This window comes from Anopheles nili, chromosome 2 (assembly GCF_943737925.1).
Source record: "Anopheles nili chromosome 2, idAnoNiliSN_F5_01, whole genome shotgun sequence".
Lineage (NCBI taxonomy): Eukaryota > Metazoa > Arthropoda > Insecta > Diptera > Culicidae > Anopheles > Anopheles nili.
This window is the reverse complement of record NC_071291.1, coordinates 59,214,266-59,322,415: the sequence shown is the minus strand read 5'-3', so window position 1 is coordinate 59,322,415 and position 108,150 is coordinate 59,214,266. Positions and strand designations below refer to the sequence as shown.

The window sequence follows — 108,150 nt, the reverse complement described above, 5'->3', positions numbered from 1 at the left end:
TTTTTGCATCACTCGGTTAAATTATACCTCCGATAAACCTACGTCAGTATGCATTCTTCTCAGTGCATTCTCGCTAACCCTTTTGATGGATGGGTGTACGTTTCTGAACACATGCATCTTTCAATAATATTACGCCCAATGCTTGCGCCAATCGCAGCTACATAGCGTGCAAATGTATGCTTAGTTGTAGGCATTTGTTGATGTTATTGAACAAACCAAGTCCCCAGCCTACTAGGATTTGCATGTTTCCATAGCACATTGCTGTTCTTTTGAAGTGGCGTGTTGATGACGAATTTAGCTACGTGCGGTACAAATTCACACATGGTTCTTCTGCCATTTGCTTTATTTGGAGCACATCGGAACACGTACAATTTAGCAGCGGTGGTGGGTTCCGGTGTGTCTACCACCAAAAATATGATAACAACTATCCGGCCAAACTGCAGACGAACTCCAAACAGGCCGCGATACCGCGAGAGCAAACAACGCCCGAACATATGCTGTATTGTTATGCTTCTCGTCCGAATTCAACCCACCCAATGTGTGTGGCCAAACCTGGTAGTAGGTGGGCTCCCTCAAAGCGGAAGTTCGCGTTTCCATGCTGGAAGGATCGGCGAATGAAATGAAAGAATCGTGTTTCGTCAGCTGGCCGTCGTCGTTGGGGGGGTTATATTTAGCGCAACGAATGGCCACGATACGTGTGATCGCTTTTGGCAAGCGAGTTTCGCGATTTCGTTCGTTCCCTACCGCGATCGCAGGCCAATTGGGTGGTGGATGGACAAACAGAGCTCCAAAAAATGATCTTACGTCGCCCCACACGTGACGCTAGAACCGGTATCGAACCCCGGGATGGTGGGTTCGAATTAGTAATTTCACTAATGCCTGTTCGTAACGGTTATCAGCCAAACCCTCACCGGAGCTTAAGTGATAAGATTAGAAATTCGCAAGCCACACATCCTTGCAAGGGCGGTATATAAACGAACCGTACCGTTCCGTTGGCTGATTATTTCGAGCAGCCGAGGCGACGTGAGAGAGAGAGCGTTTTGTGCCTGGCTTACGTAATGAATTATCACGGTCCTTTCCGAGGACCTATAAGCCGCTTCCTCGTGATCCTTTGAGCCAGTTTCAACGATACGGCTTTTACGAGCGATAGAAAACCGTTTGCGTGTGATTCATGCGCAGGGCTATTTATTTCTTCCCACAGTGCCATAAACTACTATCGCACTTTTGTTTGGGTTGCTTGTTACGGTTGTTGGCACAACTGTCGGGACTTGTGATTTTTATTGCACCTCACACGGTTGATAACTGAAAAGAGGAGACGAGAAACTCCTCCAATTGCGCGTATGAAGGGTTGAGATGATTGGAGTGTGATTGAGGCGGCTTAACAAGCTTAGAAGCAAGTATTAACGAGCATAAGTTAGAAAGTATCAAATCTGAACATCGCGAAGTAGACAAATTGATTTGTTCCAATAACATTACATTGTGTGAAAAATCAGTTTTAAAGCATATGTTCTCGATTGGCGTGCCTGCACACGAAATGTTTTCGCGATCAACTTTCAGTAATCAGTTCAATCATAGGCGTTCAATTCATTTTTTCATATATTCATCAACCTCTTAAAAAATTTGCTCTTCCATTCAAGTGTCTGTAAATCCATCCATTGATTTATCAATTGTCCAAGTAGGCGCTCGATTTAATACATTTTGATCATCTTTTTTTTCAAACTTGAAATCCATTCAAATGCATCGTTTACGCGATGATTGTGTTCGTTGATCTTTAGTACTTCATCCTTCTTCCTTATTAAGATTACCTCCTTATGATAATTTCTTTTGGGTACGGTAGTTTTGTATTAATTTATTTGAATTTCTTTATGGTATCTTGTAGTGAAAAAAGGGTTGGTTATGAATATCCCTTATGAATACCAAACAAAATTTCTAATACTCCTGCAGCAAAGCCAAAAAAAACTTAACTAACATAAAAGGTTTTGAGCAATAACTGGTTGGTGTTATACATATATTCTCAGTTTTCTATGTACATTTTGGTTGATAAATTTATCACATTTAATGATACATTTTATCACAAAACCTTCACTCAAAATGAATTAATTGCAACCTTCTTGAAATAACAGAAATGGAACAAGGGTGGGCGGTTTTGTATTTGATAACATAGGTATCATTTTTTAATTAGCATGTCTTCCTTATTTCTTACTTGATTTGAGAAAATCGGAGCTATTTGCTTCGCAATCATGTTTAAAAATCAGCTCCTATAATATCGTTTTGATTTCTTATTCATAATGCTGCTATTCCTCTCGTATGTTTGTTTATCTAACCGTAATAGCTGATACGATCATTCGAATAATAAACATCGGTATCGCCAAAAAGAGTTGTTTAATTTTCCTTTTTGTTATTCAAGACACATCCGTATGTGATTGGTACCCTTTTTCAAGCTCTCATCTGTCTGTGTTTGTTTCCTAATCTACTTTCTTCAACGCAAGCTCTGTTGTGTATAAATGCTGGCCTGTTTAATTGTTCTGGCCCACCCACTCGCAAGGAGAAAAGAGTCGCTCAACTGTTTTTTTATTGCTGCAGCATCTGGGAGATATAATTTCATATTATTTCGAGAGAAGAACTCGAAGTGAATTCGGTGGTATGTCACGTACTGATCCAATCGTACCATGATTAAATCGTCTGGAAATAGCGACAGAATAAAATGCCCCGGACGCATGGTGTCATTTTCGGTATCCTCCCAGAGCAATCTTTCACATGAGCCCAGTTTTTGGCCTTCGCTAGCAAATATAAACAAACCGCCGGAGTTGAACAATTTTCAGCCAACCCAGCCTAATGCTGCCGTCGGCGATAGTGTAGAAAGAAATGAGTCGTTTTTTTTCTCTCTTCTATTTTGCAACGCAAGCCCAATGTAAACCTCTCGGGCGCGCTCGGATCATAAAGGATTTCTTTGTGGCGTTCTCGCGCCCGCGCCAGTGAGCTGACGCAACCGGACATTCAGACGCAACGATAATTTATGTTTTTCTTTTCTGGGCGACTGGGATCGATCTTCAAAAATCCATCGTGTGCGTCTTATCCTGTCTCGAGCACCCCAGAGCATATCAAATGCGTGCACATAAAACCCGAGCACCAAAAGGGTCGGCTTCCGCTTCTACGATGCGCAATTTCCATATCCATATTTTTGTGATCTTTACGACGATCACAAATAATGATTTAAGACACCTCGGTTTAAATTATTCACCCGCGGCTTTCGCTAGAAACGAAACATCTTTATTTGAAACACAAAAAAAAACCACCCGCCCCAAGCGATCGAGAGCCTCCCGAAAGCTTCTCCTGGCAGAAGGTAGAGGATCGTTCCACGCATAACTGGAAGCAGGATTAATTACGGCAAACGCACACGCCTTGTGGGTTACAATAGCCACCCCGTTTTCGAAGGGCAAGACAATGAGCCGCACAGAGGCTGCTGCCAACGCCAAAGCCACTGGCCAGATCGCAAGTCGCTCGCTTCGTTCGGTGGCTTTCCAGCGCTTCCTGATGCGTCTGTTCGGACAACTCCACGTCATCTGGGGATGAGCAAAAGATGCAGAATGACAATAAAAACCAAACGCATAAATCAATGGGTTGGGCGTAAATTTTGAGCGTGTCTGCCCCAAAAGGAGGGAAGCCTTGGGCTGTAAAAGGACCACTTACAGAGCGTGTTCGGGACGTCAGGAATTGCCGCCGCTGAGACGTTGCTGTTTGCGAGGGCGACCATCAGGACGACGGCAAAAGCACAGATGATCGTTGCACACTTCATGATGGCTGGGGTGGTGTTGATGAGGATCCTTGCACCGGGCTGGGTGTTGATTGAACACAGAAACTGCAATAGAACTGTTGCCGCTAATGCTCGTTGGAAGGCAGAACGCTTTTTGATTGATATTCGACACCGTGCAGGTTCCTTTTATACGACGGTGTAGGCTATTTGTTTCCTTCACATTCGCCACCGGTGAATCCCCCCAACGGGAGAACTCCTACGTCTGTTTCAAGCGGGTTCATTTTTCCCCATCGCGAGGGGATGCACCGTTGAATTTGAAAAAAAAAACGAACGAAGAAAGAGCCTCTCCGGTAAAGCACCTTGCGATCGCAACCCGATCGCGCCATTATCGGTCAAACGCTTCTGGGGTACAATTTGTTTGGCTTTGTGGCGCGTGCTTTTGGTTCGATTTCGTTGTCAGGGTTAGCAATTATCGGCCAGTGATGAATGCGCTGAGTCGCTAAACGGTTCCACGACCGTTCAGCTTCCGGTTGCAATCGATGCACGGTGTCGGGGTTAGATAGATTTTGCAAGCCAAGCACAGAGGTTCGATGCTATTCGCTTGTGATTGTCGCGCAAGAAGATAAGAAAGGAACGTATCAAATAGATGTGCCGTGATATCTTCGCAGCACCATTCAGAGACAAAGAAATCTGTTGTTTTTCAAGGCCACGTTTTTCATGAAGCAACAATTTAACCGGATTCATGTAGTTTGATCCGCCAATCGATGTGGTTTGATACAGTTTGATGAATGTTTTTGTTCTTGATTTTTTTTTAATGGATGTGGCTTGATCTACAAAAATAAATATAGTTTTACCCGATGTAGGCAAATGTATAGATTAATTGTTTTAATTTATTTCAACAGATTTAAATGTTGAAAGAGCAAAACAAACAACCCCAATCCGGATATATTGCTACAAATGTCCTAATTATTTTAAATTCTATTATTTTTAATTCTATTTAATTAAATGAAGTAAAATCGAATAAATTGCCCATGTTTCTAAACAACTGTTTTTGTCATTCAAATGCCAATGTATAGACGGGTCCACAGAGCAAATATTATCTGCAGGGTAAATGGTTTGGAGTGTGCTCTCTTGTTTGCTTAGTGTATCGATTCCCGGGTGTACTTCTGCCATAGGTAGCGCTTCTGATTACTGTTTGATGTACATAATGTACGCAGCGTAAAGGTATCAATTCCGGCTGATCGATCTCCTCTTATCTTTGCATGCCTTTAAAGCTACTTTAAGCGCTCGTCCGAGTGCTGCTAATGGAAAGCGGCGTCACTCAACGGAGGAAAAATGGCATCGCTCGTTCAGCGTCTGTCAGCCATGCACAATCTCATCGTGATCGATGAATAATTTCTGCAAACCGCAACGCAACGCAAGTGCAGCCAGCCTGCAGCTTAGCACGAAAATATCCCACAGCTAACCGCAACCGGTCTGAGGGTTCGTCCCTTCCGTTCCGCTATTTGTGAATAATAATAATAATTTGCCCTGAACGCGACGATGGCAGGAACTCTACGAGTGTGGCGTGTTTTGTTCGATCTCCTGTGCGCCACACACGCACACACACACGCAGCACAGGGCACTGGGACGGAGGTCCTTCCACAACAATTATCCTGTTTCACTTTTGTTTAGCTTGCGGGTGGAAAAACATGAACCACGCGGACAAGTCCTGACGTGGCGCAATACTGCTGGCGCGCACGGGCTACCCACGGGAAAAAGGACACGTCGTCGTGGGCTTTCATCGAGAACAGCGGCATTCAGAATGGTTTTAGCCGCTGGTCGCTGGTAGTGGCGATATCTATCAAGCTGGTGCGCCCATGCGTTTTCATTGACACCTTTGCGAAGGAACTGTAAAAATTCAAGTGTCGCCTGCTAGCCGTGTGAAAGGTCACACCCTTACCACATTACTGTTATGCATGTGCGATTATTAGCTAAAGTGAGCAGAACACCAGGTGATGGCTTCATTATCGAGCTAAGTATGTGACTGATTGCTAATTTGTGCGAACCAAATTCAGGTACTCCATGCGAGATGATGTGTTTTTTTAGTACAGTATCATAAAAAAGAAGTGTTCGGTGTAATGCACAGGGACAGGAGATACATTTAATCAATTTCCAACACCTAAAACAACTAATGGAAGCTATAGGTTAACCGTAACAAGCTCAATGACGAAGACGTGCAAATGATTAATAACTTGTGTGACCAAGCGAATTACGTTATTTTTAATTTTCCCAACCGTTCGTGAAGGTATTCCACGAAGTGAGTGGATATAAATGAAACGGCTTGGAAGGATAGCGACGATAGATAATCGCATCGCCCCTTTCCCAAACCACAGCACAGATATAATACCGCGCTCGTATCGTATCGCACCAGCGAGACATGCGTTTAATCGTGTCTTTTGCGCGATACCCTTATCGCGGATATCGCGATTTGAACGCGAACGGTTTGGGGTCGAAAGGGAGAGCCTACCGGGGCTGGATTGGATTTATTTTATCGAAAGCCATGCGGGGCGACCATGTGCAGCAGGAGGTTTTCTATGTCACTGGACCGCGCAGTCCTTCGGTGGTGGCAGCAGCATACGGAAGTTTTCGGTGACAGTGCTTCTACGACGAGGTGTGGCAAGCTGGATCATAATTACCCCACATGAGCGGTTCGACGACTATTGACTGCCGTTCGGGGCTGCCGAGGAAGCGGCAGACGTGTGCTCGAAAAGCGTCTTCTGTGCTGGATGAATTGAGATTTATTTTATCACGTAAAGGCGTAAAAAGTTATGTAAAAATGCGCCGTTTAGTTCACAAAGGCTATTCGCAAAGGCTATTCGCAACTGCAGGTAGTCGAAGGTTTTTTGCGGCGTTCCCGTGACAAAGGACTTATCTAGCAGTGCCAATTTGCGTTCAAATTAATTTGTAGTCATTGGCCTAACTTTTGGCCTCTGTGCAATAATTGTTATTTGAATTGAATTTATTTGGGAATTTTTTTAAGTTATTTAAATCAAGTAGTTATTAGAATGACAGATATGAATTATTTATCTGTTGGTTTTTTAAAGTAATCAAACATAGTTGGATATCAAATGCTTTATCAAACGCTCTGCCAATTTGAGAGATCATCACGTCGAATGTGATGTTGTCTAAACTGCTTTTGCCTCCAATGATCGGGTGATCATTCTATACGAGTCTGCTTCTAACAGAGAAGGCAGAGCCGAAAGGTTCTAACGGTCAAATCCTTTCCTTATCCACACTAGTGTCGATAAAACCGTATCAATTTAACTACCGTTTATCTTTTCGTTTATGCAACTGTCTGGTTTCGGGCTTCAATATTAATTGTTGAAAGTAGAAAGGCTGTTACATTAATTTTCTGGTTGAAAAGTGGCAAATAGAGAGATTTACTCCTCTAATTGCAGTGTAGTTTTATGATCCAACATTGTAGCAGGCCATATTCCTTTCACCTAACAAGAAGAAGAAGAAGAAGATCATTACAACCGTCTTTAATTCAAACCGTTTATAAACGCATTAGACTCAGTTAAAGAAATTTACAAATTTTTCGTCTTTTTATTTTCTACTTGCTAAGAGGGAAACTATCTCTTAAAAAAGTGGCAATGTATAGTTTTAGAGAGGTACAACCTTTATTAAGAGTTTCAACAATCTAATCCACCTATCACAAATAGAGTTTGACCTGCGTGAAAATGAAGTTGTAGAGATTGTAGGAGTTTTTACGGGGGTTTGTGATCACTTTTATTACTCTAACTATCAACGCTTGGAGGTGGAGAACCCTCTATTAACGTTACAGCTGTATGTATATGCAATCATGTAATTTAAATAACATCATAAATTTCACGCAGGGTGTTCAACAACTTGTTGAATGATCAGTTACACTAGGTAATCAACCAAATGAATCGTAAATGTTGGCGATTGTGGGCTTACAAGTGCCTGGAACTAGCAGACGAATGTGTTCTTGTCCTCTAAACTGATGTAACGCTTAGCTCACAAAGACATATCATATTTATCGTCACCAACAGAGCATAAGCTACACATCATGCGGAAAAAGTTCGTGAAGTCGCTTGCTGAGCAGCCCGAGCAGGACGAGCTCACAGACAGTTTGTCATCGGAAAATATGGAGTATAACGAGGAACGCCCGGCTAATGCTACGAATGACGTCATCGAAATCATGGACGAGGATCGGGAGGTGGAACTGATGATGGAACGCCATCGAAAGTATCACCCACGGAAGTACGTCAACTTGCAGCAGCCTCCGTCGAAGATATACTACGACAGATCCTTGTCGATGCTGGACGAAACCGACGACACCCAAACGGAGGACGAGGACGAACGTAACCAGCTGGTGATCGATTGCGCGAAAGACACCCAAACGAGTGAAACGAGCAGCAGCAATAGCAGCTTGAACCACGAGATCCAAGCAACGACCTCCAGACAACCCGCCAGCAGCACGGTAGCGGTTCCAGCACGTTCTGGTCCGGTGTCTCCGGCGGCGTCCACGTCTGCTCACAATCAACGACCATCGGCTACGTACAATTGGCATATACCACAAGGCAATGGTCCTCCGGAACAGCGTCCAAAGCATCAACAGCAGCGTGCGAGTACCTTCCGGCAACGGTCAGATACGCCTGCACCGAAGATGATGCAACAGCAGTTGCCATCATCCTGTCAGCAACGTCGATCGCACCCGTACGAACAATATTCGAGCGGGTCAAACGCACAACCTGCTAGCAATAATGTGCAAGAAGTTCGCAGACGTGCAGCAACACCGTATCCGCGTGCAGTACAGATTCCACCGGTCGACACGAACGTCGCAAACGATTCCATCGATGATGCACGGTGAGTAATTTACACGTAATGTGGGAACTCTAATACTCGCAGAAATCGTTAAATTAATCAATACGTTGTCATACGAGTCATGTTATTGGTTAAACGTGGCTGTCTACGCTTGCAAATTAAACCCAGCCTTCCTTTCCTACTCGTCGTAAGTGGTGACAAAAATAGTAAATTTTTATTCATCAATTTTCCAGAGGATCTGCATTCTCCTCGCCGGAGTATGAAAATCACGATAACAGCAGCACGATGCCACCACCGAACCCCGTTCCCATGGTTACTGGAACAAATGCAACGGGCGTTATTGCTCCACGAACACCGTTGTATCACCTTCCACCGTACATCCCACCGTATCATTTTCCCGCGTACGGTGACCGCGCCAACACGCCAGGATATATGGCGGTGGACGAATGGTTTCGGTTTGGTTATACACCGCCGCACCTGCTAGCAGCCTCCGATCTCCAATATTATTACCACTTGCATATGACCAAGATGATTGCCGCCCAGACAGGGGTCTATCAACCGGCGCATGATCCACGGTTCCCGGGATACCCGGCTCTGCCAATACCGGGCGCAATGACACTTGGGAATGTCCCGCCGGCCTATCCAGCACCGCAGTATGGCTTTGTGAGTGCCACGAACGTACCGGAATGTGCCTCCCCACGACATGCGATCGATTATTCACAGAACAACAGCGGCACGATGCCACCAGGATCTGGGTGAGTGTGAAATTTGATTCGTTGCGATGCACCGTAACAGTAGCTAATTATGTATGCTAAGGCATAATGGAATTATCATTGCATCGTAAACATATTATGGGGAAAGGACCAAATAGCCTACGGAATGAAGTGCATTACTAATCTTCTCATGATTTGTTTAATGTTATTTTATTTTTTAATTTGCGCCGTGTAACGCATTAAGAGTGGGTCCTTTTTTTCCATTATACGATCAACACAAATATGAAGCACGGGAATGCATATTTAACTACCATTACTAACGTCTTTCAAGAAACTGTTGTTGATTCGATATCCATAGCTCTAAAACAAACCATTTTGAAATTAAATGATTTGGAAAAGAAAAGTCAAAATAAAAGTTTTGGTGATAGTTACAATAGTTCCATATGTTTTGATGAAACATATATTAATGTTTTGTTACCCTTAGATCGATTGGGCGCGGAAACTTGATCGGCTATAGGTGATGGTGGTGTTTTAACACTAAGTGGTTATTTTAAATGCATTCATCAAATGCATGCAACAAATTTGCATAGCTTCAGGGGCAGGAATTAGTACAGCAACTGCAACAAAGTGCATACGTATTGCATACGTTGCAGGCGCATCGAACATGTCGGTGAAAATTTGAAAATAGCTATCGACTCAATTTAAGCAACGTATTTATTTATAAATGTAACAAATGTATGTTCAAGTTCTATTTACATCTGGATCTCTTGATGCTTCTTTTTTAGCTACTTGCCTCGTCCAGTTCAACTAACATCACAATCAACACCACAATTTCAACAACAATTACCAGCTGGCCAACTGACCGCAAACCAACCATCATTCTCGTCGCCATCGATAAACGCGACACCAACATTTGCTGAACCCGAAATGATGAGCAGTGCACCCTCTCCAGCACCATTTCTAGCAACACAAAGGACATCAGCATCTTCTACGTTTGCGGCAACTCATTCTCAACCCTATCCAACACCATCGCCTTCGATGCCTCCGCCAGGATCTGTATCTCCGTCACGATCCGTGCGCTTGGAACCTTCGACAACCAGTTTCTTCCTTCCAGAAATAATAAGCCGTGAGCCGACTCCAGCACCGTTTCTGGCACCACAAATGGCACCATCAGCTTGTACGGCACATTCGCAGCAGCCCCCATGTGCGTCAACCCATCGACAACCTTCTGTGCCATCGACTTTGATGGCTCCACCAGGATCCGTCGCTGCTTCACAATCCGTGCATTCAGGATTTTCAACATCCAATTTCGTCCGACCAGAAATGACATACCGTACATCGACTCCAGCGCCGTTTTTGACAACACCTTCGGGCTCGATGCCACCGGCACGATCCATACCACTGCCATATAATGTGCCTTCATCACGATCCATGTATTCGACACCCTCGACAGCTAGTTTCGTCCGACCAGATATGATAAACCGTGCACAGACTCCTGCTCCATCTATGATGTCTATGCCAAGAGCAACCTCATCACATTCACAATGCGTACCATTGTCAACTGCTACAATGCCATATCTCCAGCAACATACATCTACAGTTTCGACCGCCACGCCACGACCTATGGCACCAGCAGTAAATACAGCATATTCCATGCCGCCGGTAGCTATGAGACAACAGTCCCCGATGCCACCACCCACAATGAGGACAACGACATCGGCAACATCGTTTTCCACTTCATGTTCGATGCCACCGCCGTCTTCAATGCCACCCCCACGACACGTGCCATCATCCTGTTCGGCTGCTATACCAATCGCGAACGTACCGACATTTTCAGCGCCAGCAACATCATCGATGCCGCCAGTTTCGTCAATGAGTTCAGCTCGTCCTTTGTCGGCACCATCTCCCATGCCATCAGCGGCGTTGATGGAAGAACTAACTTCAATGCCACCAGCTTCGCCGATGATGGCAAAACGTCCGATGCCACAACTAACTCCTATGCCGCCCTCATCTTCGATGCAACCACCATCTTCGTCGATGCAAGGATCATCTGCTACGACAGCAGCCCCATCGATGATACCTGATGATCGTCCGGTTCAGCACTCTACACCTAAACCACCAATGCAAGAACCAACTTCAATTCCGGCTCCTCCGATGCAGCAACCTACTTCTATGCCACAATCGTCTTCAATGGCTCCTCCACGTTCAGGGATGATTCAATCTCGTTCGATCCAACAACCATCTCCTGTACCACAATCGTCTTCAATGGCTCCTCCACCTTCAGGGATGATCCCGAGACCACAGCCATCAGCATCTTCAATGCCGCCTCCACCGATTCTGCAACCTTCTCCTATGCCACCGGCATCGTGCTCAACTTCGATGCAAACAACAACGCCACCAGTGTCTTCAAACTCATCAACAACGGTGCCCAAACCGTCTCTTATACCACCACCATTGGTTTCCTCGTCTGCTACACCGTCGTCGTCATCCATGCCACCACCATCATGGCATCTAAAACCGGGACAAACGAAACACCCGCTCTCTGTCATGTCTCCGGCAGCTTCGAAGCGTAAGCATCCTGCAAACGAACCATCACCAATGCCACAAGAATCTCAACGACCAGCAACACCGGCATTGGCTGGACCATCATGCTCTATGCCGCTGCTATCTTCGATGCGCTCCTGCTCATATCACGTTCCCAGGCAGCCGAATGGTGCTAATCCCGCACTCAAAAGGAATCGCGTGCAGCATGATCCTCCACCGTCAACCGACAGCATCAAGAACCGGTTGCGTTCGACAACAGCTGCGAAAGCTTCCAAACCCATCGCGACCGCGATGATCCCACCGATCATGAATGATCCTCCTCCTCCTCCTCCTCCTCCTGCACCCAGAACGGCGGTGGGTCCTGCACCGAACCGAAACTCCAGCATGTTCATTTCGTTGATGCGCGACGAAATGACCGCCTTTCTGATGCACCGGCGCCAGGAAATCATGTCCACAATGCGCAGCTACTCGCGGGGCGGGATGACTTTCGCCGAGATGCAGCAAAACATGAAACGCCACAACGTCACGTATCTCGACTTCATGCAGGTGGCGTTTGCGGTGATGGAACGCTGCGGTTATGATGGGTTCGCGCGGGAACCACCGCCCGAGCTGGATTATCGGTGGCATAGCCCACCCCAGGCGTTGGGTGATTACTTTGCGCAGAACAACACGTGCAGCCCGCGCATGGTGACGGAGCACTTTGAGTTTCTGATGCTGATCGTGGAAAACCTGCTGCGGCAGTACATCGAACCGATGGAGTACTTCCTTTTGACGTACGTGTTTGGGGTGCAGAGTTCCCGCCGTCGGTAGGTGAGATGCTGTGGGCGTGCGCGTGCGCGTTATCATGTTTAAAACAATCATTGGTAAGCAGCTAGCTGGGGGCGGGAGAGAGAATCCATAAGACAACGTTAATGGTTAACTGACAATTGTCGAGTTAGTTTTCTTTGCTACTGAAGCAAGGTGGTAGCGTTTTGGATTAAATTTTTGAGCTTGTTCTATGACGATTTAAACCGAATGTTTGGTTTGGCGAAGGGATTTTGCAACCTTCAAACCGTGAGTCTAATATAACCACAACGAACGGGTTATTTGATATTTTCTTGTTCGCATCCTGCTTTAGAATTTAAAGGCACCACGTTTGAATTATTATGATATTGTACGCCCGCACGTTATTGCTTTTTCAAACGGATTTCGGCTCACGTTGGTCTAATATATCCTTTTCTTTTCCTTACAAAAACATTCTTTTCCTCATTTCGACACGATTTACCATCGATGATGCATTTTTTTGTTGTTATTTTTCATTCGTTGCCAATTATTGATTTGCGAAAGATTCAAAACTCGAAAGCTTAACAAACGGCGATATTCTTCCATTATCGAATATGTGATGTCCTTAAAATGTCAGTGACAAATAAAGCAAAGCCACAGAGGAGAGCGTTGTGATCAGAGTAGGCCTCTGGGGGTTTGGTGTTTGGAAAATTGCGTAGCAACCAGTGTCGGCGAAGCGTTCATCGAAACTCAACGACAACAACGTATCGAATAGAGTATTTAAATCATATAATATTAGTATTTAATCATTATAGCGTTAGTACAGCGTTAGCTCTCTATAGACACATAAGAAAACCCAGTAAAAACGGATAGGAGAAATAAGAAAAGATGCCCACTGGCCGGTCAAACGTGCGCCTAACGCAAGAGTAATCTAAAACGACAATTACTTACACTACTTGCTCAAGTCCCTCAACGAAATGTTTGTTCAATTTGAATGTGCTCTACGTATAATCGATAAATTTCATGTCAGCTAGGTGTCGCTGCTTACAATCTTTCAGTTTCATTAGCATTCTCGTTTCACGTATTTGCAAACCGTTTAATACATCAAATAGTATGTAAAGATCGACTAAATTATAAGCAAAATCGTAACTAAGAATTTATATCTATTACGCTGAAAAAGAAGAACCGGATAATTTGTTGTTGAAGCAAAAAAAAAATACGTTAAAAACGAGCAACCTTAATCACAGTGAATCGAGCCAGTATTCTATCAAATACCGGATAAAAATGTTTTGGATTTAAATTATTATGTTTGTCATTTCTAAATTATCGCATCAGTTAAGTCCGAGTAAAACCGCATCAGTTAATTCTTTGAAGCAGCCGCTTTATGTTAAGCTTTGAAGAAAAGCCAACAAAAAAATGAAATAATACACGTAAAAACCATAAAAAAAAGGATTAAATCTTAACTAACATGCATCATTGAAAATCGCATTGCTTTTACTAATCAATCGTATAATAATATCCATTGCGTTTGTATGTAGCTTATGGCGCTATAAGATTGATTTTATAAGATGATAAGATGATTAAGAAAAAATAAAGAACTTGCTCCATTTTTGCAAGGATAAAACAGAGAAAATTGTTCGTAAAAGTAATTGGACAGCACTCCACGTAGCATGATGATAAGATCGAAACATAAAAAAAATGGTAAGCGAATCGGATCTCAAGTAGCAGCAAAAAAAAACATTTCTTTCATGACGGTTTTGCGCACAAATGAAGGAAAAAACAAACCGATTCTTTATAACGACGTATTTGAAGTTTTATTAATTTTCTTCCTTAACGATTTCCTCTGTTATCTTACGCCTGCCCGCCGAGAGGAACTAAAATAGCATACGTGTTTGAATGTTCGGCATACACACACACACCCACTACCCAGTGCCTATCCAGCGCGCCTTTTATGCTTTTTCGGGACGTCCTTTTCTAGCTACTCGGCGAGGACTCTGCTCTCCCTATCGAAATCGCGCTCGATAACAGGTGCACTTGCGTGGCAGATGTAATGCCTTCTTCCGGTGGGAAACCTCCCGCCCCCCTAAACCGGAAACGACGAGTTACCGAGTGGAAATGAATGAAAAATGGGGGGAAAAAATAAACTACAGCTCAATTACGAAACATCTGCGAGGAGCTCGCTCTCGGTCGGGTTGCATTCGAACAACCGAGAATGCACACCCGCAATAAATGCATCTTTCGGTTAGAAAGACAACAGTAGTCGGAACATAAAATCGCCTCGCGCGACAGTACTATAAACAACTCGAGCAAAAATAAAAACTTATCAAAAATAATCGCACCGGAAAGGAGCCTTAACGTGGGGCTCTCCTTATAAACACCGTCTAGTACCTCATAAAGCTGCCGTGTTCTTCTTCTACTTCTTAGTGTATCTACTACTTAGCTTCCTGCCCTTAAAATAACGTGCCTCCTCCCCACGTGAATGCGTGTGTGTGTGTGTAACAGATGTTTTGCGCGCGCAGATTTAATTGCTATTGCTATTCTATTAGCTTGCATTTGCTCTAGTCCTTGCTCAGGGGGGGGGGGGGGGGAGAGTTCGCTCTAATCACAGTGTGGTTTGTGTATTCTAAAACAGTAAACGCTAGCGCTAAATCGGCCTTCTCTCTCGCGTGCGTCGATGTGGCCCATTTCGCAAAACGTTTTTTTTTTTACAAAACAAGCTTCCATCTTTATAATCCACAATTATACGCGCGAACGGTCACTCCTTTTTGCTGGCGATGATTTCCCTCCGGTTGTTTTTTTAAACTATCTAGCTGGGAAGGAAGATCCCGATTAGGGACGACGACAACGCGGTTGTACATAATATATGTGTGTATATATATATATATATCTGTTCGACTTTTTGTTTGGTTTAAAAACGTTAAAACTCCACACGTTGCAAATGGAACGCAGAACAAAACCAAAAACGCACGAAACGACTCATCAACGCTCATAATTTTTTCGATCATTACCACGATTACAAACGATTGTATTGTAAATCAATTGAAGAGAAAAAAAAATACGTAAAATTAAAACACAAAAACCGCGCCCCGCCCGTTAGCGAGCCCCATCATGGAGGGAAGAAAAAATGCGAAAGCCGCCCACGGTATATGGCCGCTTCTCGTCGCTTAATACTATGCCATCGTGTTTTCTGTGACCCGTTTCCTCGCTCTCTTCGGTGCATTCGCGTGCGCTTACATGGACATCTTGCGCTTCAGCTTCACACCACCGAGCGCCTCGTTTTGTGGTGTCACGGCCAACAGATCGCTCAGATCACCCGCTGGGGAGGTTGCAGAAATGGGCGTTAGCTGATTAGCGTTTGGGTAGGTGTCCGCCGAACCAGCGCTTAGGTACGTCGGAAGGGCGTACATCGACACGTTGGCTAGCGGTAGCGGATCGAGCTTTTTGAACATCTTTATCGTGTGTTGCTCGTGCACCGGGGACACCACCGGAGATAGGGATGATCCGCGACTAACAGGTTGCTGATGGTGCAGATGATGATGGTGGTTGTGGTGGTGATGGTGGTGTTTCGGTGTCGTGGGTAAACTGCAGAAGGTCGCTTTGTCCGTACCAGGCTCACCGGGTACACCGGAACCGCTCAGTGTGCCACTGCGGGAACACTCGCGCAACATCATCAGGTGATCGAGCTTGTCGACGGTGGCGTTTAGCTCGTGTTCCCATACGTCCTGCTCCTGCTGCTGACCATCACCACCTTCGACGGGTCGTACGGCCAACGTGCGCACCTTCTGGCGCAACAACTCCAACCGGATATCGTCGTCGTCGTCGCAGTCTTCGTCTAGCTGCAGACCCGGATAATCGTCCTCCTCGGTGGGATCCTTTTCACTAACAGCCGAGCTGGTTGCCACCGAAGCGCTGCCTACCGAGCGGATCTCGCACTTATCCAGCTCGCTCGATATGTCCGGCATTGTGCTGCTGAAGGGAAGCCGACTGCTGGGCGGTTTCGTCGTGGTAGGCAAGATGTTGGCCAGTTCGGCACCTACGCCCGGTTCCCGAGGGCCTGATGGGGCGGCTTGGCTTAGATCTCCGCGCTGTTCGTGGATTTCTTCGCTTATCTTCTCGAGGTTGCGCAGTGCGGTGCTGTACGCGCTTTTCGCTGCTTGGATGAGGTTTTCGAGCTGCTGAATGCGACCTTTCTGCGCTTCCAGCTGCTCCTGACAGAGCTGCTTTTCGTCAAAGTATGGGCGCGATTTCTGTATGCTACGCCGATAGCGCTCCTCGAGTTGTTGTACCTGGGGTTGGGGGTGAGAGAAAACGAAAAGGGCCATCAATTAGAGAAGCTTAGGATATGGATTTAACGCAGATTAGCACCACCAGTAGAGTAGGTGTGAATTTGAATATACATCAAGGGTCCTTATTGCAATAGCAGCAGGATAAAATTAATTACAAAATAAACACCGATTACAATAAGACATGTGAGTGCTCTTTTAATCTTAAGATACGATTTTAAAATACATATTAAGATAGTAAGACCCCGGAAAAACACTTAAAATACGCTTCTATACTGCTCAACTCAGCAGGTATACTATTACGACAATTTCCTAATTAAATAAAAGGCACAGATCGTATAGCGTTTACTCCACACAGGGTAAGACCATTTTCCCTGCCTGAAACTGAGCAAGAAACCGGCAGGAAAAGGACGTAATCGAATTTCAAATGATTACCCAATTCGTACGAACGATAAGACAGACTCCGTCGTCGTTCGCTGGTTGGCATTTAAATCAGTTGCCTAATAATGCAGCCTATCTTCCCCACGGCAAAAGGGAATACAATTTTGAAACGAAATTGAACGGCCTGCCGTATTTAAAACGCCCCCAGCCCGGGGTTTGCGTAATGCCGTTTCTTCCCTTACTGCCGCTGAATGCTCGTTACGCACTTAGCCTCGGAACGGAATCGTACATTGGACAAACTTCGATTTTGTTTCGTTTCTCATCTAAGACACCTTTGGTGGACTGGAACAGGTAGCAGGTTTCCCTCCTTGGTTTTCCACCCAGAAAAAAAAACCCGCCTGGGAAACGTTGTGCCCGGAAACCGGAATGTGTCCGTCCGATAGTGCTGCAATTCGATAAGCGTAATTTTTCGAGAGGTCGTCTAAGGGCCAAATCCGTTTGTTATTTTTACGGCGAAAGGTAGAAAAACTCCAACCATCATCATGTCCACCGATGATCGTCCGCTTCAGGCAGGGGGGAAACAAAATTAGCTAAAAAAAAACCCCAAAAGAAAAGAGGGCTTGCTTCTCGTCTCGGGGTGCGTAACGAACAAACGCTTCCTTCCGTACTGGCTCTGCCGGGAAAATATTAACCTTCAGCTTTTCCATTCCAGTTCCCCTTCGCGTTTGGCTGTCGTTAGCCATTTTCCCTCCCATTTCGGTTGCACAATACACGTCCGCCTGGTGTCTCGTAACAACATCATCTCATCATCGCCTGGCCTTACGAGCGGGCAGCGGTGGTGGTTTTCGGGAAAGAAAGAGCAGGGCAACAGGGAACGACTTTCCGGCGTAATTACCGGTTTCCCTGTCGTGCAGGCGGCGATATGCGCGTTGACAGAGAATGAAAGGAAAATATATGATGGTGCCGTTAGCCAACCGTGCACTGGAAGGCACCGGTAGGAAAAGCTAGCAAAAAGCTTCCCTTCTTTGAAGGGAGGTCTCGTAAAGGGCGACAGTGTGTCCTGTTGTAATGATCGTGCCGTCATATTGTGCCCACGCAGCCATTTTATTGGACATTTTTCCTCCCCCGAAAAAAAAACGATGATCGTGGAAAAGCTCTTTCGAAAGTGCAGGTTTTTTTTTGGGGAGAAAATTTTGTAAATATCTCAACTATCGCCAGCAACTACCGGCAGCTTTTACGGTAACGGAATGCACCGAATGTGCACCGGAATGGAACGACATCTCAGGGGGTGGAGGTTTTCCTAAGCATAATTAGCTTCATCCGCTGGGCGGTGGCATTGTTATTGCCACCACCAGAGCGCAATAGTGACGCCGTGGAGCTGCCGCAAGTTAGTAGTGCGCTGAATTGATTTGAATGCATAATTCCGGCTGTTCTCTACGCCGGTGGCTAACGTCAGGTTTGCCGGTGCGGTACCGAAACAACGGAAGTAAAGTAACCGACACCAAGCGAACCGTGACATTTCGGTCATTTGTTTCCTCGATGCCGTGTGTACGCAAAACTAGCGTCAAAACTATCGGTAGAACGCGCACCGGGTTACAAGGAACCATAGAGAGGGATGGTTTAATTAGAACTCGTACGATCTTACAGGTATATGTCGTGGGAACGAACATTTTGGGTGATAAAATGTAAGACACATTGTAAACAGGCGTATTTTAAAGGCACAATTGAAGCCATCAAATCATACTAAATTAAAAAAGCACCTTAAGCCCTTTTTACGGTAGTCTAGTTTTAACAGCAGCAAATAAATTGTCCAGGTTAATCATCTAATTCACGTCATGAATAACAACGATCAGGAATTGAACATCCAAGCCCGCAGAGTAAGTGGAAAAGAAAATAAATAAATAAAACCCCAATAAAAAAAACGATAATGTAAAATATGCGCATTAAAACTCCTTCAAAATGGCAACAGAAAGAAAGAGTTCGTATCGCGTATTTCACCCTCGTTCCGAATGTACGAAAAGTGGAGCTAACGTTTCGTTGAAAGCCATGCGGCGTTTGGCTTCTGATTCGCTTTCAACAACGCACGAGAAATGAGTGAGGCTTTTACTGCCGGTTACAGTTTTCACACCGATCTACAAACCCCAGCCACCGATTGGCGATTTATGACGAGCGAAATCTTTAACCCAATGTGCCAAAGCTTTAGACTTTTTTTCCAATACAAAAAATGCTAGAGACAGCAACAAGAAAATGGATCCATTTTTTTTATGCTGCAAAAATCTCCCACCAAACATGATGGTGATGCGAAACACACACACACACACACGACATGGGAGCGCTAAATTTCGAGCCACATTGTGGCTTGTCAATAAATTGGCCGCGAAGCAACAACCACCCCGGAAGAGACACATCCAAATTTGGGTTGTGGAAAGCGTGCTTGCACATTGCAAACACATCGAAAGTGTGCATCAGCGGTGAGGCGAGCTCGAAACGAAAATGTACTTTCACTTTCTGCATGCTTTTTTCGCGCTTTCGCCGATGGGTGGGTGGGTGTGAGAGCTTATCGTACACCGGGTTCGATCGGTGGAATGCAGGTATGTAAGGTTGTGACCAGCCCCGGCGTGGCCAGACAGAAATAAGGGCTTTTTTGTTGTTGTGGTTGTTGTAATCATGCGAAAACACAACACCAACAGCGCGTCGATCGAGTGAATGCTCAACGGGTCCTTCTGTCCTGCACACGGGGGTGAATTTAAATATCACACGTGTTCGATACGGTTGAGCGAGATCGGCTGTCTTCAACCAGCTCTCACCTTTGGCTGCACTCGAAAGCCCTCTTTACTTCGCTTTAGCTGTGCTCCTGCCGCACTGAAGCATCATCGCCATCCTGAAGCACGTTTTCCAGCTCACGTGCAACGTGAAGTGTGAGGTAAATCGAAACGTTACGGTGTGCGTTTTGTCGAATTCGCTCGAACCCGATAGCGGCAACGGAGGTCACATGGTGCAGCAATAGCTTCGGTTGTGGGGCATTGTTTCTTTTTCTTTTTTTTTTTGCGTAAACCGATACCAACCTGCACAGGGACAGGGAGTGAGGCTTAACCTAGTTAAGCTTAAATGTCCTCAAACTGTACGCGCGTAATTGGAGTGGCACGCAGTGGAGCGATTTTTTTTAAAGAAGCCCTACGAAAGCACACTCTAATGGTGCACTGGGGACAGCATTAAAAGTTATACTACAGCGCACGTGGGCATAGTTTTTAGCCCAAAACTAAAATACAAAAAGGGAACCTTTTCGCCCCCGAAACTAGCTTATCGGTTGCGTTTTTTTTTGTTTTTGATACGTTTGAGACCGTGTGACACCCGACATACTTACTTTCTTTTCCGCTTCCTCGAACACCTTTGCTTTCTTCTGATGTTCCGCACCACTTTCAGCCTTTTGTTTCTCGGCGTCCATCACCTAAAAATACACCACAGACCATGGTTTCGTTAGTGAGCGTCAACTACAGCAGTGCAGTGTGATAACGGAACGAAGCGAGAAAAAAAAAACTTTGAAACATCGCAAACACACGCAAACACATTGCGGAAGCGCAAGTGCACTTTTGCTAGCAACGGTAACTTGCGACAGATTGCTGGCCACATTCGCATTCTAACAAATATCCGTCCCAAGTCCGTGGATCGTGGGCGTTTTTAAAAAACGGCACCATCGGGCCTCCCCCCATCAGCATACATAATTGAATGTCGTTCTCTTTCGCTCTTTTTCTTCACGATGAACTCGGTGGTTTAGGGCATCTAATGTGGTTGAGATTCTACGCACGTTCCGCGCAAATGCCTAGCAAATCTACAACCAGCAATCTAAATCGTGAGGCACGTCTCATCAACATTTTTTTTTGTTTCATACTTCGTTTCGATGATGGCGGGAATTTCCCGTTCAAATAAGGAAAGGCATTTATATACCGGGCAAACGGAATAAAAATGCTTCAGTGGGTGGTGCGCGGTTTCTTTTACAAAGACTTTTCATCTTCCTCATTAGGGAAGCCGCTAAAAGCAGCGCACAAAGCGTTTATGATTATTATTTTTACACACAGAAAAACCTATCGTTGGTATTGATGGAAAAATAATTGCAACTAGACCGAGCTAGTGCACAACCTTTAAAAAAGAAATCGATCGGTTTTCATTAAGATTTTGTCTCATTTTTTGCGAAGAAATGCATCAACAAATGCACCATCCTTGAAGGCTTCTGAAAAGGCTTCAGGAAGACTGTGCTTCGTTCAGGATCTCCTGCTCCCTACGTTCAAATTGGACAAAACCGGCTCCAATCTGCAGTAAGTACAGTGATTACCACGAAACTAAGCACCATCACCCAACTGGGCAGGCATTCGCAAACGATGTTAAGCATTCACCGAACGCTTAGGTGGGTTGCTTTCTTATTACCTTAATAGTAGCGTGATTTAACATTTCCTGCCAGGCATTATCGAACTGCCATTCGTGCGAGTTGCTCATGAAGCGTTGCTCCGCTAACGCGACCGTTTCCTTCGCGGCCGCATGGATCTCGTTCGCTCGCTGGTACTTCAGTGTGGCCGCTTGGCATTCGAGCTGGGCTACCTTCGCCTTTTCCAGGGACTCATAGTACGGGCGGGCTTTCTCGATGCAGCTTCCGAGCTTTTTCGAGGACAGCTTGAGCCGGCGGGTGGATTCGTTCATCAGTATCCGAAAGGTGGAATTCGCTTCCTGTGAGGGAGGAGGTGGAATTGGAGAGAGAGAGAGAAAAAAAAGGATAAATATGATGCTAGTTAGAAGTTATACGAGTGATATAATTTTTAAATATATTTTATAATATTTTCAAATATTTGTGAATGAGCGATTGTTAAATTTATAGTGTTTAAGTTAAACCAAAACACAATTAATCTCCAAAAGAAAACTCATCGTCCACCAAGTCGTCAGAAAGTTTAAATGTCATGATATTAAAAGTTGGCTTGCATTTACAGGATTCGTTTCACAACAACTTTCTAGAGCAAGTTTACAGGCAAGTTTTGTAAAAAAAAAATGCTGTTTGCAAACCATACAAGAGGCATAATTTGGATCCCCTCGAAAGTTTGCTGTGAGTGCGTGTTCTCTATTGTTTTTTGTTTTGTTCATTCGAGAAGTTTTAACAACCAAAAACCATTCACTTTACATCGAGGCAATTGGCCGCATCAAATGCTAACATCTGTTGACCGAATTATTATTCTTCGCAATTATGCCATCTTCGGCCATTCATTATCAACATGGGTTCAGAGTGTTCGTTTGATAACTTTGAATGGAACTGAAGAATTATGTTATATAACCTTTAATCGTCCGTTACTTTCTTTCTCTGTTCAGCTCTATCGTCAGTTCAAAAACTGCCATTTACAAATGTAGTGAAAATCTTCAACTTGATGATTTTTATTTCCTTCCCAGAGCTCCTTAAATTAGTATTAATCATATCAATATATATTCCTTCCAGAAATAGGTGTTATTTTTCAAATGATACATATTATAGTTTATAGAAACAATTTTTCCGTTCCCTTATTTCCTGCCAAATAACACGTTTTAACGTACGACAAGGACACTGACCCACATTTTAACTCAAATTAAAGTAATAAAAATCGACAATCGTTTGCATGAAGCAACATAATAAACTGCAACCAAACTCAGCCGATAGGGTGTTTTGCGCATAGGTATTACTGAGCGACCACAAAAACCGAAGGAAAAACAAAACTATTCATTTGGTTTGTTCTCTCTCCTCTCGGATCGATATAAATATCCCACGATATCGCATATCGGGCATGAGACGCGGTCACCACCGGATTTTCCCCGTAAAAGCTTGCTTAAAATGCGTTCTGCAGGCGGATGACGCAATGCTCCATCGATCAGAGTAAAAAAAAATAAAAAGTAGCACGAAATCTCTGTTTATTTTCGACGAAGGATTCCACCATAGGAGGAGACGGATGTTCCGAGGTTAATGCGGACAACTACAATATCCGGTACATTAAGGAAACCAAGCCCATATGTTTATTTTTAACGAAGTACAGCATGAACAAACCCAGACTATCCGGCATTGCATCCGGCGTCTTTCACTCACTGTAATGCTTTGTAAGACAAAATTAAAAAAAAAACCCAATTTGGCTATAAAATTAAAAGCACATTTCGCCCCAAATATGCAGCAAACCGTGGGGGAGGTATGCCTTTCTCCATTGAATATATTGCTCTGCGTTATGAAACCAGCCGATCGACGGCGGCTTATTGCATCCAAGAGCAATATGCTAATCACCGATGCGGGGAACAAATGCGCATAAATATGCATTTGCGGTTCCGAAGCCCCGGGCTCGGTGTTGTTTTCATCCCCCATGAACGTCATCGTACTTTTCCTTGCGGGCTTTTTTTTCTCTCCCTTCAATATGCGGCAACCTTCAACACGGATGCGTCTCGGCCCCAGCCGTGAGAAAACATTATTCCTTCCCCATCCGGTGGATGTTTCGCTTCGAACGAAACGGAGTGGGGCAAGACACATGAGTCGAATTGTGACTAATATCATTAAATTTGCCATGTGGTATCGAACCGAGCTGCTGCACTTTTCATTCGACACTGCACCGCGTGGAAAAGAAAAGGAGGAACAGCCGAAATCGTACGTTTATAGCTTCATTTCAGCATTCTCACGGTGCTGCAGCGTGCTTTTGCGCCGTTTAATGACGGTTCTTAAACGTGTTGTGCTCATTCAGCCATTGCATCTCGCATCTATCATTTGCATTTGTTGTGCCTTTTGCCACACACAGAAAAGGCTGACACATTTACGCGCCTCATCCGTTGTGCTGTTGGCTTTTATTTAACAAAATATGGACGAGAGATTTGCATGAGTATAATTTAAAAATGTGCAGCTTGCAATTCTGCAAATCACGTGCCACATTAATTGGGGTTTATAACACCACCACCACAAAATCATTGGGCTGAATAAATCGGTAAAACAAACATTAAACCAACGGAGGGGTTGAGATGCAATTTGAGACAGGCCACGTGTGTTTTGGTTGCAGTAAAGAATGCAAAAAAACAGCACCGGTCGGCGCGATCTTTGAATGCGATCCATTCAAAAAAGGGGCTGTGGGAGCAAGCTCGGTAGTGATGAGCTCAGTATTAGCATTCGATTAGCACAGTTCATACTTCCCCACAGGGAGTATTGTGTGAGTGTTTTTCTTTAAGTCACGTCACAAATGCCTCGTGCTAATTACACGAACGTAATGGAATTACCGGTGGCGCTGGTAACCACCACCAACCTGGGAACCTGTACCGACATACAGCAGTAGATAAGCTGCATGTTTGTTTTAGGAATAAAATACAGTGTTGTATAATTTATTTTCAAAATATAATTTGAAATAACCACATGTGTAAAGATGTTGCCGGACTCAATAGCAAAACATTTACCGCATTTCTATTTCCCGATTGTAATAACGCAATTAATGATTGCTCGAATATTCATAAAGGTTAAATGAAATCAAAAACAAACAAAAAATATAAATATTTTTAAATATGTTTGAGTTTTTCTGCTCGCGTTAAAAATTGAATTTAATTAGTCAAATTTTAAGCGGGTTAATGAAACTATTTTACCATGCAAAAAGAAACATAAAACCACACCTCTTGAAGCAGGAAAATTAGGCCGTGTCAAGGGTTAAAGCGGTAAAACTCCTTCCGTTGCTGGCCATCGGTCTTGTGGCCGTCCTTGGCTCCTGACTTAATGAGAGCTTGAGCGCTCGAGGTCCTGACATTGAAGGGTCAGGACTCGGAAAAAACCAAATTTAGAGCGTAGTAAATAACATGTGAACCACTGCAGGACACGTGCGTGGTATTCCAGCTCATTAAATGAACATTTGATACGGTCTCGTGAAATATTGGCACGTCATACGTTGATTGCATTATTAAACCTTTTTATTCTCGACGTTATGTAACAATCGCAACGACATTTTTAGACGTAAAAAAAGGAAGCTTACAAGCGATTCGACCATCGGGGTAGGAAAAAAAAGAAGCTTACCTCTAATTCGATTTCGAGTTTGTTAATATCGTCCGTTGCGGTGTTGAGATTCTCCAGTTCAATCTGTAAAAGCGAATAGAAATATTTACATTATTTAATGTTATGATCAACAAAAAATAAAGCACACAACATGCATCCAAAATCATATTTTTCTAATAGGAATTTCACATCTTTTCGTTCGAGCGTCTTATGCAATTTAATTGGGGTCACAAGAAAAGCTACCATTTGCGATGCAAAGGTAAAGAAAACAGATTGGCATTGGGCCAAATTTTATTACGATATAATGATTAGCTTCGGAACTGGGTAAGGAAATGGTCCATTAGGATACAGATAAACTATTTCTACGTTTTCCATTTCAATTTTGCTCACAGAAATTGCTACGGGGCAACTGGTTCCATGAGCATTAAATATTGAGAAATATGTTCGCCGAGGAGCACACATGAACGATAAACATTCAAATTGAAGCAGCACTTCCCGCAATCAATGCCGTTTAGATTTTGTTTGAAAAATCGGCTTCACATCCTTCGTTTGCCAATCCAAATCAAACGAAATCGTGGTTGACAAATTTTCATCTCTTACGCAAGCTTTGGCTAACGGCAACACTATTGTAGTTTTGCAATAATTGTACCAGCATTTTGAAATTTCCCTCAAGTTCAGTAAACATACCACCAACAAATGGTCACAAACCATTGAAGACATCGCCATTTTTCTTCCTTGTTTGTTGGGAACTATTTCACAAATTGCAACTCTGTCTCTAAGAATCGTTGTATATTGCACCTATCTTTAAATCTCGCTTTCTTGAAGAAAGAAATGCAACTGCACAACTTGTCCAGTGCATTGTATGCTGATAGCTAAAACCCAATCAAAAGCCCACGTGAATGATGTGCACTCGATGCAGAGAAGATGCACTCAATAACAAGTAGAGAAATAATACTTTGATTGTTAGAAAAGTACTACAAAACTCAAAGAGGACAAGCGTGTAATATCTGTGTGGGTGTTTTGATCTTTTTTTGCCCCTCACAAGCAACGTGAACAGATAAGAGTCATTTGATAAAGCAAGCAGCACCTTTCCGCATATGGATGACTAATAGCTAAGGAAACAGAAAACTGAGGGTAAGATAAAGCCTTAGAAAAAAACGCCTGAGTGATAACTGAACAAACCAAACAGTACACTATAGGGTTTTAGGTGTACAAAAATTATGAAAAAAAAATACATATTTATAAAAACTGACGTTTGGGCTGTAAATGTTAATTTTCGAACGCTTTGGAATAATGACAAGCTTATTTCTTCTATTAGCTTCAAGTATTTGCTGCAGTTATTATAAATTTAGTCAAAACCTACATATATAATTTAAAGCCTATCATTATTGTTGATAACTCCTCTCAAAGTATTGCTTTATGTTCTTTAATAGAATGTATTATTGATTTTAAAAGGAATACAATAAACAAATCAAGCAAAAATTTAAGTTTTTTTTTATTTTTCAAATAAAGCTTTTACGGATAAACTGTTCAAAACGCAAGTCCATCAAACTCTTCAACCGGTTGAGCACGTTTTTCAACCGTGCCCGCCTAGAACGAGTTAGCAGCAATTGAATTCATTAATCCACGGTCGCATCTGAGCGGCGTTGCGTTGATTGTGTCATTTATCAGGCCCCCATTTTTGTTTGATCGAATGCCTCCGAGCGAACGGACCGTACGAGAGCATACATGCCCCACTGCTGGTATAGTAATGCTGTAAACGAATTATGCATGCGCATTTTGATGATCGTCGGTAGAACAGCGGCTCGTGAAGCTTCGCCATCATTAGCTACGGCGTCACCAGGGCCATTCTTCCATTCCCTGCATGAAGTCCAATGCTTTAGACGCATCTTCGGTCCGATGGTTCTCACACACAGTTTACAGTTTCGAAAGGCGCAGTCGAGAAAGGGGTGCTTTTAGAGTGGTGAAAAAGGCACACAATTTGATCGGTACAAGCCCACGCCAAATTCACCTTTGCTGCGCTAGGGCAAAGCCGTATGAAGCGACATAAGTGATTCAATTTCGTACCGCAGTAAGGGTAGAAAAAGTAGTTACCCGTAGTTTTCGAACCTTGCAATGGAATGGCTCGGTATACTGGTACGCTCGGTGCGCGAATGATTGATAGCCAGCCTATTCTACGGCGCTTGTTAAAGATGCTGCGATCAAGCTGACTACCTTCAAGCTGCGATCACAAACAACGCATCTGAGAAGCTGGGATCACCATTATTTTTTCTCTCTTGAAACCGGTTCTCGACTGAAAAACCCACACCTAAGCCGTCGCTTCACCCTGCTGCTTGAGTTGACCTCTCGTAAAGGAGCGGCGGTTTCTCCGCACAACAAAAACCTTCTTTCTTCCACTTTGAGAAGCCCAGCGAAATTAGCTAGACATTTATCGCCCTCCGAATGGCAATGCAGGTCTTGTGGAAAGCCGCCTCCAGCACACCCTAAGGGTGCTTTTTCTACGTGCATCCGTTCCCTTTTGCTCTATTCCGACCTGATGATCACGAACGCACGCTGGTTTTCCACTTGGTTCTTCTGTGCCATTACGGACAGGGAAACGAACGAAAGAACCAGGCAAGTTCACCAAGGGCCCATAGGCCGTCGGTTACACACCTCCCATACGGGCATTGGCTTGTAACGGGACCACATCAGTTGGTTTCGAGCTAAAAAGAACCATTTTCGGCATGATGGCATCTCGTCGATTGAGGCCCACCAGAAGGACACAACTGGCTGCGAAAGGCCCAGTTTAAGGTTGCAAGGTTTGACAATGGAAATACTATTTTGTAACCACGAGTGCGAACTTTGCGAAGCAGAGACAAGGTTTTTTTGCAACTTTCAAAGTGTCAGTTCGATATCTAGCAGAGGCATCACACAAAAATCAAGTTTCTCGTGTCACGGTACCAAGAGCACGACAAAATCATACACTCTATCCGGACCAAACTCGGGGTACGGTTATTACAAAATTATACTGAATTATCTCAAGCTTACGCTATGATCGATTGTTTATTCGTTGCTGTTGCCAATGCAGTGCCTTCATCAAGCAAAAAAAAACAAACGAATTTGTGGTGGAAAATTATAGGCCAGGCGCATGGCGTAACAAATTCAATCAGTATTTTTAATATACCTCAGCGGCAGTTATGAAAGGTTTTCATTAATTTAAACCTCAGATGTATTATTTTCACAAGATAACCCTTGCTTATCTCTAATTTAATTCGATGTATTCAATTCTTACACAAAGGTCAAATTCCTCTGGTGAGAAACAAAAGAAAAATACCTAAGTATGGAAAATCCTGCCACAGATAAAGTGATCTCCGAGCCACTTACGTCAAACGGTATCGATGGCAACGCATTTGGAGAGCGATAGACGCAAAGCATGCTAAGGTTCTATCGAACTTTATTGAAAAATACCGTGCATTATCTTATCACCATTCCAAGGTGTACAACGAACGCGCTTTGTTGCTATAGTCCGGAGTAACAGCTGACGGAAACTCCCTCCTTACGGGAGATCGTTACTGGACGAGCCACTTCGCGATGGGAAATGTCGAGTGTTTTCCCTGTGAGAAATTCCATGTGACATAATTTAACGGCTATCAATGCACTTCACCTCCCGGGTAGGTAGTTTCCGCATTCGGAGTAGGTTTGTTATTGTTGCCATGGATGACGTTTACCTTTGCGAGAAGGGACTCGCAGGATATTTGTCATGGATATTTGGATGTTTGGTTTTTTTTATGCCAGTCCTTGTCCGCTTACCTGAATTCTCGGATCCAGCTCGGTGTTATCTTCGGATTCTTCCATCTCCTTCTTCGACGTGGCCATGGCTGTTCGCAATGATTACTTCAAAATTTTTACACTGATATTTGGAACCGCTCTCAAACGTACGAAACTTTCGGCCTTTCAGCAGGTAGCCTTAGAGCTTCCTTTTTGTTTTGCTAAAGCAGCAACGCATCGGCCCCAGGCAAGAAACAGAGATGGATATCTTTTATTACTATAGCTTTTCAAGATCGATTGTCACAACTCATGAACACTGAGGGAATCTCCCCCGGGCTGACAAAAGGGCAGGACTCTTCTATGTACGTTTTCTATTTTTATAGGCCTATTACGGTGGACACTTTGAACGACACGAGCGATTCCTCGTGACACAGAGGCTCCACAACATGCACTGATTCACTGCCGGTCCGGGATGGGGTTTTAAAATAGCATCTGCTGTTTGAACAACGCGAAGATGGCTTTAAATATCGTGAACCGCAATAACACTGCCACTAAAGCTCACGACGAATCGATCGAACAGTTTTCACAATCACCACCTCGGGCACAATGTAAATCCAGCGAAACAGCGGAGAAAACTTTTCTTTTGATGGTTGAAGGAGGGATGAATATTTTTTCATCGTACGCACAAAGAAATGGTGTGTCATATGATATTTAGCTTGCTCATTTTGTGCACAAACGAGAAGCTATTATTATTATTATTTAAGACACATTTACGCACCAATCGATGAGTGTAGAAAAAAAAGAATCACACCAGAAACCGCAAAAGAAAAAACACTAGTCGGAAGACACGATATTTCACTGGCGACACAAGGAAGTTGCGAGAGAAAGCAATATTATGCACCACACGTTAGACAGGATATGCTGTGAAACACAAAATCGAGCCACTTGTTTCCTGCCAGCCGATATTCCGCACAGAAAATTACGATAGCTGGCTAGGCTTGGACTTTGCGTCACAAAATATAACCTTCTAAGCTACAGAGGCGTTCTGCTGTGTTTTAGCCAGGAAATTTCGACGCAAAGTGGGTGTAGCTGAGGTTGGTTCATGTCAATATAGCCTGCCATCTTGAATTTTAGCTTGACAATTGTAAGGCCGAGTACAGCTGTTGGTAATGCCAGGGGTATTCAACTTATTTTAGATATCGATTTGTTTTAAATGAAAGTCGTTAAATTAATTTGAATAAATTAAACAATTTTTTGATTATTCCTCGTTTATATGTACTTCCAGAGCTTAAATAAAGCAAATGATCGCTATGGAAACCGCAGTTAGCAAAATATTATGATTATCAGAACATCAAAGTTCATTGAGTGATTTGATTATCATTTAATTAGTTAATATTAACATTGATCTAAATATCACTCTTTTTTGCAACGAATAATAGAAGCGCCCATTAGTTTCCGTTTAAATTGAAACATTCGGCTTATCATGTTGTAACGTTGATATTTAGGAACATTTTACAGACGTCTAACTTACATCCGCTGAAGTATCGACATTACTTCTCCTACTTTAGCTTTTATTAATAGCAAACAAAGCGACAATAAGTTACATTACACAAATTTTAATGTTCCAGAAAAGCAATAACAAAAGAAAAATAGATCAACAAATTTTGCAGCATGCAAGTAAACAGTTTATCCAGATGAAAAAGAAAATCAAAAACTTATCGTTTGTATTTCTGTGCGGATTGACAGCCAGTGGTTGTCGTTGTTCTGTCACAGCTATGAAGATCAATGAACATAAAAAATAGGAAAAATACCTTACGATTGAACGGAATAGTGAGGCAAATAGTGTATATTTTAACGAGCCTCTGTTTAGTTCCTCTCGGGGATTATCGACATTTTTCTGTAACGATATCGGCTTCTTTTTTTACAACACTCAACGGAGGAAATGTACCATATACTTGCGGCTCAACAGCGGATGTAATACCAGAAAGAACATTTGGTCAGTGTTGTAAAAAAGGCGACGAGGAAACTCCAACTAAAACAGGATACTGATACGAAGCAACCGAGTTGCAGCTGAATGATCTGCAAGTGCATCTTAGAGAGCAAATAAAAAGTGCACCATAACACCAACACAATGAGCACTACAGGTGTCTTGCCGTTCGTGCGGGGAATTGACTTTACGAACAATGACTTTGCCGTAAGTATGCGAAATATGCGCTACTCTGTTGCTAAAACATTTTTATGCTGTACTACGAGGTGCAATTTGTTAGATTACCTTTAGTGCGGCTGATTATAGTAATGTTTAGTAGTAGAAATTCACTGGTGGTTTTGACACACTTCTCATATTAGAATTATCTGTAGGGCTGCATAAATACAACATACGAGTCAAAATCTATTTTCGTCTTTGCCGGTACTGCCTTGAAACGAAGAAATAGTACCATCCCGTCAAACCCCGCACGGTGGCCAAACTGATATAATTGAACGAACTATTGTATGTGTTTTTATCGGTCTTATGAAATACCATATGGTGTGCCAAAGCTTGCTATTTAAACCCCATGCTACCGAAAGTTGGCGGTACCGCTCGTATCATGGTAATTCGAACGTTTTTCCTATTCTTTGCAGGATGATAGGTTTCCCAAAAACATTAAGCACATGTCCGGTGTCCAGTGGCTCAAGCTGGATCGCACTGGAATGGACACGATACCGGATGAAATGGGCAAGTTGGTGAAGCTGGAACATCTCTCGATGAAAAACAATCAATTGGAGAAACTGTTTGGGCAGTTGAGCGAACTAGGATGCCTTCGTTCGTTAAATGTACGCCGTAACAAGCTTAAAAGCCATGCCATTCCATCGGACTTGTTCGAGCTCGAAGAGTTGACGACGCTCGATTTATCGCACAATCGTCTTAAAGAGGTACCGGATGGGTTGGAAAAGGCAAAAGCACTATTGGTTTTGAATTTGAGCAATAATCAGTAAGTTTTTAACCATGGGATGCGAAGGCAGCACGAGCTGATGATTTATGTCTACTTTTAGAATTGAAACCCTTCCACCGGCGCTGTTTATAAATCTCACCGATCTCTTGTTTCTTGATTTGTCAAACAACAAGCTGGAAACACTACCACCTCAGACACGGCGTCTATCGAATCTTCAAACGCTCATTTTGAACGATAATCCTCTGGAGTTATTTCAGCTTCGACAATTACCATCTCTACAGAGTCTGGTTTGTCTGCAAATGCGGAACACCCAGCGCACGATTACTAACTTTCCAGCCTCGCTCGATAGCCTGTCGAACCTGCAGGAACTAGATCTGTCACAAAATGCACTCTCGAAGGTTCCCGGCGCCTTATACAATTTGGCCAATCTGAAGCGGCTCAATTTAAACGATAACGTACTCGAGGAACTATCGCCGATGATTGAAAATTTGACCAAGCTGGAAACGTTGAACCTTTCTCGTAATAAGCTGACCGCACTGCCCGCAGCCATCTGCAAGCTACAGGAGCTCCGCTGTTTGTACGTAAATGATAATTTGCTAAACTTTGAGGGCATTCCGTCTAGCATTGGAAAGCTTAGTGCGTTAGAGGTGTTTTCTGCATCGAACAATCAGCTAGAAATGGTACCGGAAGGCTTGTGCCGTGGGTGTGGTTCGCTAAAAAAGCTGAACCTTAGCTCAAACAACCTGATTACACTGCCCGAGGCCATTCACCTATTGACCGATATGGAGCAGCTGGATCTGCGCAACAATCCGGACTTGGTTATGCCACCAAAACCGATTGAGGCACAGCGAGGCGACGGATTGGCATATTACAACATAGATTTTTCGCTTCAAACGCAGCTGCGACTCGCTGGGGCAAACGTCCCCGCCCAGGTTCAGGGCGCCGCTAACAGCGGGAAGGATCCGATCGCACGGAAGTTGCGCCTGAGGCGTGGCGCTCGCAATGATTCCTCCGACAACCAAGACTCTGCAAAAATTCTGAAGGGTATGCAGGATATTGCCAAAGAGAAAAACAACGGGCTCGGTTTTGGTGAAGAAAAGGTGGAAAACCTGAAACCCAAACGGTGGGACGAAACGCTTGAGAAGCCGCCGGTTGATTATTCGGAAATTTTCGAGGATGAAGATGGACAGTATCCGGGCCTAACGGTGTGGGAGATTGAAAATTTCCTACCAAACAAGATCGAAGAGGCAGCGCAGGGCAAGTTCTACGAGGGTGATTGCTACATAGTGTTGAAAACCTCCCACGACGACAGCGGGCAGCTTTCGTGGGAAATTTACTTCTGGATTGGGACGAAAGCGACCCTGGACAAGCGCGCTTGTTCCGCCATCCATGCCGTTAATTTACGCAACTACCTGGGCGCCCGTTGTCGGACGATCCGAGAGGAGCAGGGTGACGAGTCGGACGAGTTTATGGCACTGTTTGATACGGACGTGACGTACATCGAGGGTGGCCGAACGTCGACCGGATTCTATACGATCGAAAATGCCGTCTACATCGTGCGGCTATACCGAGTGCACGATGCCGGACCAAACATTCACCTGGAGCCGGTACCGGTGAGTCACGAATCGTTCGATCCCGGTTACGTGTTCCTGCTCGACACCGGGCTTAACATCTTCGTGTGGTACGGGTTGCGCTCGAAGAACACGCTTAAATCGAAGGCTCGCTTTACGGCGGAAAAGATCAACAAGCACGAGCGGAAGAACAAAGCCGAAATCTACCAAGAGTACCAGCGCCAGGAAAGTTTGGACTTTTGGAGAGCGCTTGGGTTCGCGAACGGCCAAGGACCCCAGGACGAGGAAGCAGAACATCTCAATCAATCGCACGTGGATCCGGATTTCGTACCAGTAGCACCTCGCCTCTACCAGATCCAGCTTGGCATGGGCTATCTGGAACTGCCGCAGGTTGAGCTGCCTGGAGGCGGAATCAACAAAACGCTCACGCACACGATCCTCGCAAGCAAAAATGTGTACATACTCGATTGCTATCTGGATTTGTTTGTTTGGTTTGGCAAAAAATCTACGCGCCTAGTACGAGCGGCAGCCATTAAGCTCTCGCAGGAGCTGTTCAATATGATCGACCGCCCGGAATATGCACTCATAACGCGTGTGCAGGAGGGCACCGAGACGCAGGTGTTCAAATCGAAGTTTACCGGCTGGGAGGAGATCATTGCGGTCGATTTTACGCGCACCGCGCAATCGGTGGCCCGCACTGGTGCGGATCTGACGCAATGGGCCAAGCAGCAACAAACTAAAGCGGACCTAGCTGCACTCTTCATGCCGCGGCAACCGGCCATGACACCGATAGAAGCGGCCCAGTTGGCGGAAGACTGGAACTACGATCTGGATGTGATGGAACCATTTGTGTTGGAGAACAAAAAGTTCGTCCGTCTGCCGGAGGAGGAGCTGGGAGTATTTTATACGGGAGAATGTTACGTTTTTCTTTGCCGCTACTGCTTGCCCGTGGACGACGACGAAGATGCCGATGGTGACGAGGATGAGGGCGATTCTTCAGCGCCCAACGGAGCAATTGAAGGTTCGTCGGCCACGGGCCAGAGCAAGGTGACAACAAAAGCGCTCGGTCCGGTGCCCGTGCCGGCGGAAGAGATCCAGTGTGTCGTGTACTTTTGGCAGGGCCGAGAAGCGGGCAACATGGGCTGGTTGACGTTCACATTTACGCTGCAAAAGAAGTTTAAATCAATGTTTGGCGAGGAGCTGGAGGTGGTCCGGATACACCAGCAACAAGAGAACCTGAAATTTATGTCGCACTTTAAGGGCAAGTTCGTTATCAAAAATGGCAGACGTAAAGAACGACAGCGCACTCCAGAAGGCAAACTTCCGGTTGAGTTTTATCATCTGCGTTCCAACGGTAGCGCCCTTTGCACACGTTTAATTCAGGTGAAACCTGATGCAACCGTTCTGAATTCGGCCTTCTGGTAAGACTAGTAACTCCCGCTCGCTTTAAACAGTAACACTCTAATTTATCTCACCACTTTCTTCGATATGCAGCTTCATTTTGTTCGTGCCGTTCGAAACAGACGATGATTCTGAGTCTGGCATCGTGTACGTGTGGATTGGGTCCAAGACGACTGCAGAAGAGTCGCGCCTTATTCAGGAAATTGCTGAGGAAATGTTTAACAGTCCGTGGGTCAGCTTTCAGGTAGGTTCATGTTTGTTTTTATACTGTTCTGCTTTTTTCATACCTATTTAATGTATTTTGTTTAATCACAGATTTTGCACGAAGGAGAAGAACCAGAAAATTTCTTCTGGGTTGCACTCGGTGGTCGCAAACCGTACGATACAGATGCGGAGTATATGAACTTTACACGCTTGTTCCGCTGTTCGAACGAGAAGGGCTACTTTACGGTGGCGGAAAAGTGCTCCGACTTTTGCCAGGACGATCTGGCGGACGATGACATCATGATATTGGACAACGGGGAACAGGTGTTCTTGTGGTTGGGTTCGCGTTGCAGTGAGGTGGAAATCAAGCTTGCCTACAAATCGGCACAGGTACGTTACGAACGATTGGCATTGGCACTTGGTGGACGTTTGCAAGAACCGGTTGATAACACTTTTGTTCATTTTTTTTCCTTTTAGGTATACATTCAGCATATGCGTATAAAGCAGCCTGAGCGACCACGAAAGCTATTCCTTACGCTCAAAAACAAGGAGTCGAAGCGATTTGCAAAATGTTTCCACGGATGGAGTGCACACAAGAAGCCGCCGGAGTAGAAAGCGAAACAAATTCAAATAAGTGGTCTAGGGCGGGCATGCGAAATTTTTCAAATATGTATGTACAGTACCATTTAACAAAACCAGCCAAACGAATGCCTCACGATACAATGTGATTTATGTGGCAAACTCGCGTAAATGATATCAGGATAATTTTTTCTATGAACATATTTCAATTATACTCTTTTTATTTATTATTGCACAAAACAAAACTGCACATGGTCGAAGCGTTCAAAACTCTGCAACATAATATTTTTTGTATAGATTGAGGACCGTTCGAAATTTAATCGTTTCGTTGTTGATATTTTTGTAAACTATGAACTCTAGTGCGCTGTATTATTCTGTTTTCAATATGTGTGATTTTTTTACGTAATTTTCCATTGCGCGCTTCCATGGTAGGATGAAAAATAGAACAATGTTGAAAATGTTTCCGGAGGCATTGCGGGCTAAAAGCGTTTAATCAACTCATAAGACATTGTAAATATGCCACAGACTGAAGAGTGTCGCTTGATTCCGACTGGCGTACGATTGGCAAATATTTCTAACAAAAATACGGTTAAAATCCACATCAATTTTCCTTTTTAATTTGATTTTTATTCGTCTTTTTCGTTTAGATTAACAATTCGATGCGATTAGAGTTTTTTTCTGTGTTTTCTCTGCTCTCGCGTATCTAAGGGTATATTAGTTTGAAGATACGAAGCAAAAATATATCAAATAATAGAAACTTAATTGCAAAATATGTACAAATCAAAGCCTACAAGACATACGGGACGTGAAATGCAATTGGCTAACGAACGTGTAGAACCGTGTAAATTACTATGAAGCACAATAACATGCATATTTCGATTCTTGAACAGTTATCTGGGTTTCATTTCTTTTCGGGAAATATCACTGTGGAGCGATTAGTTAACTGTAAGGGAAAATAATAATATTTGCGATAACGTTTTTTAAGAAATTTCCTTAGAGTTTGTGGATAACGAGCGAGAGGAAAAGTTAACAACTATGAGCAGATTCATATCCAAATTAGTTGCGACTAACAATCCACAACAACTGACTGTTCCTGTTGCCGGCTCAATTTGCTTTCGAGAAGCCTGTAAGGAATCCGCTCTATCTCTCTCTGGGACCATACTGCGTCCATCTGAAATTAGATGGCGAACAGACAAGATGTACTTTTAAAACAACAAATTGGCTGAAAATCTGCACATAAACTTACGTTGGGCGTCAAGAGAAATTGTTTAATTCTATAAATATCGATCCAGGCCGCCGCTGCAGGGTTAGCGATTACTATTCCTGCTTTAATCATCATCGTCATCATCATCCGAGGGCACAAACAAATCATTCTCTTCTAGAAAGTTGGCCATGTTTTTGCTGATGGTAGCTCCAATGAGCAGGCCAGGTATGACCGTACAAATAATACCAATCAACCCAAAGGGCGTGATGACGGGCATAGGTTTCAGTGCACCGCTACGGTAGGTGTACTTGCATCGCATCGGCACTCTGGCCAGCTGCTGCTGTTGACCTGCACTCGCGGCACCTGCATCGATTAAGGCGGAACGACTAACTGCACGTACAACTCGTGTAAGAACCATGGCTCTGTGGTTTGTTCACTATTATCTTATAATATTGCAGATAAGATCAACAAATCCCTAGTGACCCGAGACCCTTTTTCACGGCACTCGATTGCAAATTTTCATTCCACACGCATTCTTCACGAAAAAAAGTTGGTATTATTTTTTTTGTGTAGAATGTCATTCGATGATGTAAGAAAAAAAATGCGCCAGAGTTGCCAAATATGTTTTTAGTTTACAAAACATGCTTTTTTTATTATATTCCGAATCATACAAGCGATGGAGCAAAAGTAAATAATGAAATAGAAATTAAAGCTTAAAATTTAAGCTCATGCGAATCATAAAACCATTCTATAAACGATTCTCTTGTATTTCAAATGTACACAGTACGGTAGACAACCATAGCAACGGCATTTGACAACTAATTCAAATTTTTGGCATGTGTAACGACCAAATTCTCAAAAAGGAGACGCGCCCGTTAATTCTAACAAAGTGGATTGTTTGTCTGTGCACTTCGCCGACAAAAGTTTGTTTTTATCAAGTACATCGTGAATCTAGCAAGCAGCAGAATGGAGTATAAAGATTTTTACAAAACCAAGTCGCTAGGAAGAAGCGAGCAATTGAAAAAGAAAGTGAGTTTACAGCATAAAATAAAACGAGAAAAATCTCGTCGCGAAGTTCAACAAACGTTCCGAAATATGAGTACATCTGACGACGAAAATACCGCACCAGATGTGTTTCTCGGTACGGCCAACGACAGAATAGAATCGACCAACAGCATGTTAGATCAGCAATATCTCGTGCGGCTGAAAAGACTGCAACAATTCAAAGAAAACAGACGCCACCAAAAGGAGGAAAAATCCATACAAAAGAAACCGTTTACCCTTTTTGTTAATAAACATGGCGTCACAAAGCAAGAGGAAAAACGTCCTGCATTGGATGTTGTGACCAATAAAACATCACCCCTTCAGGAGAAACAGAGCTCTAAAACACCCGTTTCTACGACCAAATATGTTAAACCTCGGGTCGATTGCTGGTGGTCAAAACAAGATGCACAAAAAGTGTCCAAAGCTCTGCCGAAGAAGCTGTTGTCGGCGAAAAAACCCGATATTCCGCCTAAGGTAGCAAAAACTCAAAGCGAAAATAAGCCACCCATGTCATCAAAATCTTCTAAGAACGCGAGGCACGCTGCGGTAAGTAGAAACAACATATTATACTCCTTATTGGTTTATTTTTTGGCTTGTTATTGAGATTTTTGAATTTACTTGGCAGGCTCAAGCTACGCGCCCGCAAGTACAAAAGAAGGATCAATTTACGTTCACATTAAAACCACCACCGGATGTGGCAAACAGCGGATCAATTTTTACGTCCACTGTTCGCAAAATAAAAAAATCTCTAGCGTTCAGCTACGACCACCCAACCGTAGCCAAGCCGCAGAAATCGCTCACCGTTGTCGACCCCGACGAGTTGTTTGATGGCATTAGTCCAATCGAAGTTGAATCGTCACCTTTGAAACCTCCAACTTCTGGACCGGTTAAGGACACGCCGATAGAAGATAGTATCTGGGAGCCGCAACCTGTGGCGTCTTTATCTGCTTACGACATCACCAGCATCGAGAATGATAACGTTGTAAAGGAGGATCAGAACACAAATGTGGTACTTAATGAGTACCGACCGGTAACCGATCATGCAATACCTAAAAGTTGCATCGTAGAGGAGGCTATTATTGATCTTTGTTCGCCGAACATTGCTGAAGACCTTCCGGTTCTTAGTGTGTCAGAGAAAAAGGTTGACCGGTCTAGTGGCCTTTTGCATTCCAATATTATCAGCACGACACCTCAAACCGCGGAAAATAATCACATGAAAAAACAATCGATCGTTTGTTCCATCAAATCGTTAAAAGCGCAACGATCGTCCAGATCGAGTCCGAAAGCTTCTCCATTAGCTTTTATAGAAGAACCAATAGGAACTGACAGTATCGTTCCAAGCAAAGCAAATTTATCATACGCCGAGAAGATACGGAAATCACTTGATGGTAAAAAATCTATTGCTGAGCCAAACGCGTCGCTTAGACGTCGAAGTTCAGTGTGCCAGTATGAGCCATTTGTGCTCATAGAAAAATGCCAAGTGCCTCTTGCGCCTCCAAAAGAGGTCGAGGAAAAGACGCGGTATTACTATAACAAGGTAGACATGGAAGTGAACCGCTTGCAGGCTTTGTGCGATGAATACGCTCCTTATCTCGAGGCGGAGGTGCCTCTAAACGATCACTGCAAGGGACTCATCATTGCGGCACAGGGCCAAACTAATATACTAATCAACAAAAAACTTTCAAAATTTCGCGAGCTCATTGGGCATTACAAGAACAAGTGGAACGATCAGAAGGTACGGCATGACGATTTGGACGGCTTTTGGTTGATGTTGTCGCTGGATCTCGAGAATTTGGACAAACGTTTCAATGAGATACGTGTGCTAAAAGAGAACAATTGGGAGGAGATCATACCAGAGCCGCAGCCCAAGGTGAAAAAGTTGCAGAACGGAGCGGGAATACGCAAACGAGAGAAAATCCCGGCCAATGGGAAGAAACCGTCATCCTCCGTGATTGCCGACCTGATCAAAAAGGCACGACAGGATAAGAAGAAACAAATGGCGAATCTCGAGGAGCTGGATGCATTAAAAGACACAGCCACGATTTTAACTACCCCCGTTAAACAATCGGTATGCTTTGGGAAATCGATGGAACGTAAAGTCCACGAGAACCAGCTTTTGTCTAACACGGGATTTACACCGATTACTGTTTTCTGGGCACAAGAAAACATTCCCACCATCTCCAATCGCCAGACTATTTTCCCTGATGTAAGTGTACGTAGTTCTTGTGTTTTTTTGTTTCGGAAGTGCCTGTATATTTATGTGTTTTATAGATCACGTCGTGTGCAAACGAACAGGTAAAGTCGATATTGAAGACACCGAAAGGAAACGCTTCCCAGCGCCCAAAAAGTGTGCTGTTTTTGGATTCTGGTCTCGAAACGCCACAAACGCCACGGCGGCAAAGCAAACGTTTATTCGCGGCTACCCCGAAACCGAAGATCAAATTCAATGATGAGCTTGAGATTGAACACATCGATACTCTGGCCGCCAGAACACCTTCCCGTTTGGAAGATGAAATACGCAAACGACGCCAGCATTCCCTGATGGGGTCTGCTTCTACGAAACATGCACGATTTGAGGATGATGAGGATATGCACGCGAGCGCTCGCAGGATATATCCCAAAGGAACACCTCGACAGCGGAACAGTGCCGTTAAGCGAAAGAGTCGTCGTTTATCGCGTACGCTTTCAGCACTCTTCGATTCAGAACAAGACGGTACTTTTGAGGAACGTTTGAGCTTAGCCAACAGTTTTAACAAATAATTCCTTTTCTTAGGTACGAAGCGTATAACACGGTCATCGGCCAGTACGCACCACAAGGAACCCGATTCTCCATGAATCAAACTTAATCCAGTGTAACTCAGATACACAGCGAACGAGTTAATTCTGTCCAGTGTTCGTTAATTCGACTAACCCATGTAATATCTTATCTTTTCAACAACTGTAAATAAAATATCCGCTATTCTTGTTTAGAACTAAAAATATTCTGTACATGGTAAAAACAGAAGAAATATTAGTACGAAAAAGTGTATCGAATTTAATTCAAATCACTAGCTACATTTATTGAAAGGCTGTTAACTGTACAACTTGAACTATTCTTATCTAGTTTTTTGCCAGCTGATCCTCCGACGCGCTGCTTTTAGCATTCGCCTCTACTTCGTCTTGTTCCGCCGCAAAGGTGTCCGGATCGTATATCACTTTTACTATCAGAGAACAGCTAGGGCAGGTGGCAATTTCCTCGCCAGCTACCAACTCTTCACGGCTGATCTGAAACCGGTCTCCACACGGGCAGGGATAGTAATACATCTCTTCCTCCTCATCGTATTCGAAATCTTCGATTTCAATCTCGTCATGATACACACTCATCTCACTGATAGACTATTCGTTTCGGCAACAGCGACATTATACAGTAGCGGCCAAGTGGCCTGCGTTCGTGTGGCTCCTTTGTCGTCAAGTTTTCTGAAGCACAGAGGTTTAAGTCGTAGATATATTTTTATTCTCGAACTGTTTACGGCCCTCAACGGTAGTAAAACACTTGCCTTGTACGGAGAGTTTACTCGCAGCGTGCAAAAATGTCACTCAAACACAACGTGCTGCAATCCGTTGTTTACGTTTTTGAATGACAACCAAAGGTTCCAATAAACGACAGCAAAACTGACGCAATATCAGGCAATTTTACTGCAAAGAAACGATTGTGATTTTAACGTAGGTTAGTGCCCTTATATATTAACAAATGTAGTCAAATGATTCGCCGCTACGTTTCTCATTTACGGTGTGGTTTTATGATGATCCTTCACTTGCCAATCATTGCTAAAGACACAATAGCACGATGTACAAGATAGATAAATCCTTAGCAGTTACCTCTGAGGACAAATGCTAGTACAAGCTATAGCTTTTATTTCATTTGGGTATTAATATCCAGTGAAATGTTAAAAAAAACCTAAACAAAATTGAAATTTAAGCTGCACACTCGTCCATAGACAGCTTTACACCATACAGTCGTTACAAATGGTGGAGGCGCGCATTTTCCCACAGTCAGGTGTGGGTGAGGGAAGTTTGAGTCATATGCACAGCTGTACTCGTAAAAGGGAGTGGGGTCTCTAATCGCACTTGACTCATTTATGAAACGTACATCGTTTTCAGCCGACGATAGACTACAAAAGAAAACAGCAATATTTTAGCAGTATTCCATAGTTACTCGTCGCAAGAAGTGTGTTTTGAACTTGCCCCGATAGTCTCGACAACATTTCAAATACTTAACGTGTTCGGAAACGTGGTGTATTAAACAAATAGTGCCATAGAGTGTATTGTACCCCTGGAATTGTGTGCTGCGCAAATGGCTACCATACCAATTTTCTCTCCCGTAAGTTCATGCATTTCAGAAGCAGTGATTCGATGATTAGTCATACCATGTTTTGCTAGAATATTCCCTTTCTGGGACTGATTCCCGGTGGGCTGAGTACTGGTCGTATGGTTCGCATCAAGGGCATCATGAACAATCATGGGGAACGGTAAGGAATTCAAAAAAAAACTGTTTGCTGGCTTCGAAATATTCTCCCCAAAGTGGTCGTTGTGATATTTATCTGTCCCCATTGTAGATGCCATATTCACATCCAATCCGGTGCCGCTCTCAGCCCCAGAGATGACGTCCCGTTGCACATCAGCATTCGCCCAAATGAGCACGCGATCGTACGCAACTCGATTCAGAAGCAAGTTGTTGGCGTCGAAGAGCGCTACGGAGGCTGCCCAATCCGTTACGGCGAAAGCTTCGATCTCTTGATACTGGCCGAGTCGGCCCAATACAAAATCGCGATAAATGGGACCCATTTCTGCACGTTTCCCTACCGGCTGCCGCTGTACAACGCGCGCTACGTAGCGATCAGCGGAAGTTGCACTATTTTCTCGATTGTCTCCGAGACGGATCAACCGCAATCCGTTCCGGTGTATCCCCCACCGCCACCGATAGGTAGGTATGGCAGCGATGTCCAAATCATGCCAGCAAGTAAAATGGCTGCCACTTGTCTTATCTTATCGCCGATAAGTGTATCGATAATGTGTTGTGTGCTTTCTTTAAATTCTCAGCGCAATACCCGCAACCATACGCACCACCGATCGGCTTTGCGCCAACGGTTCCGCCATCAACGTCATTACCGCCGCCACCACCGTACACGCCCTTGCCAACGAACCCGATCGGTGGCGGAGCTGGCCACTATCCAGGTAGAACACGCCGGTTGCTCTTTATGAAGTTGTTCTAAAAATCCGGTTCCTATCACCGTCCTGTTTGCATATGTGCCTGAGTCGCTCTTGAACGTCGCGTCGTCTAATCGGAAATTGGTTGGTTTACTGTTATCTTTTACTTTAAGGAGCCGGTAGTTACCCACCGCCACCACCACCACCCCAGCCGGGATATCCGCATCATCCACCGCCAAGACCCTACACGCCGTCCGTGCCCTTCTCGGTACTGTTCAAAGAAGAATTGCAGGCAAAGATTGAGCAAATGTAATCCTTGTTGAACACACGCATCTAGCCACAGCCTACTTAGTAATATCTTGCTTAGCTACACCAAAATCAAAGGCTCCAGGTTAATATGATAGTGCAACAAGTTGGAGTCCTAGTTTCGTATGCGTTTTTGGTGGTGCTTTTTGTCGATCGTTTCAAGTGTGTGATTCGTTCCTTTTTCATCATTTGTTTCAATTCGCCTGTGATTTGTTTTTGTCCATCACCTTTGTACCGTTTGTTGCGCTTTAACTGTTTGTATTATTTTAAACTTTAGCCTTCGAATACAACCGAATTCTTGGCGGGAAATCAGAAATCTCCAAAGGTAAAGCGATCGATACAAGATTCCGTTATCGGTGGTATTCAGCACACACGTGATTTCCTACGAAACGCAATTGGCGAAACGTCACGTGTCAGCTCCAATGCAGGTCCTGCGTCGTCCTCCATTTTTCAACCCAATCAAAACTCATCCCACGGTCAGGTACTTCCACGTGGGCAGGCTCAAATCGGAATAGCTTAGTGTCCTTGTTCCGGAACCGTTACCGTGTCTGTATGTGCTTTTGTTTTGCTTTCTCAGTTTGGTTTCATGAATCCTGTCGGGCCTGGAAACAACATGCCTGTCTACCCGTCTGCTCCACCTCATGCCACATCTGTGAACGTTCCACCGAACCCATTCGATGCTGGATCGCAACAAAACCCACACGGGGGCAGCTCTTATCTGACAAATATTGCCGGTGGTTCAACTGCAGCGATTGCCACTAAATTTCTGCCTGTACGTTTCCGTTGTCGAAAAATGTAAATGCACCGTATGATCTTACAACGGCGTTAAACATGCTTGGGGGGCCGTACGTTTGCAACCCTTTTTTTGCACCATTCAGCATAGAATAAGCTACAGTAAATGTTTAAGCTTGATCGAAAAATCGCTCAACCATTATGTTGATTATTGTTTTATATTTTGCAGAAAGGGAAAAAGAACAGAGTATTGAAATATGGTGCCGCTGCCGGTTTGGCCGGTCTCGGAGGATACGCATTAGCAAAGGGATTGCGCCGTGGCAGTAGCAGCAGCAGCAGCAGTAGTAGTAGCGATTAATCGTAGTTTTAATTAAAGTCAAGCAAAATTGCACACACAAACTGATATCATATCGCACACGCAAACTGCACTTTTGAAACGTATTCGTTAAAATGCACTGTCATAGTGAGTTTAACATTACAGATATTGGATTGTTGCTCATCGTAGTTAGAAATAAACCAACAAAAAAATAGAAAGATAAGAACCTCAATACATGTGTAATACCTTTCGTGTACTTTGATGTATTAAGAATCAAAATCACAGCGCTTCACTAATGCCTTCGGTTACCAATCATAAAGCATGGCCGGAGATAAATGGCGCCATTTTACATTATCCCAGCCACGCCTTCGCTGTCTAAGAGTTGCATCTCCAGCTTCCCAGAGCCTGACATCTTTAATTCACTCCACTATAATAAGACTATTCTACATCTCAAAGAACTCACCATTGTAACAGCTCCTCCATCATCCTTCCACACATGCGAAGCCAAAATTCTGTGACCAAATGTATTTTACCAGTTTAAGACAGAGTCCATGTCTTAGCATATATAATTGAACTGAAACCGTGAATGTTTCATGAAGCTCCAGCATTAACAATTAGGGAGAAGGGATGGAGGATCAATCTTCCAGTAGAACGATGGAAACAACATTCGGAACTACCGGACCACCAGCAACCGGAATGAAATAGGCTAAATCAACTAGTTTTTAATAATATTACATTTATTTCAAGTACTCCAATATCTTATGATTTGCATTCCACGTTCCATTTCATCACAAAGCGTGTTGGCTTAACGTTCGTCCGTTTTGTGCAATCATTTTAAACACGGTTTGATAGTATGACAATGTATTCCACGACACACAATGGTTTCCGATTCGCGACAAGCGACATGAGAAAATGCGGTGTATATAGCTTGCATTTCGTTTTGAACACTGTATTGGGAACCACCATACGGTTCGTGACCAGTAGCGGAAGGCGAAAGTAGTAGGAAATAAATTGCTTCCAAGGAGCTTTCGTTAGTACGTTTGTTTGCATAGTATGCAGTTGATTAAACTACGATCGGGGCGTTCGCTGGGGAACCGGTATCGAGCACCGGTGACGCGCAGGTTTCACGAGTAACTGCGAATAAATAGATCACGGTACGAAGTATCGACCTACGATATCTCGACCTACGATAGCATTCGTCACAACTCTTCAGTTAGCTAGGGGGATTTACTTTTCCAGATTAAGTGCATTTATAAATTCCTCCAACTTTTCCTGAATTTGCCGTACTCGAACTGAAAAACGAAAGGAAATTTGCTGCATTATCTGTACGCCATAAACGGACTCAATGTTGATTTACTCACTCAGTTCTTCTGCTAGCTGCACACGTTTGCCCGTAAGCAGCTGTTGCTTTTTCTCATCATCCTCGCCGTATTCGTCCAGTACTTCCTTGATTTCCTTGTCTAATCGGCGTGCCTCTCGGTTGATTACCTGCTGTCGCAGCGCGTTTGCCGTCACTTTGATGACCTGCTGGATGCGCCAGAATAGCACCACGTCGCTGCAGTTAATTTCACAATCGTTGCCCTGCTGCGAGTACAGGTAGTACGCCTTCCGGCAGTCGTACGCACGGTTCAGCGCCAGTTTAAGGAAATGCCTGCAAAACACAATGCCACACGTCACATTTCGCTCTATACGCTCTAGCGTGCACATTATTGTATTACCGCCTGTAGATGGGATACCACGTCTCCCGGATGTAATCAGTTTCCACCTCCACATTAGACCGCTGCAGGTTTTTCCTCACCGTCGTCAGCTCATCGTAGCTTAGCGTTGGTGAGTGTTTCGAGTCGCTGTCGAGAATTTTGTCCAACTCCGACTTCACGTGCCGACGCTTCGTTTGTTCCTCAGTTGACGAACGCCAGTGGAGCCATTTTTGGCTCGTTGACGGGCCAAACATTTCCCCGATGGTCGTCTCGGTCGCTTGCAGCTTTTCCTTGACTGAAGTTTCGAAAAAGCGCACCGCTTGATCCCACTCCTGCTTGTCATGTACGCTGCGATCCTCCAACGTGTTGAGTTGAATAACGCGCAGCATATCGATCGCTTTGTCTTCCCACGAGTGCCTCCGGATCGCTTCGTCGATGACGGCACTTTTCAGATTATCGTACAGATCGTCGTGATCCGGTGTACGGCGTGCGACTTCCATAAGGTGCTGGAATTCCTTCTGCAACCCTTCCCAGCCGGCTTCGACAGACTTTGCCGGTAGTGCCTGCTCGGCCCATTGGCGCAACTTAATGTCCACCATCGTATTGAACGAATCTAGAAAGGAAACAGAGCCAAATCAATCACACGAAGCACATACGATTGTGACAAAACTTTGTCCTTACTTTGCGATCCAGATTGTGCCGCTGGTAGATAGACGTTTTCAAACACGTAACTAGACAGCTTTTCCCACAGTTTGGTATTCATGAGTTCTTCCCATTTTTTGGCGGATACTTGGGAAAGATTCACGACCTCGTCCAGCACTTCCCCTTTGGCTTTTTCGAATAGTTCATCCCGACCGGACTCGCGCAGGCTAATGGAAGGATGATACCGTTGTTCTAAAACCGTACATTACATCCAATATTACGTTACACATACCGGGGGAAATTATTTTTCCATTCCGTCTCCAAGTTGAAGCGTGTCGCTTTGAATGCATCAGCCTGTTGTTCGATGGTTTCGCGTACCATCTTCCAAAAACGATCGGCCACTGCTAGGCTGAGGTTCCTGGTTGTCACCTGATGGGACATAGTAACGCCGCTTCTGCATGAATGATGGAAAGAAAAATAAATAAATCATCTGCAATACAGCTGAAAAAGAAACGGTATCCTTGCGAAGCTTACTGGAATAGCTTAGAGTTCTTGAAGAATTTTTCTTCGTATTCGCGAATAGTTTCAATACTATCGTCCTTGCGACCACGTCCTGTCACCACAGCAAAGTATCCGAGTGCCTTCATCGGAAACAATTTGCCGGAGAGTATTTTTCGGATACGATTCGGATCGGCAAGATCCTCAGCTAGATCCACTTTGGTGAGTACAAAAATTGTCCGTTTGCCGAGTGGATCGCATTGTGAGACAAGATCCGTTACATTGCTGCGCTCTGCATCCACCGAACCATCCTGTAAGTGTGAAATGTAATTGTGAAAGTAAAATGTAACACCTTTTCCTCCTAAGCGATACTCACTTGAATGCAAAGAATGATCGCATTCGGATTGCTCATGTAGTGTTCCGTCATGTGCTTAATTTGATCACGTGTGTCCGGTGCCATGTCGACGGTTTGTGTGGAAATGATGCCGGGCAAATCGACAAGAACCATTCGTTGCAGCCCGGGCCCTTTCACCGTCATTGAGATTACGTCCATGCTGACCGTTTTGCCACCGCGCACAGAGTTGCGCATTCGAATCTCAACATCTCGCCGAAGCTCGGCCAGATCGCTTTCCTTCGTGAGATCGTATTCACGGTCCGAATCGCGGAACTGTGCCACGTGGTATGGTCCCTCCGATAGGGTCACCTTAACCGGTGCTCGAGTCATCATTTCACCACTGCCACGCGGAAAGATCCGTGCCTGTGCGATCGATTCCAAAACCGACGTTTTCCCACTGCTCTGATCTCCGACCACGACCACACGCGGCAGATGATCGGCTGTCGTGTAGCTGGTGTCGTATCCTGACAACTCGTCCAGCACTTCGGAGTACATATCAATCAGCGATTTTTTGATCCGTTTCTTAGTCGGCTGTTTGCGGTTCGTTTTCAGGATCAGATACTGCTGCCTCAAATCACGGTTCTCCTTTTCCAGTTTCTCCACCTCACGTTGGTATTTCAACTGTACATTCATAATTTCGGTCTGCAGCGTGTCGACCTGGGACTGTAGTGTGTCCACGCGCTTACGGCTTTCATCGGCACCGAGTCCTTTGGCATTCACCGTATTTTTTGCTCGTAGTTCTTCTTTGGTAGCTATATTTTAAAGATACAGCAAAAATAAAGAATTCAATTTAGTTTAATTACACACAGCAAAGTCTGCCTCGACTTCTGCTCCTTTACCAGTCCAATCTCAAATGCGACACTTTTCAAGAATGACTAAAGTAATTATCCAACAACATTCCCTCCATGCCTCCATACCCTGTACTATGAAAAATTAAGTGCTTTTACTAGTTTTTTACCTCCATATAGATCAGAAATAAACTCTGACAAATTCTGGAAAGAACCTAGAAGCCAAAGAGAGAAAGAAAAAAAATATGCTCGATTAAACGCGGATTCAATAGTTGTTATAACTGGTTCGCGAAAGGATTTGGATGGAGATTTTTTAAAATCAACTAAAGAATGTGGTATGCGATACATCGACGATGAAATAATACAAAAATATGAAGATTACATGTTTTTAACGATAGAGATAAATTGCTTGGCTATAAAAATTTATATTTTATAAAAGCTTAATGACAAGTTTGTAACAAACCGTTTAAATTCCCATGACAAAATTCATGTAACCAAACCGAAAAAGGATGTAGCTAAAAATATCTTTAAATAAATGCTGGATACAACATCAGTATGAATACTAAAAACCCCATACCGATAGACCCACAATAAAAAACTGTCTTCGAAATATGTTGATTTAGCTTTGATGTTAAAAAGGTCAAACAGGACCGAGTTGATAGAGTAACGACATTTAATCATTCTTGCGCATTGGATCGGAACGCTCGGCGGAGTTTGAAAGGTTACTTACTTTCAATCTGAGGGTTTTGTTGCGTTTCTGCAGCTTCGATAGCGTTATCTAACCGTTGATCGAACCACTGACGCCATTCGTTTAGCTTATGTTCGCTGAGTTGCCTTAACCGGGGATCTACAACGATGCGCGTGAATTATTCACGTGGAATCTCTCACAAGGGATTACCATTTCAGCTTACCTATTTCAATTGAGTCTTTCACGGCATCTTTGACGGCTAGGAGATTTTTGGTGAAGCCTGCCCACTTTTCGTTGTCCGGCAGAACTTCTTCGAGCCATTTCATATCCGGCAGCCCATCTTTCCACTCTTCGTATCGTTTGTTTAGTGTGACACCGCCACCGATGGCACCTCCCAAAACTAGGTAGCGCAGTTTCAAAACGCCTCTTAAAACGCGACCAATCAGCATACCGTAGTTACGGTGCTGATGCCAATATTGCCATCCGCTGTTGTTCGGTGGTCGGAGGAATTCTTGCTGCCGGTAGTAGTTGTACCGCGACCAGGCGGTGGAATGACTGCTACCACCGTTTCCAGCTCCATTGCCTCCGTTGGTGTTACTGTTGGTACTACCGGTCGTGAAACTGGAAAAGTTAACCCTGCTGACAGTGTACACAGCCGGGCGGATGTGCTTAAAACGGGGATCAATGCTACGTTGTCAATTCAGTACACCGTTTCGTTTATCATTGGCACCAATTTAGATATTTGGCGTTGAGTTATTCGTCGTTGAATCACACAAGTACACAGGGAAAGTAAAAACAAAAAATCAATAAATTTTACATAACATCCATATGAGCTCACATTCACGGTCTGATGACAACACGGTTTTTAAAAAGGTTGAAGCTCGGGACTTACCTCGACCAACCACGGAGTAATTGAGCCATTTTGGGTTCGCGTTTATTTACCGATCGCAAGCCGTATGAAAGATGTACCTATTGGTAAACCATTTTATTTTTATAGACGCTTATTGTGAAACGAAATCTTTGCGCGAGGGTCTGCAAATTTCGATCCACCCTGCTGTCAGTTAACCTGTGACAGTGTGTTTTTTTTTTGTTTGGTGTTTGTTTACGTCAAATGAATTATTTCAGCCATGTGTGAAAGCCGGTATTTGAATATTGAACCAATTTAAGGTTTATTTAAGTTGATAGAGGGAATGATGAGTAAACGTTGTTGTATTTCAAGTATATTCTTTCGAAAATAAATCATGGTAAAAGCAATGAATCCTTGATCGAAGTATGCACATGATTAGAAGAATAGAATCGAATGAAGATCGTTGAAATAATTCCCACGTGCTGCAAACTGTCATTGCCGTTTGTTTACCTATTTCATATGATGCATATAATCGTGCTACTGGTATCGTGAACGTGTTCGCAATTACGAGCAGTTTTGAGTACATTTGCGAGCAAATAGTACACGATGAAGAATCAGTAAGACAACAAAAATTCATTTGAAAAATTATAGATACAGGAGCAGTATAAAAAATTACTTTCGTTTACAACTTGCAGCCGTCCACAGAAAAACGTTCGTCGAGGAAAAGGTCAAAATAGCAGCAATAAGGTAGCACTGCCAAAGACACGCAAGGATCTGCGGAAAGAAAAACGACAACAGAAAAAGACCAATCGGTTTAACTATCATAATCGCAGTCGTAAAGAACGGCAAGAATATGGAACCGTAAAAAATCGAGATAAATTTGATAAGGATCGTTCTGATGACGAGTTAGACGATTTCGAGGATGAAGAAATTGAATCGGACTTTAGCGACGATCAGGAGGAAGGAAATACACAGCCGACAGCCAAGAAATCCCAATACACCACTAAGATTGATGCAGAAAGAGAAAAGGAAATGATGCAGTTGCGGCGGTACGAAGATAGCCTAAAATCAAATCGCATCAAACAGCTGGAAGCTGCGAACGAGGAAGATGATCGCGTAATTCAGAAATATGAAAAGCTACTGAAAATCAATCGGCGTAAAAATAAGGAAGGCATTCCAAAAAGCTTCGATGATGGGTTGGATTACGCTTTGGAATTGTGTACCGATGAAAATATTCGGAAAATGTACGACGCTGCAAAAGAAGCTGCCGAATTGGAAGAAAATTCATCCGATGAATTTGCCGAAGATTTGCGGCAAGCAGTAGTAGGTGATGTGAAACACCATCCAAACGAAGATCACCAAGCCGAAACGCATGCAAAAGTGAAAAAAATGACTCAAAAGGAGAAGATTCGTGTGGAAAACCTGAAAAGAGTTGAGGAGAAGTATTTTGGTATGGATGAGCTAGACGATCTAGACGATTTAGGAGCATATGATTCGGAGATGGAAATAGAGCTAGATGAAAATGCGGAAGACGATTCTTCGGAAGATGGAGATCTCTATGAGTCAAATATAGAGGATGGTTCTTCAGAAGAAGAAAATGGTACCCGAGACACCTCTAAACGAGTGAAATTTGCACTGCCTGACAAACAGTCCGCCGGTAAAATGAAAAGAAATGCATCTGCTATTGATTCTGAAGAAGATGAAGATAATGGTGATGAAGAAAGCCAATATGAATCTTCTGAGGATGATGAAGAAAGTGAATTTGATTCTTCTGAAGAGGTAGATCGAAGTAAAAGAACAACACCGAAAAATTCGAAGCACAACCAGACAAACAAAGGGAAAGGAAAGCGATCCTCGTCCGAAAGTGATGACGATGGGAATAAGAATGCTGTGGGTCGTTTTGTTTTGTTGCAAAATAAGGCGGCTGAACAATCTAAAGTTGTAAAACAAGCAAAACGTAAAGGTTCCAACACTCAGCCGAAAATCGCTGCTTCATCGGAAGATGATGAAGAAAACGATTCGTTTGATGAAAATGATGAATTCGACGATGCATTTGATGATGATTCGGAGATGGGTGAAAGTTTGGATGAGGCTGATGATGATGTTAATAAACCCACCGGTGACGATGGCAGCTGGGAAGACATATATGGCCGCAAAAGAGATAGAGCAGGAAACGTAATCAAGGAAGGTGACTCCCGTGGTGATGGGGGAAAATATGTACCACCGCATATGAGAGCGAAGCTGGAAGCTGAGGCGGCTGCTAAAGGAGCCGGAGCCGATCCAAAACAACAGGAGAAACTGTTGCGGCTTAAGCGACAACTGAAAGGTCAGATAAACAGACTTGCCGAATCGAATGTTCATCGTATTTCGATCAATCTGGATAATACTTACATGCAAAATTCGCGGTACGATATGAACAGCACACTAACCATGCTAATCCTTGAGGCGATCGTTGCGCCAACCCTAACACCCGAACGGATGGTGCTTGAACACATACTGCTTGTAGCAATTCTGCATGCAAACGTGGGCAACGAAGTAGGGTCACACTTCCTTGAGATGATAGTGGAACGCTTTCTAACGCTTGCAAAGGAAATCCAAACGATGGCAAACGAATCGAAACAGCTAGACAATTGTGTACAGATTATCTGCCATCTTTACACGTTCGACATCGTTAAATGCAGAATAGTGCACGAGGTGCTGCAAAAGTTGCTGGAATGCTTTAACGAAAAGGCGGTCGAATGCATTTTGCTGGTGTTACGATCGATAGGCTTCATTCTTCGGAAAGATGATCCGCTTGCGTTGAAGGATTTAATTGTGGCGGTTCAAAAGAAGGCAGCAAACGCCCCGGATGCACTTAAAAACGAGTATGTATAAAAATTTTACTTACAGCTCATCGCACTTTTGTAACCGCTAATGTTCATTGTACTTTCAGCGTGCGAGTGAAATTTATGCTAGAAACGCTGTTGGCGGTTAAAAATAATAACATGAATAAAATACCCCAATACGATCCCACGCTGGTCGAGCATTTCCGGAAGCTGCTGAAAGGAATGATCACGAGTGGAAAGTACGTATCGACGTTAAACATTGGCCTGGATGACATCATCAACATACCGGAGCGCGGTAAATGGTGGCTGGTAGGGTCAGCTTGGCACGGAACTAAGGACAATTCGAAGCCGGGTGCGCCCGGAAAAACTGCACTGAACGGTTCCGGTGACAGCTATTTCAGCGATCAGCTGTTGGAACTTGCGCGCCAACAGCGAATGAACACGGACGATCGTCGGAACGTGTTCTGCGTCGTGATGAGCGCGGAAGACTACCTGGATGCATTCGAGAAGCTGCTGCGGCTGGCTATTAAAGACTTACGCGTTGTCGTGTCCGTTATCATTCACTGTAGCCTAGCAGAAAAGGAGTACAATCCGTATTACAGTGTGCTCGCACAGAAGTTTTGCGATTACGATCGCCGATACCAGCTGGCCATTCAGTTCGCGTTGTGGGATCGTCTGAAGGAAATTCACTCATTACAGCAGCAGCAAGTACGCAATCTTGCGCGCTTCATTACCCATGTGATCGCAGAAGGAGGGTTGGCGCTATCCTGTCTGAAGGTGATTGAATTCGGCGAAATCGACAAAGTGAACCTGCGGTTAATGCGTCAGATTATGCTCGGGCTGTTGCTGCTGGATGATGAGAACAAGTGTCTGCAGGTGTTCAGTCGCATATCGGCGAGCTCGAAGCTCAAATCCTTCAAGGACGGTGTGCGCTTGTTCATGCATCATTTCTTGGCCCGTGGCAGCATGGCTCCATCCAGCCAGCTGCCGGGGGATCAAGTGTTACTGTTGCAGGAACGAATTAAACAAGCAGAAGAACTGCTTTGTACCGATACGAGAATTGAGTACGATGTTTGATTCAAAAATTGCTCCTTCTGGTTGTACAAATAAATATCTGCAAGATAACAAAGTATACGATAATGGTTGTGGCTACTTACTCACTTATCAGGAGCTACAACACGGCTGATCTGGAGGCAACCCGTTGCAATGGTCTGCTGTTGTTAGATTCGAGTTAGAAGTTTATTTTTACGTTTGCAGTTGATCCTTTAAAATTCGTTCGGTTATCCGTGCAAGTCTTGATCAATTTTCAAATGAATAAACATACCCATTTGGTCGTTTTGAGAGCGGTTGGTTTATTTGCATCGTTTTTTTTGCTTTTTGAATGCGCTCCCAGGGCTGTTCGTTCACTGCTCATAATATTCGCATTCGCCTTGCTTGTTACGCCAATTGTTTCACTCTCCTTCACCGAGTCCCTGTGCCCACACGGCTAGTCGGAACGAATTTTTGTCTTTTCCACTGAGCTGACTTGGTTTGCTTGCGTGTTTAGCATTGTTCTCTTATCATTTATAGTATTTATATAACTTGTTTCATCATACTATTCCTCTCCTGTACCTTGAGCGAGCATGAAGTGCATGCTTTAAGCTTTGTTGTCTCCTCGCTCTTGTTCCATGTTTGCCAAACTATTTTTTTTTTGCCAGAACTACCAAGTAGTACCCACTGCAAATCGCTCACACATTTCTCTTTTGATCCAATGGTTTCGCACGGTGTGTTTGTCTTGTAGCCTTTGCGAAGACCTCTTTTTTTCCAATTGGTTTTTGGCTAGTAGGATATTTCTAAATCTTTTACAAAGTTTTTATTTGCTCCTGTATGTCTACCATTTTCTGGCGGAGAGGAATATGGAACGACAAATATGGGCCTGGCTTAGTATAAGTACTGTTTTTTTTTCTGTAATAATGTTCAGCTTTTTCACATCTCACATTTGCATGTCCAGTAATAGTTATTGTTTTATTTGCTTGATTTTATTCCGCTTCTTACATTTATATTCCAGTTTTGTTTGCTGTGTTTACATATTTAGCTTTGTTTGCTTGTTTAGTATTGTTCGTTTAGTGTAAAATGAATCCGTAACCAATATCAGCATTCTATTGCACATGATGGATTGGTTAAAAAGCAATAAAAAACGAATTACAAATGAATTCACGTTATTGTTTTCTGCTTCCAGTATTTCTTCAACTGATGCATCTAGCATAATACGTTAAACAAAACCAAATGGTAAATCGTTGTCGATCGTAACATATTCTAATAGGATCGTTATGATTTCGTATGCGTCTCTTCTGTTTTGTAATATATTTAAATTTTAGCATTTATTAACTTTCCTAGTCTCGGCACAACATTTTGATTCCCAACCATCTCTTGCCGACGTTCGTTTGTTTCACGTATTTCATAATATCTCACCCTATCTATCGTCATGTTGCATAGATTTTCTTCGGTTTATATCTTTCAATTTCCTACATCCATCTACCGCATTTATGTTACTTTCGCAGCGTTATGCATCGTGAATTAAACATCCATGTTTTGTCCCCCGGCCACGTGTTTTGTGTTCCATTTGTTAAATTGTATCCTATTATGATTATTTTGTGTTGTACGGCAATGATACTCTATCGTTCGTTATGTCTCCCCTTAAATTTGTTGGTGGTGTAGTAACTGCTCCCGGTTATCAGTGATCAACGCTGTGTGCTGTGGTCTTTGCTCAATACTACATCATTATTATCGTCTTTGTTTGAGATTTTCAAGATTTTTGAGATTAAAAATCAACAAATGTCTTACGAAGCCAACGAACTTATTATAGAAAGCTTTAAAATGATTCAAAATTAAAAAAAAATGCCTCTTCATGATATACTGGAAAAGTGCTTCGATCCCTGCGGTCGATTACATTGTACGCACTGTACTGGAAAGGTAGTTGTTGGCAATTTTTTTTATTAGATTTTATAAAACCTACAACATGCTATAACTTCACCGCCGATGAATTGCAACAAACTACACTGCTTCGATTCTCGTGTATATCGTTTTCAAGACGTTACGCCGTATCGATGGTACAGGACGATTTCGTATGATTTATTCTGCAGCAAATCCCTCAACATCGTCACACCGCTCACAATGCACGTTTCTTTCCAGTTAATGCACCTAGAACGCGTTACATTTTGCCCTCTCTTCTCACGGGGTTCGGGAACACGAAGAAGGATGCAAGGAAAAAGGTTCGATGATAGTTTTTTATTTTTTTTTATTCTATTTTCCTCGTTTCCTCACCCACCAAGATAGAACCATTTCGATATCCACGGATAGATCGAATGATTCGCACCGCTCACACCTTCGTCACACATTTGATTTCGAATCAAAGACGCTTCAAGCTCAGCGCCGTATGGAGCCACGTGTGATCTTTCATGCTGCTTTGTTACGTCTTCCTGTGGTTGTTCTTACGATTAGCAACTTTCCCTTGCCAGTGCCAAGCCTGTTTTAATTTTACTTGTTTCATTGTTCTGTTTGCTAATTTCCTTTTTTTTATAGCAGTTATTTTGGTAGGCGAAACACACGTTGCATTATTTCTGCACACTTGCAAAACCATTTATCCGGTCTTTTGGCTCTGTTGGCCGTTTCGATGAACATCTCCTATAGGGAGCCGCTGAAACAAGTGCCTCCTCTAGAGAGAACTCCCACTGCCCCCCCGGTACACATTTGGTGTTTCTGTTTTGGCAACCTAAATGACGGAAAGTGGAGTAAGTGTTTACGTCATGTTTTGGGGTTTTCTCGCTTTCAATTTTCTTTTATTCCATCCGTTTGTAGTTTTTTGTTCTTTTTTTTATTATTTCGGCGCATACTGCGTAACAAGAGCATTTGAGTAACATCGTATCAATATCTACGTGTAGATCTGGTTCTGCTCAGAATTGTGCCTGTATCTCTGTCTGTGTGTGTGTGTGTACGAATGTATGAGTTTTGAATCCTGAACGTTTTCTTGTTTGCTTTCTTTTTTTCTTCTTGTTATTTGTCTTCTATTGTTCCGCCAGCCGATGTACCCGCGGCCTAGTGTAGTAGAGCAGAGGAAAGTATTCGTTAATCGCCTCGCTTATCCAACCACCGGACTGGGGGTGGTGAATTTGAAGATAGTTAGTTTGCATGATTTGCTCCGCTAATAAACCATACCACACGCGCTCTCGATGCCGGACTTCAATGATCTGATGGTCTGTACCTTCACCTATCCATGCGCGACTAACGGACGTTGTGCCCCCGATGCACTGATTGCGGTGGAAGTGTTACTTAATAAATGATTGTATATAGCAACTTAATGCAAATAGCGTTTTCTTACCACGCCAGAAAAGATAATTTTAAAGCAAAGTAGAAACAAAAAAAAAACAAATCATATACCATTGTCTCAAACCATTTTCCTTATTCGTTATTACACCTTCATAAATCATCTATTACTCCCCATTTTCCATCATATCAGTTCTCTTTCTCAGGCTCGCGTACATCCATACAAACACGAAAACAACATCGCATACCCTAGCCCGTAATGCTTCTTATGATTTTTTACTCTTGTTTTTATGTCCTCCGACCTACTGTACCGCGGAGGGAGGATCCATGAACGATGATGTCGATGTGTTTTCGTTGCCTTTAACAGTGGCAACAAAAATCATCTTCAGATGCGTTTGCAAGCATCGATCGAGCGACATATAGGTGTGTGCTAGTACGAGGCATATGGTCGTTGGATGAACGCGCGATGAAAATGCTATTACCGTCGTTGCAAGGTAATATATATCTCGTTATTCTTTCTACGTTATATGTCTGTTGTTTAAGTGTTTGCGAGAGGGCTGCACCGTACAATGTTTCTCTGTTTGCGTCACAAACTCTCTTTCATCTTTTTCGAATAGATCGGATCTAACAGGTTCTAGTTGAAAAAAAAAACAAAAATGCAATAATGGTTTTCGCTGCACCACGTACATCCAACGCCTCCAGCTGTAACAAAACAGCCAGACTCTTTAAGTTGTTCTTTGTGGTGACAATTGTGTATTGCGTCTATTCTTCCACTTATCTTGCGCTCAATGAAATGCTTCTTAGAATCTTCCCATTGTAGACGTTATTATATTTTCGACGGTGCAGAGAGAGAGAGTGCATTGGATGTTAATTGCTGTTACCGCATTTTTCATGTTAAAAATTTCTTCTTCTTTTGTTATACTTTTATTTTAACCTCAGATGGTGGTGGTATGCTATGCTCTTGCTCTTGTAGGTGGCAAATTTTGCTGTTGATCTTGGCGTGTACAAGAGTGTATGTGCTGTAAACTGTGTGCTGCTTCTGGTTCAGTATTTGTTTGCTGCTGCTGCTGCTGTCGCTGTTTACTTCCTCCTCAACGGTGTCTGCTTTCTTGCATCGATATTTTTGATAGGCAACGAAGTATTAGTTTTTATCACCTGAGGTGTTGTTTTTAATGGCAATCACAGTCTCTTCGCCGCATGATTTCAAGACAGTGCACTGTGGGAAAAAAAGTAAAATACAAAATACACGTTAACGTTTTGCGCTTCTTAATCCATCCATTCAAGACAGGAAGGCAGGAGGGAAGAAAAGTGAAATACTTACGACTATTTCCTTGCCGGAATCAAACTCCGAACGTAGCTGTGTACCCAATTCGCCTTCCGGGATCTTCAGATCTTCACGCAGGTCACCGTTGTCGCTCATTAGCACAAGGAAACCATCGTCAATATCTGTAAGCTGATAGTCCTCGCGCTTGACATTGGGGACGTCCATGTTGTGTGTAGACGGGCAGATATCTTCATACCTAGGAGGAGAAGACGATACATTCAGTAGGGTGGTGGTAAGAGTTGTGGTGCTTTTTAAAACAGTCAATCGAGAAATACTTACTTCTTGCCAGTGAAGATATCTATGCCGACCATATGGACTTTAGCGTGTCCGTGTTTGCCCGTTTTGGAGGTCGACATTTCAACGATCTTGCAAGGTCGCCCCTTCAACATAACGTGACCATTTTTACGCAGAGCAGAGCACTGCATCGGGAACGTCTGGGATGCGCCGGAATCGGCGGTTTCGAAGTGGGTATCCTCCATTTCAGTCATTTTTGCCGGGTTTGCGAATTAAAGCGACGGCAAGTGAAAAAGCAGAGAGTGTGAGAGAGAGAGAGATATGGAAACTGGCTGTTCGTTTGACGAAACAAAAACCGAACGTCGAAATGTTCCTTCGATTCCTTGTTGCTGATGGACGACACCGCAACCCAGGCTGTTCCGAAAGCAACGATTATTCACACAACGGTGGTGGTAGGCAGAGATCCTGCGGTCCTTCAGATGTTGATATACAAACAGTGCAGTTGTATATGCAAGGATTATCTGATGGATCTATCAAAGATCTTGCTTACGCTGTATTTGCCGGAAAAGAGAAGAGCAAGCAGAAGAGTGAGTAAATCTTACTTACATACGTATCAACTACATGTTGGCCGGTGGTAAGAGCACAATTTAGAACATCGGAAACTTTACAGCACCAGTGGTGGATTAGACGACATCAACTAGAGTTCAACCTTTTTCGCAGGACAACCGAGCGTGTACTGATCTGTTGGAGCAGATAGCTCAGATGCTAGGCCTTGCCGATGGGATTAGTTGCGAACAACTTTGTCGTAAAACGAACTACTTAACATCGCGCCATGGGAGGTTCGACGGTACGGAATCAATAAACCGTTGCAAATTTTGTGATTGTATGCTGCCTTCATCACGCTCTCAAGGGCAAGCCGTAAATATTTGCACAAAAATCTTGCAACCTCGCATCAATGCACCCGCATCGCATCGATGGATGCGCGATGGTAATACACGACAGGAACAGGGAGGAAACGTGATTTTAGCATCGGCACTCCCGAAAGATACAACGCTCAATTATGATACGATAAGCGGTGAGGAGTAACATTATAGCTTTATTGCATCACACAACAAAAATAGAACCCACGCGAGCGAGCAAACCCCGTCATTGTGTTATGTTTGATTTTTGTTTCAATTTTCAGCCTTTACATGGCGCGATATGTTTGTAAAAATGCACTGCATTAGGACAGTCGTGTACTGATTCACAAAAAAAAAAACAATTCATGGCATCTACAACCGCAACGAATGGAATAATGTTGCTTGTGAAATCAGGCTCTCCCCAAAAAAAAGCATAACTCAAACGATGCTAGAGGCGCAGCTGATTGTCGAAACATAGTGCTCTCCTCTGCATTGTACGATGGGAATGGCATGCAATTGACCGCATAACGCATCCATGGGCCGATCAGTTACCGAACCAAACACGTCACTTTCGATTTTCGCACGTGGGCCCGCGTCAGGCAGCAGAAACATGCTCTGCATGACACGTTTTCAATTTCAAGCATTCCTTACACCGGCTGTCTCCATTTCTCACAGCACCGGCACTACTTTCCATCTTATCAGTTACCGTGTGTCGAGGAGGGAGGCGATTTTAAACGGTGTGTGCGGTACTAAACCAGACTGACGAAAAAGGCACATTTTTGCTCGGTCAACGATTGCTTATCGGCAAATTGACGACGTGAAATCAAACCACGATTATGCTACCCACGGTGGGAAAAACGAACGGGCCTCTGTTGGGTGCCACATGCCATCGAATTTACGCTTGCAAACGGCGACGTGTTACTTTCATTGCATTTGCAGTGCATCGTCGTCGGTAAATCGGTGCGCTGTCTCCAATGACGCTATCGATCAGCTAAATCGTCGGTAGAACGAAACAAAAAAAAGGATACAGATCGAAAAGATGTAACAATCACACCCCAGCGGAGTCAGAGAAGACATCCATCTCCATTCTCAGCGCCTTTCTTTTGCGTATATTGCCTCAAAAGCGGCTGCTTCTTGCGAAGAGGGAATACGGCGATGAACCTAACCTAAAAATAGAGCCGCACCAGTCAAGCGTGCTTAATCGTACAATAGGTTGTAGCGGCAGAAATATTCGATTAAAGATCGTTTTTGTTACAGTTTTTAGGTGCGTTCATTATCAACCTTCCCAAAAGGGCCCATCGTATCGATACTACTTTTATTAAGTTGTTGGAATTAAAAATCAAACAATTTGTCTACAAGACTTCTCGCGCCCATTCATTAGCCTTTTCTTAATATACAGCATAATAATCCCAATTCTCAGAAGCACCATCGGTTCCAGCTAGCGTATTCAATAAACCTGGCTGGAAATCTAATCAAATTACTTTTAATCGTCTGTCGATTAAGCTCTAAAAAGGTAAACTGTTCCTACACCACAAGCAATTTTGCCGGGCTTGAGGGATGAAATCGTTTACCGAGCACTGAACTCTCTTCCCGAGGGTGGCGGCTCGGCATGTAAACGCCCCTTTGGCTGTAAGTTGCAAGTGGGCAGGAGTAAAAAGTGTACTACTACCGTTTAACGAAACAAACGGGTAGTGAAAAGGGACACAACTAAGACGTAGGTTTTAATCAATGAAAAAAGGCATGACCATAGATATGGTAACTACCCAACGATTGCAAACTAGACAAGCTCGAACATCTGGTTTCTTGCAGTTTTCGACGGCACTCTTTGCTTTTGACGACAGGCAAATCTGTCGCCGGTGCCTTTTGCTTGAATGCTCTTGATATGGGGTGAGAGAAAAGTTCGAAAAGTATTGCAAACGCGACGACACGGATTCGCACGAATTCTTTTTTTTCTCCCTTCTTGCCACCGCAATTCGTCATCTCACAGGCGCCACACCGGCCTGTCAGCAGCAGCAGCAGTGCTGCCGTTGCACACAATCACCCACCAGGCACCGCGCATCGTACCACACCACTACCAGCGCAACGCGATCACTTGCTGCCATTGCCATGCTGCGGTATTCCGGCCGGCGCTCCACGGTCTCCATGCTCCATGGCATGCACACAGCTCAGCCACGTCAACTGTTGACACTCGGTGGGGGCTACATCCCAATATAGCCGCCGCTAGGGAAGAAGTACTGCTGTGGTAAGAAATTACACTGCTTGTTTTACAACACCAAGTTCTCTGCCGGGCCTGAAGTTGCCGATTGACAGCTTTTTCTTCCATGTCGTGGATGGGTGAAAAATTTCAATTAACACAGGAAACGTGCATTTCATGCAACACTTCCAGTCTGTACCGTACACGCAAAATAAGATACATCCAATCATACTTAGTATGACGTTCGACAATAGCGCGTACCACCAACAATTTGTTTCATTTTAAATCGATGAATGGAAGAAATCGCTTACCGACCGACTGGCTAATAATCGGGGCAAGTTTTTCTTCTCGAAGAAAAGAAAAAAAAGACTAAGATAACTGCACCTGCACTCTTCCGAGGGCAATAGCCTACTGCGTTAAAGAACCATTGTGGGGGCATACATTTTTGTGGTATGTATGCCCTTTCAAATGCTTAGCGGCGAGCAAACGAGGCTATGAAAACTAAACCCTTCCAATAACTAAGGGTGGATACTTGCGAAACCCCCACAATTGTCTGCTCGAAAAATGATGTACAATCTTTGCGGTTTGCTATCAAAATCGAGATAAAAATACAGACATGTCAAGACCTTTAACCTTGCCGGATTGCACGTTATTAAAACCGACAAAATTGAAACCTTTCTCGGGAAGGTCAGGGACGATGATGACGGTTATCGTCGTGGTTGTGCATATTTGCGATTCGTGATTTCTTGTGGCTTTGGCCGGTTTCAGCCAACGAGCGGCGTTGCACATCAAGTAGGCATATCTTCTGACGTCGGCGTCGGAAACGTGCAGGAAGAACGGTACTACCGCACCCACTAAAGGAACCCCCTCTCTCCCATTCCCTGAGCCATGTGTGTCGGCTACCAGCCAAAGAAAAATCACTACGTTCGACACACGCACGCAAGTGGCACTAGTGAGCAGTTCCAGCTTGAAGACCGACATTACCGCACCGCAATTCTTCTCAACCCACACCATAGTTGGAGTGATTCCACCGGACAAGAAGCAAGGTTCCGCTCTCCTGCCGTTGCTGTTGCGCCAGGCTGACTGACACACCACAAGAAGACGTGTGAGGAGGCGGCAAAATTAACACTAATTTCTGGTCAAACAAGCGTCTGTACGGTTTAACATCCACCACGGCTGGATTCCACAACGCAAACCGACTCGTTTCGTACCACCGGCCAACGTTTTGCAGCAGATTTAACACACTTATTCGCAAACACTCCGGCAGAAAGTCGCTACTCACATGTGTGATCAAAATGGTCACGGACAAAAGAAGATCGCAAACATGGCGTTAGTTGCGGAAACACATCGCGATGTGCGAAAGAGATGGCACGATTTGCCGACTACCGATGACAGCCGCAATCTTGTCGGTAAATGCCGACTGTGCGTTTTATCGAAACGCACGGAAGTAGCTTCCGGTGTCGGTGTATTTAGCTGATTTTAGTTGTAATCTATTTTATTTGGATTATATGATTTTGCACGATATGCTAATAAAAACTAACAAAATTCAGATGTAGCCACATGATTAATTTTATTGGATTTCAATTATTTTATTGGATGAATTTTTGTTTGATAGAATTTTATTAAAATTTCGAAGTACATATATTTCAAGTAAATTACAAAGTCAAACAATATTAACATATTTTTAGCCAATTTTTGTTTCAAACTATAATATAACGAAACTTTGAAGCTCAAAATAATAACCAAACATTTGTAAAACCTTCCTCAACTACAGCTCCTAAAATAATTTAATGATCCTCGATTGCGATGCAAAAGAACCATGATTAAAGTTTTCTCGTTTCATAAACATATCAAGGGTCTCGAAATATAAGACTTTATACGTGTATTTCAAATAATTTGCAAACTCAAACGGCTTCGTAATAGGAAAATCTAAAAATTTTCAGTGCTCTCTCTAGATGTGCCGTATATCTATTGAGTTATGTTTTACTGTAATGTAATTGTTCTGAGCAATTTACAAAAACAATATTGTGTAATTGAGCAATTGAAATGTCTAGTATAAAAACCATGTCGTTGGTTAATATAAAAATTACACGAAGACAACTTAGTAAAATTCCTATTTTTTGTCAATCTCAAATTCAAAATTTATTCGTTCGCGAACTCGCTGAGCTATAGCTATCAGTTAGGTTATGTATGAATGTAGGGTTAATAATTATTGTAATAAATTTTTGTGAGAATTTTCCTAAGATTCAGATATACAACAAACCAGCCTTAAAATGATGCGAATTTTGATAAAATTCAAACATGAAACAGTTTGGAGGTACGAGTTCCGTACGAGAATAATACGAAAACAAAACGATGTCAAATCTGACGCGTTTAGTGATAAAGTGCGTACGTGTGTGCACGTGTGTACGCAATTGTTTTGGTCGGTATCGTTGCGAGTGAAGATTGTGGCTAAATTTAATGAAAACTTTAATTAAAACATTTATTTTTTTGTCACAAATGTACAGAAAAAACACCAAAGAAGTTCAAGCCCTTAAACTATGTATGTTTGCAAAACAACGGCTTCACTTACATAGAATGCTTTAACCTACTTCTTCAAAACGAAGAACAAGAAGAAGACGCGATCTCACAGGAATAACTCATCATAACTGGATCTTCGCCTAGCTGCTCGCTGAAGATTAACCATTAAGATATGAGCTAATTAGCAGCAGTTCGGCCAGAATTTCACTACCAATCTCTTCCGTTACCAGTGGCGTGTTTGGTAAGCGTAGCAGACTTCCGCAATGCTCACGTCAAAAATTACAAAAATTGGTAAAGTGGTAATATGTGGCGCTAAGGGCGTGGGAAAAACCGCTATGCTGGAACAGCTCATCTACGGTCATGTTACGATCGATTCGGTAGGTAACCAACTATCGAGGCCACTTTGCAGTGGAAGGCAAAGGTGTTGCTAATTAAAGTCATCTGATACACCGTTACGTCAATTTAAATAGGAACTGCACAGCACGATTGAGGACACATACGTGGCCAGTGTCGATACGGGTAAAGGAAGCAGAGATATGCTACGCATTTACGACACTGCCGGCCTGCAGGGAAATGTGCAGCTCCCTCGGCACTATCTGCTGTTTTCGGATGCTTTTATACTGGTGTATGACCCAAGTGATCCGGCGAGTCTAGATATGCTGGCTGGAATAAAAAGTGATGTCGATAAGTACAAGGATAAGAAAGAGGTAACGTATTTCTGCTTGTGCACTCTTGCGAGCCCTTAATGTGACTGTAGCGTTTTCTGTCCCTTTCACAGATGATAATAATTGTGATAGCAAATATGCGTTCTCGCCAAACACGATCGTCGGTAGCTTCAACGACTAACAATTCTTCGAGCGGTGGAGGAACAACCGCTCTGAATTCGCCAAACGGTAGCTACCACAGCGTTGGCAACACCCAGTTGAACAATAATGATTTGATTGAATCTAATCTCAACCGCGCCAATAACTGGTGCTCCCGCGAACGCATCAAACACTACACTGTGAATGCGATGGAGCGGGCATCATTGTATGAGCCGTTTATCCAGCTAGCAATACGCATGTATCCGGCGCAAACCAAAAGCTCCTTCCCGCAGCTTAGGCAGCTGACACAAAAAACCTCTAAGGTGGATAACAGTTAGCAAGCTTGCTTGAAACACGTGCGTGTTTTGAGTGCTGCTTTGTCTTAAGATAGTGAAGCGATTCGCGCTGGTGTTGGCTGTTGAGCATAGCGAAACCAAAAAGAAAATAACGCAAACCACGATCGTATCATATCAGCAAGTGGACGCCAGAGTTCGCTGTGCAGTTTTGGTGGAAGTGATATGTGATCATTTTATGAAGTTCTCATATGAAGTTCTGCATATTGCAATTACTACTTTTTTACTATTCTCGTAGCATACCTGACTATTCTAATGTACAACATACTATTTCGTATGGTGATCTGAAGATCAGGAAATCTTTATTATTTTATGCCTAGCTTTATGTACTATTTTTTAGTAGGATACTTCCTAGCTTTTATTTTCCAAATCGTGGAAAGCAAATTCTACAGCTGCAATTTATTTAAAAATATTTTTTATCTGTGACAAAGGTATATCGTACTTAAATGCAATTTAGAGAAATAAGACAAAACAAGTAAACCCAAAAGGAGTAATAAACAAAAGCACTTTAAAATTACAATGCAACCAACCGTCTCTACGAAAGAAGTTGGAGTTTATTATGAAAAATTACAGCCCAGTTTAATGTACGTCCACCCCGTGGATGACCACACTGCTTATATGCCCTATGCGTATGTTTAGCGTCTGTGGGGTGCTCTTTACCATTTCAGCAGATACTTTAGCTTTCGTAGTATTATGCGTGTTCCAAACAATTTATCCCACAAGTCGCTGCTGATACCATATCCTGTAAAACGAGAAATCCATCAGTTAAAATAATTAAAAATTGGGTGCAGGACCAGCTAGATGATCTCAAAGCATGTACCATGTAAAATAGTTTCTTATCACGTGTCTAGCGTTAATTCAAACTGGGTAATGTATCAGACATTTAGCTTAAAGCTTTAATTTATGATATTCATTGGGATTCATTGGGTTAATGCATTAAACGTTTTTCTTACCTTGATCATGGTGAACGAAATGGTGTGAGTAATGATACCGTTTCATATGATACAAATGACCTCCGGACGGGCTTCCATAGTGCAGATAATAATGGATCATGTCGTAGATGAGGTATCCTGTAATCAATCAAAATACGCATAATATTCAGAAACATTGCACTAAACGATTGCTGATACTCGCAGCAGTGCCTCATTGATTTTTCGTCCTACCTATCAATCCCCCGGCGAGCGTAAGCCTTGGATATGGAAACGTATAGTACACAGGCTGATAGAAAATGGTTGTTAGCAGGATGGCTGGTGGCACTGGAAACACCAGCCGGTACGAATCGAACGGAACTTTGTGGTGTTGCCCGTGGATCAGAAAATGAAACGTCTGCAGGAATCGGTTCTGTTTCGGATCCATATGGAAAACCCACCGATGCAGCGTATATTCGAGCAGCGTCCAGGCGCAAGCTCCAACGACTAGATGAAGGTACAGATCAACTGTGAAAAATGATTGCGTCCAGCTGGGAAATCCTTTTCCCGTGGCCAAATCGCGCGCTCCTAGCTGGGCGATAATGTACCCGATGGCCGGTATCCAAAAAGCGGGCACAATCCACCAAGGCGTTTTGGTCATGTTTTCCACCCAGGACGGGCCAAACAGGCGCAGCTCTCGATCGACGGGTTTGTTCACCCATTCGGCGTACTTTTCCCCAAGCTTGTGTATCTGGAACACCATCGGTTTGTTCCAATCGACCAGGTGCTATGGAAATGGAAGGATAAGAAAAGCATCCGCGGACGCAAGGATTACACAATTGCTGCTCGCACCTATTGCCGTCTTGTGATGTGCTCAGATAAGACTTGTGTAAGACTTCGAGAGTGAACCTGGACATTTCTGAGTCATCCTCAATCACCCAGGTGAATAATGACGATGAGGATGATGATTGCAACGATAACATTCACGATGACGATGATTAAAATGCTGCCAACAATCGGACTAGATTACAGTTTGTACGTTGCGATAAGAAAGTACACTTGTTCTACACGTACTAAGAGATGACGTACCTCCATACTATCATCGGTTAGGCGCGTAACATCGCCCTCGGTGGTCGTGGTGTGACTCGTGTGAAATCCATTGACCGCTGGCTTGATGCCGTTCTTTGGAGGTGAAGAACCATTCAGGGGTGTTTTGGAACCATTTAGAGAGTAACCGTTCATTTTAGTTTCTTTGTTGGCGTCCGCCGAATTTATCTGGTATTCCTTCATCAAGTATTGGGCTGCTTGGGAATGGCCCGGGGCTCGATCGAAACGTTCCTCCATGCTTCGTTTGTGCAGACCTGTGAGGGAGTATTTCCCACCCGGATGTTTGTGCGCGAAATCTGTGAGATCGTACCATTTGTTCTTGTATTCCACAATCAGCGGTTCTTTGATGCCCATTTTGTTTATAAATTATGTCCTCGAAAGCGCTTAAAACCTAAACCAAAAAAGAAAAGAAATTTTGTATTTTATTTGCTTAGGTAGTAGTCACATTGCGAGCTTTCTGTATATATTAATTATAAGCTTTTTTTGTCGATCGTCAGATGAAATGTGATCGACTTTGATTTGTGATCAATTTAATCGTTTCGATCGTATATTGCTTTATGTATTGCAAATTTATTCACCTAATTACTAATTTGATATGACATGAAAAAAGAAAGCGAAATGTTTTTTAAATACAATCTTCAATCGTTCATCCCTTTAAAACATTAGTTTAGTAGCTCTTCGTTTCAGGATGCTCCATGAGAAAAAAAGAACCAATGTGCATTTAGTACTCGGTGTAACACTTATTTATCGCTCACTTTCTCGATCGTTTTCTACACCCTCGTTGGCGACAAATTTGAATTTGGGGTTATGCCAACATTTGCACCTTCGATACATGCTACAAAATCCAATCGATGTAAAGGAAACGGACGCAAAAAGAGCAAAGAAAACTAATCTAGCTTCATTTGCGGCACAGGTTGTTATCTTTATGGTTCACTTTGTGTCGATACAAATCCCCTTTTTTATCGTTATCTATTCACACCACTGTTTTGAGTATTACACAACAATACCAGGCCGATCGATGTCATGTATTTGGTGCGATTATTTTTCGTGTGATGTACGGTCTGGTTTGGTGTGATAAATTCCACATTGTCGAAACGCGCGTGCTTGATGCGGCCAGGTTGCGCGCTGGTGAAGATTATGGCTCCTATTATCTGGTCATACCTGTTATCAGTCTTCCGGACAGGGCGTTTATCGAAGGGTACGGCCGATCGTGATGACTCGGATCGGTACATTTATTTAAGAAAGTCATGTTACACGATTCCCACACGCTGTTAAGCCACAGTATAGTTTAAAGCCACAGTACAGATTTGAATTTGAAAAATTTTCTATACTGTCTTATAATTCAAAATTGCAAGTTCAAAAATTGAATTCAAAATTTATTTTACCACACACTTATCGAAGCTTATGATCACGTATCCTGCTTTCGATATCGGTTTCATTGGCATGATAATTTGTATTATTTTTTCATAAACCTGCCAATCAGTGTGTGTTTGTTTGATATTGGTTTAAAAGTACTGTAATAGCACATTGTTTCTCACTACATATCATGCCATTATGAGGTTTACGTATTACCTAATCACAATTTTCAAATTCGCTATTAGAATTCGCATTCCCGTAAATAAATTGAGAGGTACCTGCTTAATTTACACCATGAATTCATTAATTCGTATAAAGGCGCTCCTCAATCAGTATCATTCCGAAATATCAAGCTAGATCGAGCTTATAATTATTTGTAAATTTTGTTCGACTTTAAACGTTATTGGCGGCTCAATTTGCTCCGTAAAGTCTCAGAAATTTGCCAAGGTTTGGAATTCTCCTCCCCTATGGTACCAGTAAGGTTTTCAAAACGGGCATACACGTTTTCGCCGTCAAACTGGCATACGTGAGAAATGCGATTCTAGATTAGCGGCGATGAAATTTGATTTTCTTATCAAAGTTTGCCTCAAAGATATTTCTTACCCACACAACGGTCACACTTTGACGACTCATTCTCGCGGAAAACGTGCGTAAGAACGGCAATGGTTGGTGGAAACGAAAAAAAAAACCAATAACGATGAGCCTTAATAGTAAACAATCGAACAATGGGCTGGCGTGAAGGAAGGTTCCACCCATCGTTTGGAGTGTAACGATCAATAACCTGCGGCCTCATCTTTGCTCGAAGGTAGAGGATGTTTGCACTGCTCTACTACTCCCTGTCCAATTACGCTATTACGTCAGTGGAAGCAATCGAAGTGAGGGTTTGGAAAAATGTTCAAACTGCATTTTCATGAACCAAGTTGTTGCACTTGCTGCTTGACGCGGTGTTGTACACTTGTTGATGCAGAAAAAAAAAAGATAATCACCCACGGTTCAAATCGATTCCCCATTCCGAATTTACTAACAAAACTTACACCAACAACCACTTTGCACTGATGCACTTTTCGGAAGCACTAACCTATTCCAATCAATCTGTTGCGATCGCCGGCGAGGGTGGCTATCCGATGGCTAGTGTAAATGTAACGAATCAAAAATAAACAAAAAAAATGTTTCCGACCCCCGTCACGTGCTGGGCGTGGATCTACTGCAACCGGTGCACATGAAATGCAGCCACCTCGGCCGGCGTTCTAATCAGTACTGGTTCGTCCTGGCTGTGGCTAAATTGTCACCGAGCGTGGCCCTAACCGCAACCCCCAGAGTCGGGCGATATGGCCGCTATGTACCCGCCCCGAAAGGGTCGTCTGTGTAAGCTGTGTGTGAGTGGGGCGTGGAGTGCCATTTTTTTTATCACCATCATGTTCATCAATATCACGTTAGCAAAATGGTAGCACATGTTCCGGAAGGGGATTTGCGTGGATGATGTCTGCGTGAGGTAAATTCCTTTAACACTAGCGCATGCTGCAATGATCGGTTGCAGTTAGGACGTCTGATAAAAAAGGGATGCTGAAAAAACAAACCCGGCCGGAAAGCTTTTCGGCTTGACATTGCAGAGCGAAATGAGAATTGAATTAGAAATAACGGTCAAATGTACGGTTTAATGTAGTTCAAAATCACTGTTAACGTCATGTTCAATGTCTTACATGCAAGAATCTATGTTTCTTATCACCTTATATTTTGGCTGATAACACTTTCGCTAGTATAAATTATATCCCCACTACAAAATCTTTAGTAATAAATGCTAACAGTACGAACAATACTACACGTGATTAAAAAAAAAAACCACAACTACAAGTTGCTTTTCGCTTACACAAACAGCGTTCAATAAAGTGAAACCGCCATTCACAGGTTGATTTAGTTTGTGCTTGTTACTTGTCGGGTGGTTTTTTTTTTGTCACCACAAAATGATAAGATAACGACGATTTCGACAGTGTAAACAAAAATCTTCGACGCTGGGGGCTCAAACGCTTCGGGTTACAGACGCACCCGACTAACCGAAGGGGTAACACGCACTCATTCAACTCCTTCTATGCAGGTGTCCGTGATTCGTGGTCTTTTCCGCATTTTTTTTTATGGAAATGCTGCCTTCGTGAATGTTGCAATGAGTTTCGATCGCTGTTGAGCGCATTTCACATCTGTTAGTAAATAACGGAAGAGATTTAATTACAACTTACAACGCGATTGTGACGTGGAGGCTAAACGAAATGCTCGTCAAACTTCGTTCTGTTTGCTTCAATTTCACAAAATTCTAGTGCGATCGGTGGGTTGATTTCCAAGATTAATCCAGGAAGAGATTCGCGTGGTACTAATGAGCTAGAGCGGTGCATGTAGTGCATGCGTCCGGATTGTATTACGAGTTAATTAGCGGCTTAGGATCATTGACAAGGCAAAGCGTTGTTCTAACTGATTTGCTTCATCGAATGACAATGAATACAGCACATAATACAGTTTACAGAACGTTATCAATGTGACGATTATCATTTTAACATAGCTTTTTTTCTGTTTCGCTCGCTTCGTGATGTCGTTAGACTAGGTTAGTTACTGGAAGCAACGAGTTTTTACATTATCTTTTAATTTGGCGTTAAAAATGGCTTTACGGAAATGTTAGTCATAGATAGACTCTAGGCCATAAAATTACTACAGCTTGGAGTGTTAACGAATGGAAATGCGGTCTGATTTCGAAAGGATGCTCCATCCTTCGGAGGCGATGACCTGCAAGTAGCTGTATATGAACGCTGTAATGCGATGCGATGGACAAAAGGACAGCTGTTAATTAAGTTAATGTATGGGTGATAATGATTGGCCAGGAATTTGACGCATATTTATAGTTTATTCATATCGCCAAGTGAACCAAAATTGAGCCAATTCAATTACGAACATTTTGGCTTGTTAGCGAAAACCGGGTTGGGTTATGTACTTATTATATTGTACAAAAAACACCAAATATTTGGGTAAAATTTATTGTCATTTTGTATAATAAATGAGGCACAGGTTCAGCACAACAGTTCGTCCGCCAGCATTCGCTCGATGAATTAGATATTTTCAATTACGATAATTATATGCCAACTGCGTAAGCCTCGGGTATCGGAATATCGATCAAAGAATGCAACCGTAACAGCAAGGCCAATCGATTTTGTTTTATTGGCTGCAGGATTCGAAAAGCAAAAATATGTCGGTGCATACCGGGAAATTGATTTATAATTATTTACGGTCCTTCAGTAGCGCAAGTATTCAATCTATCCGTCCATAGGATGCAAGATGTTGTTGTAGAAAAGAACTTGCATAATAACAGTGTATGCAAGTTTTTTAGAGTAAATACTTAAAAGTATAGTGGAGTCATGGTAGTAGTTTAACTACAAACATTTTGAAACCGAACGTTTTTCACTCCAATCCAAGTAACCAACTTTCGTTTGGTGCGTATGGCAAGAATCAGGATGATACGATAGCTAGAACGATAGGCAGAGCTGTAAGCTATGTTAGCTGTCAATGAAATAGCAAAATGATAGCGATCAACAGTTAACTGTTATTTAAAAAATATATAAAAAGGAATATGCAATAAATTTTATACATTATAACCATTATAGTACAAATCAATCGATGTTAAATTTATGTAATTGATGGAGATGATTAAAAGAAAAATTATTGTTTACAACAGTTTAATACCCATATGAACTATCGAGGTATATACAAAACGTTCTAATGGTATTTTACTCAATGCATGACACGCTAAATTATAAATTTTGTAATGGTATTTTTTTTGTTTTTTTTTTCAATGTAATTTTTATTTTTCATCTTTATTTTTTGGGCTTCTTAGACTCTTTTGCTTTAGTTTTCTCGTCGTCAGAAACAGAAGAATGGGAACGTTTTCGGCCGCTCGGTGATTTGGACTTTGCACCTTGTTGCATCTTACTTACATACGCTTTAAGCTTCTCCACCTGAGGGCTGTAGGCCCACTGGATCATCTGTAAGTGTGCTTCAGTTGGTGCACCATCAGCATCGAACAATTTCGCACTGCTGTCAGGCTTTAGCTCGTTCAGCTTGCTGTTCCGGACTATGTCCCAGGTTTTCGAGTTGTCCGCGGGCGCCTTGGTGCGAAGATGTTTGTAGTTTCCTTTGGCCACCGTCTCGTAGCATTCAAGAAACTCGATCACAAGCTCTTCCGACTGATCGGGTACGGGTAGCTGTCGGATCAGCTCGATCGCAAGGTAGGGCTTGTTTTGCTTGCTGCGTTGCTCGCGATCGAACTGATCAAGAAAGTTTTCAAACAACGTGACCGCTTCATTGATTGCTTTTAGTTTGTCTTCGTTCTTTGTCGCCGGGATGACGCGCTTTGCACTTCCGAGCAAACCCTTGATCGCGAGCTTCTGGTAGTCAGGATCGCGACCTTCCAGGATACTGAGGATCCGAAACAAATGAGTCTTGCGCATGACTGCGACATGGTTAGTGAATCCAGTGCTTACCTCAACGTTTTCTCAGCGGCCTGTTTGTCTTTGAAGCCCAGACCTGGCACGGTTTCAACCTTGTCCTCAGCGTCTTTTGGCTTAGCATTCTTGGTGCTAGAAGAGCTGTTGATCTCAAGCCACTGCTCGAATGTTTCAATTGCAGCTTTGATATTTTTTACCTTTTCTTCAGCCTTTGTTACTGAAAGAGAAAAGAAAAAATGTCATGCAATCAATTGAGAAAATCATTACCTTCTTCAGCCAGTATGAGTCAGTATATTTTGAAACCTTTTATAGAGGAAAAACAGAGCTTCAATCGTTCATTTAATAGTTTATATGATTATTCCATTATTTGTATGCATGTATTTCATATTTATGTAAACTTTGTTTATCTTCTTGTGGTAGTTTTAGCCATTTTAATATTACTAATTAGGATGGGTTTAACATTACTGCAAAAATGGCTTAGGAGAGCACGTGGCATTTTAAATTATTAGAGTGTACAAAAGTATGAATAAATTATACACCCCAATAATAAATAAAATAAATAAATAAATTGAGTACCATAAGCCACTATAAGGTTCCTGTGTGTCAAAGTATGTAACGATGATTAGGAAACAATTTCTATCTGTTATTAAAAATAGCTGTTTGTCTCACGCATGCTTCGAACGGAGAGAAAGCGAACTAGCCAAGCCAGTTGGCATTGCGTTCCGTTTCGCTCCGATACGAAGTTCACTTCCTCACTACGGTGCGTTTGGTCATTTTTTGACCCCAAAATAGTATGACATCATCGAGGAGGGCCTACGTTTTATTCACACCGAAATAATGCTACTAACTCACAAGTCAAAACACGCTTCGCCCTTCCGATGAGACCGCGCACCGTTAGAAGCTGATACTTGTGATCTTCACTTTTGAGCAGTTCCAAAGATTCCTCAGCCTTTGCCTTATCTTTGAAACCGTACTTCGATTCCTCCTTCGCCATGCTGGAATATCGTTTGAGATTGCTGCAATTTCGTTCACACCGCCCCAAGTAGTTGTAGATCCTAGCAGAAGTTTAGAAATCGACTGATCGAGTCGTTCCATAGCACATCAAGCGAAGTGCCGGCTGTTCGATCGTCTTTTAGTGGTGGTAGTTTCAGCAGATCGCACTAGATGAGCAGCCAATGTAACTGACCGGTTTACACATCTTGTTAAACATAACTCTCCGTCGGCGTACGCATCAGCCAGTGTTGGAAGTCAGCTGTGCGAGATCGAGGGTTAGCACTGTGCGGAAGATTCGCCGGCTGAGGCAGGTGGTTGTTTGCTATGATGACGGTGATCTGCATGCGATCATGTTTAGAAATGACGTAATGTGCCACCGAATGGCAGACCTGAGAATTTATCGTCTGTAGCGATCTCTTGTTTGGAGTAGTGTATTAGGTTAACTCGTTTTTAGCTATCAATGCAATATTAATACTGAAATTTCAATTCATTACACATTGTTTTATATTCAAATTAGATTTTTAATGTCCACTTTAGAGTTTAATTAATTAATTTGTAATAACTTAATATTAACTACTTTTTATCGGTTCTTGGGTTAATTTAGTAAAAATAAACTATGTAAAAGATTTTAATATTTTATGTTTATATTCTGACATATTTTACATTTATTTTTTATAATTTCGATCATAACACTCCACTAATTGTTCCACTGATTAGAAATTGATCATTCAAACAGCAAGCTACAAATGCACATATTCAAAAGAAGACTATTGTAATCCTTTGTCCCTGGTGTTAACAAATGCGTTTAAAAATAGCGATTTCTATTATAAAAATAACTATTGCAGGAAGGGTAATACTACAGGAAATGATAATGCATAGTGCAATTCAGCCCACTCACACGTGAGTAAATTAAACATAAATTACTTAGAAATGACTAAAATTAATCGAATTCATAGTAGGCAGCGAATCATCAGGAGGGTTTTAACGTTGTTATGCTGCATTTTGCCACGTGTCACGTGTTGCCTAGCACGTGTTTGAATTCCCATTCTTCGTTAAGCATTCAGACATTCAATAAGGAATACAAAGTTAATGACTGAGTTTATTAATAAACTCAATTAGAATTGTTGGGAATTAAGCTGGTATCTTTAATTATATACCAATCTTAAAACGTTCTAAAAATATATCAAAATATAATGTGGGCGTTGAATCAACTGGTGGTGTGCTGGTAATTTCGCCGTCTCGTTTCTGCGGTGAGCGCCATCTTGTGTTCGAGGCACGTACTAATATTATTCTGCGAATGAAAATGGTTTATTATACAGCTTCTAATTAAAAATTAAGCATGCATTATAATTAAATGTATGCAGTAAATTATGCTGGCCTGAAGAAATCAACTTATATTATTATAGCAGAGAAAATATTGTGTTTGAAATTTTCAAATTGTTACCAATATTTTAAAACAATCTGTACAAAAGATAACATTTATTTTACTATCAGACCAAACAAAATTCTAAGTAAAAAATTTCGGTGTCACTACCTTTACTGGATGGCGAACTATTACAAAAAAAAATGTACACGAGCTGATATTGATCTGGGTTTGTATCTTAACAAACTATTTTTTATTCGGTAATTCATGTTCGATACGACGGTGCCTGTATTCGGTTGTCACAAGTCTGTGTTATAATTTTGTGTAAACGTACAATGATTTCGACTTTATATCAACTGCCCTTGTCTCGTGTGTGGTTTCTTTTTTATATTTCTGGTAAATTTTCGTCAGCTCCTTGAGGTTCGTTTAGACGATTTTTCCCATCTGCATTAATACTTTCAAAAGTAACGGCTAGTGGTAGCGCCTAGGGGTTTAAGTAACAGTCTACAGCGGATAACGGCCAAACAGCTGAATATTTTTTAAACGCTAAACTAAACTTTCGTTTTTGTGATAATTTATAAAAGCATAAATAAATTAAAAGCGAACTAAACGGCTAATTTATGGTTTTGGGATGCTGCCGCATGTGCTTTGCTCGATATAATGGATATCATTTGCCTGTGCATTGTATTAATAAAGTATGTAAATATTGCTCGGCCAAATATGAAACCCTAAAATGATGTTCTAGCGAGAATAGCTGTGTATTATGTTTAAAGCACGTCAGAATATATTGAAGCCACGTTAGAAAATTAACAGGTGTTTCTTTGAAAGTAAGTATGTTATAAATGTTTAAATTTTACCAACAGAATTTGGTTTACAGGTATTGTTAAAAAATCATCAAACGTAAAAGTCTTAGTACGATAAAAAATATAGCTGCATATTGTATTATTCTTACTGTTAAGTTGATGGCGTGGATTGAAAGACAATAGATAACAATTGACGTTTTCTTTTCGCTACAGTAACCTTCCCGTAGTTGCGTATATGATTGTTAGAGTGGAGTTTCGACTTTTTTTTTATTCCCAAAATACGTAAGATACTTCAATAGGAGGAAATGATGAGCAGAAAAGCAGCAGGTATGTGTTGAATTAAAACAAAAATGTTTTAAAAATAGGTGCGATAAATTTCTTGTTTCCATGCATTAATTGAACGCAGGAATACACCTTCAAGATAATATTTTGTCAAACAAGCAATCTTCGGCATGTTGGCAAGCGGTTATGTGGAATGCGATCCTGTTAGCATGTCGTACAGCTTAAATGCGAAAATAATTTGATTTACCGTGTCTCTTGAGTACACACAAATTAAACGTTTCCCATTACCGTAATGCCGCAATAAAACGGTTCTAGTCACTCATATTCATCACTTTATTTCGTCCTGTTGGTGATGGATTACAAACAAGATATAGCAATTTTTAACTCGCTGTTTCTTTGGCCTTTGCCTCCAGCTCAACGTTTTCGACCTTCCAACCATTCAGGCTACGAGACTATTAACAACTAATTCTTAAAAGATTAGCTTACTACTTAGTTCATTTTGTTTTTCTTTTTAATTTACTCGTTTGATCACATTGTTTATTGTATGTTTTCTCTTGTTTTTATCTTCTCCTGCCGTGTGTTGCGTCGGTTTATCAGTTTTTGTTTATCAGACGATTGTTTAGTTGAATTATGTTGAATTTCCTTTGCCAAGTAAAGGCTTCACCTAACGCTGTGTGTGACGCTGTGGAGGACAAAATGAATCAGGGTGAAGATTAACGACCGAGAACTAATCAAAATATCGGTGGCACAAAGACTGTATGGCTCGTGAGTGTTCACTCATCTACTGTACTGTTGAATGTTGAACGGCTTCGGGCAGTTAAAGGAATCCACGTCAAGTTTCTGTTATTCTAAAGTCCTTTCTCGCTATCACTATCATCTTTCGTGCAGTTTGCGCAACTGGGCTTCATTGAAACCAAAACATTGCATAGGTGCATAACCAAATTAGTAACGTGTTTTATAGACTCCCCAAAAACAAACGAGCAGCAGGATTTGCTTCCCAAACAATGCTCGCGCGTGGTGCATTCCACTACTATGGTTGTGGGGGTGGTTTATCAATGTGAATGAGAGGTCAGCTGCAGTTGCACTTCCAGTTCCGCTCATCAATTGCCGGTTTGCTTGGTATCGATTTTAATTTCAAGTTTGAAAGGGGATTTGTTTTCTTCCTGCAAACTCCACTACTTTCCGTTTTTTTTTATATCAGAATGTCTTACCGGAGCAGCCCTTCCCCCACATCACACTTTGGTTGATCGTTCGTAATATCTTACACGCTTTACATGCACTTAAGTAATAACTATCTGTCTCAACTTTACTTACATAGTATATCTGCTGAGCCTGTTTTATGGATGATGCTTTGCTCGAAAGCTGCACCGCAAAACTATACTCGACTCGCAATTGTCTAAACTGAAGCATGTATAAATATAGTTGATTGTTGCGAAACAATTCAAACTAGCGCTATATACTACGATTATTGTACGAGCGCACTGTGGTGCAACCTTTCCCAGGAGCGAGGTATGAAAACAATTCAAATTATCATACAACTTTGCTCATTTCGGACCCACGCATCCTTGAAGCTGTCGTAGTTTACTGTAATTTTTTTTTCTCATCCACAAACATTCCCTCCAATCCGTGTGCATTGAGTTTATGTCGGTGTTTTTTTCTTCTTCTTCCTTTTACCAATCAAATATTTTCAACCAGCTTTCCAAACCGCCAAATTGTTCTTTTTAAATTTGTTTTTTTTTTGGTTGCATTGCAAAGATTCAATTTTTTTTCCTTGCTTTTCATCGAGAAAATATCGTCCCTTTTCTACTGAAAAACTACACCACCTACTGTGGGGCATCCATTGGGGGTAGAACAGTACAATTTGTACAACAGGAAAATACACACATATAGCAGGTAATAGCGACCCAAGAATACTGCGGTTTGTTTCCGACTATGGCACTGCTTGCTACACTGATTCGAGTTTTCAATACGAGCTGGCAGCATCTCCCAACCCTGTGATCGGTTACGGTTGCCGGAACCCTTGTCTTTGTTGCGGCAGGATGTTTAAAAACCGGCTCCAAGGAAAAGCTCCTTTACCGGTTATTGTTTAGGTTTTAGTTTGTTTTGGTTTTTCTTCAAGATGTTTTGGATTCAATTCTAATTTACCCTATTACAATTAGCCAGATTTTCAGCATCTTCTGCTTATTTTATGCTATACATGATATTTACAAGTAACAATGTTATTTCACTTCACGCTGCAGCTGAGCTGTCATCTACAGGATCATCACTTGATAGCTACCCGGTTAAAATTAAGAACTAAGTCGTGACACACGCGCACCCACCAAGGAACAGGATTGGTTAACTATATAAACCGTAAAGCATAAGATAAAAGCTTGAAACTGCGGCATCGTCTGCTGGCTTCCGCTGTCGTTGTTGAAAGTAGTACATGGCCTGAGCGTTGGCGCTATGGCGTCCGGATATGGAAGTGGCGTTTAAAAGTCAACCACCTCCATGCGGAAAGGTTTCTTCCGCGATCCAGGACTCAGCACGTCCGGTGTGAGATGGTGCTGGTTTTTGAACTGAAGTTGTTGCTGTTTTGGTGACTGCGAAGAGAGTGTTGTAGTGGGTTTTTTGGCTAGCATCTGGCTCATCGTCGGTGGTTCGTCTTCGTCGTCCGAATCGCTTCGAACATTGACTGGTCCGCCTAGAGCAGGTCCGCTAAAATCGCCATCATCATCGTCGTCTTCCTGTGTGTTCCAGAATGAAACAAAATAGGTGCTTTAATAAATAGTCTAAAGCAGAGTCGGAGCGGTATTTAACGATTCTTAACAATACATAAACGGATGCACTGAAAGAAGAAATTGACAAACTCATAGTTCATTCTTCAAAGCACAAATTCCATACAATAGAGCAAATTGTTGTAATCAGGAAATAATTGGTAAAATAACGCACTTAAGATAGGCTGAAATTATACACTTCAAAATGTGAAAAGTGGCAAAAAATTATAAATTTTCGTAAAGTCTTAAATTATTTGTAATAATTTGAATGGATTCACACCCAGCTACAAGGTACTTAAAACAACTTAGAAAATCAGTAAACTACTACCGGCAGATAATTTTTTAAACAAAAGGAAGTCATTCCGAGGTTTCTACTAATAAAAAATGTAACCTATGCTTATATCTACTCATTATTTTATAAATAAATTATTTTTATTTTCATGCAACTCGTTCATAAAAGAGCGAAACGTCAAAAAATCAAAGAAATACATATTAAATTCATGAAACAAGATGATCAACACGACGTCGAAACAAAATTAAGCTTATCATAAACTATCATAGCTTATCATTATTGATAAGATACTTTATGTAAAGTTACGCCCTGAGCAATCATAGTTTAAATGAACTGATAAATATCACATGCAGACCGTGTTCAGATGCAGCTATTCTTAATAATGTAGCTTTTTAAAAACATGTTTTGAATATAATATAACTTAACAGTATCGAGAATAAAAATGATTTTGTGCAATAGAGCATAACATACAATGATCTATTTTCCTACATAGATTAAAAAATCGTAATGGTTTCTAATTCTGGCTCATAATTACCATATTGTCATTAAGTTTATAAAAGATGCTCGGATGTTTTCGCTTTAAACTGACGCTTCGTATCCACCATTACCTGGACTCGGAGTTTGTCTTGTTGTTAAGCGAGTGTAAATGAACGTGTTTGAGGTTTTAGGCACACGCCCAAACAGAGACGTTGTGCGTAGAAATTTGACAATTTAAATTCTACTAGCTTACATGCCAGGATAGCTTGGATACGGTAACAACAAGCTCTAAGAGCTTTCATTATTTTCTCCATTTGTTTGGATAGTTTTTTTTTCATACGTTAACGGTTCTCTATTTGGTAACTGACACTAATGCAACGCTAGCTTTTATACATTGTCGGTTGCAGTCGCTGGAGCTGCTGAAACATTCGTAAGGATGCGTTGGACGCCATCGCATTTTTGGAGTTTTTGCGCGGTTACTATGGGAACATATCGTCTGTACGTCATAAGGTGTTACTTATTTCTGCCTCTGCCTCTCGTGCATTCTGTGCGTTGACATTCAAATGGTGTGTTGATTTTAATAGGTTCTCTTGATTAGAAAACAATGAAGCTGGATAGTTTGAAGCTAAGCCTCAGCCTTCAACCGGCCTTCACTGGACGAGAAACGATCGGTTGGACTATTGTTTCATGATGGATTTCCGGGTACCGGTACTTGTGATGCTGGTGGTGACGAGTGTCGCACTATTGCTGCTGTTACTGATGGTGGTGGAGGTGTTTGTGATGTTCGTACTGCCATTGCCGTAGCTAGCAATATCAGAGCTGGTTCTATTGGTTTTGCCAGGAGAGGTTTTACCGCGCTTGATCGCTTCATCAGTTTTCGTCTATAACTTTCAAGTAATAAACTCCATGTCAATGGGACTTTGGTTCGAGCAGCAGGCACACTACGATCGCTACACATGTGCTACTGACACTACTTTCAACAGGGCAACCGCCATCGAAACATTAAATGAACGTGGGAGAAAACGTGGCGATCGATGGGAATAGATTCAAGCTGCTCTACATAGACATGCCATTGAGTAGATGAGACAGTCGAAATAAAATGTAATTCAAAAAGGATGACAAGAATGGCCAAAGGAAACAAAAATGTGCTCTTACAGGGTAAACTAAAAGTATTGGTGCACTGTTACAGAATTACGTTAAAAGACCTGATTTCGTCCTTCGTAGGATTGTTGTGATTTCGATTTTACTTTGTTTAGGAATTATGCAGTTCGAAACGCTTTCGAAGGCAGAGATGATGGTGATGATGAGTTCAACCGGTGGTTTTAGTTTTACACACACATGCGTTTCGCACTGATGAGGTTTGTAAAAAAACGAGCATCGTTACCGATGCCATTCCGACTGCGATACGGATTTCTAGCAAATAGTTCCTAGTGAAGCTATCGACAGGAGGGAAGCACAGTACTACAACGATGGCGATGTTGATCATGAGAGCCGCTGGTGCGCGTGTTTTAGCAACGACGGTTTTGGTATGCGAGCTTTTTGTTTTACGTGTTTTCATGACACTCTACATATATCTCTGAGATTAATTTGGAATTTTATGAGCGTATCTATGATGAGAGAAGAAAACGGAAAGAGAAACAGAGAGAAAGAGAAAAAAGTATGGTATCGGGGAATGAAGAAGGACACATCGAGTTAGTATTCTTAGAGAATGACGAGATGACGTTGATAAGCGCAATGGCTGTGGAAAACAGCAAGTATTAACAAATGCGATCACTGATCTTGAAATCTCATTAGAAATGTGATGCAATTTTTCCAGTTAAAGATATCGATGAGCAATTATTTCTGTAGTACAATATAAGACTGAGACTTACATAAGTTTAAATTAATTGTTAAATAGCAACAAATAATCATTTTTCCACATTCAGTCCTTTCTATTTTTGTTAATACTTCTTTTTCCTTTCAAATATTGATGAGAGCCACATTTAAATGAGAAATGGTTGGAAAATGGTTTGAAACATCAATAATGGAAAGGATTACAGCCAAGCAGTACGATGATGTGAACTAAAGCAGACGGATAACGACACCGTTTGCCTAAGCGATGGCGATGAACGATGAAACATTGCGTGTAAAATACATTAAAACTTACATCAAAATCTCCGATCGTGAAACGTGTTGCCGCCAGCGACTGCGGAGGTGGTAAATCAGGACTAACAACCTGAGTTTGATTAATAGAATTCCGCAAGTGCATATCGCATATGGATTAGTCCAGTTTTCAAAGTGGATAAATAAACGATTGTTCACGTATTTATGGCAACATACAACATCATATAGTAGGTGCAACGGTAAGCATGATGATGATGAAAAACATGTCGTGTTTTCGATATTGATTGTGTACAAATGATTTCCAAAAGTTAGAGATCGACAAGCACAAGTAAGGAAAAAGAGAGAGAAAGAAATAGATATTAAAGAGAGAAAGAAACGATGATTGTTTGGATTAGTACTAATTAAACATATTTGATGTTTTCTATGGAATTGTGTCGCAACATTGGATATGTACCAAACGATGTTGTAGTTTGGTTAGAATGAATTAAAATCATTGATCCGATTTTCTACATTACAATCATAGCAATTCACGGAAAATATTTGAAACAAATTAAATGAACGTGACACACTTATTATTTAGCACTTAAATTAAAACCGGAAAACTTTAGCGCTATTGTAGATGTGTATAGCAATGATGTTTGAACTTATACAGAAGAACACATTTAAACATACTTCTAGACAATATTTTCATAAAGAAGCATTTTTTGTTTGAACATTACAAAGGCATAGTATAACATTTAAATGTTCAAAACTGATGAATATTACGGGATTTGAATAATAATAACTTATAATAAACTTAATCTAAAAGTATCCGCTTCCGCACCAAAATGTAGAACACACGCACTGCGTTCTAGCTTGATTGATGTTTAATACCAATTGCGTACTGGAATCTTATAGCTTATTAAACATGTATGGATAATTATTTTTTCTTACAATCTCTACAAACAACCAGGAGACTGTAATATGATCTAAATTTCCATTCAAAATTACATAACACCGCTACAATAAACCACTGAAAATGACTACCAAAAAAACACAAATGCAATTCGTTTGTAATCAATAAAAAATCCTTTAAAAAAACCATCTGCCTTTTTGTATGTTTTGTTTCTGTAGAACGAAAGAAAAACCCGAAGTATGCCCATATGAATCCTAATACTTACGTCGTCCTCGTCGATCATTTCCTTTGTGGAAGCTGTCGTTTCGTTTCTACGGATCGAACCCTGGTGGATGTCGAGATCGACCTTCAGAATCTGGAACCGTCGTAGCAGGAAGACGACCGGCATCGGTAGCACTCCAGCAATGATCATCGCAAGAGCAATGCCCATCACCCAATTCGGGTATGCTTTGTTTTCGACAATTCCCTGTTAGAAATGATAGAACCCAGGAGTTACTGTCATTGCTTCGATCCTGCAAACCATTGCGGTGTGTCTGTACATACCAATTCACCGTTCCATGCACCATAGGTCGGATTTCGTAATATCATAGAGAGCACGGAGGACAATAAAATGCAGCCCATAATCGCTGGACCGATGTACCGCCAGGTTAGCTGCCAATAGGGCCCAGGTCGAATACCAGTCATCTGGTAAATGTCCTCGGTGAATCTACAAGATCGAGAAAGAATGGAAATCGCATGGGTAATGGCTGCACAACGCTTGAAACAATAATGCTTAGAAAAGAAAGTTACTTTTCATGCCCGTATATGTATATGACAGCAATCATTTCCATCAGTGCCACTACGACCAATCCAATGGTACCGGCGAAGGAATCGAACATTTTAAGCCAGTATTCACCAGCGCCGGTGGTAAATATGAGCCCGACGGTGAAGCAGAATGCACAAACAACTCCTGCGGATTTCGAAAAACGTGATTCATGACAGAAATCAAGTACATAAGACGTTTAAAAAGGGACAGATAAAACGACGACATACCGGTGACGTATGGTTTTCGAATCCTCTTGAAGATATCGATATCGAAAATGGTACACAGCATTCCTTCAAGGATACCAATTTGCGAACCTAAGCCTAAAGAGAGCAACATGGTGAAAAAAAGCACAGCCCAGAAGGGAGAACCCGGTAATTCTACGATCGCTTCGGTGAATACGATAAACGCCAGCCCAGTGCCTTCCGCAGCCTACAATGAAAAGGACAGGTGAAATTTGCGACGAAAATCGGTGAGAAGGGCCTGTGCGAAATGCTTACGCTGGATAATTGATCCTCTAGGCTGCATTTCTCAAACTCCCACTCCTTGTGCATTGTGTCGTTCAAGCTGGCCATAACGTGCTCGTATTCGCTGTTATCAACATCCATCGATGGAAGCAGATTATGTTTCACTAAAATGTGCTTGTTCCTGGGGAAATATCAAACCGTTATACTCTCCACTCCATAGGAGTTACTGACGAAGCTTCAACTTACACCTGGATGCACCGATCAACCCCTAACGTAGCTTTATAACCTAGGATGGCGAAAATTACGACACTCGCGTAGATAGCCGTGATTGCGTTGCAGACGGACACCAGCAGGACATCGCGCACGCAGTTGTTCTTCGGGGTGTTATAGCTACCGAATGCAATCAGTGACCCGAACGCCAGACCAAAGGAATAAAACACCTGCGTAGCTGCGTCAAGCCACACCGTCGGTTCAAGAAGCTTCTCCACCTTCGGTGTGTACATGTGCATCAACCCAGCACCGGCCCCTTTGAGGGTGATACCACGGATGAAGAAGATCGTCAGCACGATGTAGGGAAAGAGCGAGGTAAAGTACACTACTTTGCCCGAGCTCTGGATGCCCTTCATGACGATGAAGAACACCACGGTCCAGGATAGCATCAGGCACAGCACGATCCACCACTTAAAGCCACCGGTTTCGTCTATGCTAGGTGCTGCATCCAGCGTCGTCCGGTACCAGAAGTATGCCGTTTGAGACGATCGCTCACATTCCTCGACGTCTGTGCCATTCAGCTGAGGGCAGACGGCCCATGGTAGCGGATACTGCAAACGATAAAGTGAACCAAAAACTGTACGTTACTTCCGTGCTGGGTGATCGACAGCGACCACGACCTACCCGAAAACTGTTGAAAAAGTAATAGAAGCACCAGGTGATGATCACATTGTAGTAAATCGCCACGAACAGCGTCACGATGCACGAGCTGATGCCTATGCCACCGAGCCACGGGTGTATGGTGTTCCAAACACCAAGCGCTCCAAGGCGCATTCGTTGGCCCATGCCGAGTTCGATTAGAAACAGTGGTATACCCTCCAGTATCAACATGATCATGAAGGGTATGAGAAACGCACCTAGAAATGGGGGTTTGGAAGAGCAAAAAAAAAAGCCCGTTATTGGTAGTAGTGACGGTTGTAATAGGTTTAAAAAAAAAACAATCGACTAATAGCGATGATAAGAAATTTAGTTTTCTTGTACGAGCGAATGTTTTTTTTCTCGACAGAGCTTTTATCGTTCGATCGTGTTTCGATTGCCTTTTATCGCACGCCGTTGGGTTGTGAGCATCGCGCAGGCGGTAAGAACCAATCATGTTAATATGATAAGAGTGGAAACGTTTACCATTTTAATGTTGGAGTTACGTTTCGCTTAACCTTGGCGTTGTGCCTTGGTTTTGTTCAAACATTGTGGTACATTTTTAAAACCAATACATTACATTTTAATGATCTATTTGGGCAAACCAAATTTTGAAAATTGATTTTTCATTGAAAATTGATTTCAGATCCACCAGTAAGGTACGTACTATCGAACAAGAACATGAACATGAGCTCCTCAACACACTGACCGCAACTAATCGAACACGCTAATTGAATTGGATATTCCTGTCTTAGGGTTCACTCAAGTAAAAAAGTCTCGCTTTCTAAGAAGCACTACTCCAGCTCACCCAACCACCTGCAATAGTTGTGAAAGATGCAGTAAAAGATACCCCACCAGCACCAATGCTTTTATCCGTCACGGCAAGGAAGCGCTACGTTCCGTTACGTCCTTTTTCACTCGACCGAAACCGCGGCTGTCGATCTTTGGCGTGTCGGTGGTACCGTCCCGCCAGGATTAGCCCAGCATTAAACCGCGCTAATCATTCATCCGATGAAGCCACGTGCCTGTCCGTTTGTCCCCGGCAGTCCGTTACAAGCAGAACGACGCCTACGAACCATCGAACGCTCGCTGGCAAACGTTGGCGCGATACTATCGATCGGTGCCTGACAGCGGAACTAGTTAGCTGCAGATTACGGGCAAGGATGGCATGTCAGCAGGTTATTTATTCCATCGCCATCGTCTTCCTTCCCTCACGCGCGAGCCAACCTGATGGGGCAAGGTCAGCCCGAGGAAAACAATTTTCTCTCATACTTATAAATAGACCCCGTACTGGGGGCAAAAAAAAAACAGCGGCTTGATTTCTCCAGCGTTACATTTGCCTCTAGCTGCATTTGCTGAACGCGAAGATTTATGCAGTTGGTGCCGGTGGCTCTGGATATAACACACTATTATAGACGGACAGCCGGATCATCCATTCGTCCCTTCGAACAAACGGTTAGAGTACGAGGAGTATGATTACAGCTTCACCGATCGCAGAAAAAAAAACAGCAACAATAGCATTGCATTAGCCCGCGTGCAGCGGAAGTATTGCTTTATAATTTTTTTTTCATGATTACGATTCTCCTGCTCCCTACTGCACACTGTTGTTTACTGATTACAGCATGCACGCGCTTTGTTGGAATGCAATTTGATGAAAGAATGCGACTACAAAGCAACTCTCGGCGCACACCAATCCGGCATTGGTACGCTCATTCGCATTCTGTAGCAGACGTTCGCAGAGATTGGATAATTTGCTGCCATAACGCTGAATCGCATAATGAAAAAGGGCATAATGGAAAATGCGTACCTTCGTGCACTACAATTTTCATTGATAGTTTGGAGCAGTTTTAGGGCGTGCGTTTTTGTTTTTCCTTTCATAAAGCGCATATTAAATGACACTTCACAGCATTGCTTCACTCATACGCGATGCAAGTGACCTAAATAAAGCTGCCACGTGTGCCGCGCCAAACGGCGAAATCACATTAACGGAGTTAGTGCTCTCAGTGCGCTGAGTAGTAAATGCACCCTACATCCTACAGGCCATCCAACAACTTCAAACGAAACGGTGTAGTGAAGCATCCGACAGCATCGGGTTTCTCGAACAATACAGCTGCGCGCCCCAGTGTGAGGACGATGTGAATGTGCATATGAGCACGTACCCTTGCTAAACACAGTGTAGAAGCCAGTGCAGTTATTGAGTGACTCATTTTCCTATTGCAGCATTGCTTGCGGATTGCTGGGAGAGAATCGTAACTTCCCGTAGACTTGCGGTGGAAAGTTCTAGCGCATGTGAGGAAAATTTTGCGCAGCAGCAATTTATGACGTGTGATTAGTAAAGTAGACTGATGTCTCCCTCACATTCATACAGACTATAGATCCAGAAGAGTTCCTTTCGTTTTAGGTAAAGTGCTGTACACGCTTACCGAAACCGAAAGTATAGAGCACAGGAATGGTCAACAGCTGACACTCTACTGGATGCATTGCATGTTGCGGTGTTCAAGCGGGCGCGTAAATCTCTAAATGCTCTAGCCCTGTGCCATTGTATGTCACGCCAGCCATATGGATGAAACGTGCACATGATGACATAAAGCTATTTTAGCGTTTCTAGCAAACGCGTGCGGAGATGCAAGAGAGGCTGAATATGCGAAAAATAATGCCAGCATTTGAAATAGAAATTGATGGGGTGTGGAACATCCGTAGCAACTGATCCCCATTTAGCAGCAGCCGTTGGGCGTGCAACAGTTGATAGACATCGATTGAACATTTTATGCCATTCAAGGAATCTGTCGTGTGTTAATAAGTGATTCGTTATTTTTACCATTCAGGTTGGGTACGATCGACATACAGGTACATGGAGAAATTCATGTAGATCTGTATTCTTTTGATATTGTTGTACTGTATTGTACAATATTAAATATGATATCAAACATTTGTTATTATAAGTATTATAGTATTATATACATATGATAAGTATTATACACATATGATAACAAATGTTTGATATCATGTTTAATATTGTACAATACAGTACAATAATATCAAAAGACCAACTTATTTGTTTTATAATATCTAATTAGTATTAGTTTTTTAAGATGTAAATTAACACATTTGGATACATTTTTGAGAAGAAAACGGCATGCAAAAGTGGTCTATAAGAAACAAAAATACATAATACTTAAACATTGCGTATTTTGTGCAACAGAATACCTCGTTTTTTTAATCATCATTTTTGAGCAATTAATGAAAAAAGGACGATAATGCTTATATATGTTAGTTACTTAAATTATGTCAATTGGATTATGTAAAATCAGCTCTTGCTCTTAAGCAATACCTGTACGAACAATTATCATTCTCTAATGATGAGTGAAATCGATCTAAATGTAGGAAAATGGAAAAACCCTACAAATCCTTGTATAACTTCACTATAATCAGTGCTGTGTGCAGTCATATTGCAATGGCAATCTAATAACTTAACACACATGACCTTGCGCAGACCGTCAACAAATGCAACCGTGCATCATCTTGCATCATCCGAAATGCATAGCCCACATTCGTTATGCGCTAATTTTTCCATCTGCTTAGCTAGATGAGGCGGCCATAACCAACCTCGTGCAAAGGTTTCGCAGCAATTGCCGAAACATACCTTCGCGAGCGAGAAAACTGACAGCGACCAGCCGTACTGGGAGGACTAGGCATGGGTCGTCGTTCGTCAGTTTTGCATTTAATTTTTCATGCTCTAGTTTAATGCTGCGCCCAACACGCTTCTATGGCATCCTTGTTGCCGCGCCACGTTTATTAGGATCAAGTGCATCGTCATTTTCCCGTGCAAAACCAGCCAGGCTGTAGTTTATCAGCCATCCCATCGAGAGGACGGTATGGCACACGGCCACGTTGGCGTGAAAAACGACGCTCTAGCTTCGAGACGAGCAGTATGCCTCTAGCCTAGCCTGAGAGGCATCAGTTCCGCGTACAAGCACCTGTACGAGGGAAATGTTTGTGCCCCCGTAAACGAGTCACCTGCCAATCAGTGTGGCCTGGCACACTGTGAGTTAGCATTTCCCGCGCTGTAGGTCAGCAATGTCTAGGGCAACGTGTCACGCAATCGCTCGGTTTCCTCTGGTTCGGGTTCGTTACATTCGCAGCGTGTTTTTCCAATATTTTCCCAGATAGCCGCTTCCATGGTATGTCGCTTCTCGGACCGCCTCGGTCCTCGGTCGACGCCATGCAACTGCAAGTGGTGCTGCTGGTGCACGCTGGTGACCGTGATGCAATTCTAATCGATCGAACTGAACGCCCCAACCCCTGGACTTTACACTTTCTCGTCCGATTGATCGATTATACCGGACCCGGGTAGTGCCGGTGTGTGCCACCCTATGGCGGTGGTACGTATTTATAGCGCTAGAGGCCACCGAGCGTTGAGGCAAACTGGCACGCTCGGGCCGCACGAAATGCGGCCACTGGCGCCACTCGAACGATTTTCATTGGCATCCGCGACGACGCCCTCACGCATTACCGCGTGAGGGTTGGAACGGCAAAAAAAGGGACGCGGCCGAAGGTCCGTTTTAGCGTGGTGAGGACAGCGTGTTTCGGTTTATAGAAGCGTGTCGTAATAAGGAGGGAAAAAAAACCGAAAAGAAAATACACCTTCGACGGTGTCGCACTTTGGGACGTCGGTCAGTTCTGGAAGTCGTCGGTACGGGTGTTTGCTAATGACTCGGTCCTTTTGAGCTGAGGTTGGTGTTATTTTTAACACCATGTGACCAAAAACCGACTGCTTTTTGGTGCTTCGAACCTCAAACGGCGCGTGATATATATCGGCCAAAGGTGAAGAGATCGACACGGGAAAATGGCGACTTTTCATCGTTTGTATTTCAATGACTCCTCGCTGTATGCCATTGGGGACGGTAGCTAGCACAACATCGCGAGCAACCTAAACTCACACACACACACACCCCATCCCAGCCGGAGATTGTAACCACTTCCTGTCTCGATGCGGTCGCAACCACAACCGAGTCAGGTCAGGTTGTTACTGTCAGTTCCCTTCGCTGGCAGGATAATTGCACCTAAGTGGCGGATCGAACCGCGCACTGCACCGAGTGCCGACGCTTGTTTAATGACGCAGAATCTGTGCAATTTGTATTTGCCAATCGATCAATGAAGTGGCTGACGACGACGACGACGACGAATGCCGCCTCAACGCGCGGTCGTGAACTTGCGCCTCGAACCGAGAGCGGAAGGAGAGCCTTGTTTGTGCTCTTGCTGACAACAGTCTTTGCTGACGATTGAAATCCGATCACCGATTTGGTGACACGCCACGGGGAAGTTAGCTAGATCAAGGTTAATCGCCGCAGACTATCGGTGATCGCAAATGGAGACGCCTGGCACTTTAGTTGGCTTAGGTTTGCGATTCGTGCGAGTTGAAATAGACGAATGTGTCATTGTTCACGTCATTGTCAGCTCTGGCTTTCGTGATCGTTTTGTGAAAGCTTATCAGTTGTTTTTTTAATTCGGCTAAAAGAGATTTTATTCTCGTTCAACAATTAAAGCACTCAAAGTACGTCTGTTTGAGTATACGCGGCCTGTCCCAAACCGCAATAAACAAATTCCCATCAGTTAGCTAATGTCGCAATAATTACTGCTGAGTGCTTTGTGGTGATTATTTAAAAAAAAATAATCGGATTCAGAAAAGTCACCAGCCTCATAGATGGACGGCGACTCGAACAGTGACAATTAAACGGACCGAAAATAGGTCACCGTATGGATTTACCGAGCGGTAACATGAAGCAGCCTTAACTTTTAGCTCACTAATGGGATATGGGCACGAAACCTTAAACCTGCATGAACCTCCTTCACCGCGATGGAAACTCCTCTGCCGTGCGGGATGTGATTCGACTAAACATCGGACACGACTTATTGATGAAGCAATAGGAGCGTTCCGAAAGGACGATGAAATTGTTTGATCGATTGAGACCAAAGCCGCTGAAGGATACCGCCATCCTTTGCGGCTTAATGCAGGCAGTTTGCAATGGGATTAGCTAGAAAATTCTTTTTATTTTACGGAACTATCAAGAAGAGATCCTCAACTCAAGCGCTCAACTAAGGCTACAGCTCATTTTGCATGAATATCTTTAGATGATTGGCAGAAATTCCACTGAAATTCAGCTGTACGAGAAACAACCAGTATCGAGATTTTATACTTCGCTGTCTGCTGATAAATTCAACCTTGACAGGCGAATGAAAATGGAATTGTTTGCACCACTCCTTGAGACGTGGTTGCCCTAGGTTCGTGGTACCATTCTGCCACGATATCTTCGTACGCAATCAATTCCCGCGCGGCCTAGACCGACGTGTGACTTTGCCCTATTACTACCGTTTGAACCGTCCGCTGTCAGTATCAATCGAAGTGCGAAACGTGCCAACCAATGGGTGCTGATTGGAACAAATTTCCGTAATTGATACCGGGGTGCAGTGTGTACGCAAACGGTTGCAGCGATCGAGGCAAACGATCGATAATAAATTAGCGGGTCCGCGGCATTGAAAGGGAGTTACGTGAATTGTGTCGAGCAGTGCTGTTGCTGTTTTGATTTTCGATAAATCATAGATGTAAAATAATGGACATTATAAGCCCCACAAAAACATAATGTAAAGTCCGCTGGCTAGCAAGGATAATTGGTGCAAATATTTGAGTACTCCATTTCGATTAACTGGATCCTTTTACATGAGCGATGTTTGAGATTTTCAAAAATTCATCAGTAACACACCTGGCGTAGTCTTCCATTGCTCACTCCGATGGAGGTTCAGCGTGAAGAAATTAGGCCGAACATGCCGAGTACGAGACAGTGAAGCAATCGATATTTGCTAAACGTTGCCAAATTTGCGACACGAGCGCAAGTGAAATATAATCCCAGCCAAATCGCACCAGCTCAGTGCAAACCCTTTGGGCGGTGGCTTATGATTTTGGGATGAATCTCAGACCCGGGTGCTTGTGAAATTGATTCACGTTCAATGAATTATCGCTCCCTGGGGCTGAGTTTCCGTTGGTAGAATGAGTTTTTGGCATCGGAAAACGGGCCAGGATCGCCCAACATCCATATACCGTTATATACCTCCTCCACGAAGAAGCTGATTCGGAGATTCTGTGACACTGGGTAGAATTTCTCGGACTCACCTCCACCATTCTGTTGGCACAGGTACGGAAACCGCCAGATGTTGCCGAGCCCGACCGAGTAGCCGATAATACTGAGGAAAAATTGCATCTTCCCGGACCAAGCCGCCCGGTCCGGGTCGCCATCCGGGAGTGCACCGGCACCGTCCCGGGAACCGATCGAGGTGCGGTCCGGTGGTGACAGCATGATCGTGACACCGTGCGTACCATCGCCCCGGGCACGTGTGTTGAGCGGGGCCATCTCGTGCCCGTTGTTCCGCGGACCCGGCACCCCCTCTACCTTAGTCGTCATCGTCACGGGGCGGGTCGTCAGTGGGTCGTAACCGTTGCTCTGGCTGCGGCTCCGTTGTGCACCACTTTACGATGTCACGCTTCGAGTGCCGATCCAATGTCACGGTTTTGCCGTGCAGGGTATGCTGCCAAACTGGGGAGATAGAGAGGTAGAGAAGAAGAAGAAGGTCGTCACAATTAATTAGCACGCAACCGAAAGGTATGTACGGAGCATTGTTCAAGATGAGAATGACCCGCGGGAGTTGCTCTGAGGCAACGGGATAATTTGTGACAACGTTTACGGTTCACCAAACGCGGAACGATAAGTCCCTGGAGGGAGAAGCGATCCGATCTGCTGCTGGAATTGTATCATCATACCGTATGGTGTACGGTGTTCTTGTCGAGGTGGTATTGTGATGAGACACATTTATATTTTTAGCTTTCACAAACATGTCGTTATCTCCTCTAATTGGATGGTTTCAGAATTGTTGATTCGGAAACCATTACCATACATTTTGGGCAGTTTTCGATGAAGAAAGTGCTATCAAAATTAACACAATATGAACTAATGTCTCAAGGGGAACTCATACGGGCTTTGCGGTGTAATTAACTTAATGAATTTGCATGATTCCATCTGCTCGGACATTTTCTCAGTGGGAGTACTATCCCATCGGTAGCTGAATTTGGCCGTGACTCGTTATTGATATCATTAACCCTCAATCCGTTGCGTCACAAGGTTGAAGGTTAAATTTGCGATACGGAGGGCTCACGATAGACAACCCATCGCCGATCGAAAGGACAGACAACCATTAAAAAGAAGGTAAAATGTGAAGGACAAGAAGCGATAAATTGAAGGTATTCCCGTGTATTTGCCACCCATTTCTCTAACTGAAGTTTTAGTTGTATTTTATCCAACCACGGTGCAGAATCTCATGTTCAAGTGGAAGTGTCATCGTTCGAGTCTGGCACAGCGTCCTGCGCTAAGGATGCGCCATTGGAGATAGGATAGCCGGTTCAAAAAAGACACGACCAAACCGAAAATAAATAAAAAAGACAAAATAATACCCACCGCTGGTTCGTTTTATTCCGAGCTCTCGAGAATACCTGCTCGACACGAAAGCGCAGAGCCCTTATTTGTATTGTTTGTGATCTTTCTCGTGACGTAGATTACGTACGAAGGAAGAAGGATAACAGCTTAAACAGCAAGTCTGCGATTGTGCTATGTTTGCGAAATTCCACTGTTTTTTTAAGGGGTGTTTGGTTGAAATCATATTTAAAAAGAATGGAAATCTGCATCTCAGAATACGGTTTAACGCTCGTTTATGAAACATATTACAGTCTTATCGCAATAATAATAGGAATCCAATCAACGTTAATGAGTATTAGATATTAGCATTACCAAATAGTCCAAATTTATATGATCGCTCTGCTTACCTGCAATAAACGGTAGAATTTCGTGAGATTCACGTGAATAAATGTGATACACGATCTCGATGAAAAACACCGCTGTTCAAATCCAGTAGTTGAATCGCATAAAACTGTGAGCACTTGAAATACTTCACCGTGTTTAAAACACTCTATCTACGTTGCTTAAATCGCTGTTCACGGGGAGGAAGAAACCATTTATGATAAAAAAAATACGCTTTTACAGCAACCACATCATGCAAGCATAATTTTTTATCCCCTTTTTTGGAAATGCATATTTGCGTGTGCGAAAAGGACGTACGGTTCGTCCTTTTGGTAAGGATTTTGGACCGCACAGGAGCAAACTCAACCGAAGCTTACACCGACCGCCAGGTGTGCGCAATGCAGTAGCAATCGTTACAACATTTTCTGGTCTGATTCAACCGAGGCATTCATGCAGAAGCTAGCCCGTAAGACATCAGGAGCAATTTAGTCGCACGAATCGGATTCAAAACGAGTGTGCTGAGCCAAAGAGCACAATCGGAGGAGTGAAAAGAAGCTCTGCATTCCAGCGTGGATGTATGGATAAAATATTACAGCAGGTTAACCCGGGACGACGGCGCAATAACGTGGGAATCAATAAAAATGGACTTGATGAGGAATCTTGGCTAGTCGCGCTCGAGGACTCGTCGCTAGCGCAACGGTCTCGTAACGTAACATAACGATGGTAGCTTTGGGTAATGGGCGAGCACTCGAAGTGGAGCAAAATTTGCAAATGGAACACTCTCAGTGCCTTTGCCTGCTCCATTCGCCACATTAGTGCTGCGGGAAACCACAGGAAGTTTTCGAACGCAGCAGGAGACTCGTCCGTTGTGGAGCGAAAACGGAAACATCCCTATTGTTGGGCGAACGGACGAAGCCACCACTCAGAAGCAGGAAGCTTATTTGGTTCAGGGGGCCCTGATCAGGGTGAGGTTCTGCAAAGCTGATTTATCCAATCACTAATGGTGGGAGACGGACGGACGGATGGTTGCAGTCGTTGGCCCCGATCGACCTCCGGGTTTCGGGATGATATAGGCGAAAGCTTTTACACCGAATTATCCGTGCCCCTGGCGCGACACGCTGCGGACTCCCCGAGGGTCGGGCAATGACACGAACATTTCACTTCCGATTACCCAAGAAAATCGGAATAATGTGGGATGGCAATGTCTGAGTTCAATTCTCAAAGGGGTCTTCCCTCGTTATGCATGGCCTTTACAACCTTTTACAACGAGTTTTCAAACTTCCAGGATCGCTTTTTGAACACCAGGGAATTAAAAGTTTCCATCAAATGGTACTTTGCAATAACTTCGTTCGTTGGTTGTGGCTTGTGATGAATTGATATTGCAAAATAAAAAAAGAATAAAATGGTTATTTAACACTTTTGTCAATTTTCGTTATGCTTTTTTTGGATAATACCATTGCTAGCTGCACCCTCCGTATAGCAGAGTAATCTCAACAATCCTTTCAGATTATAACCCTTCACTACCATCTTCAGACGGGTAACATGTCTTCCTGCTTACTCGCATCATCTTTCTGTAACACGGCTACCCTATTGAAGCAACACGTTGCCGGTGCTGTGAAGAGTAAACGAAAGAGCTGCTTGAATGGATGAAGGAAGAAACCCATCCAGACAGGATGTGTCGTTGGAAAAAAAAAACGAAACAAAAGAGGACATATCCGCCCCTGTGTATATGCTCCGGGGGGTAAAGTAGGTACAGAATGGTGAAATAGAAAAGGAAACCACATTTAACTATTTTTCTATTGCAGCCTTTCATAGTTAGGATCTAGAATAAACGAGTAAAATCGCTTGAGAAAGGTCTTAACTTCAGAATACGCACATTGGGATTTGGGCCGCACTGACGTACATGACGATGCTGTTTACATAACAGGATTTGACGCTTCACCGTACAGCTATCCTTAATTCGCGTTTTACCGTTTTGATTGAGCAGTTTTTTAGGCTTAACATGCGAAAAAAGGATATTGGAAAATACCTAAACAATGAAGGAGCCCAACCGCAAAGCATTGAAGTTTTTGCGGAGTGTTATCCTTTGATTGAGCAAGAGCGAGAAAAAAAAAATAAAACAAAATCCCACACAATCCCACCGTTGTCTAGCGTGCTCGGCTTCCCACCGCTAAAGAGCATTAAAAATGCCAAAAATGATGTTATTTTTAGGGCACCGCCATTGGCTGTAAAAATGGCGAAAAATATTGTTTTCTTGGACAGCTGCCACACCGGGAACGGTTCGATTTAGGCGGCTGTCTGCTCCTAAAGTCTCCTGTGTGTGCGCTTGCTTCTCCGTTCGTGCGGCTGTGCTAGCGTGTCTGTTTTATTCTTGGCCACCTTCCAGCTCCTTCACCGAACGCGCGCTGGAGGCGGATTTGAAGCGAAGCATCACTAGCAAATCGGTCGGCAAATATTTTCGCCTCCGGAACAGGTGACCCGGGCAGCCGGGTAAAGTTGAAACGCAAAAATAAACCCACCGACGGCTTCACTGTCCTCGGGACATAATCCACTATAAGGGGGGGCAGTTTTTTTTACGCACTCGAATCGAAACATTCCGTCACAAAGTCACCGCCGTGTCCTTCCGCTGGAGATCGCGAGATCACATTTCTAACTGACGTCAAACGTTCCGGCGGCGGTTAGGACAGCGTGCAAATACTCACACACGCACACGTACACAAACACACATGTTCACATCCGGATGGTTCTACACTGACCGTACTCCTCGTGCACACATCGAGTAGGACACGTTTTGCTTGCTTTTGCATTTTTGACTACTTCTTCTGCTGCAGCACATCGTTAACACAACGCGCACAGCCACAGAGTAGGCTGGGGGTTACATAATGTACTGACATGTCCTTGTACACGACGTCCACGGCCTGCGTCGATTGCTCCGGGCCAGTGAGATAAACAAACCGAGTGGATGGCGAAGGAATGCGCTCAAAATACGTGAAGGCGTAAGTCAGTACACAAAACCTTTTCTCGCCGACGTGTTTTCACAGCCGTACGGTTGACTGCATCCGTCACTAGTCACCGGCAACCGGCGAAAACTGTGCGCGTTGACAGCCCGCGCGTGCAGTGTCCTGCGGGGTGCGCCAGGATCCTGAAAGAAAAATCGATACTTTTCGCGTTCTGTCCCCCCGGTCAACTGGGATGCATCGAACGAGCCACCACGTATAGCAGGGACCAATGGGATGGTCCTTTGCAAAAAAACACCTCTCACTTTAGCGATCTGAACACCTGCCTGGCGTCTCCATCGAGCACATCCAACCGATGTGACAGCGAACGCAATGGCGACTGTGATTGGAGTGAGAACGGTCTCGAACAAGACGTCCGTTCGGGCCGAGCAAGCGCACCAACACAGCGGCAACCGTGGTCTCGCGGATCTCAGTGAGAGAGCGCGTGTGCACTCGCGTACCTACGCTACGGTTGGATGCTGAGACCCACAGGGATGTGGCGGTTTTTTGGAGGGTGGACAGATGCAACAGGGGTGGTTTACAGTGGGCGGGAACAATCGCTGCCCAGGCCAAGGGCTGAAGGGTCCCATGTAACAGAGCCTGACAAGGACGATTGGTGTCCCTCGCGAGGGCACGCGTTTTCGACGGTACGCAGCAGCTGACGGGATGCAAAATGGTGAAAATATTAATAGGTCAGGTTTGGTGGGGTTGATCCGCACGATTTCAAGCTTTTTTGTTTAGGCTGAGCATCAAGATTGAGAACGTGATGGAATTATGGCCTTTTTGTGAATAATTCGGGTGAAAGAATGTGTTGCGGAAGAAGTAGTTACTAGCGGCGAGTTTACGCTTCAAACGTGCTGTTAGAACGTTTTTTTGACGCATGTTTTATTTTTCAAATGAGATTGATTTCACAGCCTGCTGGGTCAAATTTGGAAATACCATAAAAACATTTTTTGAAGGAAAATATAATGACTAAACGATGAAATATTTCACCAAAACAGTCAAAACTCCCGTTGGGTTTCTTTGCAGGAAAATTCAGCTCATCGTAATCGGTTTGGTGGAAAACCACAAATCACTCTCATTCCTGCGCCTTTTTTAGCCTTCGCTGGAAAACAAGGCTCATCAATCGCACTGATCGATCAATCACTAGCGATTGAAGGGCCAACGACGCACCGTGCACTAATGTGTAACGTATTGTCGCGCCTCACGCACGTTGTTTACAAATCCGCGATTGATACACAATAATTCACCCGCAATCCACGCTCGTACCACCGGGCCAAGCCCTTTTCCGGCGTGCGGTAATAAATTGCAACCCAAAAGGTGAATCCGGGCGCACTTTCAAGGGCCAAGCACTTATGCATACCTAATGACTGACCGGCCCTTACGAAGGACGCCATCCGCAAGTGGCTGGTTGGGCTGGGAAGGGTGGAATTTTCCGTTCCCTTTTCAAGCGCGGGGAGACAAGGCCCTACCCGATGGCACCAACACTGGTAAGGACTGGACGCACGAAAGGGCGTGCGTGTGCGCAAAGGGCGCGCGTTTTCACCAACACACCCGTACGAAGATGTGCGACAAACGATGGTGGTCCCTGGAGTGCACGGGAAAACCACTTCGCCCTTCCGTGAGGTCCTTTTAGCGCTCCAAAAAAAACAGGACCTCGTGGTCTGAAGGGTCCTGCGACACCATGCGGTTTTGCTGCGCGTCGGGAAACCTGGAACCGGATTTTCAGGGTGAGAAACGGAACACCGTCGTAAAGGAAGTCGTACGCGGGGTCGCTCGTGGAAAATCGAATTTTCCAAGCCGTGTGATGCAATTATGATGGAGCGCGCTACGCCATCGTTGGGCGCCGTTCCGTTCGAGGTTGGGTAAAAATAGTTCCCCATACTGACTGACCACGCTTTGCCGGACGTCGGACTTTTCGTGGGGTTTTTCTCGCAGGTGAAAAGGTACGCTTCCTCTTGACCGTGTTTGAACAGTGACAGACCCTCACCGGAGCACCGGTAACTGTGACGCGTTTGGTTTTCTCCCCACGCGTTTGGGGACGGTCAATTTTTGTGGTTATGTAACACTGATATGACTCGGTTTTCTTTTTCCCGAGAACCGCTTTTGCCTAGTTCCCATCAGGAGTTCGGAGTTTAGTTCCGTTTGACCCTCCCCCCCCCTCCGGCAGCATCCCGCCATGTGTCCATCCATCCCCATTCCGTTTCCGGTTCCGGTAGCTCGAGCGATTTGGGTCGATAAATTTCCATACAAATAAAATCCGTTTTTCTTTTCCTCGCACCGCCCAGGCCACGCACCAACACCAACGAGCGTGGGGGAGCAAAACCACCCACCAAACGCCATGATCTATCCACCTACACAAGCGTGCGTCTCCACCGTGTGCGCGCACATACACACACCCGTGCACATACACACCTAGCCGTATCGATTGGCGGAAAAACTCGCGGGTGGAAAACTGCTGCACAGCGCCGAAAATCCGGGTGATCCGGTTAGTGGAGCGGAGATTTTCTCAGCGGCCGTCGGTGAGTGCCGTGTGTACCGGTGTTTTTCGTTGGGGACACAACCGTGCCGATTGGAGTCGCGAATTGAACTGAAGTCGAGCGGCTGGTGTGGATCCGCTTCCGAGAGCCGAGTTGGTTGGCCTTTTCACCGGGGGTTTCCGGGGGTTGATGTGGCGTTGCCAGTGGTGTAGGGTTCGCCAACTCGTGTTCCGCGTGTTTCGATTCGGTACGGCTTGGTAAGGCCATTTTCCGTGCTGTTGCGGCGAATGCAAGAACCGATAACGATGCTCGTTTATCAGATGTTAGTTTTGCGAACAGTAAACGAGTTGAATGAGCACCGTACGGATCATATTCATGATAGCTTTTGTGAGTTTCATTTGTTATGTTTTAAAATCAAATTTATGCGTACAGATCATCCGAAACAAAATAAAAACGGTAAGGAACAACTATAAAATGAATACTTATTCTTTAAAGCATGTTTTGAAGGTATGCATAGTAAATGAAATTTCTAGTTCCTTGCAGCCTTGGAATTCAATCCAAAGAAAAGTAGATTAATGTTGGTAGGTATGTTTTGCAAAAAAAAAAATGTATAATTTTGAAGCAGAAGAAAATGACTTGCCAAAGAACTCTTCATATGACATTGCGTTGCAAATCGTTACTTGATCATTTCTCGAAAAATATGTTAAAACTTATGCCCGTTTGAAACTGATTTGCAATCAGTCTGCTTTATAGTTCCTTTTTGCTTATAAAAATCTTTCATTGCTGATTGCTTTTCAAACCTGCAAATTAAAATGCTTTGCAAATTTTATTAATAAGTTCGCTGACGGATTTTAGTTAGCGACACTGTTTTAAATAGCTTTTTACTCTTACAAAATGTACAGCTAGTGAGACAAGGCTACTAACCCTGTCCCAACTCATGTGCCCTATTTCCCAGTTCAAAACGCACATGCGCCAGCGAGTGAAAATGTGATTCGTCGGTTGGACACGAAGTGCCATTCCTGGTCACTCACTGCTGTACGTGGGCTTCCGATCTAAAAGCATCCCTTAAATCCGGCATCCCCCAGCGTGCCGCTCCTTGGCTCCACACGTTTATCCCGAATTCATCCAACCCCTCACGAGAACGAGAGGGCTCTCATCGAAGCGAAATTGCGGTGGTTAAAAAAAAAAGAACATGCAAAAAAAAAAGTAAAACACGTTGTTGGAGTGATTTCGATCTAACGCAACCGTCCTTACACGGGACGGAACTGCGACAGTGTGCGTTCAATGTGCGGTGTCGGGCCGCGCATTTTGCATATGTGTGCGATGCTACCGATCCCTGCAAGGACGCGCAGGATACGTACCAAGCAGCGGACGTGCGGATCCACAAAGGAGCTACACCAGCGCGAAATTTGTTGAGTCTGGAAGGATTCTCGAAGCTTCGGTGACGCTGGCAAATATGCAACCGGCTGCGTAAACAGATCCTTTGGCGCTTCAAAAGGATCAACGATCAGAGCGTGCTCTTTCAAAACTGTGTGAAAGTATTAAAAAGCAAGCTATGGAAATCAAATTATTTAACTTTAAACACTCATTGCGGTACGAAAATTCACATCCGTGTGGTTCGCCCCAAAGAAACCTCATCCCCCATTTTCAGTAGCTTTATTATTATACCAAGTGCACGGCATATCCTTCAAAAAGGGGGATTTGTGATATTTATACACTCCTCGCTGTATGGCAGGGAGCTAATGAATGGGCGAGAAATGTTTTCGAAATCCGCCTGACGTCACACCACCACCGGGTGTGCGTGTGTGTGTCGGTGGGTGGTAGGGTGGAGACCAACGGAAAGGACAACAACAAAAAAGGGCCAGTGCATAAACACCCATTTACATAATCACTCTCCGGTACAGGGGCAAACCCGCGGGTTTCCACGGGCAGCGAACATAACGCAACGTTTAGACGCGTTAGTTTAGAACTAACGCTACTGTACACGATTTGTGCCAAAGAAAATGAAAGTACGATTTGCACCGCTTACTTGGATGATGTACGCCCGCATGTGTGCGTGCGTGTACGAGAAAATGATTTGAAGCGAACTAAGGAGGTAAAAATAACAATGATTCAAAAAAAACGGTATCACGAAACGCTAAAGATACATAATTTAACGATCGTGTCGAGTAAAACCGCTTTTACTTATTGTATTGGTGGGCGGTGAAGCCACGGGCCACGTGGGGGTGAAAGAAAAGCGTTTTAGAATTTGAAGGTGATACACCGTGACGGCGAAGGTGTGTGCCGCGTGTTGATGGTTGATGACAAAATGCTATTTCCGCCCATGCGTTTGGGGCTGAAATACTGCTACAATGTACTGCACGTTGGTAACAATGCACGATGACGTCGGCTTTTGCTTTCAAGCCTTTCAAGGATGGCGAAACGCATAACGAGCTTGTGGGAAGTGAGTCGAAGCAGCTTCTAAAATTAAATATTATAGCAAAATCCGTAAATAAGATAAAGTTAAACACATAGTAAGAATAGTTCGATATGCATATACTATGAATAGTGAAGGTTTTTACAAGTTAAGCGCACTATCGTAAGGTCCTTTTTATTTATTTATTTCCTTCTTTCGCTGAACGGCATGAATGGAAATTGGACCATATGACGTCACCACGTTTTGCGAAGATCCTGCAGGTTCGTGACCTATGGTTCCTTCCCACCCATTTATGGTTCGTTTGGCATTAAAATGAAATCATACATCATGTGTGTGTATGTGGGTGTGTGGCTATACACAAAACCAAAGCTCCAGAACGCAATAGAGCTTCGGCTCGTGCATGCTTCTTGCTTCTTCTATGATTGTCCATTTTCCATGCTTTCCCGCGCATCCTTACCATGGCGATTGCAATTCAAAACGATGGAGTACCGCTTGTCAGTGATTTTCCGGGCATCCTCTTGGGCGGCTTACGTCACTACTGCTCGCAGCTTGCATTAGCGCGATCTCAAACGCTGTTCCGATTGGCGCCACCGCATGGGTAGGAAGGAAGCATCAGACTCGCAGGAGACGAGCGCATTGACATCAATCATCAATTTCACGTCCACGGTGCGGGCGACGAACTGGGCCACTATTGCGTCTCGGAGTGGCATGGGTTTGGAACCCGTTTGGTTTGAGGTTTGGCACTCGGTTGGCACCAACAAGAGCCGCACTGTTCGCCACAATTGCTGAGGACTTTCAATTAATTTTCAATCAACGGTTCGATCGCGTTGCCTCGCGCGTGGAGGTTGATGCTGCACGATGTTCCTCTTTTTGTTGCCGTATTTCCAGCAAATACCTTTCAGCGAACGAGGATGCTAATATCGAACCGTCCATCACAGGCAGCGCTCGGGGAGTGGAGTTTTAAGGTGTTTCCATTCCTTCCACTAAAGCCTCGCTTTTTCGTTTACTTCGCTTGACAAAAAACACCCCATTCGCTGCCAACAATTGTGTAACGTTGGGCCAATGGGTTTGCAGGCTTCCATTGGAAAACCCCCATAGGCTTATATACAGCAACAACAACAACAACAACGACGACGACGAAAAAAGTGATGTAAAAATCGACGTAAAATGTGCCGGGCTGCAAATGGCATCCTCGTTTGGCATTTGGCAGCCCTTTTCCCGACCGTTGGCTTTTGCCATTAATCACACCCACAGCTTCGCCGTCACAGCCACACTGTCGACGGGATTCGGTTCGGCCACCCACCCCCTGAATTGGTCCGGGAAAACACCATCGTGTCCCGGGAAGCTCGCGCATGCCCGCCTGCGTGCGGAAGGGTGGCGAAACTTTTCATTCATTCGCTGCTTGAGAAGGTTGAGCGGTTCATTCATCGGAACCGGTTGTGTTTCGGTGAGCCTGGGCAAAGGATGTCAATCGCCAGCCCAGGACTCGCGAGCCACGGGTGTGTCCAGAGAATTAGGCTGGGCCTCGGGATCGGGAGTGCTGGCGGGTTTTAAGGACTTCTGGAGGATTGCAAATGCGTGCTGATATTGGCAAGTCCCGGTGCTGATATTGGCAACATCCATGGGAGCAACTTCACGCGAAAGGAGCCACGTTACTTTCGGCGCATTTTGCGCCGTAAATGAAAAGCAAAACGGTCAAGAAAACATGCTGCTGCTGGCCTCGTTGAGCGATGTTGACGTAGGCAGGAGATTATCGGATGTTTTGTTTGTGTTTTATCGTTATTTTGTGCGGTTTCTTTTGACCGCAAGATATTAATGGTGCCTTTTCTCTCTCTCTCTCTCTCTCTCTCTCTCTCTCTCTCTCTCTCTCTCTTCTTGTTGCCGTGTCTCGAGAGGTGGGGGGCTGGAAAGAAGTTTTTCCTTACGAAGAATGACGCGAGTTTTTGTACCATTCGGTGGCATTAAAAGGTTGGAATATTTATGAGCACGAACGGGAAGCCGATATATTGAAGGTAGAATATTTAGGGTAAATAATGTGTATTCTCCGCTTTGCGTAAACTTGCAAAACAATCGATATGTGCTTGAATTATCTATTTACATAGATTGCAAGATAGGGTATGCAATGAGTTAAAGTTCATTTGATGTTGCTTTTTCTTTAAGAAATTGATCCGAAATTTAATTGGTAAAAGTTGTGTTAAAAGAGCACCAAACCAGTAAAGTGTTACACTTCGTTTACTGCGTGATATGTCGAGATGTATTTTATTACTAAACCTACTGGCGGTAATGAAATATTCGAACATTTGATGGGTCCGTAATCGTCCTGGCTGTAACGGGCGGCAGCTGGTCGCTTCTAATACTCAATAAATTGAGTTCCCACCGAGCTTGACTGACTCAATCCACCCTGAGGATGCGATTATATCCACCAATGATGGATTATTATCAAATTGTGTATGATATTGTCTTGCCGGAGGCTCGAAATGTTGTTGTGTAACTCTTGGGACGATGTGACGTAGTGGTTTGTACATGCATCACAAATAAAGTAAGCTTGAATTGAGCGGTTCTAACAGTATTCTTGTGTTTTTTTTTTTAATTTAAGTCATATATAGGTTTAATGGTATAGTATTTATATTTTATTTACAAATAATAAAGCAAGATCAAGGTATCAGAGCAAGCATAACGTGAGATGTTAAATTGTAGTATTAAGGCACGCTCTTACGCATCATATTTTATTTCCACGAGATACTAGTGTTTCTAGAGAACACGAAACCGATATATCCAAATACGAGAGCAACTACTAAAAACCGGAACAGCTTCATTAAACCCATCGAGCAGGCCTGAAATAAGAAATAAAACAAAAAGACACTCATGAGCATAATTAATTAACGCGGTATATCTAAAAAATCTGTAAATTAATCAACAGCACCAGTGACTCATCAAGTGAATGCCGGTTGCTTGTCGAAATAAGTCGATCGTGCCAGTCAACAAAACGTTGCCTAGGTTCGTCTTGTTTCGTTACGATTGTGAGTGATTCTATCTAGTTAAGCAATTTATCTACGGGTTAAATACAGGCGGCACGCTTCCGTGTGTCGTATTATTCATTTTGTACTAAGCATTCGCGCGCGTTAATTGATTACTCACAAAAGGGCAATTGCAGATGAACTGTCTAACAACACCGTGTATGGGTGCAGATATGATTGGGTGTGTAGGTAAATGCATAAAAATCAACTACCATTGCGATGTTTCAATTTAAAAGAAATGATAAAATATTTACCTGCAATGAGAACTGAAATTCTTACAAGAATGTGAAACGCTTAAAGCTGGAGAGCTTTAAGCTGTTCAAGATGATTAGATTGAATAGAAAAATAGATTTTAAAAATTAAACCAACCGAGTGTTTTGTAACATAAAAAAACATAACAGGAATTATGCTAATGCTATTTGGAGCAAAAATCATCTTTTTTCATTTATAACGCGCTTAGTGAAAAACATTCTCATAAAGAAAGCTTTAAGCTTTCAAGATCATTAAATTGGATAGAAATGTAGATTACAACAAAAATGAAAGCGAACATTTTGAAATGTACAAAAACAATACAAGAATAAACATAAGTTGTTTAATTGCTGATGGATTATGCTACTGATGTTTAAAGCAATAATCATTCGGTACCAATTATTACGAGCTTTGTGGAAAACATTCTTATAAGAACGTGAAACGAAAAGGTGAAAGTCGAAAAGCTTTAAGCTGTTCAAGATAAATCAATTTCATAGATAGAGAGAATTTAACAAAAATGAAAGCAAGTTGTTAAAGCCATTTCCATTGCTGAATGGATTATGCTAATGATATTTGAAGCAAAAATCATCCCGTATCAATTATTATCGAGCTTTATGGAAAACAATCTGGCTTATGCAGTTTGATAAGCAATCAGCGCTTCAGAGCAAACTGTTACATCGCTCTGTAGCTAATTACCCCTTGGGGTGGGTGAGCAATTGGTTGGCTTACCAAAAACATGGCCGGTATAATTTCGCTGTTGCTCGTACGCAAAAACGCCCACCGATGGGCCCTCCTCGCCTTGGCGCGTTCCTTCCGTTCCGTTACATGCGCCGGTTGAAACAGTGGCAAAAGGCTCGCAAGGTTACCAACTCCCAGGATGTTTCCGTCGGTACTCCCACCACGAGTGCTGTTCGCGTTCGCCTGCAGCTGAGATGCTGCAAGTTGCACCAACGGCAACACCTGCAGCACAAGCTCACGAACATTGCCCTGGTGTTGCGGGCGCTGTGCATGGTTGTGTTGTTGGGGGTGCGATTGTGCTTGTGGGCGTTGTTCGAGCGCAGGATAAAGCCGTGCCGAAGGTGTATGCAGTGGTGGTGCTGCTGTGAGGCGAAAAAAAAAACGCCATTCGGTTGTGTGTTTTTTTTTGTACAAGCACGAAGCAAACCACTGAAGCAAACAAACTCACTCACTTGGTAATTGCGACTGGTGCTGCGGTTGACCGCTCGTTGGCCAATTTTCGTAGTTGATTGCAAATATAACGCACCCGCTGGACACGAACAGGTACTGGGCTGCTGCGAGCGATGTTCGATAGCTGAACGTGCGTAACGGCGTACCGTGGAGCAGAATTTCAAATCCACCGGTGGTGGCGACGATTGTGAACTCAAAATCTTGCCCACACTCGATCGGGCAGTTGTTGACGCGTTCCTCCTGTTCCTCGGTGGGGCAGGTCGTGCACAGAAAATTGCGAATAATTTCCTTCCGCCCCGGGTGGATCGAAATGTACAGCGGTAGGTCGTCGTGCGGGTTCAGTAGGGCCTCCTTTTGCAGGATGATGTGAACAGTGTTCTGAGGTTCACGAAAGTGACCCCGAAGCTTGATCCGAGAACCATACCGGAGCTCTCCTGGCAACCGCCCGACGTAGGGAAGTATCTTGAATTGTATAAACCAACCAACAGACAGGCGAAAAATTAACAAATAGTTCAATGAATAGTACACTACGCAACACACAGCTTCTCACCGGGGTAAATATTTGCACTTGGCTCATGATGCGCAGTTCTCTGCAGGCTGAGATGCGAGGCGTACACCTGAACAACGATCCTGATCGTACGACTGTGATCGCGCAACTGTGAATGGGCTCAGCTACGATCGCGGTTGGCCAGTCACCTACAGCTCGCAACCCAGAAGACGTTGGCTTGTGTGGACGAGAATTTCGAAAGCGTGACATTGAATACTTTCTGTCGGCCGCTTTCCAGCTCAAAATCGCGGGAAAAACGACAACAACCGATCGGCGCGAGAATTCGCCGCCGTCGTCCGAAATTTTGAAGTGAAAGGCAGGCTTCGCGATGCGCCCGGAGTGCTCCCAGCATGCTTGAGACTATCAGTCGCAATGATTGCGGCTTGCGCTCTTTTTCGGGCAGTTCACGTGTAGGAGCGGGTGTAGTTCGAAATAAGTTCATGGTCATCGGTATTGTTGCCAATGCATGCGGACCAATTTTTGCAAACGCCCCACTCCAGCCGACGGGACTGCTGGTGAAGAGAGTTTGGTAAATAACGATTCCTTCTCGCATGTGGGCATGGCGTTCGTGTGTGTTTTTTCTCTCTTAAAGTCGGTCAGGCGGTGAATGTCACGTGACGAAACGCGGCGTTTGGGATAAGCGATTTTGGCAGCCTGTGATTCTGGTGGGCGGAAGCTGTAAAATTGTTGTTTTTACTATGTTTGTCATCCCCAGGGTGATCTGCGGTGAAGCTGACACCGGAACATGGCGCGAAACATTGCGTAAAGGGTTGATTCGTTTGAAGCTAACGGTTGTGTGTGTAGCGCTGGAGATGGATGCGGATCCACTAGCGCAGTTAGTCATGGCAAGTTCGCATTTGAATTGCCAATGGGTCAACAGATTTCAAGGATTCAACATATTTTAAACACATGTCATATG

At 43.3% G+C, this 108,150-nt stretch overlaps 15 protein-coding genes across 20 annotated transcripts; 5 read left to right on the top strand and 10 right to left on the bottom strand.

The window, feature by feature from the left end:
• Window positions 1-3,298: 3,298 nt before the first annotated feature.
• LOC128731173 (defensin) lies at window positions 3,299-3,883 on the bottom strand. The gene is made up of 2 exons (XM_053824275.1): window positions 3,691-3,883; window positions 3,299-3,563 (listed from the first exon to the last, which is right to left on the bottom strand). Exons 1-2 carry the CDS (start codon window positions 3,794-3,796, stop codon window positions 3,379-3,381), a joined length of 291 nt encoding a protein of 96 aa, XP_053680250.1. The 5' UTR covers window positions 3,797-3,883; the 3' UTR covers window positions 3,299-3,378.
• An 11,280-nt stretch (window positions 3,884-15,163) lies between these two features.
• Window positions 15,164-29,169, bottom strand: LOC128730799 (SH3 domain-binding protein 5 homolog). The gene is made up of 5 exons (XM_053823879.1): window positions 29,065-29,169; window positions 25,297-25,359; window positions 21,690-21,986; window positions 20,632-20,715; window positions 15,164-16,889 (listed from the first exon to the last, which is right to left on the bottom strand). The coding sequence occupies exons 1-5, from the start codon at window positions 29,128-29,130 to the stop codon at window positions 15,834-15,836; spliced, it is 1,566 nt and encodes a 521-aa protein (XP_053679854.1). The 5' UTR covers window positions 29,131-29,169; the 3' UTR covers window positions 15,164-15,833.
• A 1,984-nt stretch (window positions 29,170-31,153) lies between these two features.
• On the top strand, window positions 31,154-36,348 carry LOC128721617 (protein flightless-1). The gene is made up of 6 exons (XM_053815387.1): window positions 31,154-31,216; window positions 31,642-31,991; window positions 32,053-34,944; window positions 35,018-35,168; window positions 35,240-35,518; window positions 35,606-36,348. The coding sequence occupies exons 1-6, from the start codon at window positions 31,154-31,156 to the stop codon at window positions 35,738-35,740; spliced, it is 3,870 nt and encodes a 1,289-aa protein (XP_053671362.1). The 3' UTR covers window positions 35,741-36,348.
• A 137-nt stretch (window positions 36,349-36,485) lies between these two features.
• LOC128721618 (essential MCU regulator, mitochondrial) lies at window positions 36,486-37,438 on the bottom strand. The gene is made up of 2 exons (XM_053815388.1): window positions 36,954-37,438; window positions 36,486-36,878 (listed from the first exon to the last, which is right to left on the bottom strand). Exon 1 carries the CDS (start codon window positions 37,327-37,329, stop codon window positions 37,036-37,038), a length of 294 nt encoding a protein of 97 aa, XP_053671363.1. The 5' UTR covers window positions 37,330-37,438; the 3' UTR covers window positions 36,486-36,878; window positions 36,954-37,035.
• A 439-nt stretch (window positions 37,439-37,877) lies between these two features.
• LOC128727089 (uncharacterized) lies at window positions 37,878-40,790 on the top strand. The gene is made up of 4 exons (XM_053820960.1): window positions 37,878-38,501; window positions 38,581-40,161; window positions 40,227-40,668; window positions 40,729-40,790. Exons 1-4 carry the CDS (start codon window positions 37,878-37,880, stop codon window positions 40,788-40,790), a joined length of 2,709 nt encoding a protein of 902 aa, XP_053676935.1.
• Window positions 40,791-41,011: 221 nt separating this feature from the next.
• On the bottom strand, window positions 41,012-41,373 carry LOC128730357 (diphthamide biosynthesis protein 3). The gene has a single exon (XM_053823403.1). The coding sequence runs from the start codon at window positions 41,316-41,318 to the stop codon at window positions 41,055-41,057; it is 264 nt and encodes an 87-aa protein (XP_053679378.1). The 5' UTR covers window positions 41,319-41,373; the 3' UTR covers window positions 41,012-41,054.
• Window positions 41,374-42,113: 740 nt separating this feature from the next.
• Window positions 42,114-44,718, top strand: LOC128730356 (galectin-4-like). 4 transcript variants are annotated; one of them, XR_008411673.1, is made up of 6 exons: window positions 42,114-42,315; window positions 42,375-42,463; window positions 42,551-42,918; window positions 43,035-43,169; window positions 43,316-43,533; window positions 44,410-44,543. XR_008411673.1 is itself a non-coding variant. In XM_053823400.1 (6 exons), the coding sequence occupies exons 1-6, from the start codon at window positions 42,289-42,291 to the stop codon at window positions 44,536-44,538; spliced, it is 843 nt and encodes a 280-aa protein (XP_053679375.1). In that variant the 5' UTR covers window positions 42,114-42,288; the 3' UTR covers window positions 44,539-44,718. The 4 variants fall into 4 exon arrangements, 2 of the variants coding, with proteins under 2 accessions (XP_053679375.1, XP_053679376.1); XR_008411674.1 differs by having other exon boundaries at window positions 43,316-43,566; window positions 44,410-44,534; XM_053823400.1 differs by having other exon boundaries at window positions 43,316-43,410; window positions 44,410-44,718.
• Window positions 44,719-45,231: 513 nt separating this feature from the next.
• Window positions 45,232-50,124, bottom strand: LOC128722799 (dynamin-like 120 kDa protein, mitochondrial). Its single transcript, XM_053816517.1, has 11 exons — window positions 50,096-50,124; window positions 49,427-49,890; window positions 49,246-49,362; window positions 48,686-48,730; window positions 47,710-48,479; window positions 47,370-47,644; window positions 47,128-47,289; window positions 46,875-47,062; window positions 46,215-46,806; window positions 45,858-46,147; window positions 45,232-45,788 (listed from the first exon to the last, which is right to left on the bottom strand). Exons 1-11 carry the CDS (start codon window positions 50,122-50,124, stop codon window positions 45,724-45,726), a joined length of 2,997 nt encoding a protein of 998 aa, XP_053672492.1. The 3' UTR covers window positions 45,232-45,723.
• A 532-nt stretch (window positions 50,125-50,656) lies between these two features.
• On the top strand, window positions 50,657-53,952 carry LOC128727079 (nucleolar MIF4G domain-containing protein 1 homolog). Its single transcript, XM_053820950.1, has 3 exons — window positions 50,657-50,667; window positions 50,746-52,914; window positions 52,983-53,952. The coding sequence occupies exons 1-3, from the start codon at window positions 50,657-50,659 to the stop codon at window positions 53,950-53,952; spliced, it is 3,150 nt and encodes a 1,049-aa protein (XP_053676925.1).
• Window positions 53,953-54,220: 268 nt separating this feature from the next.
• Window positions 54,221-63,172, bottom strand: LOC128720918 (eukaryotic translation initiation factor 5A). Its single transcript, XM_053814620.1, has 4 exons — window positions 63,111-63,172; window positions 58,781-59,286; window positions 58,499-58,697; window positions 54,221-58,393 (listed from the first exon to the last, which is right to left on the bottom strand). Exons 2-4 carry the CDS (start codon window positions 58,987-58,989, stop codon window positions 58,319-58,321), a joined length of 483 nt encoding a protein of 160 aa, XP_053670595.1. The 5' UTR covers window positions 58,990-59,286; window positions 63,111-63,172; the 3' UTR covers window positions 54,221-58,318.
• Window positions 63,173-64,611: 1,439 nt separating this feature from the next.
• On the top strand, window positions 64,612-65,489 carry LOC128732218 (NF-kappa-B inhibitor-interacting Ras-like protein). 2 transcript variants are annotated; one of them, XM_053825390.1, is made up of 4 exons: window positions 64,612-64,725; window positions 64,819-65,055; window positions 65,127-65,173; window positions 65,255-65,489. In XM_053825390.1, exons 1-4 carry the CDS (start codon window positions 64,612-64,614, stop codon window positions 65,487-65,489), a joined length of 633 nt encoding a protein of 210 aa, XP_053681365.1. The 2 variants fall into 2 exon arrangements, with proteins under 2 accessions (XP_053681365.1, XP_053681364.1); XM_053825389.1 differs by having other exon boundaries at window positions 65,127-65,489.
• A 60-nt stretch (window positions 65,490-65,549) lies between these two features.
• On the bottom strand, window positions 65,550-67,873 carry LOC128731385 (uncharacterized). Its single transcript, XM_053824501.1, has 4 exons — window positions 67,502-67,873; window positions 66,668-67,199; window positions 66,458-66,574; window positions 65,550-66,246 (listed from the first exon to the last, which is right to left on the bottom strand). Exons 1-4 carry the CDS (start codon window positions 67,871-67,873, stop codon window positions 66,161-66,163), a joined length of 1,107 nt encoding a protein of 368 aa, XP_053680476.1. The 3' UTR covers window positions 65,550-66,160.
• A 4,853-nt stretch (window positions 67,874-72,726) lies between these two features.
• Window positions 72,727-74,350, bottom strand: LOC128727068 (uncharacterized). Its single transcript, XM_053820938.1, has 3 exons — window positions 74,209-74,350; window positions 73,393-73,573; window positions 72,727-73,327 (listed from the first exon to the last, which is right to left on the bottom strand). The coding sequence occupies exons 1-3, from the start codon at window positions 74,348-74,350 to the stop codon at window positions 72,727-72,729; spliced, it is 924 nt and encodes a 307-aa protein (XP_053676913.1).
• A 2,247-nt stretch (window positions 74,351-76,597) lies between these two features.
• Window positions 76,598-92,952, bottom strand: LOC128720698 (sodium-dependent neutral amino acid transporter B(0)AT3). 2 transcript variants are annotated; one of them, XM_053814391.1, is made up of 10 exons: window positions 92,664-92,952; window positions 85,484-85,716; window positions 84,836-85,410; window positions 84,623-84,770; window positions 84,353-84,554; window positions 84,110-84,269; window positions 83,864-84,026; window positions 83,586-83,786; window positions 82,469-82,537; window positions 81,000-81,203 (listed from the first exon to the last, which is right to left on the bottom strand). In XM_053814391.1, the coding sequence occupies exons 1-10, from the start codon at window positions 92,950-92,952 to the stop codon at window positions 81,000-81,002; spliced, it is 2,244 nt and encodes a 747-aa protein (XP_053670366.1). The 2 variants fall into 2 exon arrangements, with proteins under 2 accessions (XP_053670365.1, XP_053670366.1); XM_053814390.1 differs by lacking the exons at window positions 81,000-81,203; window positions 82,469-82,537 and adding an exon at window positions 76,598-79,523.
• Window positions 92,953-104,956: 12,004 nt separating this feature from the next.
• On the bottom strand, window positions 104,957-107,261 carry LOC128721073 (uncharacterized). Its single transcript, XM_053814784.1, has 4 exons — window positions 107,235-107,261; window positions 106,687-107,146; window positions 106,226-106,596; window positions 104,957-105,064 (listed from the first exon to the last, which is right to left on the bottom strand). The coding sequence occupies exons 1-4, from the start codon at window positions 107,259-107,261 to the stop codon at window positions 104,957-104,959; spliced, it is 966 nt and encodes a 321-aa protein (XP_053670759.1).
• Between the last annotated feature and the right edge of the window lie 889 nt (window positions 107,262-108,150).

Coding starts and splice junctions, on each gene's coding strand:
- LOC128731173 (XM_053824275.1), bottom strand. CDS start 3,796: ATGAAGTGTGCAACGATCATCTGTGCTTTTGCCGTCGTCCTGATGGTC. Junction 3,564..3,690: donor TGACGTCCCGAACACGCTCT/GTAAGTGGTCCT, acceptor GCTCATCCCCAG/ATGACGTGGAGTTGTCCGAA.
- LOC128730799 (XM_053823879.1), bottom strand. CDS start 29,130: ATGGCCACGTCGAAGAAGGAGATGGAAGAATCCGAAGATAACACCGAG. Junction 21,987..25,296: donor AACTCGAAATCGAATTAGAG/GTAAGCTTCTTT, acceptor CCTCCCTCACAG/GAAGCGAATTCCACCTTTCG. Junction 16,890..20,631: donor TCGAGGAAGCGGAAAAGAAA/GTAAGTATGTCG, acceptor CCCCAACCCCAG/GTACAACAACTCGAGGAGCG.
- LOC128721617 (XM_053815387.1), top strand. CDS start 31,154: ATGAGCACTACAGGTGTCTTGCCGTTCGTGCGGGGAATTGACTTTACG. Junction 31,992..32,052: donor TTGAATTTGAGCAATAATCA/GTAAGTTTTTAA, acceptor GTCTACTTTTAG/AATTGAAACCCTTCCACCGG. Junction 34,945..35,017: donor GTTCTGAATTCGGCCTTCTG/GTAAGACTAGTA, acceptor TTCGATATGCAG/CTTCATTTTGTTCGTGCCGT.
- LOC128721618 (XM_053815388.1), bottom strand. CDS start 37,329: ATGGTTCTTACACGAGTTGTACGTGCAGTTAGTCGTTCCGCCTTAATC.
- LOC128727089 (XM_053820960.1), top strand. CDS start 37,878: ATGGAGTATAAAGATTTTTACAAAACCAAGTCGCTAGGAAGAAGCGAG. Junction 38,502..38,580: donor AGAACGCGAGGCACGCTGCG/GTAAGTAGAAAC, acceptor TTTACTTGGCAG/GCTCAAGCTACGCGCCCGCA. Junction 40,162..40,226: donor GCCAGACTATTTTCCCTGAT/GTAAGTGTACGT, acceptor TGTGTTTTATAG/ATCACGTCGTGTGCAAACGA.
- LOC128730357 (XM_053823403.1), bottom strand. CDS start 41,318: ATGAGTGTGTATCATGACGAGATTGAAATCGAAGATTTCGAATACGAT.
- LOC128730356 (XM_053823400.1), top strand. CDS start 42,289: ATGGCTACCATACCAATTTTCTCTCCC. Junction 42,316..42,374: donor CCATACCAATTTTCTCTCCC/GTAAGTTCATGC, acceptor ATGTTTTGCTAG/AATATTCCCTTTCTGGGACT. Junction 42,919..43,034: donor TCCCCCACCGCCACCGATAG/GTAGGTATGGCA, acceptor TTAAATTCTCAG/CGCAATACCCGCAACCATAC.
- LOC128722799 (XM_053816517.1), bottom strand. CDS start 50,124: ATGGCTCAATTACTCCGTGGTTGGTCGAG. Junction 47,290..47,369: donor AAGAACTCTAAGCTATTCCA/GTAAGCTTCGCA, acceptor TCATTCATGCAG/AAGCGGCGTTACTATGTCCC. Junction 46,807..46,874: donor GGCACAATCTGGATCGCAAA/GTAAGGACAAAG, acceptor TTTCCTTTCTAG/ATTCGTTCAATACGATGGTG.
- LOC128727079 (XM_053820950.1), top strand. Junction 52,915..52,982: donor CCGGATGCACTTAAAAACGA/GTATGTATAAAA, acceptor TTGTACTTTCAG/CGTGCGAGTGAAATTTATGC.
- LOC128720918 (XM_053814620.1), bottom strand. CDS start 58,989: ATGACTGAAATGGAGGATACCCACTTCGAAACCGCCGATTCCGGCGCA. Junction 58,698..58,780: donor GATATCTTCACTGGCAAGAA/GTAAGTATTTCT, acceptor TTCTCCTCCTAG/GTATGAAGATATCTGCCCGT. Junction 58,394..58,498: donor ATTCCGGCAAGGAAATAGTC/GTAAGTATTTCA, acceptor TTTTTCCCACAG/TGCACTGTCTTGAAATCATG.
- LOC128732218 (XM_053825389.1), top strand. CDS start 64,612: ATGCTCACGTCAAAAATTACAAAAATTGGTAAAGTGGTAATATGTGGC. Junction 64,726..64,818: donor GTCATGTTACGATCGATTCG/GTAGGTAACCAA, acceptor CAATTTAAATAG/GAACTGCACAGCACGATTGA. Junction 65,056..65,126: donor AGTACAAGGATAAGAAAGAG/GTAACGTATTTC, acceptor TCCCTTTCACAG/ATGATAATAATTGTGATAGC.
- LOC128731385 (XM_053824501.1), bottom strand. CDS start 67,873: ATGGGCATCAAAGAACCGCTGATTGTGGAATACAAGAACAAATGGTAC. Junction 67,200..67,501: donor TAACCGATGATAGTATGGAG/GTACGTCATCTC, acceptor CCATTTCCATAG/CACCTGGTCGATTGGAACAA. Junction 66,575..66,667: donor GCTCGCCGGGGGATTGATAG/GTAGGACGAAAA, acceptor GATTGATTACAG/GATACCTCATCTACGACATG.
- LOC128727068 (XM_053820938.1), bottom strand. CDS start 74,350: ATGGCGAAGGAGGAATCGAAGTACGGTTTCAAAGATAAGGCAAAGGCT. Junction 73,574..74,208: donor GGCGAAGCGTGTTTTGACTT/GTGAGTTAGTAG, acceptor TTTCTCTTTCAG/TAACAAAGGCTGAAGAAAAG. Junction 73,328..73,392: donor GCCGCTGAGAAAACGTTGAG/GTAAGCACTGGA, acceptor TCGGATCCTCAG/TATCCTGGAAGGTCGCGATC.
- LOC128720698 (XM_053814391.1), bottom strand. CDS start 92,952: ATGACGACTAAGGTAGAGGGGGTGCCGGGTCCGCGGAACAACGGGCAC. Junction 85,411..85,483: donor ACTTTTTCAACAGTTTTCGG/GTAGGTCGTGGT, acceptor TATCGTTTGCAG/TATCCGCTACCATGGGCCGT. Junction 81,204..82,468: donor TCACGATCGGAGATTTTGAT/GTAAGTTTTAAT, acceptor TGAAAGTTATAG/ACGAAAACTGATGAAGCGAT.
- LOC128721073 (XM_053814784.1), bottom strand. CDS start 107,261: ATGAGCCAAGTGCAAATATTTACCCCG. Junction 107,147..107,234: donor AAGTGCAAATATTTACCCCG/GTGAGAAGCTGT, acceptor ATACAATTCAAG/ATACTTCCCTACGTCGGGCG. Junction 105,065..106,225: donor TTATACCGGCCATGTTTTTG/GTAAGCCAACCA, acceptor TTCTTATTTCAG/GCCTGCTCGATGGGTTTAAT.